Source organism: Pinus tabuliformis, chromosome X, assembly GCF_031772625.1.
Source record: "Pinus tabuliformis cultivar Carrire ecotype Pingquan chromosome X, CPIR1, whole genome shotgun sequence".
In the NCBI taxonomy this organism is placed as follows: domain Eukaryota; kingdom Viridiplantae; phylum Streptophyta; class Pinopsida; order Pinales; family Pinaceae; genus Pinus; species Pinus tabuliformis.
Genome location: NC_142308.1, coordinates 732,555,619 through 732,699,797, shown reverse-complemented (window position 1 = coordinate 732,699,797; position 144,179 = coordinate 732,555,619).

Sequence of the window (144,179 nt, the reverse complement as noted above, 5' to 3'; positions counted from 1 at the left end):
CCTAACAACAATTTGATGTTGCTTATGTTCAGATTTGTAATTAAACTTGGAAAACCTGCAACAAATGGTTTATACGATCCAAAGCAACAAACAACAATATAGATATCCAATGCAATAACCCAAAGGGAAATACTTTAAAATGAATAAATCTTGTATTGATAACACCTGGTGAAGGATATCTACAAAAGGGTTTGCAAATCCCCCTCCATGGGATGGGTCCTTTGGTGCCCTTGATGCTTCATTAATTGATTCTCTCTCTCACTGTGTGAAAAACCCAAAACAATGTAGAGAACTCAAATGGGAGCTCAAATGAAAAGAGACAATAATGGTGACGATGATAATGATCACGATGAAGAATGAATGGAAAACCCTACTATTTATAACAAAGTATTGAGTCAATCTAAAAAATGGAGAACAATAAAATAATATTGACCAGATCAAGATCTAACCATTAGGAATACTTTATTATATTTTTTGGAGAGGGAAAAGATATTAAAAATGGTCAAATGTCTTTATTTAGAAATAATTAACAAATAAAATGATTTATTAATTATTTCACGAGGATTAAGAATGGTGTGAAATTGAAATAAGTATTAAATAATGATTTAACAATTATTTCAATAATAGAATTAAGAAATAATAAATTAGTGATTTATTTAATTATTTTTAGGGGATTTAGTCAAATGGGACAAGGAATAATTATGAAACAATGATTTAACAATTATTCCTAGAAAAAATTAAATAAATAATGATTTATTCAATTATTCTCATGGGGTTTTTAAATTTTAATTAGAAAATAATTTAATAAAAATGGTTTACTAAATTATTTTCCATGGTGAAAGTAATTTTGCTATGTTAAAATTAATCCTACATGGTGTGTTTCGATCCGCCTAGTTAGAAATGGCTAGGTGATCATTTTTTGGAGATAATAGGTTCCCCGCAACATATGAGTGTTAGGAGAAAATCTTATGACCGAAATATGTTATAGGTTATGCTTCCACAAGACACCAAAGTGGAGAGAGAGAGAGAGAGAGAGAGAGAGAGAGAGAACTAAAGTAATGTAAGGAAGGACAAAAATGGAGGGGGCAAGACCTACTAAACTGATAGAAGTCTCCTTTTATGTTGGATTACATGATCTCAATATAGGCGGGGGAGGCATTCCAATAGACCTACTAAACTGATAGAAGTCTCCTTTTATGTTGGATTACATGATCTCAATATAGGCGGGGGAGGCATTCCAATACCCACCAAGATAACTGCAAAAAAATACTAATGGCGAGCCCAACAATGTAGGATTGAGCTACAAAGTACATGATACATGACATGCTAGCATCAATGGGCCAAAAAATAATACAATGAATCATGTATACATAATGTGCCTGGAAAAACATAGGCCAGGAATGAATACAATAACATTTGAGTATATGAGACATAATTCCCCTCAAGCTAACATGGTGAGGGGGATCACAACCAAAGAAACCCTGCTGAACATGAAAGGGTTCTAAATATATGAATGGATCATCAAAAGGAGACATGCATGTTGTGGGTGCTGCAAGCGATGGAAATGAACCCATCACATCTGCGGAACTACATCTGAGGCTAGATCAATGTCTATAGGCATCCAGGCATGTGGGGGGCTACCTGAAGGGCCACCCCTCATGAGGTCTAGAACATCTCACACATACCTAGGAATCACTGGGCCAATCGTCTAGATCACTGAACCATTAAGTGTATGATTCTCAATCATGTGATAAGGAGCTGGCATCGAGCACATGATAAAAATTCAAATGGAAATGATGATTCCCTTTGCTTGACTCGAGGCACCAAAAAAATATGAAATCTAGAACCAAGGTACACTACCCTCTAGACCACACTCATGGAATAAATGTGCTGAAGTCGACAAAAGAGAGCCCGCTAAAGTTAAGGAAATAAGGAATCCTTAACAAAAGCACGAGGTATCATAGTAGAGTGATTGATGAACTGACACCAAGGATGATGATGGAAGGAAACAATATGAGTGGTAGACTTACGACTTCCCTTGTTAGAGCATGATATGTATGCTTGACCTAGAAGCAACTGACTTGATTTTAGAGGGGATGATCAATGACTCAAATGGGGGTTTGGAAAAGATGGAGTGGTAGGACTAGAGGCCAAATATGAATATAATGGGGTGGACACGAAAAAAATATGTATGGAACACTGTAACTAGAATCAAGGGGACTCAGAAGCGACTCCATAGATACAAGGGTGACTCACCGTGGATGCTCTAAACAAGGGTGACTCGATGATACTACCACGTGGGGGAGGACTGGAGGGGACCATAAAAATATGAGTAAATGATGGTTACTCTAACAAAAATTGACATGTGAGTCAACTAGTTCAAAGGTAAAGTGGTACCAGAATAAGGCTAGATCAAATGAAGAAATTCAATTTTAATAGGCAACAAAGTGAGACCTCATGGAAAAAAAGGTTTCCTGGTGAAGTTTAAAATAACCAAAAACAAAGGGAGACCCATTATTGAACTCGGTGAGATATTTCGAACAGTGTTGATGGTTCATCAAACTGAGCTACACTTTGGTCACAACGGGAGATGAAAAAATTAGGGTTTTTCCTATAAAAGGGATTTTGCCCCCAAATATAATTCATTTTCATAGTGAGATGTGGAGAATTTGGAGAGGAGGAGAAGGCCCTAAACCTTGTGGAGATCGTAGCAGACAAACTGGCCATTGAAATCAGGATTTGCAAGTTGGAGGTAGGTGGCCTTACTTGTCTAAAAATGGCCTTAATGCCTCATGGAAGGATAGTTCCTAGTGAAGAACCAAGGTAAGAAAGGAATACAAGAATGAACTACTAGAGAAGGTCTAGGATCATCCATGCCCACCAAGTCAAACATGGGGACCAGATGGTAAGAGTGGCATCACATAGAGTAAAGTGTTTGAAAATATGGCATCAATCATCTACAGTATGCAATATGTACATCTCTCATAGGAGAGGCCGGTAGGGCAAACTATCCAAGGAATGAAAGGATAATTGACCATACCTAGATCATAGGGGTCTTGTCCGAGACTTATGTTAATCAAGTGAGAAGGCAGCCAGGGGCTGTCATGCCCCCAAGCATGAGATACATACCCCCGCCCCCGCATATGTGATGGAGGGGATTGATCAGGTATGCAAAGGTGGGAATGATGCCCCCTAGCAAGAGGATTTTGTGGGGCGCCATTGTGTTCCAAGTTCTCAAATAAGAGATTTAAGAATTTTTTCGAAGGCACAAGATCCTCACGAGGATGATGAGTAGATGTAGGGGAATATGTGCCCCCCAGTTTTGTATGGATAGATGCAACATGCTATGGGCATACTAGATGTATTTAGAGTAGTGGAATCCAAACATATTTTGATGATGTGGTTTGCCATTTGTTATGTTATGGTTGTATTCTCGTGAGAAGAGTGGATAGATACATTTAGAGAAAGGAAATGTTGGATTACCAACCTCATTTGGCATTGCATATATAATTCAAATGGACTAAATTTATGGGTTCACATATATGGTGTCACTATAACAAATAGCAGGTTTAGATATAATGAATTGATGCTCACCTAGAAAGCATGGTGGTTGAACAGCAACAATATCTAAGGGACTAGGTTGTTGAGGTAAGATGGAGGGATGTGTAATTCGATTATCCCAATAGTGATCTAAAGTGATATGAGACTCTAGAGGTTCTTATAAATGGGTAAGAATAATGGTACTAGAGTGCACACTACCAGATGCACCAAGAGGCTTGGGGAGAATTGCTTCTCCTGGACTCTCAAAAGTGGATGCCCCCATACCCAAACATTAAGTGGCAATGTAATGGCCACAAGGTGGATGTGGTTTGAATTATCAGGTTCAAAGTAAGGGGGGATGGAACCAATCAGCTTCACCATGGATGAAGTCTTTGGACACCACAATATATTGATCATGGGTTTGCTGCAAAAAGAAGTACACATGATGGTGCATATCATCCCAAGGATAATTAGGGGTGGTCATGGATTCCATGATGTCTTCATCAGAATGGAAGATGGGGGGAATGTAGGAAGAGATTCCACATGATGAGGAAGAGCTACTTGAGGCATCTTCATGAGAGACAAGGTTCACATACACATCATCAAGGTTGGGAGACATATGACTAGTAGATGGAAGATCTACAAATGTTGATACCGGGGTGTCCATCGAAGAAGGTTCAACAAAATCACAATAGGATACATCAAGGGAGTTCCATTTCATCGATCTCATGGATGATGAGAGGTAGAGAATGGTAATGGTACTATTCGTCATTTCGACATCAGGGGGGGATCACAATGGGTGGTTGAGAGACCTCCTGTTCCGGTGTAGGAGTGGGATGAGAATACGCAGGTAGAGAGGAGGTGAAATCACTATCAGTGACCTCTAATTCGCAAAGAAGTTGAAGTGTAGCATGAAAATATTTGAGATGGGGAAAGCGATGAGTACAATGGCCATAATTATCACTCAAAGCACAGGGGTGATTCGAGTGTAATGATCTGTTCTTTTTAGCTGACTCGGGTAAGGTGACATGGACCTCAAGAATGTTAGAATCACAGAGGGTATTAGAGACCACATTCTTGATATGAGGGAGCTCAGGATAGCTATTGGTGGCATGAACAACAACATCACACAAAGCACATGGAGGAATAGTATTTGGCATCTTAGTATGAGCTGGAGTTGTTGGGGGTGCCTTGTCTTTGGTTCCCTTTTTCTAGGATTTCCCCCCCCCACCAGATGCCTTTGCAACATGAGTAAATTCCTGTTGAAGTTGTTGTGGAACTGGAGCAAAGGAAGGGGTAGGAACAACAGGTTGGACCGGGGTCAAAGCATTGTAAGGTTTGATTTGACTGGGGGGAGTGTTTGCGGGATGATCAATGTACCAGATTAGGATCCCCAAGGTAATGTTAGGTAAACTCAACTTTTCCATAATTTGTGTCGAATAAATTCCAAGGTGTAGGAATAAGAACGATATCTAACCAGAGGGGTAATGAATTGGGGGAATTTCTCTGATATGGTTAAGACCTATGGGAACGGTTCTTGGCAAAAAGGATTAAGAGAGATACCAGCAAAAGAAAATGTTCCTTGAGGAGTAGTACCGAAAGGTAGGGTTGAGTTGGGAACAACAAGTTACAGAGGTGTTGGCTACTATGAAGGCATACCAAACTGTTTTTGGGTGGCTCGTGATGCTTGGAGCATGCAAACACTAGATGAGCTAGGCTTAAAAGGAGTAGATGGTGGACCACAATAAACCCCAAGTAAAGTGGAATCTTTGTAGACTCCAGGAGAGACACTGTTGAGGTATGAGACACTCTTATTGTCAGTCATGGATGAGTATGTTGGTGTTATGAAACCAACTCACAAAAATATAGAAAATATAGATTAACGGCTTCAAAATTAGCCTCTTTGAGGGGGGAACCTCCTTTACATTACACAAATGAAAAATTCTTGGATGATACAAATGACAAGACCCCCTTTGTATATATAGGAGTCTAAGGGGTCCCAATAAAATCAGAGCCTACATAACAATAATATTGTAGGGGAAAAAAATAACAATAGCGGGCTTCTATGGGGGATAATAATAACAACATGGGGACTATATGGGTACAACAATACAATAAGGGGGTTTTCACAATTAACAATAATGGGTTACACTAGTAGTATAGGGACCTAACATGCCCCTCTCCTTCAAAAATTATTTTCCTCAATGCTTGAGTAGTTATGGATGCTTCTGTATAAAATTATCATCCTCCCATGTGGAACCTTCAGCAGATAAGTTCTTCCACTTGATGAGATACTATAAAATTGATCGATTTCGTAGCTGTCGATTTCTTGGTTTTGTGACTACTTCCAGTTCCAATATGATTTTTCCTCCCTCTTCAAGTTCTAGCAATATTGTTTGAACTGGGATCTTCTAACCTAATACCTTCTTTAAGAATGAAACATGGAAAATTAGGTGCACTTGGGAAGATGTAGGAAGCTCCAATTTGTACGCCATAGTACCAATCTTTTGTAACACCTTGTACGAACGATAATACTTTGGTGATAATTTATTATCCTTCTTAGCTTACTTGAGGGGCATTTATTTGTATGGTTGTAGTCGTAGAAATACCTAGTCACCTACATCAAAACTTCTTTCACTATGATCTTGATCTACCTGTTGTTTCATTCTATTCTGCTCCAAAGTGAGGTTATCCTTTAAGAGTTTGAGAACTTGTTGTTGATCCTCGATGTGATTTTCCACTGCTTGAACCTTAGAATTTTCTTTTAAATATGATGTGATGGACGGTGGATGATATCCATAAAGTACGATAAATGGGGTCATTTTTGCGAGTATGGAAGGAAGTTTTATACCACCATTCAGCTAGAGGCAACCACTTGACTCATTATGTTTGTTTATTAGATACAAAGTAATGAAGATATCCTTCCAAACATTTGTTCACTATCTTTGTTTGCCCATCGGATTGAGGATGATAAGATGAGTTATGAGCTAACTAAGTACCAAAATATTCCACCTCTTTTACTCCAAATAAACATTTGGAGCTTTTTTCATATAATTGTTTCTCCTCCAATAGTTTGAGCACCCTACCAACATGTTGAACATGATCCTTCCAAGACTTGTTGTAGAATAATATATCATCAAAAAATATTAACACAAATTTTCTAAGGAAGGGTTTGAAAATGAAATTCATCAAACCTTTAAATGTAGAAGGTGCATTGGTAAGGCCAAAAGGCATGACCAAAAATTCATAATGACCCTCATAAGTTCTAAATGTTGTTTTCAGAATGTCTTTAGTCTTCACCCCGATTTCATGATATACTGAATGAAGATACAACTTGGTGAAGTAAATTGATCCATCCAATCCATCCACTCCATCCAATAATTCATCAATGATAGGAATGGGAAATTTATCTTTAATAGTGAGCTTGTTGAGTTCCCTATAATTTGAAAACATGTGCCATGATCCATCCTTCTTGTGCACCAATACTACTGGAACAGAGAAAGAACTTTGACTAGGTTGAATTATACCAACCTCTAGCATTTCTGCAACCATACGTTCAATTTCACTCTTTTGGGAATATGGATATCTGTAAGGCCTAATGTTTGGAGGAACACTTCCTAGAATCAAATGAATAGCATGATCATGATCACAAATAGGTGGGAGGGCTTTGGGAGTCTCAAATACCTTGGAATGATTTTTCAAGACTTTTTGGAGATATGGAGAAATAGATGATTTCGATGTGGGAACCTCTAGCGAACATAATTGTGAAATTACGCCTCATTGTTCTTTCTTTAGAAGATTTTTCATTTCATTATATTTGATTATCTTTCTCGGTTTCCCTATGATACCCTTTAATTCAACTTCCTTTCCTTACAAAAAAAAAAAAATCATGAAAATTTCTTAAAAATTAAAAGCTATTGTAGCCAAGGATCGTAGCCATTAGACTCCTAATACAACATCAACACACCCATTGGAATGGAAAGCATTGGGCTATTCAATACATATTCTCCCATGGATAACTTGATATCATCGAACTTTCTAGATAAATTTATGATTCCTCCACTTGTAACCATCACTTGACACTCTGGTGTTGGATATAGCAAGCAATTCAATTCCTTGGCTATCTTACAATGAATAAAATTATGGGTATTTCCCGAATCAATCAATATTATCACCTTTTTCTTATTGGTATGTCCTTCTATCTTGATAGTTTGAGGAGTGGTAATTTCGGCCAATGCATTACAATATATGGTCGGATTCATTTCTTCTTTATCTAGGGTTTGTTCTTGATGTATATCCTCTTCATTTGACATTTCTTGTTCCTTTTCTTCCTCCTCTTCACAATCTATGTAAAATAATTTCTTCTTAGTACACTTATGACCTTTAGTGTATTTTCTATCACAACTGTAACAAAAACCTTTTTCTCTTTTTTCTTCCAATTGTTGTGGTGTCAACCTTGTAGGTTGTGGAAGGATAGGGGAAACAACACTTCCATCTTTATAGTTGTGAGTGTGTTTTAATATTCAACAACCACCCTATTTATTGATTTAATAGTTAATATCTATTAATAAATGGGGACCCTTTAAATTTTTTCAAAAAACTTAGCAAATGAGAGCTTCCTTCTTTTTGAACTATTAGAAATAAAATTTTGAATAAAATCAAGCTATCAAGCCAAAATCCCTTTGTGACTAGGTATTCTCGCTTAATCACAAATTGTAGGACCTTGCATAACAAAGGTTAATGGAAAATCAAAATCGGCAGATTGCGATAAAAGGGTTCACCATACTAGACTTATGGTATCATTAAACTTCTCATTAAAACTAAGTCTTAAATAATTTCTTACAAAATAAAGTACCTATCACAATCGCATAACAACATTAATAAAAGCGCAAATAGGCAAAACGTTTAGGATACATGATTTGTGATATTACGACATGACAAGTCAAACACTCATCGCATCGTGGCTTTTACACAAAGGCCAAACTTGATGAACCATAAAAAGCTGCGAAATGCGATGTGACCTGGACCCGATGCAATTATGCGAAAAAATTTATAACTTAGATCAGGTCCGGTGCATAGTAAAAAGCCACTTTATGCAATAATTATTCATTCAAACGAAATGCTCTCAAATGGATAAAAGGTATGTTGCTCACATTGCATATTGTAAAATACTAAATAACTTCAAAATAATGCATAACCAATACTGCGATGTTTCGATTTGTGATATTGCAATAATTACCATTAATCACAATCGCATAATCGATATCACATGCTTTAATGTAGTAACTTGAAGTACCACTTACAAATTTGCAATGCAATGGTTTAAATGAGTCATAAAGGAAATAATGAAAATACCTTAGTGTGTAATTAATTAGTTTTAATGGAATTTAGTTTAAAACGACTCAACGAGATTTGATATCTTTCATCTATATCTTAAAATAAAGGCTTCTTCCTTGTCATCTTTCGAAATTAACTGTATCATTGCATTTTCACTATCATTTTTGCTTTGTGTGTTTATCTGATAATCTACATTTCTCATTTTCAGGGAACCTCCAAAGGAAACAACGTTTAAAAAGATGGTGAAGAAAGGAAAAGCTACTACGTCTGAGAAATCAAATATGACCCCACTCTTCTTTGATACCACCTGCAACAAAGACAGAGGAACCACATCGTGGGAAGCCATGTATAACTTACTGGAGGAAGAAAAACTGAGACCACTGGAAACTAAGGCGACAACTGATGCCGAAGTATCATCTGAGGCTTCCTACTTTGAGGCAGCATGTTCGTTTCTACACAGAATAGCTGCAAGGTCCAAGATATTACCATACACATATATGGTGAAATGGGTGTTTTCTAATGTGAATATATCAGACATAACTTTCAGTAATTCAAGACATGAGGTTATGGGGTCTTTCACGCCAGAAAATTTGTGCCAAATGTACCATCTACCAAAGCCTCAAAATCTCTATGCTAAAGATTTTCTTGAACATTTTTCCAAAGAGAACGAGGACCCAATGGATGTTACATAGAATTGGAGGTCAGGTTCTGGCAAATTCAAATGGGAGAAATCTAGTATGTACACAATTTCATCCCTCTTGGCTCTGCATAATTTCGCAGCTGTGAGGATGTGTAGATTATTTGGGAAGGTTGATAGTACCAAATTTTCTATAGAGTGGATTCCATTGATTGATGTAGTAGTTAACTCAATGATTATGAATTGTAGTCTAAATTTTCAAATTGGATCCATGTATATCAATCAAACATCAAGTATATCTACATTAACCAAACTCCTTTGTGCAAACAAATACTGAATCAACCAATAAATTCTCAGAATGTTGTAACCAGAAAAACAGTATCAGTAACCAGACACCAATTCTGAACCCAGAACACTGTTGCAATAAATAGAAGCAGCTAAAACATATTTCAAGAGACGTATGCTACTTCACCAATATAAACCTACGTATATACGTAACTATGCCAAAACGAACCAACGTATACGCAGTCTTCACTTGCTTAACCTGCGTGTATACGCGCCTCTACTGTGTTGAACCTGTGTACAGATCTATAAAAGATAATTTATCCTTTTACTTAATCAGACATCAGTTATACCCAGATTATCGGATTTATAGATCTAATCATGCGCCAAATATAATAGATCAAAAACACACAATGATACTACTATTCAAGCCTTGAGATCTTGACCCATCAATAGATCTTAACCATCATGTAATGCTCAGGTTCCTTCTTGATTCAGATCCAGCTATAACTCACCAACCAATCACCAGTATTCCAGATCTTACTTCACTCAAGATATTCAACATATAATTCGATACCCTTTCCAAATGATCTCCTTCCCTTTTATAGACTTAGGCCTTACTCAAACCATGGTCGAAAACCATTGAGAACTAATACTAGGGACCCAATACTTGGGTTCAACACTTTAAATGCAATACCAAGGACCAAAACCATAGGTTCAAATATGTCGAACTAAATACCATGGACCAACCATAAGTTTTCCCACATGTACGCGCTTTTCTTTTCATGAAAGTGCGTGCATAAGTATACACACCTTTTGATCGGTACAACCGCGTGTATATGCAATTTTGTTAAGATGAACCTGTGTATACCTCATTTTCTTTCATTCTGAGAGCTTAAACTGAGATCTGCCCTTTGAGTGAGTTTCCATCAAGGACAAAACCCGTGCCATAGTGCCAAACCTGTGCCATAATGCCAACAATCTCCCCCTTTGGACTTGATGGCAACCCCAAGTCACTTGAAAACATTCTCCCCCTTTGACATCAAGGGCAAAGGATTATGCTCCCCCTGAATACATGCTGAATCCTCTGCTCAGCTGTGTTGTCCAAGCTCCCCCTGACTGTAGGCAAGGTCTGCAAGAAGATGATCTATACAAGAAACATGACTTTAAAAGACCTTCCTATCACCAAGGACTCATACATACATCCATCTCCCAACCATGTGGGGATTGACTCATCCACCCAACCAAGTGGGGATACACCAGAAGTTTACACATGACAAATAGGTACATTACATCATTCAACTCAGGCATAGTGGGGAAACCAAAATAGGCCGTTACATGACCTTGATAAAAGAAATATAAGACATAGAGGCAAAATATCTACAGCAAGACTCTGATAGTTATCAACAACTAACATCAGCAGCATTTGTCAATCATTATTCAAACCAGCACCCATGTTCTCCTTCTGCACTTGTTCCACCTTAAATCAAACCAACTGTGAATTTGAACCAAGATCTTCGAAGATAATGCCAACAATGCATTATTAGAAGAATATATGCTCCCCCTGAACCTGTGCCAGATGGTCTCTGTCAGACCCATATCAAACTCTTTTCATCCTGAGCCTGGCCCCACTACTTTTCTTCAACATATACACGACTGTACCTTCATAAATTAGCGTATGTACATGAATCCTCCTCATTCAACTTGCGTACAACCACTTTTCTCTGAAACAGACAAGATTCAACAGCAAGATGATGCATCAAGTACTCCCAGCTTCTGTCTAAGGTATTCAAATGTCTCCCTGGGTAGTGGTTTGGTGAGGATATCAGCAACTTGTTCCTTAGAGGCAACATACTCCAACTTGACCTTTTTTTCAAGCACTTGTTCTCCGAGAAAATGATATTTGATAGGTATGTGCTTGTTCTTTGAATGCATGACTGGGTTTTTTGAAATGCTGACTGCACTTGTATTATCACATAGAATGGGGATAGGTGGAGTACAAGTGATTTTCATGTCTTGTAATGGATGCATCATCCAGAGGAGTTGTGTGCAGCAAGATGCAGCAGCTACATATTCTGCTTTAGCTGTAGATAATGCAATTGAACTCTGTTTCTTGCTAAACCAAGATACTAACCTAGGGCCCATGAACAATGCACCACCACTAGTGTTTTTTCTGTCATCCACACTTCCTGCCCAATCTGCATCTGTATATGCATGAAGTGTGAGATATGTACTACTAGGATACCATAAGCCATAGTTTTGAGTTCCTTGAAGATACTTAAAAATTCTCTTAACTGCCTGAAGATGAGTTTCCTTTGGATTTTCCCGAAACCTTCCAACTATTCCCACTGCATGCATAATATCTGGTCAGGTACCTGTTAGATAGAGCAGACTACCAATCATGGATCTATAGGTTGGTTGATGCACTGCTGCTGATTCATCATTTGCGCTGAGGCTGCATCCTGTTACCATAGGGGTACATACTGGTTTCAAATCCTCCATCCCATATTTCTTCAAGATCTGCTTGAGATACTTGGTTTGTGATACAAAAATGCCGTCTTTGTTTTGTTGGATTTGTAAACCAATAAAATATGTGAGCTCACCAAGCATAGACATTTCAAACTCTTTTTGCATCACCAAGGAAAAATTTTGACTCATGTATTCTTCATTGCTACCAAAGATGATATCATCAACATACAAAACAAGTATTAACAACTTATCATTGTCAACTTTTATATACAGATTGCTATCTGTGGAACCTTTTGTGAAACCTTGTTGATGGAGGTACTTATCCAAGTAATAATACCAAGCCCTGGGAGCCTGTTTAAGGCCATAGAGAGCCTTTTTGAGTCTGAATACAAGCTTTGGATCATTTCCAAGGATAAACCCATCTGGTTGCTCAATATACACTTCTTCATCCAAGTCTCCATTTAGAAAAGCAGACTTCACGTCCATTTGAAATACTTTGAACTTCTGAAAGCTAGAAAGGGCAAGGAACATCCTTATGGCCTCAAGTTTGGCAGTTGGTGCAAAAGTTTCTTCAAAGTCTATGCCTTCCTGTTGAGCATACCCTTTACAAACAAGTCTGGCCTTGTTCCTAATCACATCTCCGTTTTCATTTAGCTTATTTTTGAATTTCCATTTTGTTCCTATGACATTCTTATCTTTTGGTCTAGGAACTAACTCCAAAGTGTTATTCTTTTCAATCTGCTCAAGTTCTTCCTCCATGGCCTTTACCCAGCATTCATCTTTGCATGCCTCTCTTACATTTTGTGGTTCAGTGGAGGAGAGTAATGCTAGATAACTTGAAGCTTCTAAAATGGTTCTTCTTGTTTGTACACCTGCCTCCTTTTGCCCCAAAATTTGAGTTTCTGGATGATTCTTCTGAACATACCTGGATGGAGTCTTTTCTTCTATCCTTATCGGTTCTTCTGGTGCCTCATGGGTTTCTTCTTCATCATGAGTCTGGTTTGTTGTAGAAGGATAGTCCTCATCATCTTCGAACTCTCCAGATTTTACTTGCCTTGGAATGTTTCCTTCTTCATCAACCGCTACATCAATACTTTCAACAATTTTTCCAAGTCTTTTATTGTAACACTTATATGCTTTGCTATGGGGAGAGTAACCAAGGAGAATTCCTTCATCTGCTCTAGGTTCAAACATGCCAAGGTTTTCATCAATCTTTTTGATGTAGCATTTGCTCCCAAAAATTTTGAAGTATTTTACCATGGGAGTCTTACTATACCATAGTTTGTGAGGAGTTTGAGTGTTGTTTACTTGGATGTTTGTCTTGTTGAGAATAGTAATTGCAGCAAATGCGGCTTCACCCCAGAAGGTTGCGGGAGTTCCAGACTCATCAAGCATAGCACGAGCCATTTGTTGAACCATTCTATTCATCCTTTCCACTACTCCATTTTGGTGAGGATTCCTTGCAGTAGAGAATTCCCTTCTTATTCCATATTCTTCACAAAAATAAAAAAACTCATTCGAGGTAAATTCCCCTCCTTGATTAGACCTGAGGCATTTGTTTCTGCGATCTGATTCGTTTTCTACCAAGGCTTTGAATGATTTGAACTTTTCGAAAGCTTCATCTTTATGCTTCATAAGTCCTATCCAACACATCCTGGAAAAGTCATCAATGAACAATATAAAGTATTATTCTCCTGGAGCTGACCTTTTCCTAGATGGACCACATACATCAGTATGGACAAGTTTAAGTGGCCTGCTAGCTGATCCTTCCTTCTTAGGGAAATTAGTTCTGGTTTGCTTACCAAATTGACATGATTTGCATATTGTATTGTCTGGAATTCTGATGTCAGGTAGATCATGAACCGCCTGATATTTGCATGCTTTCCTTATCTGTGAGAAGCTTAGATGCCCCAATCTTCTGTGCCATAGCTAGTGTTCATCATTCATGCTTAGATAACATTGTTGTTGTCCTCCCTTGAGTATATATAGATTATTTGGAGTTCTTATGCCTTTGATCACTGTTTCTCCTGTATCAAGCTCACGAACAATGCATCCATTTGATCGAAATATTACTTCATTTCCTTGATCACACATTTGACTGACACTTAATAAATTATGCTTTAAGCCATCAACATACATAACATTTCCAGCCTTGACCTTTTCTTTCAAAAGAACAAAACCTTTACCTTTTATGAGTGCAGGGGTGTCATTTCCAAATGAGACTTTCTTTTCCTTTTACAAGGCACTATATGTCTGAAGTTTATCTTTATCACCTGTCATATATTTTGAGCATCTACTGTCGATGTACCATTGATTTTCTTGTCCTTCCGCATATAAGGCTATCCCACATCTTTCTGGTAGCGGTTCTTTCTTTTTCCATGTTTTGGGACTTAATGAAGCTTGCTCCTTCTGAGTTATTTGTCGAAACCTACTCCTACATTCAGAATATTCATGACCGAAGTTGTTACAAATAGAACATTCTATTTCATTTTCAAGAGCAGAAAAGTTATTGTAGGTCCTTTTCATGATCCCAGTCATAGTCCTCTGTTTTTTAGCTTCTCTAGTCATGATTGTCTTGTAGGCAACACATTGAGCTGCTTTGTGACCAAAGTTATGATAAGAGAAACATTGGCCATTGAAGAAACTCTTGCGATTATCAAATCTACCAACCAAATGATTGTAGTTTATATTGACATCCATTACTGAGGTAAATTGTCCTTGATTTACCTGGTGATCTCCATTGGGCCTTTGCTGTCAATTATCAACCTGCTCACTTCTCCTTGCAGCTTCAAGATAACTTTTGGAGGAATATGGCTTCTATGCTTGAGATGTTTCTTTGGTATACCCAAGACTTGTCTTGATTAGAGGAGAACGTTGTACTTTGATAATTTCATCTAAAGTTTCAGATCCTTTAGCAAATCTAAGATTAAGAGCTTTCGTTTTCTCAATGTCCTTTCTAAGTCCCACAATTTCACATTCTAACTTTTCATTGTGTTTCTCCATTTCAGCAAGTTGAGATGTCAGAGTATCTATAATCATGTTTTTCTCCTCTAAGAAAATTTTGAGTTTAGAAATTTCTTCATAAAGACTTTCTTCATCTATAGCATCCAAGAAATCATCATCTTCAAAAGCCATCAAAAGTCTATAATCATTACCTTGTTCATCTTCATCGCTATTTGAAAGTCCATCATTGTCTTCATGTGTGTAATAGATCTTCTTACTTACATTCTATTTTCTATTCCATCTAACTGGTTCCTAACCTTTTTCAAGCTTATCTTTATGAGGACACTTGCCAGCATAGTGACCGACTCTTCCACAAGCAAAACATTTGAAAGGGAGCTTACCTCTGAATCTTCCAGAACCCTGTTGAAGGTTTTTGACAAAATTTGACTCTTCCTCTTCTTCCGACATATGTCCTGAGTCATTGTAATCTCCTTTTCCTGAGGCTTTGAATGCAGCTTCTCTCTTGTCTGATGGTCCCCCTTTTCTCATTTCATAAGCGGTTAGGATTTCGTGTAGCTGTGACATGGTAAGGCTCTATAGATTTTGTTTTTCTTCTATGGTGGAAACTTTTGATTCAAACTTAGAAGACAAAGATCTTAGAACCTTTTCAACCAAAACAACTTCTTTTATTTCTTCACCCAAGTTTTTCATACAATTAATAATCTCATCTATACGTAGGAAATAGTTAGCCACACTTTCATCATTGTACATTCTGAGATTTTCATATTGAATTTTAAGAGTTTGTAGTTTTGCTCGTTTTACCTGTTCATCTCCTTCATAGCTCAGAACGATCTTATCCCATATTTCTTTTGTGGTTTTGAGCTGCATAACCTTGACGAATTCTGATTGAGATAGGCTCCCTAATAGAGTATTGACCACCTTTGCATTTGTTTCATACTGCTTCTTACCAGTCGTATCTGTAGGAGTTGTTGATGGAAAAGTGTATCCTATTTCCACAATATCCCAAACTTCTTTACCAAGAGATTGAAGATAGGCAGTGATTCTTACCTTCCAATAGACGAAGTTGCTTCCATCGAAAATTGGTGGCCTGATTGATGCTTCCTTTTCATAGTTGCTCATGATGATAGATATTCCTTCAAGCGATCAAGCTTCTTCTGAAGGACCTGCTCTGATACCAATTGTTGGAAATAATACTGAGAGGGGAGGGGTGAATCAGTATTATTAAATCAAATTCTTTTTCAATTTATACAAAGATTTGTATACACTACTTCAGTGAATGAAAACAACGTGTATACGCAAATCTGACTAATGAAACTCGTGTATAACTTCTAGACTTATAATTTAATTTATTCTTCAGATGTTGATCATTAATCTGTGTGTCAGAACCATATAACAGTAAGCTGGAACAGAAAAGTAGAACAAAAAGTCACACAAAAGAACACAAGATATAAGGTGGAAACCCAATGTGGGTGAAAACCACCTGCTGCAATATGTCTCTATCTTATTTCAATTAGAAACTTCTTTTTATAATGATTATGTACTTGTGCAGTCTTATACCAGCAAGCAGGTTTCAACCTGCAGAAGGCTACAACCTTCTCTCATTCTCCAGCTTCTCCTGGAAGGGAGCTACAACCCCCTTAGCTCTTGTACTAGCTGAGGTACTAGTACGTAGGTGTTGACCTACAGAAGGCTTCAACCTTCTCTTTTCTTCCAACGACCACGTTTCATAAATTTTCAAACTAGATCCATGTATATCAATCAAACATCGAGTATATCTACAGTAACCAAACTCCTTTGTGCAAACAAATACTAAATCAACCAATAAATTCTCAGAATGTTGTAACCAGAAAAACAGTACCAGTAACTAGACACCAATTATGAACCCAGAACACTGCAGCAATAAACAGAAGCAGCTAAAACATATTTCAAGAGACGTACGCTACTTCACCAATATAAACTTGCGTATATACACAACTATGCTAAAACCAACCAGCGTATATGTTGTCTTCACTTGCTTAACCTGCATGTATACGCGCCTATGCTGTGTCAAACCTATGTACATATATATAAAAGATAATTTATCCTTTTACTTAATTAGACATCAGTTATACCCAGAGTATCGGATTTATAGATCTAATCATGTGCCAAATATAATAGATCAAAAACAGACAATGATACTACTATTCAAGCCTTGAGATCTTGACCCATCAATAGATCTTAACCATCATGTAATGCTCAGGTTCCTTCTTGATTTAGATCCAGTTGTAACTCACCAATCAATCACCAGTATTCCAGATCTTACTTCACTCAAGATATTCAACATATAAGTCGATACCCTTGCCAAATGATCTCCTTCCCTTTTTATAGACTTAGGCCTTACTCAAACCATGGTCCAAAACCATTGAGAATTAATACTAGGGACCCAATACTTGGGTTCAACACTTTAAATGCAATACCAAGGACCAAAACCATAGGTTCAAATATGTCAGACTAAATACCATGGACCAACCATAAGTTTTCCCACATGTATGCGCTTTTCTTTGCATGAAAGTGCATGCATACGTATACACGCCTTTTGATCGGTACAATCGCGTGTATATGCCATTTTGTTAAGATGAACCTACGTATACCTCATTTTCTTTCATTTTGAGAGCCTGAACTGAGATCTGCCCTTTGAGTGAGTTGCCATCAAGGACAACACTTGTGCCATAGTGCCAAACCTGTGCCATAATGCCAACAATATTTTGTCAGATAATTTAGATATGGCTATTAGGGAATACAGCCAAAAGAGAAATATCTCATCAAGAATTCCCCCTTTTTATATGAGTGCTTAAGTAATGGACACCATTTGTTTTTTCTCATAATTTCCAAACATGGGTTGGAAGTGGACTACACAGAACCCTCTCCCCATCCATGTGTATCATAAAACCTTGTGGGAATCCCAGTTCAGTTCCCATTTTTACAGAATTTGCCAAGGTATTATGTTACCCATTTATAAAACCATTTTTGATAAAACAACCCCCATGCTTTCAAAATAAGAAAATATAGACATCTTGCCAGTCACAAGATGGGTTGGTGAAGAAACATTCACTTCATTAGAGTTTTTAGGAGCATTGCAGCTCCACATGTCCTCCCATATTATGTTCCAGATAAACTACTGGCAAGAGATAGCTTACCAGACAATAGGGGATGGTTTAACCAAAGCCCTAAAGGAAATGAAAAAAATTCTTTCGCCAACCATTCCGTTGCAGTGTGGTGGTTTCGCACTGCATGATTACAAACACACAGTAAAAGAAATAGAGAATATTACATCCTAAAACTAGCCACGATTCCAGGTTGACAGTTTGACCCAAATCAAGTTGCTAAAGACTTCACTATCATGGTTAAAGTTATACATTTTACTCATGAAGAGGATCCATTTGATGACCTCTTTCAAGTTGTCGAATCATTTTCACAGGTACTACATTTAGCATCACTATAGTTAAGCCCAGATGGTATCAATTCTTTTCATGTATACATAAATAAAAGATTGTTGAAGGTCCCATTAGACCTATTACAAATTGAAAAAATAAGAGAACCTACTCCTAGCGTGAGCCTGGAGGGAATTTCTAAGGAAAATTATGATGAAGAAACGCAAGAAAAATCAACTCAGGATTCTGAACATTCAGAGAAACAATCTTAGAATGGGGAAGAAAGTCCCAATAAAGGTTCTGAGAAAAATAAAGAAGGAAATACTGAGGAAACGGATAAAAAGGTCTTGGCCAAGAAATATATAGAGGTTGGTTCCACATAAGCTAAAATATGGAAGTTTCCAGTTATTGACCTAGACAAAGAATGGGAGCAATTCAATCAAAAGCTCCAAACAGGCACAAATTTTGAGGAGACATTTGGATTTCAGACCCCAAAATTGACTCAATAGGGAACAAAGCCAGAGACAACAGAGCAAGAGGTCACAAATACTCACGATATTGAGGTCATCCCATCTCTCCCCAATTCTGAAATTTTCTTAAAAATTGAAGAAATACCTCCGCTCGACATATTTTACAACCCTAAACATAAGGCTCTGGTAAAAAGACAAAGAAAGAAGATAAAGTTAGACACAACGGCTGTTACAACTCTTGAGAACGAATCAATGGAAGTTGTATGGAAAGACACTCATGTTGATCCATATAAGAACAAAGTTCTCATAGTTTGTAGGTGCCTATGCCACTGCAACCATTGATAAAGCAATAGAAGTTTGAATGTTGATTAAAGAAAAAGAATAGAGAATAAACTGCTAGAACAACAATTGGAACAAGATAAACAGGGTACCAATCGGCAATAAGAACAACAGGTAGCTCAACTTCAAGGGGATTTCGAGCAAATGAGGTTACAACACCAGGCAAGCATGTTAGAGAAATACTTACAAATTTTCCAAATGCAGGCCATAGTAGACAAATTCAAAGATAACCCTCAGATAGACGAATTCATTAAAGAGGCAATCAAGCTAAATTCCTTATTGACACAACAATAAGAGATATTCTTCCGAAAGATCTCACAGATCAATCCCTACTGTGAAACAAGTAATAAATTGACAAACCAAGTGATTGATCTAAGATTTGAATATGAAGAAATCCATAAAAAGATTTCGAAATTTATTGCCTGGCAGGAATCTAATGAGGGAAGAAAGGATGATCTACCAAATATAGAAGAATCGTATAAAGACATTCTATTTGTGGATTGGGATACACAATTAAAGCAGGCAGAAAGGGAAACAATGACAACAACAAGTACAACAAACAACATAATTGAGGTCGTGAATGAAAATATTCACAGTGCCAACCTTGTTAAATAATGAATACCAAAGGCTCTCCCAGACATCAAACAACTAGAAAAATAGTGGAAAGAAACAACTCAAACCAAAGAGGAAGAAATCAAACAACTGACCAAACTTGATTGGGAGACATACTAGTAGTATTTGGTAAAACTACATAGCCAATGGATGACTCTACGATGCTTAACTAGTTCTGCACAAAAAATGGTGCCATATCTCTCAGAGGCCATATTTGCAGGACAGTTAAAATATACAATCAGCTAGCCACCCCAGGTGAAACCAATGATGGATATCTGCAAGCTCAAGGATCAAGTGGACTAATAAGATAATGCAATTTGAAAGAAGCTTGTCATCAATTTATTTTCTATTTTTAGTTTTTATTTTTTCTTACTTTGATGAAGGTTGTTTGAAACCACCTCAACTTTTTTTGTAATAATATATTTTTGAAACATGTATTATAGTATTTAAACCCCTCTCATGCATTTAGAGAGGGGTCCAGAATTTTATCAAAAGTAATTTGCAAGATATTGCACTTCTGTACTTTTGTGAATGTTTTGATGAAATAATTGGAACATGATCTAATTTTCTTGAATATTGAAGCATACTCTACTAAAATTTCACTTTTGTATTCTTAGAGTGTATTTGATTGGATGAAAGTGGATCAATATTGTTGAGCCCATGAGCAAGACCTTTCATATACGGTACTTTTATCTTATGATCGTGTTTTATTTATGAATTTGTTATGAAACCAGCTCACAAAAAGATAGAAAAGATAGATCAACGCCTTAGAATTCAGCCTCTTCGAGGGGGAAACCTCCTTTACATTACATAAATGAACAATTCTTCGATGATACAAATGAAAAAACCTCCTTTCTATATATAGGAGTCTAAGGAGTCATAATATAACCCAACCGATCTAACAATAATAATATAAAGCCACAAAAATAACAATAGAGGGATTATCTGGGGCACAATAATAACAATATGGGGACAATAGGGGCACAACAATATTAATAAGGGATACAACTACAATAGTAATGGGGTAATCACTAGTATTATAGGGACCTAGCATGCCCCTCTCCTTCAAAAAAGTGTTGTCCTCAACGCTTGAGTAGTTCTGGATGCTTCTGTATAAAATTATCATCCTCCCATGTGGAATCTTCAGCGGATAAGTTCTTCCACTTGATGAGATACTCTGAAATTGATCAATTTTGTAGCTGTTGAGTTCTTGTCTCTGTGACTGCTTCTGGTTCCAATATAATTTTTCCTTCCTCGTCAAGTTCTGGCAATATTGTTTGAATTGGGAGCTTGTCGCCTATAACCTTCTTTAAACATGAAGCATGGAAAACTGGGTGCACTCAAGAAGCTGCAGGAAGCTCCAATTTGTATGCCATAGTACCAATCTTTTGCAACACCTTGTACGGACCATAATACTTTGGTGATAATTTATTATCCTTCTTAGCTTGCTTCAGGGACATTTGTTTATATGGTTGTAGCCATAGGAATACCCAATCACCTACATCAAAACTTCTTTCGCTGCAATGTTGATCTGCCTGTTGTTTCATTCTATTATGTGCCAACACGAGGTTATCCTTTAAGAGTTGGAGGACTTGTTGTTGATGTTCGATGTGATGTTCCACTGCTTGAACCTTAGAATTTTCTCTTAAATATGATGTGATGGATGGTGGCTGATATCCATAAAGTGCCATAAATGGGGTCATTTTTGTTGCTGTATGGAAGGATGTGTTATACCACCATTCAGCCAGATGCAACCATTTGACCCATTGTGTCTATTTATCAGAGACAAAGCAACGAAGATATCCTTCCAAACATTTGTTTACTATCTCAGCTTTCCCATCAAATTGATTATGATAAGAAGAGCTATGAGCTAACTGAGTACCAAGACAAGAAAATAATTATGTCCAAAAATTTCCAGTGAAGATGGGATCTCTATCACTTACAATAATCTTTGGATTTCCATGTAGCTTTTGAATTGTTTCCATAAATTCAGTAGAAACTGTATTGGCTTTAAATGGATGTGATAATGCACAAAAGTGTGCATACTTGGTAAGTCTATCAACTACCACCATGATGACACTCTTTCCCTCAGACTTGGGTAAACCTGTGATAAAATCCATTGAAACCTCCTCCCAACGTTGGCTTGGAATGGATAAAGGTTGTAATAGACCTGGGGTCTTAATTGTTTCAACTTTATTTTGTTGGCAAACCAAACATTCCTCCACAAACTTTTGAATATCCGATTTAAGGCCATCCCAAAAAAATTCCTTCTTAACCCTGTGGTAAGTTTTTAAAAACCTGAGTGCCCTCCTAAGGGGGAAGTGTGCAATTCCATAAGAATCTTTTGTTTTAGTTGGGAATTCTTACAGAGGTATAAGCGATCTTTGTACCATAACGAACCATTTTTCCAGCTAAATGTATCAGATGTATTGGAATCTTCTTGTAACTTTCGAATAAGTGCCCACACTTCTTCATCATTCTTCCATTCCTCCTTTGCTTCGTTTATCCAATCTGGTTGGATAATAGAAATGGCGCACAACAATGCTTCCACATCCTCATCCTTTCTTGAAAGTGCATCTGCCACCACATTTTTCTTGCCTTTTTTGTAGATGATTTCAAAGTCATAACCCAACATATTTGTAACCCACTTTTGTTGCTCTTCAGAGGATAATCTTTGATCTAAAAAGTATTTAAGGCTATCATGATCCTTTTTTACCTTGAAGTGTCTTCCCATTAGGTAGGGTCGCCATTTCTTAAGTGCATGTAGTATTGCCAACATTTCCTTCTCATAAATAGCTTTGTGTAAAAACTTTCCCTTGATTGGATGACTTTCAAAAGCAATGGGTATTTCATCTTGCATTAAAACAACACCAATTTCATTTCCTGAAGCATCACATTCCACAATAAAAGTTTTTGTGAAGTCCGGTGTAGCTAAGACCTGTGCTTGGCACATTGCCTCTTTAAGATGTTCGAAGGCCCTTGTTGCTTCTAGAGTCCATGAAAATGCATCTTTCTTCAATAATGTTGTTAGAGGTGCTACTATTCTCCCATAATTCTTAACAAACTTGTGATAATACCCTATCAACCCTAGAAATCCTCGCAGATGCTTTATGGATGTGGGGATTTTCCATTCTTTAATGGCTTTAATTTTGCTAGGCTCTACCTTAACTCCTTCATGAGATACAATATGACCCAAATATTCCACCTCTTGTACTCCAAAGAAACATTTGGATCTTTTTGCATATAATTGTGTCTCCTCCAATAGTTGTAGCACCCTGTCAACATGTTCAACATGATCCTTCCAAGACTTGTTGTAGATTAGTATATCATCAAAAAATACTAACACAAATTTTCTAAGGAAGGGTTTGAAAATGGAATTCATCAAACCTTGAAATGTAGAAGGTGCATTGGTAAGGCCAAAATGCATGACCAAAAATTCATAATGACCCTCATGAGTTCTAAATGTTGTTTTCGGAATGTCTTCAGTCTTCATTCTGATTTGATGATATCCTGAACGAAGATCCAACTTGGTGAAGTAAATTGTTCCATCCAATTCATCCAGTAATTCATCAATGACAGGAATGGGAAACTTATATTTAATAGTGAGCTTTTTGAGCTCCCTATAATCTGGACACACGCGCCATGATCCATGCTCCTTGTGCACCAATACTACTGGAGTAGAGAAAGAACTTTGACTAGGTTGAATTATACCAGCCTCTAGCATTTCTGCAACCATACGTTCAATTTCACTCTTTTGGGCATACGGATATCTGTACGGCCTAATGTTTGGAGGAACACTTCCTGGAATCAGATGAATAGCATGATCATGATCACGAATAGGTGGGAGACCTTTGGGAGTCTCAAATACCTTGGAATGCTTGTCCAATACTTTTTGGAGATCTGGAGAAATATATGATTCCGATGTGGAAACATCTAGCGAACATAATTGTGCAATTACACCTCTTTGTTCCTTTTTTAGAAGCTTTGTCATACCGTTAGAGCCGATTGTCTTTCCAGGTTTCCTTGCAATACCTCTTAATTCAACTTCCTTTCCTTCTGCATAAAATTTCATGAAAAGTTCTTGAAAATTAAAATATATTGTACCCAAGGATTGTATCCATTGGACTCCTAGTACAACATCAGCAGCTCCCATTGGAATGGAAAGCATTGGGCTAGTCAATACATATTCTCCCATGGATAGCTTGATATTATGGCACTTTGCAGAGAAATTTATCATTCCTCCATTTGCAACCATCACTTGACACTCTAGTGCTGGATATAGGAAGAAATTCAATTCTTTTGCTACCTTACAATGAATAAAATTGTGGGTACTTCCTGAATCAATCAACACTATTACCTTTTTCTTCTTGATTTGTCCTTCTATCTTGATGGTTTGAGGAGTGGTAATTCCAGCCAATGCATTACAATATATGGTCGGATTCATTTCTTCTTTATCTAGGCTTTGTTCCTGGAGTATATCCTCTTCTTTTGACCTTTCTTGCTCCTTTTCTTCTTCCTCTTCACAATCTATGTAGAATAATTTCTTGTCAGTGCACTTATGACCTTTAGTGTATTTGCTATCACAACTGTAACAAAGCCCTTTTACTCTTTTTTCTTCCAATTGTTGTGGTTTCAACCTTATAGGTTGTGGAAGACTAGGGGCAACAACACTTCCATCTTTATAGTTGTGAGTGTTATGCTTCTTGGTTGCCATAATTTTGCTTTCCATTTTTCTTGCTAACCTGAATGCCTTCTCTAATGAATCAGGTTCCCAAAGGTGAACATCATGTTGGATATTATCCTTGAAAGTCCCTATGAACACATCAATCCTATGCTCCTTGGGAATATTTTTTACCCTTATGTTCAATTTTTGGAACTCCTCAATGTGCTCCATTATTGAACCCTTTTGTTTGAGACTTATCAATTGGCTAAAAAAAGTGTTGCTTTTTGTATCCTCATAATGTGCTGTCAATTCTTCCATAAAAATTGCCCAAGTGATAATTTTTTTACGATAGCTAAGCCATTGATACCATACAAACTGATTCGGTTCCAAATATAAAGTTGCAATACGTACCTTTTGTGTGTTTTGCACATTTTTGAGATCGAAAAATTGCTCCATCTGTAATATCCATGTTGCGGGATCCTTGCCATCAAACTTATATCGATTTTTGGAATATGGTGGTTCTTTGATCCAACATTAGAGTCTATGAAATCATGATTAACATTTCTTTTGTTCTCATCATGAGTTTCCTTTACTACCATTTCACCATTAGTAAGCATTTCTTGTAGAAACTTTGTCAAATTTGTCTTCAAATCTTCCATGCCAATCTTCAAATCTTCCATGCTTGTCTTTAAACAATCCATCTTAGCTTCTACACCTTTCTTTAAACCATCCATCTTAGCTTTTACATCTTTCTTTAAACCGTCCATCTTAGATTCTGTTGCTTTTTGTGCAAGTGACACTTGTTGCACTTGGTCTCGTAATTTTGATATATCATGTTGCATTTCTTCCTCTTCTTCATGAGTCATGCTAGGGCTTTTTGGTTTCCTACTAGGTGTTTGCATTTTCTTTCCTCGAGGCATCAATTACCGATAATAATGCTTTACTATGCCCTTTGAATTCCTTCAAACTAATTTTTCAAACCAAGCTTATGCAAAAATTTAAAAAAAACTACACACCTTTTTTCACTTTGTAGGAGCTTAATATTGAATCTAATGTATCTTTGTAATTTCAGATCATCTAGTTCTAAAATTGCGAGCTGTGGTAGCCCTCTACTTCCTCTTTCCAATGCCACCAGTCTGATCCAAATTGGATTCTCCATGGAGAGCTAGGCCAAATCTCCCACAGTGACCTGATTATAGACTAGTTTAGTAGAACGAACTTGTATGACGTGCCATGCGTCAGTGTTTCAACATTTGGCTCTGCAAAATATATACAAGAAAATATAGACCGTCCTATTTCTGTACCCTTTTACGAAATTTCAATGCGATGCTCAGAGAGAAAGTTATGACGATTTTCCCCAGGTCACCTGTTTGGACTGTAATTCAGGAGTCTGCACAAAGACCAACTTCCTCAGATCATATCTCTGCAAATATAGCACAAAAAACTTTGAAATTTGGACCCGAGATTCAACAAGATGTCTTCTCAAATGGATTTTTTATTTAGCTTCTGAAACATTGCAGAAAAAATTTATAGCGAAAATGCCACGATGACCTGTTTGGAGCAGCGAAACCCTAGAATCCAAAGCTTTGATTCCAAATGTTATGAAACCAGCTCACAAAAAATAGAAAAGATAGATCAACGCCTTAGAATTCAGCCTCTTCGAGGGGGCAACCTCCTTTACATTACATAAATGAACAATTCTTCAATGATACAAATGAAAAAACCTCCTTTCTATAAATAGGAGTCTAAGGAGTCACAATATAACCCAGCCGACCTAACAATAATCATATAAAGCAACGAAAATAACAATAGAGGAATTCTCTGGGGCACAATAATAATAATATGGGGACAATAGGGGCACAAAAATATTAATAAGGGATACAAATACAATAGTAATGGGGTAATCACTAGTATTATAGGGACCTAATAGAATTAGCAATACCTTTTCCTATATTGTGTTATGTAGGAAATATGAGTTATAGTTCTACATTATTGCACTTTTGTATGATGTTCCAGCTCTAATTCCTTATTGAATACACACACAATTACTATATGCGATAAAATTTTCTCAATTATTTTATCTAATTATTTAGCCAAAACAATTATCATTCACGATTTAATTTATTTTAGTATTTGAACAATCTTTATTACCATTTTCTTTGAGACGTCTCTGTAGATTGCATATTATTCCCAGGTATATATATAGTAAGATGATGTTAGAACAAGAAAGATGCATGTGTTTATTGTTTAGATTAGATCATTTTTAGTTATATCATTCTTCGTTATATCTTATATCACCCCAACATCATTATCAAATCAATCCTCTCTTGGAAACTGGTCCCATTATCCCCAGTCGGAGCCACTACACCAAATGGAAAAGGGGTTGCTTTCAAGGTTCGAACCGAATGGTTATCTCCCATGTTGTCACAGCAAATTTCGAGGCTTCAAGATTTTAGCGTTAGAAGGAGGGCAAGGGTTGTGAATGGAAATCAACTCCAAATCATAAATCCATTCTAAGAGTAAGACTCCCTCACCATCACCTCCAACTTCTCGGTCACATTCTAAGTCTCCAAATCCTAAGCATGAAGTTGTGAAAAAATAGTTACAATCCACTAGTTTTTCCCTAAATAAATCAGATCATCCTTCATCTGAAAAAACTCTTGAAGTTCAGTATTTAATTCATAAATTACAAGGGATTTCTCTGTCTCAAGAAGAATCTAAATTATGTCAAACCAATTTTTCTTCACATTTTCGTTCCTATCGAAGATTAACTAGATCGCAGAGTGAAACATTTGGAATTCCTCCCTTTGAATTCCTCTACCTCCTCCTCGAAGGAAAACTAAGAAATCTGAGTCTGAAACTCATAATGAGATTCTTTCACCATCACCACAAATTCCCACATCAATTACATCATCTTCATCATATACCCAATCATCCACCTCACCATCTGAGATCGTGATTTACACTAGTACAAGAGCACAATCTTCCTCTACCCAATCACCTTCAACCACTGGTGCATTTTCTTCCACACAGATACCCATAATGGATCAAAGACCATGGAAAAATATAGGAGTCATTCAAATGGCAGGACCATTGCATCCATTACCTACTCATCTAGAAAAATGGTTGCCAAATTCAATCCTGATGATGGTCTTCCTGTCGAAGAACACATAAACAACTTCATGTTGTCCATAAATCTAAATGGAGTCACAGAAGAAGACGTAGTTGTATGATTATTCCATTATACTTTACAAGGAGTAGCAAGGTCCTAGTACTTTTCATTACCATCTAGTTCTATTGATAATTGGAATGTGTTCCAGGAACAATTCCTAACCAGGTTTGGAGATGACCACTCAGCGGCTACTCGACTTAATGATCTCTCCAACTTGAAAGCTGAATCTAGAGAGCCATTAAGGACTTCAATTCATGTTTTAAAAAATTATTAAACAAAATTCCAGTGGCATCCAGGCCAAGTACTAAAGTTCAAATTGAATGGTAAATTTCTTCTCTTCCCTCACACACAACTTATTTTTTGATAGAGCTGCCAAGCCAACCTTGGCTGAAAAATGAAATAGCTGTGGAGAAACGAATTTTAGCTTTAGAAAAGAAAAATGCATTAGAAGAAAGAAAATCCAAAAAGGTCACCTTAAAGGATGAATCCAAGAAGAAAACGCCTAAAGATCCTTTCGATCTTGAAGGCCTGCAAAAGGTACTTAAAACCATGTCCAATGAAATGGTCGACATTAAAAAGCAGGTAGATGAAACTTCTTCTAGGAAACCTTTTAGACCTTTTAAAAGAAATCCCCTTTCTAATCCTAAACCTCCAAATACAATATCAAATGTTGAATCAGATGTGGGTGAAGAAGAAGTATCAACAGTTGAAGAACAAACTGATCAACAAGAGATAGTTAAAGTACATGGAATGTGGGATTTCATTCTTCCTTTGTTAGATAATGAAGAATTAGAAGAAGCTTTAACTATTGCTACCAGAAGCAAGAGTACTATTGATTTTCCACAAACAAGTCAAAAACAGAAATCATCAACTCTTGTTGTTAAAGATAAAGAAATAGGTAAGAAATCTTCTCCCAAATCTTCTCAAACATCTCCTCCTCAATCCAATTCTTCACCTCCAGCCAAAACCTTGCTAGTTTTTGATGATATGGAAACAACATCGTTGAAGACCTGAAGAAGACCAAAGATAATATCACGTTTTATGAGCTTAGAAAGCTAAAACATCGAAAAAAGCTATTTCTCAAAGAACTAAAAGCAGCCCCGACTTCTCATTTTCTTGCTGCTATAATTTCCTAATCTGCTCAAGAAATGGGTAGGCCTCCCAGTACTTCATCAGTTAAAATGAGTTCAACTGATGTTACTTTAATTGGTGTTAGATCTAAATCCCATAATCCTCCTTTTATTTTGACTTTTGAAGTCTTTAATAAGAATTTTCACAATTGTTTAGTTGATTCTAGAGCCTCATCCAAAATTTTGCCAAAAACGGTTTGTGAAAAATTCAATTTCGTACCCCAAAAATCTATTGTTTTCATTGTACAGTTAGATCGAGTGCAAGTCGAAGTCATAGGAGAAATTAATGTGGCTACCATTAGAGTCTCATCAAACACAAAATTATTTCAAGTGATTGACATTCTTGTCACCGATATTCCTAAATTATACGGCTTAATCCTCAGTAGAGATTGGTCAAAAAATATTCATGGCTATTTCGCAATAGACTAGTCTCATATGTGGCTTCCTTACAATGGTAAGCCAAATCAAATAAGGGTCAACCATGAGAAACATTTAAAGTATATCGTGACTGAACTAGAAGGGGAAATGAGCTTGTCACATACAATAATAATATCATTGGAAATTATTCGGTTGAATCAATTTTTGGCAATTTTAATGCACACACTTCACCCTTTTTGCAAAATTTTGTTACATAACAAATTGAAAATTATTCACAAACAGATTCTTCTAAATGTATCAATTTTGTAGATAAACCCATACTCAATTCTTTATTTTGGAAATTATTTTTTGATGGATCTAAATTTAATGATGGATCTAGGGCAGGTTTCATATTAGTTTGCCCTAAAGGAGAGAAAACTATGTTGGCATGCAGACTTGAATTTGAATGCACGTATAACACTGCTGAGTATGAGGCATTAGTTCAAGGATTGTATAAAGCCATAGGCCTTGATATCAAATACCTTCGAGTCTTTGGAGATTCGAAAATTGTAATCAAACAGGTAAGGAATACTACTCATTGTCTTTCTAGACATTTAGAACATTATCAATCATTAGTCCAAGTCCTCGCCTCACATTTCATAGCCTTTAAAATTTATCCAATTCTGGGACTTAAAAATGCAAGTGCCCATATTTTGGCTCACACTGCATCTAAACTTATACCACTAGGAGAATATAGTCTTGATCGATTTTCTATAGAATTAATTTTTAGACCTTCTTTTCCCGATAATATCACCAATTGGCAAGTTTTTAGTGATGATCTAGATATTTTAAACTTTTAAACATCTGAAGGTTCATATGATGACCATATAATAGATGAAGACCAACATGATAGCTATCTCAAACAAAAGACAAGTGTAAATCCCATACCTAAATCAGTAGTTAAGCTGGAAGATCTGTATGATCTTAAGGACGGATCCAAGAAACAAACTAACTCAAAGCTTCAAATTTCAACATTAAGGTTTGAATTAGTTAATCTTGGAACTGATCTTAAACCTCAAAATATTAATCTAGGTCTTTGTCTTACACCTGATGAAATATTAGCCTTCATTCATTTGTTGAGAAGATTTAAAAATGTTTTTTCTTGGAATTATGATGATCTTAAGACATATGATACTTCCATCATTCAACATACCATTCTTATGATATCTGACGAAAATATTGTACGGCAGAAGTTGAGAAAGATTCATCTGAATTTGGAAAATAAAATAAAATCTAAATTAAATAAAATTCTTAAAGACAAAATAATTTTTCCTATCATACATTCAAAGTTGATTTCTAACCTAGTTCCAGTCATGAAAAAGAATGGTGATATTCGAATTTGTATAGATTTTCACAATTTCAACAAAGCTTTTCAAAAGGACAACTTTCCACTGCGTCCTATGGAATAGATACTACAGTTAGTTGTAGGCTCAAAGTTAATGTCTTTTTTGGATGTATTTTCAGGTTACAATCAAATTTTCGTACATCTAGATGATCGACTAAAGACCACATTTAGAACCAAATGGGGAACATACTCTTATCAAAAGATGCCATTTGGATTAATCAATGTTGGTGCAACATTTCAAAGATCCATGGATATAGCTTTCAAAGGTTTGGTGAATAAAACAATGGTCATATATTTAGATGATATAACTGTATATTCAAAAAATCACAATAATCATTTAAAGGACTTAAGACAAATTTTTGAACATTGTAAAAGATACGGAATTTCTCTAAATCCAAAGAAATATTTCTTTGCTTTAAGTGAAGGTAAACTTCTTGGATTTATTGTATCTAAAGAAGGAATTCACATAGATTTTGATAGGATAAGAGAAATTTCTGAAATCTCCTTGCCTCATAACAAAAAATCCATGAAATCTTTCCTAGGTTAGATAATTTTTTTTAAAAGATTTTTCCCTGAATTTTCACTAATTGTTTTACCCCTGCAATCTATGATCAATAAAAATTATGTTTTTAAATGGGGACATACTGAGCATGAAGCTTTCAATCTTATCAAACAAGCAATTACAAATGCTCCCTCTTTAGTAACTCCAAATTTTTCTAATCATTTTATTTTATATACTTTTGCTTCTGAAACATCATATGCAGCTATTTTGACACAAGTCAATGATGAGAAAGTTGAAGCATTGATTTCTTTCTTTAGCTCCAATTTGCAAGGTGTTGAATTGAATTACTCAGATGTTGAAAAGTAGGCTTTTTCTATTTTCAAATCAACAAAACATTTCAGACCTTTTCTTCTTAAAACTCACACTAAGGTAAAAGTTTCATTCTCATTTGTGAGAAATTTACTAATGCAAAGAGAATTAGGTGAGAAAAGAGCAAATTGGTTAACAATACTGCAAAAATATGACATTGAAATTAGACCAGCTAAAATTGTTAGAGGTCAAGGTTTTTGTAGAATGTTAGCTAGAGTGTCCAACTTACCAGCACCAAAAGATTCAGGTGATGATATACAAATATGTGAGGTAAGCCTTAATGATATTGAATCTAAATATGTTGATGTCATCTTTTATTTGAAAAATGGATATGCCCCTGTGCAGCTCAGTTACAAAAGAAAAAGGGCTTTGAGATTAAAATCTAAGCAATATGAAATTATCAATGATGTTTTTTCAGGAATAATTATGATTCTATTTTACTTAGGCGCCTTGAAAAATTTGAGGCAGAAAAGGTTCTCCAGGACCTCCATGATGGACTAGCTGGTGGAAATTTTGGAGGAGACACAACAATGCATAAAATCCTGCATGCTAGCTATTATTGGCCAACCTTGTTCAAATATGCACACAAATATGTAAGGAAGTGAAAAAAATTTCAAACAACTACTGGAAGACAAAGGAAACCCACATTTCCATTGCAGCCGATCAACATTGAACAACCATTTGAGCAATGGGGACTGGACATAATAGGTGAGATCATTCCTCACTCTTCAAAGAAACATAGATACATCCTTACAGCAAATGATTACTTCACTAAGTGGGTAGAAGCAATTCCACTAAAAGTAGCTAATTCTAAAAACGTTATTGAATTGATTGATCAATTTATTATTACCATATTTGGCCTACCAACTGCCCTCATGTTTGACAATGCATCCTATTTCACAGGCAATGCTATGATAGAATTTTCTCTCAAAAGATGTTTTAAACTTAAATATTTTTCTAACTATTATCCTCAGGGAAATGGTTTAGCTGAATCAACAAATAAAAATCTCATAAGGATCATCAAACTAACTATTGATCAAAGTCAAAGAAACTGGCATAAATCTTTAACATTTTCTCTATGGGCAGATCAGATAACACAAAAGGCCTTAATAGGTACTTCTCCTTTTAATCTGGTCGATGGGAAAGAAGTTGTCCTTCCTACAAATGTAGCTATTCCCTCTCTATCCCTAGTTCAATTATTGAAAAAACTCCTTCATCTTCTATGCAATTAAGGCAATCACAAATCCTCAAACTCGAAGAAGAAAGGGAGAAAGCCAAAATTATACATGCACATCATCAACAGTTATTTAAATCTTCCTTTGATGCAAAATCTATAAGTCCTAAATCTTTTCAACTTGGAGACCTTGTATTGAAGCGGGATAAAGCACACGAGGAAAAAGGTAAGCATACCAAATTCCAAAGAATGTGGCTTGGCCCATTTCAGATTACAGAACACATCGGTCCATCAACATTTCCATTGCAAGATTTATCAAGAAAGAGAGATTCTCTGCCTATGAATGGGCAGATTTTGAAGAAATATTTTTCATAGAAGATAACCTCTTCTATCCCTTGTACACTATCACCTTTACTTTTCCTAGGAAAATAAAAGTTAAATAGTATTTATTTTTGGCCTTACAATAAAAAAATATCTTCAAAGATTTTGATTTTTCACTTGTATAAGTAGATATTGTTAAGGAAATAATTATGACATTTGAAAATAAGCTAAATTCTATCTCTTTGAAATTTCCTTGTTTCCACCAAAATTATTTATTCTTTGTGAAACCCCAACTTTATAAAGAAACTTTTTTCTAATTATCAGTCAAGAAAATTAGCTCTAACAAAGTAAAGACTCTTTGTAGATAAGCACCTTTAACACTATAATTTTCATCCATAAACTCTTAAGGAGTTAATGATTCTCCCCATCCAGTGAACTTTTCTCTTTTTAGAGTGTAATTCTAAAATATAATAAAACTTAAAAGATAAGAGTCTCATCAAGAGCTGACTTACCATGTTCATAGGGAAATAATAGACTGAAATTACCAATATTGCACATCAAAACAGGGTAATGGATTGAGATTATTTTAATCAAAAGACAAGGGGTCCCATCATGAGCCAGATTGTTCAGTTGAATTACAACCAGTGAATGGCATTGTCATTATTTGGCCACCAAACCAAGACAATGACTTTTAAGTAGTAAAAAGATTTTTCTTTTAGAAGAAAGATAAACTGTTTAAAAAGTAAAAGAAGAAAATAAGTATATGAGTCTGAATTTATCTCTAAAAAATGCACTCTTATCTTGATGGGATATTGAATCATTGATGGTTAAAAGGTAACCCTATCGAGGCTATGAAAGCCTGCTGGTAGCAAAGGCTCTACCTGTGACAAATGAGTACGTCTAAAAGATAATCTACAAGATCGCCCTACTTTATCTTTAAACTAAGTAAAGACTGATATAGACAAAGGAATTTCATTTTGAAGAGGATATCAAGTGAATGATAATTAGGTGAGTTTGTTTTCTTATTCATAGAAATGTTACTTATCTTATATTTCATGTAATTTCTATTTCCTTAACTATCTTTATTTTTGAAGTTTTAAAAGTTTCAAAAATATCAGAGATAACTGGCTCTTCCAGTGAATCGCCATTTGTTGTACTATTCAACAACCCCCCTATTTATTGATTTAATAGTTAATATTCTATTAATAAATGGAGACCCTTTAAAATTTTTCCAAAAACTTGGCAAATGATAGCTTCATTCTTTTTGAACTATTAGAAATAAAATTTTGAATAAACTCAAGATATCAAGCCAAAATCCCCTTTTGACTAGGCATTCTCGCTTAATCGCAAATTGCTAGACCTTACATAACAAAGGTTAATGGAAAATCAGAATCCACGGATTGCGATAAAAGGGTTCACCATACTATACTTATGGTATCATTAAAATTCTCATTAAAGCTAAAGCTTAAATCATTTCTTACAAAATAAAGTACATATCGAAATCGCATAATGACATTAATAAAAGCTCAAACAAGAAAAACCTTTAGGATACGCGATTTGTGATATTGCGACATGACAAGCCAAACACTCATCGCATCGTGAATTTTACACAAAGGCCAAACTTGAAGAACCCTAAAAAGTTGTGAAATGCGATGTGACCCAAACCCGATGGAATTATGCAAAAATTATTATAACTTAGATTAGGCCCTGCACATAGTAAAAAGCCACTTTATGCAATAATTATTCATTCAAACGAAATGCTCTCAAAAGGATAAAATTTATGTCACTCACATCGCATATCACAAAATGCTAAATAACTTCAAAATAATACATAACCAATATTGCGACGTTACGATTTGCAATATTGCGATAATTACCATTAGTCGCAATTGTATAATCGGTATTACACGCTTTAACGTAGTAACTTGAAGTACCACTTACAAATTTGTGATGCAATGGTTTAAATGAGTCATAAAGGAAATAATTAAAAGACCTTAGTGTGTAATTAATGAGTTTTAATGGCATTTATGTTTAAAACGGCTCAATAAGATTTGATATCTTTCATCTGTATTTTGAAATAAAGGCTTCTTCATTGTCATCTTTCGGAATTAACTGTATCATTACATTTTCACTATCATTTTCTCTTTGTGTTTATCTGATAATCTCCATTGCTCAATTTCAAGGAGCCTCTGAAGGAAGCAACATTTGAAAAGATGGCGAAGAAAGGAAAAGCTACTACGTCTAAGAAATCAAACATGACCCCACTCTTCTTTGATAACATCTGCAACAACGACGAAGGAACCACATCATGGGAAGCCATGTATAACTTACTAGAGGAAGAAAAACTGAGACCACTGGAAACTAAGACGACAACTGATGCCAAGTATCATCTGAGGCTTCCTACTTTGAGACAGCATGTTCATTTCTACATAGAATAGCTGCAAGGCCCAAGATATTACCATACACAAATATGGTGAAATGGGTGATTGATAATGTGAATATTTTAGACAGAACTTTCAGAAATTCAAGACATGAGGTTATGGGGTCTTTCACGCTAGAAAATTTTCTTCAGATGTACCATCTACCAGAGCCTCAAAAGCTCTATGATAAAGATTCCCTTGGACATTTTTCTAAAGAGAAAGAGGACCCAATGGACGTTACACAAAATTGGAGGTCAGGCTCTGGCGAATTCAAACGAGAGAAATCTAGTATTTACCCAATTTCATCCCTCTCAGCTCCACATAATTTCGCAACTGCGATGACGTGTAGATTATTTGGGAAGGCTAATAGTACCAAATTTTCTATAGAATGGATTCTATTGATTGATGCAGTCATTAATGCAATGATTATGAATTGGAGTCATATCTTTTTAGATAATTTAGCTATGGCTGCTAGGGAATACGGGCAAAAGAGAAATATCTCATTAAGAACTATTCCCCCTTTTTATATGAGCTCTTATGTAATGGATGCCATTTGTTTTTGCTCACGATTTCCAAACATGGGTTGGAAGTGGGCTACATAGAACCCTCTCCCCATCCATGTGTATCATAAAATCTTGTGGGAATCCCAGTTCAGTGCCCATTTTTATAGAATTTACCAAGGTATTATGTTACCCATTTATAAAATCATTTTTGATAAAATGGCCCTCAGGCTTTCCGAAGAAGCAAAGATAGACATCTTTTCAGTCGCAAGATGGTTTGATGAAGAAACATTCATTTATATTAGAGTATTTGGGAGCATTGCAGCTCCACATGTCCTCCCATATTATGTTCCAGACAAACTACTAGCAAGAGATAGCTTACCAAATAGCAGGGGATGGTTTAACCAAAGCCCTAAAGGAAATGAAAAATATTATTTGGCCAACCTTTCCACCGCAGTGTGGCACTTTTGCACTGCATGATTATGGACATTGTTATAGACATTTTTGTGCCTTACAGCATTGAGCATGAAATGTCCATAATCTAAGGGATCCAAAGTCCCTAAACATGTTGTTCCTACCCCTAGAGGAACAAGGCTAACAAACCACAACAATTCACAGAAGTTCTCCACCTGAAACTGCTCAAAAACAAGTCAATTCAGGATCATTTCAGTGGCTACACTAGCTGTTTGCGCTGAATGTCAAAGCCAACACTGGCTACCTGCGTTGAATGTCAAAGGGAACACTGGCTACCTGCGCTGAACGAGAGTGGACATGTGGCAAGCTCATTTCTCAAGGTGTCAAAACCCAGGAAGCTTCCAAAATGACACTTGCATCAGGGAATTCGACTGGTGATGAGTAAGAGGTTCCAAATCTCCAAGTGGAAGCAAGAACCTCCAAGTGGAATCAAGAACTGACAGAGGGAGAGGACACTAGTCAGATCTCAAGCTGACTCATCCTCTCTCCAAACATCTATATGGATCTCTCCTCCATGAGATCTAAGGGCTGGAATTTTATTATTGCAAAGAATTGTTGTTGGTTTGAGATTGGAATCATTGGGTGCTTAATGCTTTGAAGGGGGTGAAGATAGGAATTCCATTTGCTGGGAAGGAGATGCTGGATTGGAGCCCTCTGGGTTGTATCTCTTCCTGAACCTTGTTATTCATCAATAAAGCTATCTTGGTTTCTCCTATATGCTGATGTATTCTTGATGTATGATTGCATTAGTATGTTTAGTTTATTTCTAATCCTGAACTAGTTATGAATATGAATCCATGTCTTGTGTAGTGTTCTTCTCTTGTCGCAAGTAGCTGTTCTCTTGTGATCTTGCAGGAATCTGTTGAAGATGGGCTAGCGAGAAGGCAAGCAGTTGTTCTCTTGTGATCTCGTATGAACCCGTTGAAGCTGGGCGAGCAAGAAGGCAAGTAGCTGTGAACACCCAAAGAGAAGAGAGACCGGATCGAGGGACAAACGGAAGACACCGGTTAGTCCATCTATCTCTCTTCATTCTAAATTCATAAAGGAAGAATACTAGAATAACTGTCTCTGTTTGTTGCTAAGGCATTGTCACACCTTAGGTGGATAGGATCGTCCTGCATAGGCATTTTTCCCCACAACAAATTGGCGACTCCACTGGGGAGATCTGTTTAGTCATTTTATTTGTGTTTCTATCATTGTTTGTTTCATAGACTTGATAGCAACAATCGAACTGCATCTGCTATTCCCGGATGCAAAGTAGACAGTTGTTGCTTTGATCCAATCACTGGACTTGTCTATGATCTGAACAATGGACTCACAAATGATTTGATGATCCTTTGTGATAGATCTTAGTACTCCCTCAAAGCATCCCTTTGATTGTACCTTGCTTGTTTCTTTTATTTGGCCTGAAACAGTAGATTAAATAGCAATCTGTGACCCAGAACCAGTGAGAAACGAGAGTTTCTCCTTCAGCGCAGACCCAGTGAAGGGATTCTGCATTTCAACGCAGGTCCCGTGTACCTGCGCTGAATGTCAAAACCCCTGTGTTGAGGTTGCGCTGAACCAGTTTGCCCTTGTGCAGCTGGGGTTCTCTGCTCTGTTTTGCCTTGTTTTGATCTCTGATTTTTGCAGCCTGTAACCAGCATAGGTACCAGTCTGATAACTCCTTTTCTCTGCTTAGATTCCGCCTCCTTTTGTACAAAAAGACTGTGAGTGTTTTTAAGTGTTTGTGGCGTCATTTGCAGTCTTCCTTTGCATGAGTGAAATAGTCATCCTGTAGCCCTTGATTCAGATCTGTTGATTGTGATCTTAGGAGAGAGTTCATTGGCTGTTTACAGTTGATTATACATTTACTTTTGCTTATTGGTTTGAGTTTGCCTCTTTTAAGTGTCGAAACAAGTATTCATTTCGAAAATCGTTAAGTGTTGTAATCTCTTCTACCCTCTCTGATTTCGGAAAAGTAAACTTGTTTGCATTTGTCATTTAAAAGAAAATTCAAAGTTGTACAAAAAGCTTTCTTTGTAGGCATCAATACTAAGAAAGCGGAAAACAAACACCTGCATTGTTCATTTGCATCTTGATAGTTTGCATGTCTGATTTAGGAAAAGTGCATTAGAGTGTGCTGATTGCTCTTTGAGAAAAGATGGTGTCTTTCTTTTCCCTTAGTAGCTAGGATTTTCAAAGTTGAAAAGATATAAAGCTTGCTTATCATCTTTAGACTGCAGTTAGGAATTTGTATCATACATCTCGTGGTGAACCTTGAAAGGCAAACTTTAAAAAGATCAACCTAAAATAAATTGAATGAACTTAACAACGCTTTGCAACATAACGCACAACATAGAGGTCTAGGCTAGAGACGTGTTCCGGCGTCGTAAAGCCTGGTGACTGTCGATCTCGTGGATGGTGGGTGATTCCTCCTGAGGGACGATAGCGCCAGTACGGATTGTGCTCCCACGTACCGTCACGTATATATTGGGAGACCCCTATAGGCATAAAACCTTTATCCTTAGGAAGCCGTGTCGGCCGCCCTACTGATCGCAATGCACTGAACACAGCATTCAGGAAGATCGACCGCCCGTACCCTAAAAAGTATTCTGCGGTTTTGCGAAAAGTTTGGCACACCCTCTGCCTAGAACTCCAGAGCAGTTTCTTTTGGCCTTTTTCAGACTCTATAACCGAAAAAGTCCATCCGAGCATTTGTCACTTCGGGCTCGTTAAAACATCGAAGGAGACTAGAGTCATCTTTAGCTTTTTCTCGACTCTTTAAAAGTGAAAAAGCAAGTTGTGTCTAAAAGCGTCTAAAAATTCATTTAATTCGGAAACACACTTTCCCCTTTTGTATTTTGGTTGATCGAGTAATCCGCAATCGTGGAAGAAAGTCAATTGAAACCCCATCGTTCGCGGAGGCTTACGAGTCAATCGTCTTTGTCTCCGGAATCGAAAACAGTACGGACAAAGCGAACTCGTTTAACCGGTTCGAAATCTCCTATCAAAGTTAGAACAAGTGTTCCAACAACATCTGAGATTCCGGTTACTCCAAACATTTCTGGAAACCCTGCCTCTATAGAAGAAGTTCAACAGCCGCAGAGGGACAGTAACACTGATCCTAGTCTGGGGGCAAATACTTGCGTTACTGAACCAATTCCATCTGTGACCGGTTCAGAGAGTCTTGCTCCTCAAACAAGTGCCGCTGTCGATTCAACCCCTTCCTCGGCACCAGAAATATTTTACGGACCTGACGGTCTTCCTCTTCCACCTGGTTTGATTGCGATAGAGGAAATTGTAGAGGATCCGCAAGCAAGTACTCCTACACAGTTTGGAGTCGGGGTCACTCTATTTCCTTCATCAGAAGTTAGTCTACCACAAGTGGAAGTTCCTGTAGAATCGCTAGGTAATCTCTTGGATAGACTCAAAATGTCTGAGCAACCAACAACATCTAGGACTGTGTCGAATGACACAGCGACAGCAGAACTCCCTGCCGTCACTCCGACAATGTTTGCCGGCACACCATCTGTCCCGACTAGCTCACAACAGCTAGAAGGAGTCCACCCAGGGACTATTTCGACAGTGTGGTCCGTTCCAGTTTGTTCCTCCGGAATAATATCCGGCAACTCTTATGTTGAGACTCGCCAAATTGATCCATTTGGAGGTCAATTTGGGCAATCCAGTCCCCAAGGACAAACAATCCCCTTGAGTTCCGGATTGCTACCGTATGGGGGGCAGTATGCCCTTTCATTACCCCCTCCGGGAGGATATCCATACGGGAGTTCACAACAGTATTCAGGTTATACTGGAGTTACATCAAGTGGTTGGGTACCTATGCTACCTCAACAACCAAGGGTTGTGTATTCTATGCAACAATGTGTACCTATGTCGAACATCCCGACCACACCGGCTATTGTGACAGTGTCGCAAGTTCAAACGTTGCCTGTTGTATTTCAACCTCAGATTTCTCAGGTTGTAATGCAACAGCCCCTTGACCCTGTGACTCAACCACAATCGCCTACGGGTGGGGCGAAACAGGTCCAAACGGGTACAATTACCCCACACCTTGGTCCAACGGTTAGTATAGCACAACAGAACATGGCTTCACAACCGTGGCTAGTGCAATACCAACAACCACAATTCCAGCAAGTGTACCAAGGTTCTGAGCAGCAGATCTTTGCGAATAGTGGACAACCGTATATTCAAAACGGTCAAAACCAACCGCTTTACAGTGGTCAAGTCCACCAACCGTATCAGTCATACCAACATCAATTACATTATGCTGATATGCAAAGGCCCACTGCTCAAGCGATTCCATCGTACCCCGGGTATGCTTCACCTAACCTGAATCAACAGTTACCATTCGTGGCAACTTTAGAGTTACCCGATTTACACCGGTTAACAAACGATCCAATTGCTTACGCCCCTTGGTGGCCAGCGATTCCTCACAAACTTCCTTCGGACATTCCTAAATTTAATGGAAATCCAGGTGAAGACCCATCGAATCACGTGATGACTTTTCATCTGTGGTGTTCATCAAACACCCTAAACGATGATTCGATAAGGCTTCGCCTTTTTCAGAGGACGTTAACGGGTCCAGCGGCTAAATGGTATATTGAATTGCCTAGAGCCTCGTTCGACAATTTCAGCTCCCTAGCCACGACTTTCTTAACCCATTTTCAATTACCGATAAGGTATGAAACGGGAACGGATATCTTAACCAACTTCAAACAGACAACGGCCACTCATATATCCGATCATATACATGAGTGGCGTCGTCGTCGTAGGATGGTGAAAATTTACGTTCCCGATCAGCTGTTAGCTGAATGGTTTATAAAGTCGTTACTTCCTGCTATAACAGAAGATGTGGCCAAGGGGGGAGTCGTAACAGAGGAGCAAGTTATTGCTCGTGCACAATATCTAGACTTAGTCTACACTCAGTCTGGCACGCTCTACGACAAAATACCTAACGCCCCTAGACCGGAATTCTCAATTCCTCCTCCTCCTAAATCAAATAGTGACTCTCATGCCGGCGATGGTGTGATTGGCACCGCAAACACGAAATCGACAAAGGCTTCGTCAAAGAAAGCCCGTAAGAATTCGGATCAAAATGCAAAAGAAGAGATTCTTGCTTCGGAAGTAAATGCCGTATCAGCAGATAAAGGCAAAGAAACCAAACAACCAGGGAGCAAGAAGAAGCAAAACAAAGGGAAAAAGAAGAAACAGGGTGAGTCATCCCCTGAAAAAACTTCTTCAAACCCTCCTGGAAATAGGAAATATCCATGTCAGATATGCGATGAGGATCACTGGACAAGGGATTGTCCATACAAAGCTGAGCTAAAAAGGTTCTTCAAAAGTTCGCAAACCTCAGCTGTGTTAACTGATCCGTTTCCCAATCCAGGTCAAAATCTGGTTGATAGTGGAAATGCTTCCCCGTCGCAAGTGCTCATGTTGTCGGTTTCAAAACAGCAGAATGATGCTTTGATTTCGAAAAGGAACAAAGATTACGGGAATCCGCAACTGTCGAACGACAAAGGTAAAGATCAACCAAGCAGTTCGACGACAACTTCGACAGAAGTTGTACCGCCCATCATTCCTGAATTAACAATAAAACCGCCAAAGGGAGTAGTACACAAGTCGACATTTAATCCTCGCGCCAGAGTGGCGCAGCATTATAACATAGTGGAAGATTTGGCCCAATCGCCATCCGCTATGTCGACTCTTGAAGTACTACAAAATTGCCCATCCCAAAGGCAGGCTTTGTTATCGGCTATTGGTGGGGTTGATCCTAAGGATTCCAATCTTGTATCCTTCGACCACAAAGGATATGATCCTCAGTTACCAGCTCAACTAGCTTTCCTTATCCAAGTGAAAGCCCTCAACAAAACTGTTCACCGAACAATTATTGATGAGGGGGCATCTACATGTATTATGTCGATGAGTTGCTGGAAAACTTTAGGGTCTCCAACCTTGTCGCAATCTTCGACGACATTGAAAGCATTCGACGGAAGGACTTATACCCCGTGCGGTATCCTTAATAACTTGAAAGTTGAACTAGGAGGAAAAACAGTAGAAATAGATGTTGAAGTCATCGATGGGAATCTTGACTACAACATCCTACTAGGAAGACCGTGGATCTATGCCATGGCAGCTGTTGTGTCGACTTATTTTAGGAAGATCGCATTCCCTTTTCAAGGAGGGATTACGATCGTCGACCAACAAGACTTCCTCCCTAATGGTTCACAAGTTACAGGAAGCATTCCCATGATCCATGGAAGCAACCATTCGCTTCAAGACATCGGAGTAGGCCTACTGAAAGACCCCACATTAATGGGAACTTTCACACTTCCACCTCCAATCTATATAGGGGAAGTAGCATTGGTAAGAGCCTGCAACATGATATCTTCCATGAAGATCTCAGAAGACGATATCAACATGGATCATGCAATGGTTTTGCCCCCAAGCCCTATAGAAATATTGTAGCAATCAATGTTTCGAGCATGGGAGGCGAACCCAAATCAACGCTCATCAAGCGTTTGGGTAGATAGGTCTAGAGAATATGGTACCCCATTAGATCCTTGGTCGAAAGTGCATGGGACTGACGAAGGAATCCTACAATCAATGTTGATTGAGGGGGCACCATGGAATGATTGCCACCATCGTTCCCTTCTTCCAAAATATGAAGAAGATACTCAACATGACCTTTATCACCCTTCAGTTTTTGAATTCCTATCAAATACTGTAAATACGGTGGATTCCGAACGAAACTTATCCAATATTGAAGAGACTATAGCCATAAATATCTCGACTAAAACAAATGTTGTAGAGAATATTTATGTCGGCAAAGGATGTTCTCCTTCAGAACTGGAAATATATAACGCTCTTTTTCGCGAATTCAGAGATGTCTTTGCTTGGTCATATGATGAAATGCCAGGCATTGACTCGAGTATCGTTGAACATGAAATTAAGATGTATCCTGATGTCAAACCAGTAAGACAACGGCTTCGGCAGGTGCACCCCAAGAAAGCCGCTGCCATTAAGGCAGAAGTTGAAAAACTTCTCCATGCTGGTTTCATCTACTCGGTTCCTCTAACCGATTGGGTATCGAATATTGTCCCTGTTATGAAGAAACAAGGGACAATTAGAGTGTGTGTCGATTATAGAGATGTAAACCAAGCTTGTCCGAAGGACAACTACCCTACACCCTTCATCGACCAGATAATTGATGAATGCGCCGGATGTGAAATCTTTTCATTCATGGACGGATTTTCCGGGTATAATCAAATAAATATCCGCCCACAGGACCAGTCAAAGACTGCATTCATCTGTCCGTGGGGCACATTCGCTTATCGAAAATTACCCTTTGGTTTAAAGAACGCAGGGGCGACGTTTCAGAGGGCAATGAATTATGCCTTCCATGACATCAAGAACATCGTTCAACCATATCTCGACGACCTTCCAGCTCATTCGCGAAAGCGGACTGATCATCCACAGCATTTAAGAGCGATATTTCTACGTTGCCGACACTACAAGATAAGACTCAATCCACAAAAATGTGTGTTTTGCGTTGGTTCTGGTCGTTTACTTGGCTTTGTAGTCTCTAAGGATGGGATTCGTCTCGACCCTTGCAAGGTTCAGGCAATCATTAATTTGCCTCCACCTTCAAATTTGCTTCAAATTCAGAAACTCCAAGGGAAAGCAAACTTTCTGAGGAGGTTCATTCCAAATTACGCAGAACTTGCTAAAGGTTATACTCGTCTTTTGAAAAAGGATGTACCTTTTGTCTGGGATCAAGTGGCGCAAGCTTCCTTTGATGCTCTGAAAGATTCTCTAGTAAAAGCATCATTAATGTATGCCCCGGACTATCAAAGAGGTTTTAACCTGTATCTGGCTGCAGCAGATACGACCATTGCGATGGTTTTAGTTCAAGAAGTCGATGGAATTGAACATCCTATATATTATTTAAGTAAAAACTTAAATGATACAGAAAGCAAATATTCTTACGTTGAAAAGCTAGCACTCGCTCCTGTTCAAGCGATACAAAGATTTCGACATTATGTCCTCTTTCGGAAAACTACCATTCTATCAGATTGCAACCCCATGACTTATATATTGTCGCGACAGTTGCTGGGGGGCAAATATTCAAAATGGATAGCGATCCTTCAAGAGTTTGATCTGGAATTTGTAAAATCCAAATCAAAGAAAGCTTTAGTCTTCGCAGAATTATTGTGCGATCTCCCATCGTCGTCCAACGATGAAACATCCGAAGAGTTGATCGTGGACGAAAGTTTGTTTCTGATATCTACAAGCAATGAGTGGTATGGAGATATAATCATTTATCTCCAAACCCAAAAGTTCAGGCCTGACACCTCTCACTCAGAACAGAAACGTATACGATACCAAGCGAAAGACTACATGATCGTCGGTGGTACGCTTTACCGTCGTGGTATCGATACAGTTCTGAGGAGGTGCCTCACCCATGAAGAGGCCGAAAAAGCCCTGAATGAGTGTCATTCAGGCGCGTGTGGGGGGCATCAATCTGGATATGCTACAACACAAAAAATCTTACGAGCAGGATACTTCTGGCCAACCATGTTCAAAGATTGCATAACCGCAGTCAGAAGTTGCCATGCTTGTCAAATTTTTGATAGCAAAACCAGAAGACCACCCGCACCTTTACAGCCAATAGTTGTTGTTGGGCCTTTCACCAAATGGGGCATCGATTTCATGACATGTAACCCCACCTCGACCGGGGGGCATGGGTATATTATAGTCGCCGTTGACTATTTTACCAAATGGGCCGAGGTGATGCCTACATTAGATAACACTGGTGAAACAGCTGCCCTTTTCTTTTTCAATCATGTAGTCGCCAGGTTCGACGTACCACAGGCTATAGTTACAGATCATGGGTCGCATTTTCGCAATCACATGATGGTTGAACTAGCTGCCAAGCTAGGGCTATCTCACGACAGCTCTACCCCGTATTATCCGCAAGCCAACAGACAAGTTGAAGCAATCAACAAGGTCCTGAAGCGTATGTTGCAAAGGATGATCGGGGTTCACAAAAGAAGGTGGCACCTAATCCTGTACTCAGCCTTGTGGGCTTACCGAACATCGGTAAGGAATGCGACCAGGTTCACACCTTTCCAACTGGTGTATGGCCTGGAAGCAGTCTTGCCAATCCAGTGTGAAATTTCGTCTCTTAAACTCGCGATTGACCTCCTCCCTGGAACTTCGGAAGAAGAGGCTCGTTTCTTGGAATTAATCCAATTGGATGAAACCCGTCATGATGCCGCTTTGGCTAACGAAGCCCATAAGAAACGAGTCAAGGCGCAGTTCGACAAAAATGTCAAACCCCGTGTCTTCTCAGAAGGTGACTTGGTCTTGCTTTATGACCAAGAATCTGATAAATTGGGAGCAGGTAAATTTAATTCTTTATGGATGGGCCCCTATATTGTTAAACGAGTATTAGCAAAAGGAGCCTACGAGTTAATGGATTATGACGGAATTCCACTGGCGCAACCCCGTAATGGGTTGTACCTCAAGCGTTACTATGCTTAAATAGTAACCTGTATGCTTTTGTTGTATTTTATTTTCGCTAAAGTGTTTGTTTTGGTCGAGTAATCCACCTTTTTACATTCATTGCAGATGTCAAACCTTCTGGAGACATGTGTTGGATATGCCGACGGAGCGAGTCGTAGTTCACGGAACCTGTCCTCCGCAGCTTGGGCCATTTTCGATCCAAACGGCGAGTTAGTAAGTTTCAGAGGTGTATGTATTGGACAATCAACGAATAACATCGCTGAGTATAGCGCGTTGATAGAACTACTCTCTGATGCCATCACCCATGGTATACGCCGACTAATCGTCAGGCTAGACTCACAACTCGTAATACTACAACTCAATGGTATATATTCCGTCCGCAATCCAGCTATTTATCGCATGTTCCTAAGGGTTGAGATTTTGGAAAGACAATTTGATTTAATTCAATACCAGCATATTTCCAGAAACTTAAACACATTAACCGACTTATTAGCAAACTATGTGTTAGATAGACATTTGCGACATTTATAAAAAGAGACACATCATCAATGTTGTACATATGGATCATATAACTCAACCAAAATAAACCTCGAAAATCAAAATATATATATAAGTTGTTTATCGTTCATACATAATGTTCTGTAACCAAGACAAAATCGGTCGCATGACCCAGAAACTCAAAAATGCTAGGGGGCACCCTAGCCTAGTGATGCTCATGATAGCACGTCACGGCCTGTGCAATCATGCGTAAGAGACGAGTCCATCGTCTAGGCACACCAGTAGTATGCCGCTGCAACTGTAAAGGTAACTCATCAATCCTCACATCGGGAATGCCGAGAGTAAGGCTCTCAACCTGCTCCTGCACAGCTGTAAGGATCTCGGCCACGTCAAGGTCGCGGAGAATAACCCTCCCGGCAGTCTCCCCTGCTGGGGCAGCAACTGGCGCTCTCGGGCGAACTGCTGGACGAACAGGACCAACATCTGCATGCACACATGAGTTTGGTTAAAGTCTTGATAGAATAAAGCACAAGGACATTATAAATAAGAACAGTAAATAGTAATATGGTCAAAGATTTTACCAATAGCGCCCCACTGTTCGCCATCTGGTAGTACCAAGTCCGGATCACCTCGGAAATCCATACCAACATATGGATACTCGGAATAGACCATCTCCTGACGCTTGAACCACCTGAAGAAGGTATCAGTGAAAGAAATCTGAGATTGACCAGCATGCCTAGACATGTGATCAACCCATCTCTGCATGCGTGGCTCGGTAGGAGAGGGCAAGTCGAGTGCGATATACTGAGGCTGCATCAGTGGTATTTTCTCCAAGGCAAAGGCAGTCATAATAGAACCAAATCCAAAGTTCTTCAACTTCCCGTCCTTTACCTTTTTCAACTGACTTTTCATCTGAAGAAGTACTGCATCACACCAGTTGAATATTTTCGGTTGGAGACACTCCAAGGCGTGCTGCACATAGGATCTGTTGGCAACATGAAGAGATGTGCTGCCGGTCATCCTACCAATAGTATACAGAATGGACCTGAGAGATCTGTCAGTAATCTCACGGATAACAACCTTGCCGTCTCTACTCGGCTGGGATCCCTCCCTGCAATACTGGCGGACATAATCTCTCACGGAGTCATTCCCTCGGGCCGAACCTGACAAAGAAATGGGGGCACCCCGCCTTGACAAGCCAGTCAAGAAGTAAATGTCTACTATGGTCAAGGGGATAGATTTGCCCCTAATCTGAAATACTTGGTTGATAGGATCCCAAGCATCAAGCATATACTGCAGTAAGGAGATCTGTGCTCTCATACTAGAGATACGGAAGAACTTCAGCAGGCCACAGTTCCGCAGCGCGTTCACCGTGACAGGGTCATGGAGGGCAATCATGTCCTCTTCTTCATGTTCTCGTTCTCGCCATGTAAGGGTCATTTTGCTCAAAAGTCCCTGCAAAACAAACAAGAGAAAGAGTAAGATCCTGAATTTGATGAGAAACTGGCAAAATTTTCATCAAAAACTGTGCAACTGAACTGTTTTCTATGCCCAACGCAACTGGCTAGTGTTCCACCTGTGTTGAAGGTCAAACTGCCTTCATGCAGCTTGACATTCAATGCAGGTTTCGAATGGACTACCTGCGCTGATGGCAGAGCGCCCTAACAAAACCCCAGGGGCTCAGGGGAACAGGAAAACAGGCACAGAATAGGAAAAGGAAACCATGAAAAGAAAGAGCTAGGGTTTAGCACCTACCTGGTCTAGACGGCGCCGAAAATCGTCCACAGAATCTCCCGGAATCAGCTGATGAAAATCAAGGGGGAAGAGGCACCTCCAAAGCTCCAACAAACCAAGTTCAAATGAAATGGTAAAATGAGAGGTAAAATCACCTTTTAATTGCTTTTTACGTAGTTCAAAGTGAAATATTAGGGTTCTAATCTCATTTTCAAGCAAATGTTATTCATTTCTAACTAGTTTGATGCAGCAATTGAGGATACAGTACTATCTTTGAAAAGGGCAAAGCTAGTCATGGTAAAAAATCAAAAATTTGACCATATAATTTCGAGCAGTTTTAGCACAAAGTTCATGCTCGTTAAAAAATAAACGCAAGATCCGAGCAGTTTTAGCACATAGTTCATGCTCGTTAAAAAATAAACATAAGATCGAGCAAATGTTTCCACCCTCGTTTAAGCTCGTTAAAAAATGAACTATCCCGGTAAATAACCACTGTGAATGTAATATCATCAGCCATTAAAGCCTTGGTCGTGTTTGCACCGTCACCTCCACTTTTCCATTGGCCGATCGTTCACCTCCATATGATTGTTTACCCATTTTGAGGAACAGCTACGAAGAGTGATTTCACCTAGCCATCCTTGTGACACTGCCGTGATTGGAAAATTCCAACCTGTACCTGGAATCAGCTGCTAACCCTGTTTATCACTCGTTCCTCAAAAGACGAGTCTTCTTTAAGCTCTTTTCAACTGACTCGTAAAATATGAAAAGATTGCCGAGTCCTTGGCCTTCCAGCTCGTTAAAGGGATAGGAAGTGCTATCCCTCCTCTAGATTTTAATCTTTTTGGACCTGAGGGATTATTACACAAAAAGATCGAGCGCTTGTTTTATTCGGCTCGTTAAAACTATCGAAAACTCATCCCTTCTGTATTGTTTTATACTTTTTCGGACTTAAGGGATTAGATGACGAAAAAGGACTTTTGGAGTTAACTTTATGTACCTTTTCAGACTCTCTAAAAATGAAAAGGACCGAGTTATCCTTGTCGTTAGTCTCGTTAAAATCATTAAATAGCGACAAACTTGTCTTTAGACGAGAACGAGTTTCACTATCGCTAGGCTCGTTAAAACATAGCGATGGGCTTGCCCGAAGGGCAGGTTAGAACAAGCATATGTTATCCTCCTCAAGCTTGACAAAAATAAAGAGGTACTGGTCAGCAATGACTGGGGAAAAATTGGGAGAAACTAAAGAAAACTTTGATGGTAGCAAGTCGCTCTTGAACATGACACTTTTCCTTCGTACCACAATCGGGTTGGGTTGTTTCATTCACCGGTCACATCCATGGTCTCGCCATACCATCCATATTTGGGGTAATGCTACCAATCCATCGCATCAGTGTCGCCACATGTTCAAGAGAAGTCGTTCAGAAAAGTCAACCGTGTCCCATCCACTGCCATACATTATCCTTCATCCTTTCATGACCGCCACCCTGAATCATATGTCACAGATCGTTTTCACCTCCATTAAAATCATTAGCTCCGTTCCGTGTCACTGATGTGGGATTCATTAAGGCCCTCCTTTGACGGATTGCTTCTTGTCGACATCAGCTCATTATCCAAGAAGTTGATCTAGGAACAACCCCTTCAGTACTTTGAAGCTTGCATGCCTCAATGGCAAGTTTCTCACTTCCGGCGACAGGTATACATCAATGACCTTCGACCGAAAGATTTTGTGTGGTGTTCGACGCCAAGTCCTTTATTCACACCACGTGAATTGTACTGCAGTACCTTGAGGGTCATTATCATTATCGGTGATTCCTCTCGCGCTTGTTAACGGTTTACATCATTGACCGGTAATCAAGCGATGTCTTTCCATGTTCGACTCCAGAACATTTCTCACATGGATCGACTTGTACTTAGAGTGAAGATCGAACGAGTTTGAAGACCCCGAATCTAGTTTCATCCATCCGGGTTGCGATATATATTCAGGAAAGATAAAGACATTGACATGTACATCATTGCAGCAGATAATCATCCTACTCAAAGGATGATAATTTCATCAAAATTATCAGTCTACCATCAGACGATTGTCTGTTCTATGTACAGAAAAATGAATTTATAAAGCTGAGCATGGGAATGCCCGCCTTAGCTAGATCATGAAAGCAGTATGAAAAATAATGTATTGTATTGTATCTTATTACAGGTCTCCTCCCAGCATTGGATGAACTTCGGATCCCCCTGATAAAGCATTTCACTCGATAAACAGCCTCATACTTTAGGGGGCAACTGTTATAGAAATTTTTGTGCCTTACAGCATTGAGCATGAAATGTCCATAATCTAAGGGATCCAAAGTCCCTAAACATGTTGTTCCTACCCCTAGAGGAACAAGGCTAACAAACCACAGCAATTCACAGAAGTTCTCCACCTGAAACTGCTCAAAAACAAGTCAATTCAGGATCATTTCAGTGGCTACACTAGTTGTTTGCGCTGAATGTCAAAGCCAACACTGGCTACCTGCGTTGAATGTCAAAAGGAACACTGGCTACCTGCGCTGAACGAGAGTGGACATGTGGCAAGCTCATTTCTCAAGGTGTCAAAACCCAGGAAGCTTCCAAAATGACACTTGCCTCAGGGAATTCAACTGGTGATGAGTAAGAGGTTCCAAATCTCCAAGTGGAAGCAAGAACCTCCAAGTGGAATCAAGAACTGACAGAGGGAGAGGACACTAGTCAGATCTCAAGCTGACTCATCCTCTCTCCAAACATCTATATATGGATCTCTCCTCCATGAGATCTAGGGGCTGGAATTTTATTATTGCAAAGAATTGTTGTTGGTTTGAGATTGGAATCATTGGGTGCTTAATGCTTTGAAGGGGGTGAAGATAGGAATTCCATTTGCTGGGAAGGAGATGCTGGATTGGAGCCCTCTGGGTTGTATCTCTTCCTGAACCTTGTTATTCATCAATAAAGCTATCTTGGTTTCTCCTATATGCTGATGTATTCTTGATGTATGATTGCATTAGTATGTTTAGTTTATTTCTAATCCTGAACTAGTTATGAATATGAATCCATGTCTTGTGTAGTGTTCTTCTCTTGTCGCAAGTAGCTGTTCTCTTGTGATCTTGCAGGAATCTGTTGAAGCTGGGCTAGCGAGAAGGCAAGTAGTTGTTCTCTTGTGATCTCGTATGAACCCGTTGAAGCTGGGCGAGCAAGAAGGCAAGTAGCTGTGAACACCCAAAGAGAAGAGAGACCGGATCGAGGGACAAACGGAAGACACCGGTTAGTCCATCTATCTCTCTTCATTCTAAATTCATAAAGGAAGAATACTAGAATAGCTGTCTCTGTTTGTTGCTAAGGCACTTTCACACCTTAGGTAGATAGGATCGTCCTACATAGGCATTTTTCCCCACAACAGACACGTAGTAAAAGAAATAGAGAATATTACATCTCTAAAACTAGCCACAATTCCAGGTTAACAGTTTGACCCAAATCAAGTTGCTAAAGACTTCACTACCATGGTTAAAGTCAGACAATTTACTCATGAAGAGGATCCATTTGATGACCTCTTTCAAGGAGCCGAATCATTTGCACAAGTCCTACATTTAGCATCACTATAGTTAAGCCCAGATGATATCAATTCTTTTCATGTATACAAAAATAAAAGATTGTTGAAGGTCCCATTGGACCTATTACAAATTGAACAAATAAGAGAACCTACTCCTAGCATGAGCCTGGAGGGAAGTTCTAAGGAAAATTCTGATGAATAAATGCAAGAAAAATCAACTCAGGAGTCAGAACATTCAGAGAAACAATCTCAGAATGGAGAAGAAAGTCTTAATAAAGATTCTAAGAAAAATAAAGAAGGAAATATTGAGGAAATGGATGAACAGGTCTTGGCCAAGAAATATACAGAGTTTGGTTCCACATCAACTCAAACAGGGAAGGTTCCAGTTATTAACCTAGACAAGGAATGGGAGGAATTCAATCAAAAGCTCCAAACAGGCACAAATCTTGAGGAGACATATAGATTTCAGACCCCAAAATAGACTCAAGAGGGAACAAATCCAGAGACAATAGAGCAAGAGGTCAAAAACACTCAATATATTGAGGTCATCCCATCTTTCCCCACTTCTAAAATTATCCTAAAAATTGAATAAATACCTCTGCTCAACATATTTTATAGCCCTACACATAAGGTTGTGGTAAAAAGACAAAGAAAGAAGAGGAAGTTAGACACAACGACTATTGAAACTCTTGAGAATGAATAAATGGAAGTTGTATGGAAAGATACTCTTATTGATCCATCTAAGAACCTTACAAAGTTGTAACAGTTTGCAGACACCTATGCCACTGCAATCATTGATAAAGCAATAGAAGTCTGATTGTTGCTTAAAGAAAAAGAACAAAGAATACAACTGCTAGAACAACAATTAAAACAAGAGAAATAGAGTACCAATCGGCAAGAAAAACAACAAGTAGCTCAACTTCAAGGGGAGTTAGAGAAAATGAGGTTACAACACCGGGCAAGCATGTTAGAGAAAGACTTACAGATTTTCCAAATGCAGGCCATGGTAGATAGATTCAATGATAACCCTCAGATAGACAATTTCATTAAAGAGGCAATCAAGCTAAATTCCCTATTGACACAGCAAAATGTGATGTTCTGCTGAAATACCTCATTGATCAATCCTTACTGTGAAACAAGTAATAAATTGACAAACCAAGTGATTGATGTAATATTTGAATATGAATAAATCCATAAAACGATTTTCGAATTTATTGCTTGGCAGGAATCTGATGAGGGAAGAAAGGCTGATGTCACGCGGAAAGAGTCGTTAGTGCGGACACAACCGACCTTCCTAGAAAGCCTAAGACTTTCTAATGACAAACAAGACAAATAAGAGCAATCCTTCCCTAAATATGCTTTTACAATATGAGAAATCAAGTGTTTAGATCCTACCTGTAATCCAGCACTGTTGTAGTAGTCCAGCTTCGTTGATCCAGATGAGCTCCTCCTTCCCTTCGAAACCTGCATTCACTAACAATCAAACGATTAAATGGCACCTGAATATCACATAAAATAAAACATATTTAACATATAGACCAAGGAGTATATGAAACAACTCATAAATAACAAATTGTTGAGAAGAATGGACTAATTTGTATTAAAAGGTAACAAAAGGAACCATTACAACCTGAGCCTTGGTGTTGTGCAAGCTCCTCCCAGGGTCCACAAGAGTTCTCCCTTACTCTGATCAGCTCACACACCTCCCAATGGAAACAAGTAAAGATGGTAATCTCTCCTCACAAGCTTCTATAAGGAAGTCCTAATTCCAGCAGCATCTACCCTTAGGAATGTTCAGCTTTCAACCTCCTCCCCCTTTGGCCCAATGCCTGTATTTATAGTGCTCTAGAGGAAGTTATTCAGGTCCACCATCAATGGGATAAGCCCCTCTTTGGATGGGATAGCTCCCCTATTGATGGGATAAGTTCCTCTTTGGTAGGGATACATGAACCATCTGGAGGCGCTTCATACACGTCAAACAAGCTTCTAGAAGACTCTAGAAATGACCACAAGTAACTTTTTTGGAGTGAAACTTGCGCCTTTTGACCTTTACAGGAGTACGCACCCACCCCTTTACATACAGAGCGTACAAGTACGCAGGTATTATGAACTTGGATTGCGTACCCGCAGGTAAGGCTAAGAGAAACTGCGTACCAGAGATAATTGACTTTAAATGACTTTTCTCTCTTTCTTGAAGTTTGACATGGAGAGCAGAGGCATGAGACTTGCCAAGGAGGATAGTATGACAGTGGATGAAGCCATACTAACTGCAAATAGTCATGGTGACATTTTTTAGTGTAACAGATTGCCCCCTAAAGTGCGAAGCCTGTAGTAGATTAGGGTTTTTATGATCTAGGAAGGGTGAAGTACTTTATCATTTCAAGGAGTATCTTGCGGAGGACCTGGTCAGAACCTGCAAATATTCAACACAAAATACATATATAAGATGATATCATCGCTGAGGTAGGCATTCCCATACTCAGATTGAAAACTTTAACTAACAATCTAACTACTGCTCTGATACAAGAGTGATTTTGCAGTACATCACAATCATAGACTTTTGTAGACACAGTATGGACGCAGCCATCTGTTTATGATTAGTCTACTGTATAATGAATACAAAACTCCTCGCAGCCTGGATGGTGGAAACTAGATCCAGGGTCTTCATTTCTACTTCTCGAATTGGTACGATTCTATCCATGCGAATAAATGAGTTGACGTCGAGCATGGTAGAAACCACTTGATTACCAGTCAATGATGTAAACCATTAACAAGTGTGAGAGAGACCACCAGTAATGTCAATGGTTCTCAAAGTACCCAGTACAATCCATGAAATGTGAATGAATGGGTTGATGTCGAACACGTCACGGAATCCTTCGATCGAAAGTCAATGATGTAAACTGTCGTCAAAGGCGAGAAACCTGCCATTGATGCATGCAGACTTCAAGGTACTGACGATTTCTAAGTCATCTTTCTAGATAATGTGCTGATGTCGATAGAAAGCGACCCGTTGCAGGCAAGCCCACAACATGAAATCATTGTTCAAGTTGAAGAAATGTTGCTGTAAGGACTGACTCAGGGATGGTCAAATGGATGACAAGTATTTTGCATATGAATGGTTTATTTGCAGAGACCTCTTGAACACATAACGACACGACAGATGGCTTGGTGACGATTGACCCAAAGTTAATACCCGGAAACGGTTGAAGACTTTCAAAGTGGTTTGATCAACTTTAAGGCAAAGGATTTCCCAACCCAGGTGAATGGAAAGTGTCGTGTTCAAGAGTGGTGTTAAGGTTCTTCTGTAACAAAGGATAAAAAATCGGTTCATTCTTCTCTCTTTTCCCCCACCATTTCTGGCAAGTACCTCTTTATTTTTTACAAGCTTGAGGAGGATAACATATGCTTGATTATAAGCTCATCCTTCGGATGAGTCCAACTTAGTTTAGATTCGGACCCTAAGAAGGAGTGGTCCGTTCCTGTTTGTAATTGAACAGGTCCTCTACTGTGAAATTTTAACGAGTCCAGTATAGGAGAAACTCGGCGTTTTTCATTTTTAGAGAGTCTGAAAAAACTAAAGAAGACTCCAAGGTGAACTTTTTCGTAAATTTGTGTCTCCCAAGCCCGAAAAAGTATAAAATAATACCTGAGAGAACCGCTTGATCTTGCGACCAAGGAGTACTTTCATGATTAATGCCTTTGACCTGAAAAGTAAAAAGCGATCAGAGGCATGTCGTTTTATTTCCAGTATCGAATTTGAAACGACAAAAATCCGGCAATCTTTTCGTGTTTTTACGGTCAGAAAAGGGCTGTAAGAGGATCGTCTTTTAATTCTGTTTTAACGAGTGTAAAAGAAACGCTCGGCAATCTTTTCATGTTTTAGGAGTCAGAAAAGGGCTTAAAAGATGACTCTGATGTCTTGGTTTGTGAAAAATGATGATTTTACTCTAAAGTCCTTTTGTCCTGCACAAAAACGACATATTACTCATAGCTGTTTAAGATTGGCAAAAATACATTGAAAAATATCCTTTCATGGTGAAAAATAAACAAACTTAGCATTCATTCATCCAAAAAACCTATAAAAAGACTTTTTACCATGTCATTTTTACCATTTTACTGTTGAGGTTGAGAAAAGGGCTTTTGACAAGAAACTTCCCGTGGACTTTGCGGAGAATCCGACCGTCAGAATCGAGCGCCGTCTCTTTCAGGTATTTCACAACATCCTCCTCTTCAATTTCATCCGTTTAGAATTTCATTTCAAGTTTTAGTTTGATTTTTTGGAGGGTTTAGGGTTTTAAAATCCGCCTTTCGGGGGACGCAGGTGCCCCATGGGTGACCTACGTACCCCGACTTTTTCGTATATGGGAAAAAGGTTGGGGTACGCAGCCCACCTTCAGGACAGCTGCGTACCGCCGCTCTGTTTTCTGAACGCGGGGTGCGTACCCCGTGAAACGCGGATTTTCAGACCCCAAACCCCAAATTTAACCAACCAAATTTTGTTTAATGAATTCTAATCATTGTTTTTTGGTGTGTAGGTCACTCACCTTGCTAGATTGGCGTGAAAGAGAACACGAAGACGTTGATTTGGCCGCAATAGGTCATCAACCTTCTATTGATGCGTTAATGGCATGTGGTCTCTACAAGTACTGGGCCATACCTGGCATGAGGGCCCAGGTGCCATTCTTAGAGTGGCTGGTTGAAAGGTGGAATATTCAGGATCAATGTTTTTACATCGGAGAAAACCAGCTCGAGATAGAGTCCTCCGACATATACTTTCTCACTGGCTTGCCTAACAGGGGCGAGCAACTCTCTCTATTCGGGACTAGGCCGGGTGGCCAATCCCTTGCTAGTCTCCGGCTAGAGTGGTGCAACAATCAAAACCAGGAGAAGGGGATAGAAATCAAGTACATATCCCAACCTGAACTTATGGTAATTGCCTTTACAGTTACCAGACTTTGCGGCGCTGCCGCTTTGCACATAGCCACTGGTTCCCAAATGCGGATGGCTATAGATTGCTTCCGAGGCACCATTTTCAACTGGTGCGATGTTGTGTTGGCCAATATGAAGGGCCAACTAACCAGGGCAAAGAATGGACAACTGAAGACCTTTGGATATGGGCCTTTAGTTGTGAGCTTTGCCCTAGAGAGAGTTCCAATGCTGATCCCTCATCATCTTACAGTTCCAGTTGGGGCTCCTCAGGAGCCTAAGTTGACGAGATGGGTTGCGGTAATGGCCCGGCATCCTAATGAGGGAGCAACAGTTGTTCAATTTCCTGATGGTTACTTTCACTGGCTGGAGGGCCAGGTCTTTGCGATTCAGGATTTTCCGTATGCCGGAATGGATTTTCGCAATGATCCGGACATGGTTCTTCCACAGGGAGAACAATGGGACGACAGAGGTATTTCATTTTTCATAAGTTTTTAAGTTATCTATTTTTTTTGTTTTTTATATATCGTCTCAAAACTGACAACACAAATTTTCAAAATGCAGATGTTGGTCCACGGCGTCCGGCCAATCTCCGGGCTTTTGAGAGAAGAGTACCAGCTGTACCAGCACTAGCCCCACAGGATGCGGCCGCAGAGACCTTAGCTGAGCTGGAACAGGATCTAGAGCGTCTGACGGCGAGTATACCAGAGACCACTATAGATGACATTCCTATCCGACTTCAGCACTATGTGGTCGCAGTCCCAGGACCTTTTAGGAGGTTCATGTGTAGGGTAGCGCGGGCAGTGGTCTCGTATAGAGAGCACCACCAGTGATTGGCTAGTCACTTTTGTAGACACATATGACATTTTTGGTTTTTTGTACTTATCATTTTTGCCGATCATAAGGTGTTTTTCAACCTATGATCGAAGACGATGTATATTTTTGACACACTCCTATCTATATATATCATTATTACCGGCTTATTTTGTTAAACATGTGTGATGAAATGTTTATAAATTTGCATTTATGATTGTTACAAATGTCTATTTAACATTCGAGACGCCATTGCATCTGCTAATGTATTTAAAGACCTTGGAATATGCTGATATTCAATGTAATCAAATTCACGTTCCAAGAGACACACCCTCAAAAACAATCTTAATAAAACTGGATTTCTAATGGCATAGACTCTATTAAGCTGTAATACAACGAGTTCAGAATCTAACCTCACTATCAAACTCCGAATCCCAAATGAAATAGATTCAGATAATAATTCAATCACTACACTGTATTCTGCAATGTTGTTTGTTGTTTGACCGAGGCTCACCCCATGCATAGAAACTAACTCGTCAGAGGGCGAATAGATAACCCAAGCTGCGGAAGAGATATTCCGTGTACTACGACAAGCACCATCAGCAAATCCAATGTACGTTTGGAGAGGCGTCGACATCTGCAATATCAAGAGTAAAACCAAGATAAGCCAGAATAACGACGAAGAACACACTCTTTAAACTAAGCATAAAGTCTTAAACTAAGAAAACATACCAGCTAGAAAGAAAATTAACCTAACTAGAACTAACTAAATCTCCATACCCACCATTTAAGCATAATACCTCTTTAGGTAAAGTCCATTTCTGGGCTTACCCAAAGAGTCCCCATCAAAATCTACCAGCTCATAGGCCCCTTTTGCTAGCTTTCGCTTGACAATGTAGGGCCCATGCCACATGGGAATGAATTTTCCAGCGCCTAATTTATCGTTAGCTTGATCATATAATAGCACTAGGTCTCCTTCCGAAAAATTACGAGGGGTCACGTTACGATCATACTGAGCTTTCATCCTTTTTGCGTGAGTCTCGATTGCCAAAGCAGCATCACGTCGAGTCTCATCTAATTTAGCTAAGTATAACAGACGCTTTTCCTCTTCGGAAGTAGCTGGGAGTAATTCGATAGCCATTTGAAGTGATGGGATTTCGCATTCAATGGGCAACACTGCTTCTAAACCATAAACTAGTTGGAAAGGAGTGAACCCTGTTGATGTTTTCACTGAGGTTCGGTACGCCCAAAGCGCTGAAAATAACATGTTATGCCATTCGACCGATGAATACCAATGATTCGTCGGATCATGATAACTAGAACTTTGTTGATGGATTCAACCAAACCGTTTGCTTGAGGGTAATAAGGAGTAGAACTATCATGGCGTAAACCAAGCTGGCTTGTAAGTTCTGTCATCATAATGTTTCGAAAATGGCGCCCATGGTCAGTGATTATCGCTTGTGGGACACCAAACCTAGCAATAATATGATTGAATACGAAAATCGCTGCTGTCTTGCCGCTTGCCTCGAATGTAGGCATCGCCTCGGCCCACTTAGTAAAATAATCAACCGCAAGGATGATATACGCATGCCCCCCGGCCGAGTGAGGGTTACAGGTAATAAAATCGATACCCCATTTAGCAAAAGGACCAACGGCAATTATAGGGTGGAGAGGAGCGGGTGGTGCGCGCATCTTGCGATCAAACACTTGACAGTTGTGGCATTTTCGGACCGCAATGATACAATCTTTAAACATGGACGGCCAGAAATAGCCAGCACGCAACACCTTCTGAGCTGTGGCATACCCAGACATATGACCGCCACATGCTCCAGAATGGCAGTCATTCAGAACCCTTTCTGCCTCTTCATGAGTTAAGCAACGACGAAAAACCAAATCCGCCCCACGACGATAAAGAGTATCTCCAATAATTTTGTATTGTTGGGACTGGAATCGAATTTTCCGACGTTCCGACTTTGAAGCTTCGGGCCGAAAGGATTGGGTTTGGATATAGACGATTATATCCCCATACCACGGATCTAAAGTGCTGATAAGAAACAGAGATTCGTCCGCAATGGGTTCCTCTGCCACAGTTTCCGTGTCAGCACGCGGGAAGTCACACATCAATTCCGCAAAAACTAAGGATTTCTTAGACTTGGACTTCTCGAACTCCAAATCGAACTCCTGCAGGATAACAATCCATTTGGAGTACTTGCCCCCTAGCAATTGTTTTGTCAAAATATAGATCATAGGGTTACAATCCGAAATCACTGTAGTTTTACGGAGAAGAATGTAATGACGAAAACGCTGGACAGCCTGAACAGCTGCCAGGGCCAATTTCTCCACATGCGAATATTTTAGCTCAGTGGGATTTAACGTCCTACTAAGATAATATATCACATGTTCCGTTCCGAATTCGTCTTCCTGAACTAAGACCATTCCAATGGTGGAGTGGGAGGCGGCGAGATACAAAAAGTAGTCCTGGTTGTAGTTGGGAGGATGCAGCAACGGTGCATGGGTCAACGCGTGCTTAAGTGCATCAAAAGATTTCTGAGCTATCTCATCCCAAGAAAATTGAGCGTTTTGTTTCAACAACCGGGTGAAACCCTTTGTAACCTCGGCGTAGTTAGGAATGAATCAACGCAAAAAGTTTGCTTTCCCTTGCAAACTTTGGAGTTGGCGCAAACTCGAAGGAGGAGGCAATTTGATGATGGCTTCGACCTTCGAGGGATCGACGCGGATACCGGCTTTTGAAACGACAAATCCTAGCAATCGTCCCACTTCTATGCAGAAGACACATTTGTGTGGATTCAACCGAATTCGATAATGCCGACACCTCATAAAAATAGCGCGTAAGTGGACAAGGTGATCAGCTCGATGTAAAGAATGAGCAGGCAAATCATCGAGATACGGTTGCACAATGTGCTTGATGTCGTGAAACGCGTAAGACATTGCCCGCTGGAAAGTGGCTCCGGCATTCTTAAGTCTCAAAGGTAATTTGCAGTAAGCAAATGTCCCCCAAGGACAAATGAAAGCCGTTTTTGGTTGATCGGCAGGTAGAATATTGATTTGGTTGTAACCGGAAAAACCGTCCATAAAGGAAAATATTTCACTGCCGGCACAATCATCAATTATTTGATCGATATAGGGCGTGGGATAGTTGTCTTTTGGACAAGCACGATTTATATCCCTATAGTCGATACATATTCTTATTGTTCCTTGTTTCTTGTTAACCGGAACAATATTCGATACCCAATCCGTTAACGAGATTGGATAAATGAAACCTGCTTTCAAAAGCTTCTCGACTTCTGCTTTAATCGCAGCCGCTTTCCTAGGGTGTATCTGACGCAGACGTTGCCGAACGGGTTTAGCGTCCGGGTAGGTCTTGATTTCATGAACAACAATGGAGGGATCAATTCCTGGAATTTCCTCATACGACCAGGCAAACACGTCGCGGAATTCTTGAAATAGGACCTTGTATGTTTGAATTTCGTCATCTGTACACGAGGCACCTATATGAATGTTTTCAATAACTCCGGTTTTGACTGAAATGTCAATGGCAATAGTTTGGGAAATGTTTCCCAAATTCAACTCTGAATCAGGATGTTTTGTGGGATTCTGAGCGTCCTTGACATATTCAGCTGTAAAAATTGATGAAAAATCATTTTCAAAGTCATCATCTTCAGGTAAAAACGAAGATCTATGATGAAGATCTTCCCATGGTAGATCGTCTACACTTAGGATTTCGCGAAGTTGTTCGTCAGATGACATGACTTCAGGAAACGTTATCCGTTCTGAGGTTGATGTGAAAAGTGATTCCTCACGGACCACATTCATTTGGTCGATGTGGGTTGAACGCGAGTCGGTAAAAGACTGCACGGCCTCATAAGCAATTTCATATGGACTCAAAGGCATTGCATCACCGAATGAGTCTATCTCAGATTCAGATGGGACAATCCAAGGATCATCGTAAATAATGGTGTCTGAAGTAATCATATGAATGGATGCGAATGAAGGGTCTGCATTGATCGAAGGAAAAGGAAAAGTTCCCAGTAAACCGGAATCTTTAACTAATCCTACACCAACATCCTTGTAAGGGATAGTCGTTTTACCGACATGCTGGATACTCTCTGAAGAGGCTAGGTCGGATGAAAAGTAAGCCAGCTGGTCTATCGTCACGATCTTACCATTATGTGGAAACTTTATAACTCTGAAGACCGATGACACGACCGCTGTCATAGCGTAAGACCAACTGCGACCCAAAAGAAGGTTGTAGTCTAGAGGGGCATCAACCACCTCCACATCCAGACTAACGGTTTTTCCTTCAACCCCTATAGGAAAATCCTGTAGAATGCCAAACGGATGGAACCCACGGCCATCAAAGGCCTTAAGAATCGTCGGGGATTGGTTCAGTGAAGGAGAACCAAGCGATCTCCAACACTGAATCGACATAATACACGTAGAAGCTCCTTCATCAATTACAGTCCGATGAATAGGTCTGTTTTTGACTATCACTGGAATCTGGAAAGCCATTTGATGAGGGAGACGCGGTGTACTATTTTCTAGATCAAAGATTATCAGGTTCGGGTCCTGAATATCAACAGCTCCTATAGCCGACAAGAGTAATTTTCGTTGTGCTGGGCATGATTGCAACACTTCCAAAGCCGACATTGCTGAGGGTGAAACAGCTAAATCCTCAACAATGTTATAATTCTGAGCTGCTCTCGCATGTGGATTGAAAGTAGACTTTCGAAGTATACCCTTGGCGGGCGGTTTAATTACCAAGTCCGGGTTAGGTTTCTCGATCTGTAGTGGATCGGAACCGGGAGCTGAGGTTGATGGATTAGAATGAGAAGATTCTGCTTCTTTACCATCAACAGGATTCTTACTACCATAATCTTGCGATCGAGTCGCAATCCGTACATGAGACATCATCAATATGGGTTCTTCACTGGCACTCGAGGAAGAACCTATCATTTTACTCTCCTGCTTCGGAAATGGATCTTTCAAAACAACAGGAGTTGGGGAACCTTTAACGATTTTCACAACCTCTGCCCGATGAGGGCAATCTCTTGTGAAATGATCTTCTTCACAAATTAAACAAGGATAGCGAGGTTTGCGCTTTTCGTCGTTAGATTCCGACTTCTCTTTTTTCTCCTTTGGAGCCTTGTCTGCTTTATCCTTCTTCTTGCCTTTCTTCTTACCACCGTTTTTTGATTTAGCCGTAGATGACTCTACAGCGTGAATATCGGCAGTAATTTTAGGAGAAGACTCTCCTGTCGGGGAGTCTGGTAAGGTTATTATTGGAGAAGAATTCTTTGAGGATTTCTTCTTACCTTTAGTATTCACCGTACCAATCATGCCATCAGCAGCATGAGACCCTGAAGGAGCAGCAGCAATTTGATTCGACTTAGGAAGATCTGGGATCTTCTCGTGCAACGTACCCGACTGAGTGTAAACTAAGTCAAGGTACTGGGCTTGAGCAATGACTTGCTCCTCAGTAACTACTCCGGCCTTAGCTACATCTTCAGTAATCTTTAGTAATAATGATTTTACAAACCATTCAGCTAAGATTTGGTCCGGGATAAAAACTTTCACTAAACGTCTTCGACGTCTCCATTCATGAATATGATCGGAAATATAGGTGGAGGTCGACTATTTTAATGAAGTTAATAGCTCCGTGCCGTTATCGTATCTGACCGGCAACTGAAAATGAGTTAGGAACGAGGTAGCTAACTGGCTAAAATTGTAAAAAGAGGCCTGTGGTAACTCAATGTACCACTTGGCCGCGAGACCAATGAGCGTACGCTGGAAAAGACGTAAGCGGATCGAATCATCCGAGATAGAATTGGAAGCACACCAGAGGTGGTAAGTCATCACGTGATTGGACGGATCCTCTCTAGACTTACCTTCGAACTTGGGTATATCACTGGGCAACTTATTTGGCATTGGCGGCCAGAACGGAAGATATTGAATTGGATCGTTCGTTAGGCGCGTCAAGTCGGTAAATCCAAAGTTGCGATAAACGGTAACTGCCGGTTAGGATCTCTAAAACTCTGGGTCACAAGACCAGTCCCAGGAGGAGGATATCCAGGATAACTAGGAACAGGAATCACATTAGGGATATTATATCCTCCTGGAAAACCAGGATTAACCAGACCGTACTGGGGTTGTTGAGGTTGTTGATAAGTATACCCAGGATACGGTTGATACTGGTAAACCGGTTGTTGGACAGTAGGACCGAGTTGGTACTGTCCCTGGTACTGTTGGTAGGTAAATTGAGGTTGACTTGTTACAACAGTACTTAAACCAGGCTGCCCTACAGGCATCTGAACCGTGGTTTGAATCGTAGATCCGGACAACGGTAAAGATGTCTAAGGAGTGGTTGCAGAGACAGTAGAAACCGGAGTTGTCGATACTCCAGAAGTAATTGCGGTAGGTGTTGCGGTAGTTGCAGCAGTCGTTTGAGATGGAGTAGAAGGTGCAATTGGCGGCTGAGTAACTACCGAAGTTACAGAAGTTTGAACATTTGACTGGACAGGTTGCGGTTGCTGGGGTGAACCAGAAACTACGGGTTGTCCAGTTTGAGGTAACAACTGTATACTTGGCTGCAACACCTGTTGACCTTGTGATGGATCCCACACTATCATTCCGGGGTATTGACCCGTAACAGGTTGAGGATACTGAGATCCATAACCGGATTGAGGATAGGATTGATAACTGAAAGGTACAGTTCCCATACCTTGAACATATGACTGACCTTGAGGTGGTTGATAACCTTGACCCGAGTATTGACCTTGAGGTTGATAACCTTCGGGTAAATACTGATACTGGGGTTGACCTTGACCTTGAGGTTGATACTCTTGAGGTTGATACCCTTGGGGTTGATACCCTTGAGGTAAATATTGATACTGAGGTTGACCCTGGGGTACATATTGAGGCTGGGGTTGACCTTGAGGCATGTATTGTACCATAGGTACATACTGACCTTGAGGCTGCCCCCCAGACACAATTTGTGTACCTTGAGGTTGTCCCCCAGGCGTTAATTGAGGCTGACCCCCAGGCGGTAATTGGCCACCTTGAGGTTGAGAAACGGGAACTGAACCTGAAATCATGTAAATGTCCCCTACACCCAATGGTTTATTACCATTGTTTCCAGCTAATAACCCATGATCAATGGGTTGAGGAGATGCCCCCGCAAAGGTACCAGAAAGTGACTGATACTCGGTGGGAACAGAAGGACCGCCGTGTAAGAAAGATTCAGGAGATTGAGTGAACACGGACGACTGACCAGACATATTTACAGGAGTATAAATACCTCCAGGTGGAAAAGGAGTACGAGGTGGAGAAAAACCTACCCCTGAGTTGTCTAAATAATTGGTTAACGAAAGGTACCAAGTAGTACTTCTAGGAGGACTGTAAAAGATAGATTCACGCTCCCGTAGATCAATAGTAGGTTGATCTTCAAGGATAGATACGCCTAATTCTTCCTCTGGAGCAAGTTCTTCAATAGCTTTCAAACCAGTAGGAAGATTTTCTGTGATGACTCTTTCTACCCTAGGTGAATCTGGTACACTAGAAGTTGGAGTAACAGGTTCAGATATTTCAGGTTCTTCGCCTATATCACTAGTAGATGAAAAACTACCAGCAAGCTCAGAAACTTCAACTGCTTCAGGATTATAACCTGTTTCTAGACTTTGGTAATCTTGATGGACTACCAACGAAGACTCTCCTTCTTCTGGTGAACCGACTCTACTGCCACTAGGAGGAGTTACAAGGACCTTTAAACCTTCGTAATGACTTGGGACGTCTTGAGGAGGTTCACCCCGAAGTCTACGGGATTTCCTCAATAATTTGGCCACAGAAACAACTTCAGGAGACTTGCCCCGAAGTCTACGGGACTGTCTCGGTAATTCCGCCACAGTTAAAAACTTTTAACTACTGCACACGCAAACAAAGTAAAATCTCAAAGCAAACCACCTAAAGTCTCTAAAGAACCAAACAAATTTGAATCACACGCCTAAAGAATCTAGGGCGTCAAACCAAGCACAAACAGTAGCCTTTCAGACCGAAAACGCTAGTTGGAGATGAAACCCAACATCGCCGGATTCAGTACAGAAGTGGCGGGTGGAACAGTTACCCCGACAACCTGCTTAATGAATAGACCGGCACAAGTTCCTCCACTTTAACCGTCTCGAGTGAAGTGAACCCCCCGGAAAATCCAAGTGAGTCTAGCCGACGTCTGCTCCAGGTACAGTGGGATCTTCCCTCCACCGTCACCTCGGTAGAATCCTAAAGATAATGGTCACTAAGGTTACCAACCGCAACAAATGCACCTGGGGGAACAGTCTACACTCCGACAGCACGCAAGGGCAGAGTATCAAGCTCAATCCCCTTGCCGGCTCCTTGACAATAATCCAAGGTTTACCGAAAAGTGACCCCTGGCTCCTCGACAATGGTTAATCCGAGGTTTACCGTTTGTAATACGTGCGTGTCTGGCGTCGTTCCCAACGAGGGAGGATTGATCCCCTCACTGGTTCGGACACGAGCTCGTGCTTCTCCTTTAAGAGGAGCTTTCCCAGAGTACAAATGAGACAATTGGATTTATTCTATCACAAGATAAGCTACTTGTTTGGTTTTGTTGTCTTGGAGAGTTAATTACTCTCCTACTCCAAGACACTAGCCTGATCTAAATTGGTGTTTCAGAGCCCTAGTAAATAAAAGTTACTAAGTTGATTTTACTTTAAGCGTTAATTTTATGGTTTTTTCTTAAAGACAAAAGGTAGTGGAGATGAAACTGGTGGTGTGTAGACTCGACTCGCAACCACTACAAAGATGCACCTAAGATGATTTACACTACTTTTCTTTTTCAATGAATCTCCTAACTAAGAGAGTTGGAAAAAGCAAATTTTATAGAAAACAACTTTCTTAGTAAAGACAATCAAAGAAACAATTCTCTTTATCTTTTCAAAACACACAACTCATGACCACTAATTACTCTACGAAATTTCCTTTTTCTCCCAAAAGTCTACAAATGCTACCAAAGCGAACTTTTTCCAAAAGAATTTTTTTTTTGTTTTTTTTTCTAGATTAATAAAGCATGTAAAACTATTTTATCAAATCAAATTTAACAAATCTAATACAATCAAATCAAATTCACTCAAAAGCAAATTAAAAGGAAATTTACCTAAAAGCAAAAAATAATGAGGAAAAAAGCCTACAAGGATGATTCCCGGATGTTTTACTTAGTTAAAATGCTACTAAGGATCAGTTCATGCAGAATCATAAACTAACCAAAAAACAAAATCGAAATCTTTTTGTTCTTTTTTCTCAAGAATGGAATTCAAGGCTTTAACAAACAAACTTTTCGAGATTCGCAAAGAGAAGACACAAAGGTAGGTCTCTCACTAGGGTGACTTCTATGACAGGCCCGACTCTTAAGAGGACTGATCAAAACCAGGGAGATACAAAGTTTGACAACCTCTAACGCCAGAGTCACTACAGGACCAGTTAAAAATCAAACCCTAAGGCAAAATCCCTATGAATTCCACCAAAACCCTCGACACTAACGGGACAAGTTCAGGTGAAGATCTTTGACAGTAAATTGATGGATCTGGAAAATCTAAAGAGCAAAAAAGCAAAAATTGAAATTTTCTCAAAATTGACAGGGGTACGCAGGTCATCTGTTCACACAGGCGCGGGTACGCACTATGCACAAAGACGCAGTGCGTACAAGTACACACTGTGTCAAACTCAGAGACTGCGTACCGCTGGCAAAGCTAAGAAAAATAAAAAACTAAATTGACTCTAAGCTAACCCACCCAAATACACAGCTAGACAACCAAAAATCAGAAAACAAACAATTTTTCTCGAACCAAAATATCAAATCAAAAAGAACTCAAACACATTCATGGAGTCCCCAGTGGAGTCGCCATTTTGTCACGCGGAAAGAGTCGTTAGTGCGGACACAACCGACCTTCCTACAAAGCCTAAGACTTTCTAATGACAAACAAGACAAATAAGAGCAATCCTTCCCTAAATATGCTTTTACAATATGAGAAATAAAGTGTTTAGATCCTACCTGTAATCCAGCGCTGTTGTGGTAGTCCAGCTTCGTTGATCCGGATGAGCTCCTCCTTCCCTTCGAAACCTACATTCACTAACAATCAAACGATTAAATAGCACCTGAATATCACATAAAATAAAACATATTTAACATATAGACCAAGGAGTATATGAAACAACTCATAAATAACAAATTGTTGAGAAGAATGGACTAATTTGTATTAAAAGGTAACAAAAGGAACCATTACAACCTGAGCCTTGGTGTTGTGCAAGCTCCTCCCAGGGTCCACAAGAGTTCTCCCTTACTCTGATCAGCTCACCCACCTCCCAATGGAAACAAGTAAAGATGGTAATCTCTCCTCACAAGCTTCTATAAGGAAGTCCTAATTCCAGCAGCATCTACCCTTAGGAATGTTCAGCTTTCAACCTCCTCCCCCTTTGGCCCAATGCCTGTATTTATAGTGCTCTAGAGGAAGTTATTCAGGTCCACCATCAATGGGATAAGCCCCTCTTTGGATGGGATAGCTCCCCTATTTATGGGATAAGTTCCTCTTTGGTAGGGATACATGAACCATCTGGAGGCGCTTCATACACGTCAAAAAAGCTTCTAGAAGACTCTAGAAATGACCACAAGTAACTTTTTTGGAGTGAAACTTGCGCCTTTTGACCTTTACAGGAGTACGCACCCACCCCTTTACATACAGAGCGTACAAGTACGCAGGTATTATGAACTTGGATTGCGTACCCGCAGGTAAGGCTAAGAGAAACTGCGTACCAAAGATAATTGACTTTAAATGACTTTTCTCTCTTTCTTGAAGTTTGACATGGAGAGCAGAGGCATGAGACTTGCCAAGGAGGATAGTATGACAGTGGATGAAGCCATACTAACTGCAAATAGTCATGGTGACATTTTTTAGTGTAACAGCTGATCTACCAAAGATAGAAGAATCCCATAAAGACATTCTATTTGCATATTGGGATACACAGTTAAAGCAGGTAGAAAGGGCAACAACGATAGTAGCAGGTACAAAAAACATCATAATTGAGGCCCTGAATGAAAATATTCATAGTGCCAACCTTGTTAAAGAATACATACCAGGGACTCTCCGAGACATCAAACAACTAGAATAACAGTGGAAAGAAACAACTCAAACCAAAGAGGAAGCAATCAAACAGCTGACCAAACTTGATTGGCAGACATACTGGCAGTATTTGGTAAAATGACATAGCCAATGGATGACTCTATGATGCTTAATTAGTTTTGCACAAAAAATTGTGCCAGCTCTCTCAGATGCCATATTTGTAGGATAGTTAAAATCTACAATATTCTAGCCACCCCATGTGAAATCAGTGTTGGATATCTGCAAGCTCAAGGATCAAGTGGCCGACAAAGATAATTCAATTTGAAAGAAGCTTGTCATCAATTTATTTTCTATTTTTAGTTTTTATTTTTTCTTACTCTGATGAAGGTTGTTTGAAACCTCCTCAACTTTTTTTGTAATAATCTATTTTTGAAACATGTATTATAGTATTTAAACCCCTCTAATGCATTTAGAGAGGGGTCCAAAATTTTATCAAAAAAATTTGCAATAGATTTCACTTATGTAATTTTGTGAATGTTTTGATGAAATAATTGGAACATGATCTAATTTTCTTGAATATTGAAGCATAATCTACTGAAATTGCATTTCTGTATTCTTAGAGTGTATTTGATTGGATGAAAGTGGATCAATATTGCTGAGCCCATGAGCATGACCTTTGATATATGGTACTTTTATCTTATGATCATGTTTTATTTATGAATTAGCAATACTTTTTCTTATATTATGTTATGTAGGAAATCTGAGTTATAGTTCTACATTATTGCACTTTTGTATGATGTTTCAGCTCTAATTCCTTATTGAATACACGCACAATTACTATATGCGATAAAGTTTTCTCAATTGTTTTGTCTAAGTATTTAGCCAAAACAATTATCATTCATGATCTAGTTTCTTTTAGCAGTTGAATAATCTTCATTCCCAGTTTCTTTGAGACATCTCTGTAGATCGCATATTATTCCCGAGTATATTTAGGGTAAGATGATGTTAGAATAAGATAGATTCATGTGTTTATTGTTTAGATTAGATCAATTTTTATTTAAATCATTCTTCGTTATATCTTATATCACCCCAACATCATTATCAAATCAATCCTCTTTGGGAAGTTGTCCCATTATCCCCAGTCGAAGCCACCACACCAAACGGAAAAGGAGTTTCTCTCAAGATCCAGATTGGGTGGTTATCTGCCATGTTGTTGCAATGAATTTCGAGGCTTCAATGGAGTGGTAGGCTTCCTTGTTTCCATAATTTTGCTTTCCATTTTTCTTTCCAACCTGAATGCCTTCTCCAATGAATCAGGTTCCAAAAGGCGAACCTCATGTTGGATGTTATCCTTTAAATTCCCTATGAACACATCAATCCTATGCTCCTCTGGAATATCCTTTACCCTTATATTCAATTTTTGGAAGTCCCCAATGTGCTCCATCATTGAACCGTTTTGTTTGAGATTTATCAATTGGATAAAAAAGGTGTTGCTTTTTGTATCCTCATAATGTGCTATCATTTGTTCCATAAAAATTGCCCAAGTGACAATTTGTTTACTAGAGCAAGCCATTGATACCATACAAACATATTTGTTTCCAAATATAAAGTTGCAATGCGTACTTTTTGTGTGTTTTGCACATTATCAAAATCAAAATATTGCTCCATCTGTAGTATCCATGTTACGGGATCCTTGCCATCAAACTTCCTCATATCAATCTTTGGAACATGGTGGGTCTTCAATCCAACGTTAGAGTCTATGAAATCATGATTAACATTTATTTTGTTTTCATCATGAGTTTCCTTTACTACCCTTTCGCCATTAGTAACAATTTCTTATAGCATCTTTGTCAAATATGTCTTCAAATCTTCCATGTTGCCTTTAAGTTTTTCTTCTATACCATCCATCTTAGCTTCCATGTCATTCATCTTAGCTTCCACACATTTCTTTAAACCATCCATCTTAGCTTCCACACCATCCATCTTAACTTCCACACCTTTCTTTAAACCATCCATCTTAGCTTCTATTACTTTTTGTGAGAGTGAATTTTGTTGAACTTGGTCTCATAATTTTGATATATCATTTTGCATTTCTTCCTTTTCTTCACGAGTCATGCTAGAGCTTCTAGGTTGCTTACTAGGTTTTTCCATTTTCTTTCTTTGCGGCATCAATTAATGATAATTATGCTTCACTATGCCTTTGAATTCCTTCAAAATAGTTTTTTTAACCAAGCTTATGCAAAATAAAAAATAAAAAAAAAAAAAAAAAAAAAAAAAATACACACCTTTCTTCACTTTGTAGGAGCTCGATATTGGATCTATTCTACATTTATAATTTTGGATTTCCAAAGTATTAAATTGTGCACGTAGTAGCCCTATGCATCCTCTCTCCAACCCCACAAATATGATTAAGATTGGATTCTCCAAAGAAGAGTTATTTCAAATCTCCCACAATGACGTGATTATAGACTGTTTCCGTAGAGAGAACTTGTATGAAGTGCCAAGTCTCATTGTTTCTACCTTAGGACCCGAAACAGATACAAAGAAAATTGCCCACCATCCTCTATTTGTAACGTTATATGAAATTTCAATTTGATGCTCAGAGAGAAAGTTATGACGATTTTCCCAAGGTCACCTATTTGGGATGTAATGCTGGAGCCTGCAAAAACCCTAAATGTCTAGAACCATATCTCCAAAAATATAGCGAAACAAGATCTGAAATTTGGGCTCGACTTTCATTAATAGTTTTGATCAATTGGGTTTTATTTTTAGTGTCAGAACCTTCATAGAAACAAACTTATAGTGAAAATTCGACGATGACCTATTTTAGATGGAATTCTGGAGCTTGCAAAAACCCTAACTTCCTCAGATCATATCTCTGAAAATATAGCGAGACAAGCTCTAAAATTTAGACCCAAGGTTTAGAATGGTTTTGACTGAACCGTGTTTTTCTTTTAGCTTCTGAAAGTTTGTAGAAAAAACGTTATAGCGAAAATTCCACAATGACCTATTTGGAGCAGCAAAACCCTAGAATCGAAAGCCTCTGACACCAAATGTTATGAAACCAACTCACAAAAAGATAGAAAAGATATATTAACGACTTCAAAATTAGCCTCTTAGAGGGGGAAACCTCCTTTACATTACACAAATGAAAAATTCTTGGATGGTACAAATGAAAAGGCCTTCTTTCTATATATATGAGTCTAAGGGGTCCCAATACAATCAGAGCCTACATAACAATAATACTGTAGGGGCACAACAATAACAATAGTGAGCTTTTATGGGGCATAATAATAACAACATGGAGACTATATGGGAACAATAATACAATAAGGGGGGTGCATTAATAACAATAACAGGTTTCACTAGTAGTTTAGGGACCTAACAGTTGGACAAAGGTGACATCTGAGATTTGGGATCATAGTATGTCAACTGGCTGACGATGATCATATTTCCATTGTGGGGAAAACACATCACAGATGTGACAACTGATATAACATATGTATAACTATGATCTGAAATGGGGCACTAAAGGCTTCTTGTCAGCTTACAAGAACCTCTCCCACTCCAAAGCTTTAACAATTTCCAAGATCTATCTTATGTTGACAAATGCAGAATTAAGAACTTGAAATAGGTGTATGCTTATGCTTTCCTTTAACTGTTAAGTGCTTTAAGTTGATTTGCTTAAATTGATATAAAAACAGATAACAACAAATAATTCAAATAATAACCAACACACATAGCAACAATATAATTAGGAGTTCACTCAAACCTCTTGGGCTACGTCTCCGTGAGCTCTAGTCAACTCAACTAGGCTCTTTGGGATTATGGCTTAAATTCTTTTACAAGTTCCACACTCAACTCCATAGGTTTAAACTAAACCAATGGGCTTAGGATGCCATATTTATCCCTAGCTATTTGGATCTCTAGCTCTTGACTCTTGGCTCTTGGCTCTCAGCTCTCGGCTCTCAGCTCTGGCTCTCGGCTCTAGCTCTCGGCTCTCGGCTCTTGGCTTTGGGCTCTCGGCTCTCTACTCTGGCTCTCAACTCTTGGCTCTCGGCTCTTGTCTCTCGGCTCTGCCTCTCAACTCTAGCTCTCGGCTCTGGCTCTCAGCTCTGGCTCTCAACTTTGGCTCTCGGCTCTTGGCTCTTGTCTCTTTTCTCTTGGCTCTTGGCTCTCGGCTCTGGCTCTCGTCTCGGGCTCTCAGCTCTTTGGTCTCGTCTCTTTTCTCTCATCTCTTAACTCTCAGCTCTGGCTCTTGACTCTGGCTATCAGCTCTAGCTCTCGGCTCTTTACTCTTGGCTCTTGGCTCTTAGCTTTGGCTCTCGACTCTGGCTCTTGGCTCTGGATCTCGGCTCTTTGCCCAACTGTGAGCTCCCTGAAGGGAAACTTGCTCTCTCAAGGGAAAACTAGCTTCTTCACTTGGCTCTCTTGCTTTTGAAGAATCCTCTGACTCTACAGCTTCCATCTGTTCCTCTGTGTGTAATCATGAGGAATCATTCCTCTGTGGCTCTGCATCTTCTTCTGCTCCCTGTGGCTCTACATCTAGCCCTCTGGCTCTGTGGCTCTGTGGCTTTGTGGCTCTGTGTCTATCCATCTGGCTCTGTGGCTCCGTGTCTCTGTGCCTAGCCCTCTGGCTCTGCGTGTTCTATAATGAATTCCTATTACAAACGCCCACTTACAGAGTAGCAAGGAGAATGGGAGCTGTTACAAAGAAAATACATAGGCAGCCTTTCTTTTGGAAAATTCTTGAAAACGAAACAAAATTCCAATACACAGAGATATATGTGAAAACATGGAAAAACCCGACCGAAATCCTTAAGATGGACTTCAAAGTAATATCAACCTGCATCTATAACCATTTTAGGTTTGTTATTTATCACAAGTCGCATGTCGCATCGGCATGTTGCTCCTTTGTATTTGGGATTCGCCGATCCTCGATCGCCAATATCGCCGATCAGCTCATCGCATATCGCATGTCGCATGGGTCTAAGGCTTGGCGCTTTATCCCTCTGATCGCTGATCACCGATCTTGTCCATCACTCATCACATATCGCATATCACATATCGCATAGGCACGGGTTTGGGTTCTCTGCTCCTCAGATCGCCCAATCGTCGATCACCGATATCGCTGATCACATATCGCAAATGCATTGGTGTAGGGGTTTGGGTGCTTTTCTCCTCCGATAACCGATATCACCGATCGCATATCGCAAATGCATTGGTGTAGGGTTCTAGGTGCTCTATTCCTCCGATCTCCTGATCGGTGCTTATCGCATATCGCAAATTAGTCCTTCGTAATGCCATGGGCCATGGTCCATCACCTTTGGTTATGTGTGATGCGATAAAGTGTTCATCGCTTATCGTTAAACCTTCATGCCTTTCGCTTAAGTCCTCCCTTTGGATGCTTGCAATGCGATAAAAGGTTGCAATGTGATTTCTTAAAGGAACACACATATTTTCCCTTAATTCCCATTTAATAAGAAATTGCCTCCTTTTCAAAGGACAATGGGCAAATTTCTTTTTACAATATCTCCTACATCCGAAGTCTGTTTTCGCCCATTCAAATTGTGTTAGATTCATAATGAAGAGATCTATACAATGAGACTATTTTTAGGAGCATCCTTTGACTTTCAGTTTTGAGAATTTATAAAGTCCTTGAGGATCATTTTCTGATCACGCCTCTCCACTGGGAATATTTTGGACCCCAAAAGACTAATATACTGATCTGAGTAGTAGATGAGAGTAACAACAACCTATTCTTTTAGCCTCCATACACTTGCCTTGCAAAGCTAGTGCCTCTGAGCCAAAACTCAAATATCGTCAACACTTTCCTTCCTAGATGTGCTTGTCCTCCGATTGAAAACTGTCTTCCTCCTTGACTTCATGGAGAACTCCTGCTAGGAAGGTTACAATAGGCAGTTTGAACTTCTCTTCCTGGATCATTGATCCAATTTGACTCAAACAAATGTGAAGTTACATCTTCCTCACAAAAATTTGCATTTGTATTTGTTTGACATATTGTCAACAACAACAGAATTACAGACAACAACTGGATGGCTTAAACTCTTGCTTCATCAAAAGAAATAGATTTCACATCTTGTGAACACCTCCATTTCTTTACATCTGCATACAAATGATTGACTAGATAACAAGCCAACAAAACATGCCTTTAAAACAATTGACCCTTCAAGTCAAGCATGTAGAAAAAGAACTGTAGGATTCTTTTTCAAAGATGAAACACTTCATCATCATCTCTATCTTGGAGACCAAATCAACTTTTCCCAAGTCAATATTGCATTACATGCATGTTTACAACAAAGTAATCAACCCTTCAATTTAATCACACATACATTTTCAAATACAATAAAATCATCAACATCCCTGTGTTCATGCATATCATGCTTATGCATGCATTTCACCTTTCAACTTTTGCTTAAGTACATTTTACTTTCGAAGCTGAAATGAATATAATGTTGCAGCAATAAAGTAATTCTACATACTCAACTTTTCCATTCAGCTTCTCTGTAAAACCCTGCAACCTGCATTCTATTAGAAAATAGATGCATTATATCAATAGACATGCAACCTTTAATTGGATAAGAACTCTAACCATTTCTTACCAATCCATTTCAAAGGTCCTTCCTTTGTGTGCACATCAACATCAACATGTGAATCATCTTGAAACACATCATTTCTGGAATCTTTCTTTCCATTCCTGCCATTCTCTCTTTCCACCTTCTTCAAGTTTCGTGGAAGCATTGTTGGATTCAAAGTCCAACACCTTTCAGCAATATGTCCTTGATTATGGTAGTAAGTGAAACACATGTGCATCTCCTCAACAACATGATTTTCCTTGTCCAATGGACCTTTGGCTTCTTGCTTCTTTTCCTTCCAAAGTTTCCTGCATGTGGCCATCCTCTTCCAACAGCTAGAAACATTATGGTTATCCAAACCACAAAAGGAACATGCAATTCTTTTCCAATGCTTATATGGAAATTTATCATGCTTAACATAATCAAAAGGAATATGATTAGAAATAGATTTATAACTTTCTTTTTCACCTTTATTACCTTCATGAGGAGGTCAATCAAATGACTAAGTGGCTCCCTTTGGAACACCATAAATCTCTTCAACGCTTGCAGATTTTCCACAACTCTCTGGTTCAAGTGTATGCTTATGAAAACCTTCTTCCCGCAAATGATGTTTCAAGCTATTGCATTCCTCATGAATACAATCTTTACAGTATTGAGGTAGAAGACCTGACATGAAACTCCTTCTAGGAACTGTTTCATTTGCCTTCATGGTAGCTTTGGAACTTTCTCCATGAGATTTTTCATAGCCAAGACCCAAATACTTAGGCCTTTCCTCAACCATTATTGGTTCACAATACCCTGTGCATATTTTCCCAATCCTTTTCCTTCATAGCCCATTTTGGACATTAACTTGGACCCTATGCCTCTGGTATGTTTTTCAAAAGAACCAACATAAATATTCTTAGAGGAATTTGAAGACAAACTGGAATTGTTTACCTCTTCTTCAAGTTGATACTTGACTAAGTCTTCTTTGGCAACAAGGAGTTATGTCTCCAACTCATGCACCCTCTCCAGGTTCATATTTGCAATATGAAGTTGGCCTTCCATTTCCCGCAATTCATTAGAAAGCAACTACTACTCTTCCTTCATGGAATTCAACTACTCTCGAAGTCCAACACTCATTTCTTTCACCATGTCCATCATGATGAACAAGTATTGCTTCATGTCTTTATCACAGAATCTTGTGATGAAGGAGGGTTTTGAGGACTCACTTGTAGAAGTTGTCATTATCAAAATGAACAAAAGAGCTTCAAACAAGATTAACAAAGAGCTTATTCAAGCAACCTTTTGCAACAAACCTCTTGTGCTTCTAGGATTGCTTTGAGGTCCTTTGGGATAAGAAGAATGCCTTCAGCTCTTCTTCCTTCTTGTCCTCTCTTGGACTTAGCTATCAATAGCTTTCCCTGAACCTTTGCAAATTCAAATAGCAGCCAGTTTACAAACAATCAAACACCTTTCAGGTCTACCAAGCATATTTTATGCTATGTCAATCAAGCATTCTGATTTGGTACCACTTGCATCATGATACCACCTACTTTGGTATAACTTAGCTCTGATACCACCTGATCTGAAATGAGGCACTAAAGGCTTCTTTTTAGCTTACAAGAACCTCTCCCACTCCAAAGCTTAAACAATTTCCAAGTTCTATATTATGTTGACAAATGTGGAACTAAAAACTTGAAATAGGTGTATGCTTCTGTTTTCCTTTAACTGTTAAGTGCTTTAAGTTGATTTGCTTAAACTGATATAAAAACATATAACAACAAATAATGCAAATAATAACCAACACACATAACAGCAATATAATTAGGAGTTCACCCAAACCTCTTGGCCTATGTCTCCGTGACCTCTAGTCAACTCAACTAGGCTCTTTGGGATTATGGCTTAAAATCTTCTACAAGTTCCACACTCAACTCCATAGGTTTATAACTGAACCAATGGGCTTAGAATGCCATCTTTATCCCTGCTTGTTTGGCTCTCTGGCTCTCGGCTCTTGGCTCTTGGCTCTTGACTCTGGCTCTTGACTCTGGCTCTTGGCTCTTGGCTCTCAACTCTGGCTCTCGACTCTCGACTCTTGGCTTTGACTCTCGGCTCTGGCTCTTGGCTCTAGCTCTCGGCTCTGGCTCTCAGCTCTCACTCTCAGCTCTTGGCTCTTGGCTCTTTGCTCTCGGCTCTTGGCTCTCGACTCTAGCTCTCAGCTCTGGCTCTCATTTCTTTGCTCTAGGCTCTTTGCTCTCGATTCTTAGCTCTCGACTCTGGCTCTCGGCTCTGGCTCTCGGCTCTTTGCTCTCGGCTCTTGGCTCTTGGCTCTGGCTCTCGACTCTGGCTCTCGGCTCTGGCTCTCAACTCTTTGCCAAGCTGTGAGCTCCCTGAAGGGAAACTTTCTCTCTCAAGGGAAAACTAGTTTCTTCACTTAGCTCTCTGGCCTTTGAAGAATCCTCCGACTCTGCGGCTTCCATCCATTCCTCTATGTGAAATCATGAGGAATCATTCCTTTGTGTCTCTATGTCTTCTTTTGCTCCCTGTGGCTCTGCATTTGGCCCTCTGGCTCTGTGGCTCTGCATTTAGCCATATGGCTCTATGGCTCTACATCTCTACGCCTAGTCCTCTGGCTCTGTGTGTTCTATAACACATTCTTATTACAAATGCCTACTTACAATGTGCCAAGGAGAATGGGAGCCATTACAAAGAAAATACATAGGCGGCCTTTCTTCGGGCAAATTCCCGAAAAAGGAACAAAATTCCAATACACAGAGATATACATGAAAACACGGAAAAACCTGACCGAAATCCTTAAGACGGACTTCAAAGGAATATCATCCTGCATCTATAAAATTTTTGAGTCCGTGCTTTATTGCAAGTCTCATGTCGCATTGGCGTGCTGCTCCTTTGTATTTTGGATTCGTCGATCCCTGATTGTCGATCGCCAATATCGCCGATTGACCCATCGCATATCGCATGTCGCATGGGTCTAAGGCCTGGCGCTTTATCCCTTCGATCGTTGATCACTCATCGCATATCGCATATCACATATCGCATCAGAACAGGTCTGGGTTCTCTACTCCTCTGATCACCGATATCACTGATCGCATATCGCAAATGCATTGCAACAGGGGTCTGGGTGCTCTACTCCTCTGATCGCCCGATCATCGATCGCAAATATCGCTGATCACATATCGTAAATACATTAGTGCGGGGGTCTAGGTGCTCTGTTCCTCTGATTGCCCGATCACCGATCAGTGCTTATCGCATATTTCTCATCAGTCCTTTGCAATGCCACGGGCCATAGTCCATCACCTTTGCTTATGTGTGATGTGATAAAGCATTCATCGCTTAGCGCTAAACCTTCATGCCTTTCGCTTAAGTCCTCCCTTTTGATGCTTGTGATGTGATTTATTAAAGGAACACACATATTTTCCCTTAAGTCCCATTTAATAAGAAATTTCCTCCTTTTTAAAGGACAATGGGAAACTTTCTTTTTACAATATCTCCTACATCCGAAGTCCGTTTTTGCCCATTCAAATTGTGTTAGATTCTAAATCAAGAGATATATGCAATGAGAATATTTTTAGGAGCATCCTTTGACTTTCATTTTTGAGCATTTCGAAAGTCCTTGAGGATCATTTTCTGATCAAACTATGACCAAAAGGATGTTATAATCTAAGGGTCATCGATGACTTCAATATCAATAGAGACAGTCTTACCAACAATAACGATAGGATAGTTGTGATATAAGACAAGGGGTTGTGAGGGATGAGTGTCCCAATAATGGAGAGTGATGGTGGATGGGGACAGGTTCGGGGAACCAAGTCACCTCCAAACACTGGCAGCCATCACACAGGTGGAGGTTCCTTCATCTATGATACACTGCTGAACAATGGTGTTTCTTATGGAAACTAGTATTTGAAATGCAACGGATGAAGATAGGGGAGGATGTTACAACTGGTAAAAGTCAAAGACAATCATACGATCGTCATAAGGATCCAAAACACCCAAAGTAGAGAGTAGAGATTTCCATTGGGATGGGAACATCTAGAGGACTTCCAGCATTGACATGGCAGTAGGAGATTGCACCAAGTCATCTGTTATGCTATAAGTATGGGTGAATTTAGCAAAAGAAATTTTTTGACGTAATGGACCTTTGGGGATCTTGGGGATAAAATCTACCTTAGGCGAAGGGATCTATAAGGTACCATTGGATGATGACAAAGGCTTAATGGAAACTTGAGGTTGAGACTCAGTCGTTGACTTAGTAGGAGGCTTTTCATATTGGCATGAGCAAGTTTGGAGATTGACTTGTTCAATGTTGACCTCATCAGAATTCATCATAGGAATATGATAATCATGGTGACCAAATGGTGGAGATGGAGGAGCTACCTAACCTGTTGTAGGTTGAGCAGCAAGATATATTTGGTGAGGAAAAGGATTGGTAAGCACTATTGGTTGCGATGAAGCAAGAGGGGGAGGTGGAGTTATGGGTTATGGCCCTCGAGAAGAAGCTACTTGAGCTTCCCATACTTGGTGCATTTGAGGTAAAAGGGGACACTCATGAGTAGAATGGCCATACATGCTGCAAAAATCACAAGGTTTGTTCATACAAAGACTCTTATTTTTCTTGGGTTGTCCTCCCTATTGTTGGGTTGCGGGATTAGGCTTGGGTCCCTGAGGTGCATTGAGTGGTGGACCCTGACTACCTTGATTACCTTAAGATTGTTGGTTTCGGTTACCTTCCCCTGGTTCCTTTTCTTGGGGTTAGGGGGATTCGCCTCGCTCTACTAATCATACACTTGACCTTGTGGAGGAGGTTGTAGTTGTGGCAAAGTGGAGCAGGCATTGGGGCATGGGGAGCTAGTTCTGGAGGGGATGGAGTGATAGGAGGACGAGGCAACATTGGGATAAATAGGTGGAGCAACAACGGGCCCTGGCATCCATTGATTTAGATGGGGATATGCATATGTTGTGTTGGGACCTCGATAAGAGTTTCCATGTGGAAGATTGGGGGAGGGATAAATGTAAGAGGAACTGGTCCCTCCCTGAGGTTGAACATAAATCATCAAAGGTGGAGAATATCGTTAAGGGTGTGAAATGGTTCCAACCATTCCATTCATAGCATGAGATGCCCCTAGTGCATTAGTAGCACTAGGCGAAGGTAGATCGTGGATTACTGTATAAACATAACCTAACTCAGCATAAATCAGATCAAATTTCAAGGCTACTTGGAGTGCATCTTCCTCAAAATCGGGGAAGTGTGACATAAAATATTTAGCAATGGGGGCCAAAATTGATTTAAGGAACTAATCCATATAGATGCGGTCTTTGAATTTAGGAGCTCTACATATGCTCCTGCTTCTACGCCATTCCTGTACATGGTTGGATAGTCGAGTGGAAAAATTTTGACGGAAAGAAGTCAATAATTTGGTACTAGTGTCATAACGGAGAGGTAACTTGAAATAGACAAGAAAATATTTGCAAGAGTCACAAAAGTGGAATAAGTGGTTCTAGGTTGATCGACATACCACTTAGCAACAACTCTAGTAAGAGTGTGTTGGAATAAATGAATATGGATGTAGTCTTCAGTGATAAAATTGGATGAACACCACATATGGAATGAGTGTACATGATTAGTGGGATCTTCTCCAGGATTACCTTCAAACTTTGGGATGTATGAAGGGACTTTAGTAGGCATAACTGGATAATTGGGATCATGGAGAAGAGGATTGTTGATGAGTTGGATGAAATTAGAGAGACTCAAACCATCCATAAAAGGAAGCAATGGAGGATGAGTGACCACACTGGTGGGGGTTCCACTTATGGGGTTACCCTGGTTGGTACCTAGGTTACCACCTTGGTTTCTCGCACCCATGTTAGTACTTGACATGGTAGCAGTGCAGGGTTGAGAAAAGACATAATCAAAGGAATAATTATATGAATTAGTAGAATCATAATCATAATGATGACTCGAAGGAGGACTAGGAGGATGTACTCTAACTCGACGGGGAGAAGTAATATGTCCTAGTGAGAACTGAGGGCAAAGGCCTGAAAGCCTCTATGAAAAACACCTATGGGCCGTAATTATTTCAAGGAAATGATGACTCTAAGGACTAAAGGGTGATGATAGGAATAAAAGAGAAACAAACAAAAATAAAACACCTAGTGCAGTGGTGCCAAGTGTAAACTAACTATATTAATGATGTTACTCTAATACAAGAAAGCATGTCCTATCAAAGAAAAAAACCTCTATCCTATAGGTGGTATAAATCCTCAAACAATCCTAAATCTATTGTTTCAAATGGCCTTCCAAAGAACTTCTTACTTGATAGAATATCATCCCCGCAAATAGAGTTGTCCAGAGAAAGGTAGGGTAGAGAACCAACTACTTCCCATAGCCAGTCCTATAAGGTGTTTTCCTAATTATGGTCACTACGGTTACCTTTGTCCCACAGGGGTGGTGGAGTCTTGAGCTTCTTGGTAGTAAACCAACGCACAAGATTCCCTGCTACATGTTGGGTAGCCCAAAGGAGAACCACTCACACGATGACCTAACCTAACTCCCTCTGAAACGAGTTTTTGACACACTTTGGATTTAGATGGTGGGATGGTGAAGGAGTTTAAGCTCCCTAATATGTCAACTTCTATGTATCAATGAAAGTGATCAATGGGTGTTATTGGAATCCTATCCCATCGATCCTACAACTAAAATACAAAGATTGTTTATTCCTAGTGCCCAAGTGGGTTTAATTTATGTAGGTTGAATTATTAAGGTCTAGTGTTTCAAGTCTTGGCTTGGCGGTGTTAACCAAGCTCACATTCACTTAGTGTGTGAGTGTGTGAAAAGAATGTGTCAAGTGGATGAGTTCATTGAGCACGTTTTATGATGCCATGTGCTGCTGAAAATAAAGTGTTGAAATACTGTAAATAATGTTCAAAAATGACAGAAAAATAAACAGCTAATCAAGCACATAAAACCCACCCAATAAGGATATCAAGAAAGTAAGCAATAGAGGGAAAAAAAGCTACTAAAATAAATATAAAATGCCTAAAATACCTAATGTCAAAGGGACTGAGATCTAGAGGCACTAATCTGCTGTAAATGGTGTAGACAAACAACAAAATAAGATGTGAAGAATGCTGAAAAGGATAGGTATGAAGCTCCAAAACCTAGGATGCTCAAGGGGATCCTAAGGGGGAAAAGACAAAAACCAAACTCTAAAGGGAGAAAATATAAAATAAACCCATCCAAAATTGTTGAAAAGTAATGGATTAGACTCTGAAAACCAGTGGTTGAAAATGTTGAAACCCTAGACTCCTTACTCAACCAATCTCTTCCTTACAATGTGGAGGTGTACTCTGAACCCTAGGGGGATTTTTTCCTTCCTAAAAGAGAAAAATTAAGAGAATCTAGGGGGAAATAGAAAATAGAGATAAAGTACCCTTCCCAGTCTACACACAACACTCTCGCCAAAATTCTGAAAATTTTATGGAAAAATTCCAAAATGTAGGTACTGACCTGGATTAGTGGAAAACACAGTTTTTGGGCCAAAAAGTGCACTCTAGAATGCATATCAAGGAATCAAAGGTGCATTTTTCTCCCAATACTCTCAATTAGTAGATCTCGCACACATTTTTTTGTCTCCTTCTCCACTGGTACCTGTGACTAATGGAAAGAACCAAAAAACCACCAGAATTTAGAAATTTGACAAAAATGAAATAATACTATAAATAGAAATTGAAAATCTAAAAAAACTATATAAAACCCTAAAATTTACTGATACTTCAACCACCCAAGAACGATGTTATTACACCAGTGGATTCATCGTTCGTTAGTGTGAAATTTCTTGGAAGGTGTACCAAAATACTTCACTTAAGTCACTAGGTGACATGTGACCCTAACAACAATTTGTGGATGCTTATGTTTCAGATCTGTAATAAAACTCAGAAAGCCTGCAACAAAACAATTTATATGATCCAAAATAAAAAACAACAATATAGATATCCAATGCAATAATGCAAATGGAAAGACTTTAAAATGAATAAATCTTTTATTGATAACACCCGGTGAAGGAGATATATAAAAGGGTCTGCAAATTCCCCTCCCTGGGATGGGTCCTTTGATGTCCTTGATGCTTTAGTAATCGATTCTCTCTTTCAATGTGTGAAAAACCCAAAAAAAATGTTGAGAACTCAAATGGGCGCTCAAATGAAAATAGATGATAATGGTGACGATGACAATGATCATGGTGGAGAATGAATGGAAAGCCCTCCTATCTATAGCAAAGTATTGAGTTAATCTTGAAAATGGATAATAATAAAATAATATTGGCCAAATCAAGTTCTAACCATTAGGAATACTTTATTATATTTTTTGAGAGGGAAAATACATTCAAAATGGTCAAATATCTTTATTTAGAAATAATTAACAAATAAAATAATTTATTAATTATTTCGCGAAGATTAAGTGAAATTGAAATAACTATTGAATAGTGATTTAACACTTATTCCATTAAAATAATTAAGGAATTGTAACAACCTTGGTTAAAAATCCATGTAAAAGTATATAAGGCCATGGTCGATGAGACACATATTCCAAGCTGAATGGAGGGAGAAACATCCTAGTGGGTGTTGGTTCGGGTTATTATGGCTAAGGAAATTGGAAAAGGAAATGGCTAAGGTTTTGGAAAGACAAGAGGCATTAATTGGCATTTATTTATGAAAATAATGGAAATTAGGAGAAAAAGGAGGTGAAAGGTCACAAGTTGTAGGTGAGGAGGAAAATAAAGGAAAATAATGGAAAATGAAGAAAATAGAGGCCTAATTCATAAAAAGGCTTATGAGGATTAGTTGGTAACCTTTTGACAGGTTTTGATGGAGCTCTCTTCTATTCTCTCTCTCTCATACTCTTGTATACTTAGATTTTCTTGGAGCACTCTTGGAGGGTGTGGCATACTTGGATTTTTTGAGCAAGAAGGCAAAGGAAGAGAAGGAAAGCACAAGAGGGCATTAGGATCAACAACTACAATAATTTTTCTTGCATGTACCAAGTTACATGTAAGTTTTCCTCACTAGTTTTGGCATGCATCGCACATGTATGTGGTTTCTTGGTTATGATCTGTCACTGGCATGGAGGATTTCCTGGATTGATAGTGGATTTTCCTAGCCTTTCCATTTCCTAAATAGCCATGGAGATTGTGGGTTTATTTTCTTGTTTTGTTTTGGTTGGTTCTCATGTTTCCTTAGCTGGGGTTGAGTTAGTAGTCCTGGGAGCCAGGTTTGAACAAACGCTCTGGAGCCCTGGATGGCTGGGATAAATACCGATCTGATGATGGTATTGTGATATCTGACTATGAGGTGGAATCATTGTTTGATGGGTTGAGATGGATGGCCTCTGGAAGCCCTGGATGAGTTGTGATTGATGTGTTCTATGAGATCCCACATTCATGCTTGGAATATGGCATGAGGGTGAGTGACTTAAGAGAGATTTGGCTCAGCCATTCTACAGTCAGGTGGAATGTGGAAGTCCCATCCCAGGTTTGGATTTTACATCATTAAAGAAAGGTTATTTCTCTTGGTATTTCTATGAGTATCATGGTGGATTATATGTGGTGCATATGGTTGTGGTTTCATTTATATTTATGTCCCTATTATGTTGCTTATGTATATGTTTTATGACAGTAGCCATGTGTGGCTCTCATCATGTTTTTACTTGTAATTGAATGATCAATGTATTTATGACCTAATGGATGGAATGGCAGTTAAAATCATAAGGAAACAATGCTTCATGGAAAATCTCAGACAAGTATGAGACCCCTATGCTCAGATCTATTATTTACACATGTAGGTTGCATATTACTAAGTGCTTGATAAAATGTTTGTTATGGCTAGTAGGGGTCCAGTCAAGGTCTTAAACAAGTTTTTTCTCCAGTACTATCATTTCCATGTTATTACTGATTTGAAGAGATGGTTCAATTCTGGGTAGTGACATGGGCTCTAGGCCTGAAAAAGTGGCTCAAATCCCAGAGTTGCTAGCATAGCACTGACAATTTGGGTCTCTGTTTGTTGGCAGGAAATCTTGTGAGAGCGACTATAGGGTTACAATTGCATGAATGCCTTCTCATGGGAGCGAATTTGGGTTTAATTCATCTAAATGCTAGGTTAACTCAGGGGTTGGGCACTTGGAGTGGTGGATTAGCTCCTAGGGGTTCTGAAGCACCTGATGGAGGTTTGTGCATTTTGTTTCCATCGATTCCATTTCCTTAAGGTTACCTAGGAGGTTGAATCATATCATAGTGGCCCTTGTCACATGTTCACCCTAGTTAGCTAGTTTCTTGGGTATATGTCGGAGGAGGGTGTTTAAAGAGTGGTATCAAAGCGTGGTTGCGCTCTCCTCGGGCTATGTGTTGATCATGATTTCATGTTGGTTGCGTATGTGTTCCTTATGCATGTAGTCCATGTGTTTGTTGCATTTGCATGGTGTTGATCATGGTTGTAGTGATGTCACCATGTGAAGGTTGAAGGTGTTGTCGTGGAGTATGTCTTCCTATATGTATGGTTGATTATGAATTGCTAGGCATGTTAGTGATCACATATTATCAAGTGCACGTGATTTGGTTGGTGTTGTCATGCATGAGATCATGGTTTGTGTAGTTGATATGGTCATGCATTGATGACTAGACTCTAGCTAGAATGGTGTGTATATGGTTTTGCACTCATGGGTTATATGTCTATATGTAGTTGTTATGCATGTATGGTTTTGGTTATAGTTAAGAATGAATAGTAGGTCAAACATGCCTTGTGAAGTCATTGGATGCAATTTAGGTCATCATGATGCTATTGATTATTATGATGCTAATGTGTTGGTTGAGATAGAGTAGGAGATGGAAATCATCATAATGAGGTTGCACCATTAGACATTGGGATAAGAGCAGATCATCATACAGTTTTTCATGTTGGGCATGTAGGTAAGTAAGTTAAGGATTGTTATATGCAATAGGTTTTTGTACATGTCTTTTGATGTCATGGTTGCATATATGGTAGATGATAGTTGAATGGTATAGTCATATATACATGTGTCTGATAGTCATGAATGATGGTAACCTGTGGTTGTATGCATTGCTATTTTTGTTTATGTTAGATAACTTGAAGGTCATGTTATATGTTGTTGATGAGTATTGTATAGGTTAACTTGTTGTTGTTATATGTTAGTTAACTTTACTATTAGGGTTATATCATTAATATATTGATGTTATATGTATCATGCTAAATTAGATTGGACTGTGCAGATGGTTATGGTTATGATATTCAGGTACAAGCTGACATATTTGTGATGACTTTGCACACATGGTTGTTATGCATGAACGATAAATGCTTATGAGTTTACGATGTGAAAATGTTATTTAGTTAGTACTATGGATATCATGATCTTATTTGTGTTTAATTTGACATGTTGTAAAGTTATATCTTGCTAACTAGATTGATTGTGTAGACACGATAACCTCCCTTGAGGTACACTAAGGTATAAGTTTGCTTATGTAGTATACTTGGTGCTTCATTCTTGATTATGTAGTCTATTTGGTGTTTAGTATTTTGTGTCTATTATGTCATCTATTTGATTTATTTAACATGGTATTTTTGCCATCTAGTTGAATGTTTGATGAGTTGCATAATATGAGTATGTGTTCCAATGATCATGTTTTGAGATTATTCTACTAACATATATGTGTTGAGACAGTTGATATTTACATAAGTATAGTTGGTGAAAGTTGTAGCATTATGTCTAATGACTATGAGTTAACTAAGGATTATGTCATGATTGTTTGTAAAGGTTGATTTCAAGTTGATAGATATGATTGTATTGATATTTGGAATGTGTGATTGACATGGGTAAATAGTTGTAGGAAACATGTTTGGTATTAGTGTGACAAGGTAATAGTTGATGTGTTTACATAACTAACAGTTGGGTGATGTGACAACGCATAGTAAGCCATGATTGCAACAAGGTAAAAGGATAAAAGAAAGGAATTGGGCAAGAATTCCTTTGGCTATGTTTGGAAACCCTAATTCCAAATGAATGATTGCTTCACATACATGAAGTCTTCTCAACCTTAATATTGTCTGACATTATGTGGACATGTGCTAGATTCATGAACATGTACTCGATGGGTATATTAGCTAGTCTTTAGTTACAGGTGGATTTTTCAAGTGAATTTGAATCCCTTGAGAGATGGCATAGACATGTTCAGTTGCAAGAAAAGTGTTTGGAACAACAAGATAAGGTAACTGGTGTATTGTTATGTTTATTTATGCACTAACAATTATGCATTCATGACAATATGATGCAAGGGATTGCATGGCAAAGAAATTTCCATCAAATCTTGAAGAAGGCTCAGGTTGAGCTTTCCTTGTGAACCATGGGGATTGAGTCATGGTGTCTGTTGTTAGTCTTATGTTTTTGGTATTTTGCGATTATTGTTCTTGATTTGCAGTTTTGAGTGTGTCTGGTGCATAACTATGCCACCTTGTTTGTGGTGTCGTTTTGTTATTTGTTTTCATGGTCTCCTTCTCATTTTTTTATGGTTCTTTCCTTTTTAGTTTTGAGTATTTGGAATTATTTGGGAAAGAGGAAAGTTAATGGAGCTTGAGGAGAGATGTGGGATACCCAATAGGTAATGTAAGACACAGATGAGGCTCGATGCATGAGTAAGCACAACAGAAGGTAGGCCTATGACAATGAGTTTGATTTCTTGGGTCCATTGGTGTAAATGGATGATGACAGAGAAATCATGCAAAAGGTAATCAAGAAAGGTAAGGTGAATGGATTAGAGGCATCATATGTCTTGGCTATATTGGGAACTTTTGTTCTCGATGTTGTGCATGGTGAGAACAGATAAAGGGAGTTCTCTTAACCTAGACCTTATGTTATCTGGTAATTATGTTATGATCATGACTATGCTGATGTTTTTATATGTACACATGTATGTATGTATGTCATTGTTTCATAGGATCATGATTGTTTTATTCTAAATGTTTATGTATATGTATCTATGTATCTATGTAACTGTCTGACAGGGTCATCAGGAATCGTTCTTGTGAAAGAATGATTTCTTATGCAAGCAAATGACATGAAGAGGTTCCTGATTCATGAGGAATCAAATGGCAAGAGTATCCTGACACATCTACGAGGTTAGTATCATGTTATTATGAGTTGATATTATGTGATTATATTATGTCTATGTTATGGCCAAGTTATACTGAGGGGTACATCAACGAAATAAAAACAGTGTGGTCTACGGCATGCTAGGACAAGCATGGGTAAGACATTGGAAGCAAGGTTGCTTGGTAGAGACAATGTGGTTTTGGATGTGTGGTACTATTGTTATGCATATATTGTATATGTTGCACATGTTGCGTTTGTGATGTTGTGTGCATGTGGTGTTGTGTATATATATAGTATGTGTACATGTTGTTTATGCAATATTATGTACAGGGTGTAAGTACAAATAGTGTTATATGAATGTTGCATATTCAGTGTTGGGTATAAATGGTGCTCTGCACATATTAGATATACAGTGTTGTGTACATATTGTACTTTGTGCATGAGAGATATGCGGTAATGGTGCTCTACGCATGTTGGGTATGTGGTATTGTGTACAAATGATGTTATGTACATGTTGGATATGCAGTGCTATGTACATGTGGTGTTGCGTGCATGTTGTACATGTGGTGTGTTGCGTGCATGTTGTACATGTAGTGCTATGTACATATGGTGTGGTGTGCATATGGTGTTGCGTACATGTTGTACAAGTAGCATTGTGTGCAGGTGGTTCTGTGTACATGTCATGCAAGTGGCGCTATGTACATGTGGTTCCATGCACATGACGTGCATGTGGTACTATGAACATGTGGTATTGTGTACATGTTGTACAAGTGATGTAGTGTACATGTGGCAATGTGTACACATTGTGAAGGTGATGCCATGTAGATGTGATGTTGTGCACACGTTTTGCAGGTGGTGTGGTGTATAGATGGTACTATGTACATGTTGTACATATGGTACTAGTGCATACATGGTATTGTGTGCATGTCATACATGCTATGTTGAGGTCATATGGTACTATGTATGTGCATTGTGTAGTCATGGTATCATTAAATTTGCATTCATTGTGTTGCACTTTGGATACATATTTGTGTTATGTTGTACATCGGGTGTAGGTTTATGTATTGCATTGTACACCAAATGTAGGTGTATGTATTGTGTTGTGTTGTACACTAGTTGTAGGTGTATGTGTTGCATGTCAGATGTAGGCATGTGTATTGCATGATGTATACGTCGTGTGTGGTTGTATGTGTGTGATGTACACTATGCATATGTGCACCTTGTTGAGGAGAAGGCACTGGGTGTTTGCTGGCTGTGGCAACCGATCTAGCATGTGTACATAAAGAACAAAGGAAGAAGTAAGGATCGATGAAGGACAAGTATCAATATTGTATTTCGGTTTTACTATGCATATGATTTATGATTCAGGTATATGATTATTACATGTGATTTATGATTTTGATGGTTATATTTTGCGCTAAACTGATGTGATATTTTTATACATGTTGATTGGTAAAATATGCTAGTTTGACTTGTCGTGATAGGAGACAAAAAAGATTACAAATGTACCTTATTGAAGAGCTACCAATGAGGTATGATGTGAATTTATTTCAATTTATTTTAAATCTTATGGAAGTTATGTGCTTGGTATAGGAATGCATGAAATGCTCAGTTGGGTGATTGAAATTGACTGCAAGAATTTGCAAAAAAAAAGGAATTGGAAAATTCATAAATATGCTAGTAAAGCATTCAGGAATAGGGCCATTATGGGACAATGGTACCCAATAGTGTCCATTGATTGTTGTGAACATGCTACGACTTGTACAATGGTTTTGAGGTAGGTATATGCCTTGGTTTTTGTATCTTCTGATGCGATGAAGCTTTGCCAAGGGATGGATTTCCCGAGATGGGGGTGCCAGCGAAACTTGGAAGGTGAGTGACTACATGGAAGGGGTGACTGGATTGCCTAAGGGAATGTGAAGTAGAGAAAAGAAGGCCAAGGATGGATTTGTTTTGGTCATTAGCATTGCCAGATGGAATCATATGCACATTGGGAGTGCACCCTGGAACAATGAGCCGGTAACTATTCATTGAGAGGATAAGTGGCATTGGATTATAGCCCTAGCCATTAGATGCAGCTTCGAATTTGACAGTGGATCATGGACTTCCTGGGGAAGAGGTGAACCCTGCTATTACTTTGAGGGTGGAGGTGTGAGTCTCTAGATTCCCTTGTGAGGGATACAGGCATCGTATACTTTTATTTGTTGGATGAGAAAATGTGCATATGTATATATGTGTATATTATTATAAATACGGTATCAAGCTAGTTTATAAAGCTCCATAGATAGTATGGTTATTTTCTGGTTGAATAAAATGTGTATGTGTATATGTGGTTATTGTAAATACCATAATGAGCTATGTTATAAAGCTCTAATAAATGGTATGATTGTCATGTTTCAGTAGTGGTCATTCTAAATACTGCAATGAGTTGTGTTATAAAGCTCCATGGGCAGTATGTTTCATTTTAAACAATATTTTTGGTTATAGGTGTCATTGAATACTAAGGACGGTGTTCCCCCAAGGGGGAGGTTTCAAAAAATCCATTTAAAAAATATCAAGCCACAGTCGATGGGACACATATTCCAAGTTGAATGGTGGGAAAAACATCCTAGTGGGTGTTGATTCTATTTATTATGGCTAAGGATATTGTAAAAGGACATGGCTAAGGTTTTGGAAAGGCATGAGGCATTAATTGGAATTTATTTATGAAAATAACGAAAATTAGGAGAGAAAGGAGGTGAAAGGTCACATGTTGCATGTGAGGAGGAAAATGAAGAAACATAATGGAAAATGAAGAAAATAAAGGCCCCATTCATAAAAAGGCTTCTGAGAATTAGCTGGTAAGCTTTTAATAGGTTTTGGTGAAGCTCTCTTCTATTCTCTCTCTCTCATACTCTTGGATACTTAGATTTTCTTGGAGCACTCTTGGAGGGTGTGGCATACTTGGATTTTTGGAGCAAGAAGGAAAATGAAGAGTAGGAAAGCACAAGAGGGAATCAAGATCAACAAGTACACCAATTTTTCTTGTAGGTACCGAGTTGCATGTAAGTTTTCCTCACTAGTTTTGGCATGCATGACACATGCATGTGGTTTCTTGGTTATGATATGTCACTAGAATGGAGGATTTCCTAGATTGATAGTGGATTTTCCTAGCCTTTCCATTTCTCAGATAACCATGGATAATGTGGGTTTATTTCCTTGTTTTGTTTTGGTTGGTTCTCATGTTCCCTTAGCTTGGGTTGAGTTACTAGTCTTGGGATTCGGGTTGGAACAAATGATTTGGAGCCCTAGATGGTTGGGTTAGAAAGTGATCTGATGATCGTTTTGTGATGTCTAACTATGAGGTGGAATCACTATTTGATGGGTTGAGGTGGATGGACTGTGGAAGCCCTAGATGAGTTGTGATTGATGTGTTCTATGAGATCCCACATTCATGCTTGGAATATGGCACAGGGGTGAATGGATGAAGAGAGATTTGGCTCAACCATTCTACAGTCGGGTGGAACGTGGAAGTCACATCCCAGTTTTGGATTTTGCATCATTAATGAAAGGTTATTTCTCCTGATATTTATATGAGTATTATGGTAAATTATATGTGGTGTATATGGTTGTGGTTTCATTGATATTTCTATCCCTATTATGTTGGTTATGTATATGTTTTATGACAGCAACCATGTGTGGCTTTCATCATGTTTTTACATATAATTGAATGATCAATGTATCTATGATCTAATGGATGGAATGACAGTTAACGTGATAATGAAACAATGCTTCATGTCAAATCTCAGATAAGTATGAGACCCTTATGCTCAGATATGTTATTTACACATGCAGGTTGCATATTTACTAAGTGTTTGAAAAAAATTCTGTTATGGCTAGTAGGGGTCCAGTTAAGGTCTTGAACAAGTTTTTTCTCCAGTACTATCATTTCCATGTTATTTTACTGATTTGAAGAGATGGTTCAATTCTAGGCAGTGACTTAGGCTCTGGGCCTGAAAAAGTGGCTCAAATCCTGAAGTCGTTGGCATAACATAGACAATTTGGGTCTTTGGTCGTTGCCAGGCAAGCTTGTGAGAGTGAATATAGGGTTATATTCACATGCATGCCTTGTCATGGGAGCGAATTTGGGTTTAATTCATTTAAATGCTAGGTTAACTCAAGGGTTGGTTACCTGCAGTGGTGGATTAGCTTTTGGGGGTCCTAAAGCACCTGAGGGAGATCTGTGTGTTGTGTTTCCGTCGATTCCATTTCCTTAAGGTTACCTAGGAGGTTGAATCATATCATAGTGGCCTCTCGTTGCATGTTTACCTGGGCTGGCCGGTTTCTTGGGTAGATGTGGGAGGAGGGTGTTACAGGAATAATAACTAAATACTGATTTATTTAATTATTGCTAGGAGAATTAGTCAAATATGCTAAGGAATACTTGTCAAACAATGATTTAATAATTATTCCTAGAGAAAAATAAATAAATAATGATTTATTCAAATATTCTCATGGGGTTTTTTAATTTTAATCAAAAAATAATTTAATAAAAATGGTTTACTAAATTATTCCCATGGTGAAAGTGATTTTACTATGGTAAAATTAATCCTACATATTGTATTTCGATCCGCCTAGTTAGAAATGGCTAGGTGATCATTTTTTGGTGATAACAATTAAGGTGAGATAGACTTTCCATGTAACAAAAATGGGAAAGTTCCCATATCGGCCCCATCAATTGACTTATTTCCTTGTTGGTAAACAATGGCATCCTTCCAAAATTCTCGAGATAAAGCCCCCTTTTTACGTCACTTGTCAGGAACCTTTCTCCATCTTGGCATAAAACCTCATTGATGTCACTCTAACGTCATCCCATCCACGTGGCTTCCTCCGAGTGTTCCATGTCTCACTCGTTTTTAAGCCTTTTGACCCCCCAATGTGGCCAAATCTAGATACCATGTGGCATGCCATCAGGGCCCCATGTTAGCCTAGGTATAAATCACTTTTTAATATGGCCTAGGTCCCACTAGTCCCAACCCACTGGTGAAAAACAAGGATTTAATTTATATTATTTCGGAATTGACTGCTAGAATTTCTTCAGTCTTGGCCTCTTATCTCAATACTCCACAATGGCACGCACTCTACGAATCACCAAGATGGGACCCCGAGATGTAGAATTTGCCACGACCTACTGAAACTACCTTCCTTGACACTTAGTCAATTTGTGTCACCCCTCTCCACATATATTTGTATATATTTATATGTGAGCCTTTGCTAAGGCTCATGGCTTACAATGAATATTCATATATGTTTACATAGTTGTCAACACAGTCAACCATTGTCATCCTTCCTGAGCTTATGCCCACACACACATGCACACACACATAGTTAAATGGGGCTTCATCGAGGCTTTCGTCACACATCCTAGGCCTATCCCTCTTAAGCTTCCCATACATACATACCATTAGAGAAATTTTTAGGTCTAAAATGGGCCTCCTAAGGAATATTATAAAATAATACTGGAAATAATAAAAGAATATTATATTACATCATCAAATTTTAGAGGGAAAAAATGAAAAACTAACAATAATTCTTCTCCTTCCTCTATCAAATAAACCACCGTTACATCCTCCCAAACTAAAACTAACATCACTCATCCTTCGTCAGATAATAAATTTGTCAACATTTATTCACATGAACTAAGCAATGACAAAGTTGATGTTCTTAGTAAGGGATTAGAGTTTTCTATTGCCCCAAAGTGGGTTCCCTTTGAAAGCATCATTTGTGGTGTGGAAAGTATCATTCAAGGATTAAATGATATAGACAAAGAGCAGATTCACCAGGATTGCACTCTCATCATGAGAAAAGCTAAACCCCCAAGGTCAAGTCTAAGTCATAATTTATTATTGGCTCTTAAAAACTTAATAAATAATGAAAATATTGTTATTTTGAAGGTAGATAAAGTGGGTCAATAGTAATTATGGACAAAGAGGATTATAACTTAAAAATGAGAGATCACCTCTATAACAATGGTAGTTACAAGAAGCTGTAGCAGAATCCGATTTCAAGAATTATTAAAGAGGTCAAGAAAATAATCAATGAATCAAATCTTGATGACTATCTAAAAAAGAGATTAACTCTGTGCAGTGAAATCACCCCAAGAATTTATGGTCTCCCTAAAATTCACAAGGAGGGAATTCCATTGAGACCTATTGTGAACACCATTAGTTCTCCCACATATATGTTAGCTAAATATGTAGCCAATATCCTTAGCCCTCTTGTTGGTAACACTGATTCCTTCATTAAGGACTCAAAACATTTTGTTGAAGAATGATAGGTATGAACCTAATGATTTAACCATGAGCTTTGACGTTGTTTCACTATTTACCAAAATTCCTCTTAATGAAGCAATTGAGGTTGTCAAAGGTGTTACCGACCCCCAAACAACTAAACTCACTGAGATTTGTCTTAGATCAACCTTTTTTAGTTTCCAAGGGGAATTTTTTAGCAAACCACTGGTGTTGCATTGGACTATCCCTTATCGCTTATTGTTGCTAATCTATTATGGAAATGTTTGAGTAGAAGGCCAACACTTACCACTTAAAACCAAAAAGATGGAAGATATATTTGATGACACTAATGTAATGTGGCCCCATGGTAAATTGGAACTTGAAAAGTTTTTGGAACATCTTAATGGAATTTCCAATGATATCAAATTTACCATGAAACTTGAAAACAATAATACCATTCCTTTTGTGGATATTCTTCTCACTAGGAAAGAAGATGTAATCATAGGACATCAAGTATATATAAATAAGATTCATACATATAGTTGTCTCCATGTTGATTCTCACCATCATCCTACACAGAAAATGGGGATCTTAAACACATTATTCACTAGAGTCCCAAGATTCCCTAAAGGAAAACCATTCCTACCATACATCCATGGTACCACTGACAAGATTGCAACAGTCCTTAAAATAAATTGTATTATTTCACCATTCAAGCCCCTTGAAACAATCTGACACAAGATGAGTTCTATCAAGGAAAAATTTGACCAATTTCAGTTCAAAGGAGTTTATAAGATTAACTGCTCTTATTTTTCCTCACATGAATAATAAGTCTGGTCAACTTTGAAAGTGGAAACCCCGACCCCCAGCCGCTGTCTGCAATGCAACCTGTGTCGTTCCATGAACAATAACCCTACCCCCTGCTTCTTCTCAGCCTTCAGCGTTTTAGCCTCTGAACTCCCGTTGATGTTTTAACCATGGATGCACTCGCGGGAGGGGCAGGATCATCCCCCCCTCCTCACTCCGGTCTATCCTCTGACAATACCAATCATGCAGATTCCTTGTTCATACCAGATGACCTCCCAGGAAAAGATCAGGGTACAGATCCTACCAACATTGAAGCTGAGAACTCAACGGCACGTGATGCGATTGGCAAAGACAAAGGCGTGAACCAAAAGGCCCCATCGTCACAGCCAAAGGCGACCTCGACAACATGCATTCCTAAAACTGCAGAAAGAATCAAAGTCGATCTCCCCAGTCAACGAATCAACAACGAGATCCAATTTATGAGGGACCATGCACTCATAGACAAGTTCCTCAGATTCTGCCCAACTGAAAAGGCCTTGCATGGCTGGATTGCTTCAAAATGGAAGCCTAAAGGACAAGTCACTCTGTAGCTTGGCCCCAAAGGCTTCTTCACTGCAATTTTTAACTGTTTGGAGGACAAATCACGCATATTTGAAGGTGGTCTGTATTTCTTTAATTCTTCAGGTCTGTACCAACGAGATTGGAAAGAAAGGTTCAACCCAGACAAAGAAGAGTTCAGTTGGGCTTCAGTATGGATACGTATGTACTCCCTTCCTGCGGAATATTAGAAAGAGGAGACTCCAATGGACATAGGCAACAGCTTGGGGGTCTTCATCAAAGCAGTTGAGGAAACCAAAACTCGAAGATACACCTCATATGCCCAAATTCATCTGACCAAAGCTCTAGAAGACTCGATAAGTCTTTTTCATGACGATTTTGAATGGATCCAAACATTAGACTACGAGCACATTCCTTTTCGTTGTCGAAAATTCCATGAACATGGCCAACTTTTAGGGACTGTCCTCTGAATCTTTAGCCCAAAACCCCAGTTAATGATACCAGCAAAGACTTTGAAGGATTTACTAAAGTCCCCAATCGCCGACGACATGCAAAGAAAACTCCTACAGCCCCAGAGAGCTCCAAAAAACCTAATACCTAGAATAGATTTATTATTCTCACCTCTCAAGACAATCCAGAGAATCATCTTGCAGCTCCTCCGGCAAACTCTTCACCTCCCTCACCCTCCTAGATTTCAAAAGATTCTCTGCCATCCTCATCTTCCGCTCTCTCTAGCCTTCTCAACCCGATCTCTTCTGAGAAAACTACTCCAGAGATCGCCATACAGTCTTCTTCAATGGAGCTAGATGCGGCTCTAGCCCTTAGTATTCATGACAATACCATCGTGGAAGATCAGAACACTCCCACAAAAATGGATGAGGATCCAGAGAGTGTAAGCCTGGATGGTTTGGACATACTCAAATTGGAAACAACATGCAAACAGAAAGAATACAATTCAATACCCCCATGGGAAATCAAAAGGCTAGAAGGAGTTCTTACCAAAGATCAGCACAATAAATGTCTAGGTATACAAGCCGGAAGTCCATGGGATGGAAAGAAAATCTTAAAAGAAACAAAGAAAAGACGGCGCAAAATGGACTTGCAAAGGACCATTATCTTAGGAGAAATACTAATGGAATCTAGGAGATTCCCTAAGTTGACAAATTTCTACAAAACTCAACCCCACTGTTCCTCATGAAGCTCATTTCCTGGAATGTGAGAGGGTTGAACAGCCCCTCAAAACACAAAATGTTAAAAAACTTGATACAGCAAGAAAAACCCACTTTAGTTTTTCTTCAAGAAACAAAAAGTAACAACACTGTTATAGAAAGGATTCTGAATAAGATCTAGTTAGGATGTCGCTCAGTCTCAGTGGATGCTTTAGGTGCTTCTGGAGGACTGGCTATCATGTGGAACCTGCAGGTACTCACCCTCCAAGACTTCCACACCTCTCATTTCCTCATCTAAGCCACCTTCCATGTCATTGGAACAAACATTCACGGTCATCTCTCCAATGTTTACTTTCTGCAAAATTTACAACAAAAACTGGATCTATTGGATACACTAACAACTCTCAATTCCAATAGGCAGTTTCCCCTATGGATTGGTGGTGGCGATTTCAATATCATAAAGGCTTTGGAGGATAAAAGCGGTGGCAGATCAAAGTTAGAAGGGGATAGTATTGGTTTCAGAGAATACATTCAAAACAACCAATTAATGGACATTCAGACTTCAAATGGTATATATACCTGGACAAACAAATGAAGAGGACCTCAGCATATTGCTTCAAGGCTGGATCGTTTCCTCATCTTGGACAATGCCATACACCTAGGTGGGGACTTTCATGCCTCCATCATGCCTTAAGGGGGATCAGATCACTGGCCCATTATGTACAATGGACGCGCCCAGGCACAAAATGCAACAGACCTTTTCGATTTGAAGCCTTTTCGTTCTCAAATCCCAACTTTAAAACAGTGGTTAATGAGGCTTGGAAAACCTTCATCCCCCCTGAAGGAGCCAAGATTTTCCAGTTCCAACAAAAATTAAAAAACCACAAACAAGTTCTCAAAAGCTGGAATCGAACTCAGTTTGGCAATATCTTTGACATCGAAAAAAGCTGGAGCAGAAAATGTGCTCTCTCCAACAGAACATCATCCTGGAAAGGAGAACAGAAGAGCATGCGCAACAGGAGCAGACCCTCTGGACCGAAATTGAAGCACGCAGGCAGCAAGAAGAAATCCTGTGGCGGCAGAAGTCCAGAATCTAGTGGCTTAAGGAAGGGGAGAAAAATACAAAATTTTTCCATAGATCTACCATCCAAAGAAGAATGCACAATAATATCGCCTTCATCAACAATCGTCAAGGGGAGAGACTAGAAGAGCATGAAGAAATGGAAAAGGAATTCAAAGAGTACTTTCAGGAAACGCTTAGGGAACAACCAGGAAGCAGAGAACAAGCCATTCGAAAAATCACGCAGCACATCCCTAAAATTATAACGGAGGACCACAACAATAAGCTGCTTCAATCCATCTCAATGAAGGAAGTGGAAGATGCCATGGCCCAACTCAAGGATGGCAAAGCAACCAGTCCTAACGGTTTCACCACCAACTTCTTTCACGAGTTTTGGGAGCTAGTCAGCACAGAAGTTTGGGAATTAGTGGAGGAATCAAGATCCATGCACTGGATTCTCCCCTCTCTAAAATCTACTTTTTTAGTGCTAATTCCTAAAGGGGATGAACCAAATACACCCGAAAAATACAGGCCAATAGCATTATGTAACGTCATCTACAAACTCATATCCAAAGTACTGGCGAACAGGCTCAAACCTCTCCTCCCTCTTCTCATCTCACCAGAGCAGACTGGATACGTAGAAGGGCGATAGATAATGGACGGCATTATTCTTTCAAATGAAGTGATCCACTCTCTGAAGCTTCTAAAAAAGCCAGGTATGATTCTTAAGCTTGATCTCTCAAAAGCTTTTGATAAACTTAGCTGGAACTATATACATCAGATGTTATTGGCTTTTGGCTTCAATGCTACTTGGACAAGGTGGATCATGAATCTCATCTCTTCTCCCAGTTTTTTGATCTTGCTCAATGGTTCACCCTCTGTGCCCTTCCGTCCCTCCCGTGGTATCCGTCAAGGGGACCCCCTTTCCCCTTTCCTTTTTGTTCTAATGGCAGAAGGCCTCAATCATTTGCTTCACTCTGATATCTCATCTCACACACTAAAGGGCATTTCTCTTCATGGTCTTCATCCTTTATCCCACCAATAGCTTGTAGACGATACCATGCTCTTCGGCCACCCATCTTCTCAAGAGGCCAACGCCTTCAAAGCCCTACTCTCTCTCTTCTCTGAAGCCTCTGGAACCTCCATCAATGCCTCCAAATCCCATCTTTTCCTTTTTCATACCCCTGCCACAACTCAAAGGAACATCGCTAGGATTCTAGGATTCTCTATAGTAGTGCTTCCCTCGAAATACTTGGGAGCTCCTCTGTTGGACTCAGCCATAAAACACGCCTCATGGAGAACCCTCCTAGACAAGTTGGAATCCAGACTCTCTTCCTGGACATTCTGCTCACTCAATATGGTTGGTAGACTCATCCTAATCAAATCCGTTCTCCAGGCCATGCCTCTTTATCTCTTTTCTATTCTAGTAGCGCCCAAATGGGTTCTCAAGAGCATCCGCAATCTACAGAGAAACTTTCTGTGGGGTTCCTCCGGTCTCAATAGGAAATGGGCTCTTGTCAATTGGAATGAGGTCTGCCAGCCAAAATCAGTCGGTGGGTTAGGACTAAGGGATCCCCTCCAAAGCAACAACACAATGGGAGCCCGTATATGGTGGAATTGGATTTCCAAACCACATACACCTTGGGCACGGCTTTGGCAAGCAAAATATGCGCCAGGCAGTCAATGGGACGACCTTATCAGAATCAGCACCACAACTCCAGGCTCTTTGATTTGGAATGCGGCCAAGATTCACAACGCCTTCATACAAGAGCATAGTTTCTGGGAAATTCATTCGGGCACCACAGCCAGATTCTGGGAGGACTCATGGCAACAACTCCCAAAACTAGCCTCACTCTTTCACAAGCCAATTTGGCAAGCTTATATGCAACAAGCTGATCTTATCCATGTTCATCAGTTCTGGCAACAGTAAATTCCCCACGACTTTCAACGCTGGAAATTAGCAAGCACTTGGTAGGCTAACTGGCAAGGGGAAACCTACATAGAGATCGATCAGGAGTTAAATCAAAGAAGAATCAAATACTCGGATCAACAGGACAAGCTGCGATGGGGACATATGCCCAAAGGAATGTTTACTACCAAGGAAGCACACCAACTTCGCTATTCAACCACGTAGGCAGACAAGGATCAGCTCTGGGACCAGGTTTGGCAACCAGGAATTTGGCCTAAGGTTTCCACATTCCTATGGCTTTTAAGCAAATGGCGAATCCTAACCTGGGACAATTTGCAAAAAAGAGGATTCATAGGACCTTCTAGATGCCCCAACTGTAATCTCAACGCTGAATCCATCTTGCATCTCATGGATACTTGTCCTCTAGCTACTCAATTATGGGAGAAAATTGAACAATGCAACAGAAGATCCGGAAAACGACGGGGAGATATTGTAGAAAACATCAGAAAATGGCCAAAGCAACCTTTCCAAAGCCTTCTTCTAAACTCGTTGTGGAACCTCATCCCAGGCTTTTTCTACTGGATATTATGGAAGGAGAGAAACAACAGAGTCTTCCACAATATCAGCAGGCCAATTAACTCTCTGTGGCTTCTTCTTAAGCAAAATCTCCAAGAAACTCTGGCTATCAGACACTGGCATGATTCGGACCTGCCAGAATCTCCTCAGGAACGACTCATCATAAAAGCTTGGAACCTGGACCTCACCTTTCTGGCTCAAGTCAACTCCAGATCCCCATCTAGCTCCGCCTCTCCCCTCAATTGGTCCCCCCCTGCCTCCAACTCATTCAAATTGAATTTTGATGGGGTAGCCAAGGGCAATCCTGGGCCGGCTGGCTATGGAGGTGTTTTCAGGAACGAAATGGGCAAAATTATGCACATCTATCATGCAACAATTGGTAAAGACACCAACAATGTCGCTAAATTGGAAGGATTATGGAAAGGGATTTGTATAGCAGATCAAAAAAACTTTTACCCTCTTGAGGTAGAAGGGGACTCTCTTATCCTAATAATAGTGGCCATCAAGATTCAAGCAGGCACCTCGACAGCTAAGATAGCTTCAAGTTGGAGGTTACTCAGTAGAATGGAACAAATGGAGGAACGGCTACGGACCCCCCGGAGCATCACCTTCAAGCATATAAGACGCACTGCTAACAAAGTAACAGACAGATTGGCCAATCAGGGGATCAACCAGCAGCTCCCTTACTTCTCAGACCCTCTTTGTGACTCAGATGATGTACAACTCAAAAATGAATGCACTTCTCTGGGGCAATAGGATTACTCTCTCCCAGATGCGGGTGAATGATTGGAGCATAGGTACGAAGGAGGCGCGGAAGGTGGGCAAGTGGTAGCCCACAGGCGCCAACTGTAAATGCAGCAGGACGGCATACTAGCTTCGCACAAACTTATTAATGGTAGCCTTAACTCTGTCTTCCTAGGAAATCGTTTTATGCACAATGGCTCCAGGCTTCATCCTTATTCCTACTACTTCTCCGCGCGCTTTCAGACCCATTACGACGGCAGATGCTGGCGGTTCCTTGAAAGCCATCTCCATCCCCTGCCTCCCTTTGCCTCTGGTTAATAGCCATAAGTATGTTTAGTCCTCATCTCACTCAGCGTGTTATCTCCTCAGTCGCCTGCTAGCCTTTCCCTCTTCGTTTGTCAGTCTTTGTTGTTCTTCAACCGCTAATACCATCCCCTGCTTCCCTCCAGCTCTGGTTCTTGGTGCATACAGCTATAAGAGTGCTCAATTGGCTTTTCTCTCAGTGTGTTTATTCCTCAGTCACTTCCTAGCCATTCCATCTCCATCGGTTAGTCCTGCTCTTCACAATATGCCAAGAGAAAGACCAAGAATGGGGTGCAGACGGGGCAGCTCTCGTGGTCAAGCCTCCCGCCAGCCTTCCTCAACTACGTCGGACCCCTCGTCGGATGCATCGGAGTTTGGCGGCTTCAGCTATCCTGCTACTCGTAGTGGCAGGGGCAGGGGAAGGGGGCATGACAGAGCCGATGTCTGCGCGCATCATTCTCACTCGCACACCACCCGTTTCCGGATTCCTTGTTCTCTGGGCAACTCTTCCTTCATAGTTTCTGTGATAATTGAATTGAGTGAGAACACGGTGGTTTCAAGGGAGGCTCATCAGGGAGCACCTCTGGAACAAAGGAGGGCAAACCAAAACATCATCCAGTCAATGAACAGAGGAGGACTGCCAACAATGAACACAGAAGTCAATGTTGGCCCAAGCGAGCTTGTGGGAGGCGATCCTTCAACCTCAATAGCCCGTCCCTCTGATTCCAAAGACTCATATCAATTTGGGTGCCAAATCGTAGAAGAACAACCATCGACATCGAATGAAGACTGAACATGTTGGCGCTTCCGGTTCCTTTGGTCAGCTACTGAAGAAAAAGCTCAATTCCCTATGGATTCACAGTTTTCCTGCTTGTAAGCTCATTGATTTTGGTCTTTGTCATTTCTACAGGTCGGTCTCCACCTTGAGGACGACCTTCTCCCATATGTTAGTGTCTGTTCATGTTTATGTTTCTATCGAAATATGTCCAAAGACTGCAATACACAAGTCAGTCCTGTAATTCTGTATGGGTCAGTTTTTGGTTTGGTAACTATCCTGACATGGAATCCAATGTTTTCAAGTATTAAAAAGTCTAATGTAAGTCAACAAGCAGGTTCTCTAGTCAGTTCGTCAAGAGTGTTTTTGCAAGAATGCCAACTCCATGGCTAGAACTCTCGAGGCATTTGCGTCGCTGTATTATCCTTTTGTATTAATATAGGAGTAGACCAATTAAGAAAAAAAAAGATTAACTGCTCTTGTGGAATGTGCTACATTGAGAAGACTGGACAGTATTTCAGAATAAAACTCAAAGTACATGGAGCCAACATAAGGAAAGAAATAATTTTCTCCTCTTCTCTTGCTGAACACTCATCCAAGATTAAACACCACTTGTGCCTAGAAGAAACTGAAATTATCACTAAGGGAGTTCATTATTTCAAGCGCAAGTTTAGGGAAGCCTTAGCTATCATTAAAAATCCCAACACTATTAACAGGGATGGGGGGGCTGAGATCAAAAATAGATGGATGCCTTTAATCTCACTCATTTAGCTTCTCCTTCTCTCCTCTTGAAACTCTCCCTCTTGCTTTATGTTCCCCTCCTTCCTGCTTCTTTCCCTCTTCTCTTTTTTTCTCTTCCTTCTCTTCCTTCCCCTCATTATCTCTTACCCTTACCTTATTATTCCTCCTTCTCTCCCCTTGCTTGTATCCTCATTTTGCCTCTTATATTCTTCTTTGAGTTTTATTTATTTCTTTTGTCTTGCTTTAATTTATATTTATTATCCTTATTTATTTCATTTTATCTTATTTATTTTACTCTCATATTTCCATTCTTTCTCTCATTTCATTTCATTTTATTCCATTTTATATTATTTTATTTTACTCTCATCTTTCTATTCTTTATCTCTTTCATTGATTTTATTATATCTTTATTAATTAATTAATTTAATGTAATTTGTATTTATCTTTATTCCTCGTTTTTTTCTAATTTATTGTCCCTCCTTTCATCTTATTAATTTTATTTTGTTTTATTTTATTTTTGTTTACAATTATTCTTTCTTCATTCATTATCCCTTCAAATTATTTATTATACCTGCAAGCATGGTATAACACATTATTAGTTTGCCTTTGACTAAAAAATTATTACGCTTATCCATAGTTTAACATTCGGAATTCAATTTTTATTATATTTTATTATTATTGAAATTTATTTATTTGTAAGGTGATTGGTTGAGGTCTTACTATGGGTTGTTTAATAACTTCCATTTCTATTAGTTACTAATTTTTGTTTTTAGTTTTTCCTTTTTATTTAACTTTTTGATTTTTGATTTTTCTTTTTTTATTATTTCTATTTTCATGAATTATATTTTTTTCACAATATTTTCAATTTAAGGTGACTTATTCCCGGATGCGGGTGCCACCTCGCATGACCAGGTAAGGCCACTTGCCACGGCCGATAGGACACGCGACGGACGGAGGGCTTTAAGGCTCCTCGCCGCCACCTCCCATCGACCAGCAATGCAGCACACTAGCCTTTATGAAGGTGCAGGAACCACAGCAGAGGAGGATGGCCGCATTCAATGCGGGGACAAATCGAAGGAATGAAGGGGTCGTTAAGAATGTCGATTTGGGAGCAGATGAAACCCACAGCGATGGTGTTCTTGCTCTGCGTTCTGAGAATTCTGGAGTCATTGTGGAATTGGGGGAGGCTGGCCGACTGCTGGTCCTCCCTGGTTCATGCTTACAGTCTTTTGTCTGCCATCGAAAGCCGAATTGGAAGGAAGCTTCGTCTGAGGAAGAGGAATCTGGAAGAATGGTGCGGGAGCGAATGCCATGTCGTCGAGGCAGAGGCTCAGGGCGAGCCAGATCCTCTCACGGGCCTGCAGCTGATCTACACCACCATTGCTGCTGTGTTTACTGTTATCGACGTGCGGGAGCTCCTCAGGTGCAGGCTAGCCAATTTGTGGAAGCTGGAGGGTCCAGCAATGGCGAGCCAAGCCTACCTGCATTCGGCTCTGTCATCTTCACATTGCGCAATACCAGAGAAAATTTGGGCATCAATGCCCATATTTCAGTGTTGTTTACCAAGATCCCGGACGAGAATGAAGATGGCTTGCCTCGGCCACCTCCAATGGAGAATCCCTTGGATAACGAAGAAGGAATTCCCCTGGTGCAAGAGGGAAGTCTGCCTCAGGCTCTGGCGGAAGAATTTCGGGTTGTGGACAAAGGTAAGAGGCCTTTGGGGAGGCCTCAAGCTCGAGGGAAGCGGCACTGCGGGAGATCGAACCTGAATTGCCGGCCTTCTTGGACGGCCTACCAGAAGGACATGGCTGGGCTTGGATTCGTGAAGCTAAGCCCGAGGACGAGCCAGGGGACGACGCGAAAGAAGGCTAAGCCCAGGTGGCTCTCATGCATGATGCCTGGACGCGTGTGGGATCGTGGTCGGTTCTGTTATCTCTCTTGTTGTCTTTAGTCTTTCTAGTTTTTTTCTGTTCAATGGTGGTTCTGGGTCGTATGTATCAACTGCTGTCTCTTGGTTTCTTTTCCGTTATGGAATGGAGTTTTTTTGGCTTGGGCCATCATCACAGGGCCTATATCCATTTGACAAACTCTGCCCCTGCGTGGGTTTCACAGAGATGTTTTGTGTCTTTTTGTTGGCGGTTTGTAGGGAGATGTCTAGCTACCTTCAGATGGTGGGTTTCACAGAAATGTAATGGGTTTTGGGAATATGTCACAGCTGCCATGGAGCCACATGAGCAGCAAGAAAATCGTATGTAAATTTCCGCTGTAAATATTAATACAAAGTAGGTAATGTTGCTTAGAAAAAAAAATAAAAAATTAAGGTGACTTATTATTATATTAAAAACATATTTTAATCAAACTGATTATAGACAATTATTTATATTAATAAAAATAAAACACACACACACATATAGATATATGTATTTTAATATAAACATTATTAGTTAATGACATTTCTTAAATTTTAATATTGACATTCAACAATATAATATTTTATTAGTTGTTTTATTTTTGTAATGAAATTTTTTCTTTGTTATTTTTTTGTTTCATTAAGCTATATTTATGCTAAGCAACAAGTACTAGATACTATGTAACCCGTGTTTTATATTATTTTATTTTATTTTTGTTTTCAATTATTATTTCTTCTCTTTTTAGTTTCTTAATCTCTTTCCTTGGTTTTTTCCCTTTTTTATTTTATTATTGATTTTTTTTTATTTTTTGCATTTTAACTTTGCTATTTTAATTTTTATTCTTATCATTTATTATTGTTAACTATTTTGCTTTTTGACTTTTTGACCTTTGTTCTTGTTTTCATTTTATTTTCCTTTCTTTTCTTTTTATTATCATATTAAAGTTGACTCTTATTTTTGTTTTCAATCATTATGGTCTATTTCTTATTTTTCCTTCTCTTATTTATACTCTCATTTGCCTTCTCTTCTTCTCTCGACATGCCTATACTTATGATGAGTCCAATTGGTGACTCAAAACATAGAATTTTAAAATGGCACTCGCGAATTCAATTTTGAATTATCATTTGTAAAAAAAAAAACTACGTTTTCAATTTTTATTTTCAAGTTATCTCCCTACGGTTTTACTCAAATTTTGAGTGGGTGAACTTGTTGGATGCAAAATTTAATTCCTCATCCAAAGGAGTACCCATGTTTGATACTTTTGATGGACCCCACTACACGAAAAATGAGAAATACAAGAAAAAATGTGATTGCAATCACATTTTTCATGTATTTTTCATTTTTCGTGTAGCAAGGTCCATCGAAAGTATGCAACACGAGTACTCTTTAGATGAGGAATTAAATTTTGGATCCAACGAGTGCTCCCGCTTGAAACTTGAGTAAAATCGTAGGTAGATAAGTTGAAAATACAAGTTCAAAACATAGTTTTTTTTTTTTTTTTTTTTTTTTTTAATAATTTTACTTTTTTACTCCAAAAATGGTGAATTATCCTCCATGGTTGACATCATCATCTTGAATTATATTGGTTCTTATAAAGTTGATTTTGATTGTACATTTTTGTTTTGAGGCCCATTTTTTACCCCTCTCTCTCTCTCTCTCTCTCTCTCTCTCTCTCTCTCTCTCTCTATATATATATATATATATATATATATATATATATAGAAAGATAGATAGATAGATAGATAGATATATGACTGTATGGATAGGGAAGCCCTCGACTCCCTGCCCTACAAGCCTATACCTCCTAAGCTTTACATTGTATACATATATATAAATATATGATTCAAGGCTTCCTTGGCTCGGTCGTTGCATCCTATCTCTCTTGAACTTGAATAGTTAAGCCACAAGACCCTGCCCTTGGATTATAACAATGTTTCTACCTCTCTTGAGCTTGTATGGGATTTAATCCATCCTAGCCACTATGTCCATTATAGGAACACATGACACACACATACAAACACACACACGCACACACATATATATGACTATATGGATAGGGACACCTTCGACTCCCTACAATACCAACCTATCTCTCCTAAGCTTATATATACATATATTTAGTCCATCCCATACACAATGGTGTATGTCTATAGCTATCTTTCCTACGCTTAAATTATAATCTTATATATATAATTACATGTATATAGATTTATACAGGGACAAGGATTCCCTCGAATCCCTGCCCTACAAGCCTACCTCCTAAGCTTTACATTGTATACATATATATAAATATATGAGTCAAGGCTTCCTTGGCTCAGTCATTGCATCCTATCTCTCTTGAACTTGAATAGTTAAACCACAAGGCTCTACCCTTGGATTATAACGGTGTTTCTACCTCTCCTGAGCTTGTATGGGATTTAATCCATCCTAGCCACTATGTCCATTATAGGCACGCACGTGCACACACACACATATGAATTATTGTATGGATAGGAACAACCTCGACTCCCTACAATACCAGCCTATCTCTCCTAATATTATACAGACATATATTCAATCCATCCCATACACAATGGTGTATGTATATCACTACCCTTCCTAAGCTTAAAGTATAATCTTATATATATATATATAATTATATGTATATACATTTATACAGGGACAAGGATTCCTTCAACTCTTTTCCCTACAGGCCTATGCCTCCTAAGCTTTACATTATATACATATATATAAATATATGAGTCAAGGCTTCCCTGGCTTGGTAATTGTATCCTATCTCTCTTGAACTTGAATAGTTAAACCATAAGGCACTGTCCTTGGATTATAACAGTGTTTCTACCTCTCCTGAGCTTGTATGGGATTTAATCCGTCCTAGCCACTATGTGTTGAAAATGACAACAAGAAATTGCTAAAAATAGCAGTTTGGGTACTAGTGTTGGATTGGGCAACAGGGAATGAAAAATGGAAGTGCTAAAAATAGAAATTCTATTTTTAGCAGTTCAGTGTGGATTTCTATTTTAGTCAGTCCCTGGACTAGAAATAGGAAGTAAAATTCGAATTTGATATTAACAACAGTTTGTAAATTACTTAATTAATTCAATTTGAGTTAATTAGTTAAGGAATTATGAACTTGAAGTCTATGTGAGGACATGCAATAGTTTCTCCTTTGATTGAGGAATTTAACCACCAGTTAAAGGATGAGGATGAGTTGTAATTATGAGTTGTAATTAGTTGGCTCAGTTAACTAAGTCAAGTCCAGTTAGATTAATTTAACAACAAGTTAAATTAATGAGATTCAGTTTATTAATGCTTGCATGCATGTAACAACTGGTATTTTAAGATAACTGAAGATTCACTCATGGATAACTCATGCATGTCAGTTTAGACAGAGACCCAATTGAGATCAGATGGAGGGACAGTGTACTATCAGTTGATAGAATATTCCTTGTGAATATTCCTTGCATGCAGAAGGAATATTATTCCTTATGGATTGTGCAGTTGGACCTGAGGTTACAACAGGTATGATGTGGCCAATTCACACATGTTATGACATTGGACCCTAATCAAAACTGCGCAAGGAAATAGGAGGCAAAGGAGAGAACAGTATACTGAGAGGAGATTTCAAAGTTTTGAGTTTTGGGCCGAGAGTTTTGGAGCAAGGTTTTGTAGAAAAATTCTACATGGTATTAGAGCACAGGTGATCAAGGAAGAAAAGTATACAAGAAGGGAGAAGTTGAAGTTTGTGGTTTCTGAATATTGAATTGAGTTCTTATCACATCTATTTCATTGATGGCATTCTATGGTTTGAGACTCAAATATGCCCTTGATAGCAGTTCGAATTATATAGCCTGGAAGGATCGCATGGAGGCAATATTAGAAGATAATGGCCTTAAGGACTTCATTGATCAAGAAGTCCTGAAGCTGACTGATGCTACTCAACTGGCGGAATGGAAGAAGTGTGTGGCTAGAGCAAGGAAAATCCTTCTGGATGGAGTTCGAGATCACATTGTCTCGAGCCTCCATGGGAAGGATACTCTATTTTCGATGTGGAAAACATTGAAAGATCTCTATCAGAATAGCCGTGATCAGAGGAAGCTATCACTGAAGGACAAACTTCAAAAGATCAAGTGTGAAAAGGATGACACGATCTCTATGTATCTGAATAAGCTCACCTCATGCAGGGATGAGCTTGGAAGTGTAGGGATCATGACAGCTGATGATGACTTGGTGAGTCTTGCACTCCTCGGTCTTCCTAAGAGCTGGCATAGCTACCAGGACTCGATTAATGGAAGAGAGAAACTGCCAGATTGGGAACAACTTTGGTCGGATTTGATGCAGGAGGAGATAAGAAGAAGCACCAGAGATGGTTCTTCATCCATGGACAATGAAGAAAACTGTGCCTTAGCAAGTAAGGTGAAGAAGGGGAAGGAGAAGGTTTCTCTTTATGAGTCCAGTTCTTCCCATGGTGGGAAGAAGTTTGACAAATAGAAAGTGCAATGCTTTCATTGTCATGAGGTGGGCCATTTTGTTACAAATTGTCCACTGAGGAAATCCAAGAAGGGAGCCGAGGAAGGATTTGAAGGTGAGGCACTTGCTTCACAGTTCGAGTTGGATTTCACACTCTTCGCATGCATGGTTTCATCCATGGTGGGAAGTGGTTGGTTTCTTGACAGTGGAGCTCCTTTCCACATGACCCGACAAGAGTTTGTTACTTTGGAGGAGAAAGATCTCCAGACACTCATAGCGATGGGTAATGATGAAAAGTATATTGTCTCAAGTGAAGGCACGGTTATTTTTCAGAGGGAGCATTGAGCTCACCTTACCTTGACCGATGTCAAGTATGTACTAGGACTGAAGAGAAGCTTGGCGTCGATCGCGATGCTAGAAGATAAAGGCTATGATGTAGTCTTCAGTAAGGGAAAGGTTTTCCTTAGACACATCATCACTAGACAGGTGAAGCAAATCAGTTCACGGGTCAAGAACCTATATGCTCTTGAGGTTCAAGATGCATGCAAAGCCTTAAGCTACAAGACAACTGATGGAGACTTGGTGGTTGAGAGGGAGAGTAAATTGCCTCTCAACATGCAGCGCCAGAAGAAGTCTCAAACGATTGTGGAGGAGCCACGATTGGTGAAGCAGCTTCAGGAGGTTGTGGAGCAGCCACAACTAGAGAAGCTGAGAGGAGATCGAGTAGAGACATTTACTCATGCAGAGACCTCTAGTAGGGGAAAACTTCGAGCCAGGTGGGTAGAGGGATCACATGCAGGCATACCTCCAAGTAGGAGGTGGGGCGATGTGGAGTGATCGTACCAAGTAGGAGGGGCAGGATCCTTGAGGTATACAACCTCTTTGATTCGACTTTGCTACGGGAGCCCTGATGAGGAGTAGAAGAACTGATTGATTGGGTAGAGACAGATGCATATGGAGTGGTAGAGAGAGCTACAGTGCAGGGAATCCCAGGATAGTGCAAAGCTAGTAGGCTACAGCAATGCGAGAGGCACAAGTGTGTTGCACCAGTGCAGGGTAGCATAGAGAGGTGGGCAACGGTGCGAGATGCATGGAGATGTTGCAGTAGCGCAGAGGTCAGAGAGGGAGCACTTTTCAGTAGCAGGTAGAGCTCAGCATCAGAGTGTGTTTCTAGCCCAATAGAGAGGTCAGTTGGGAGTTTTTTTTATTCCGAGAGTTGCTGGAGCAACCACACATGGTAGAGGTGTTGCATGCAGAACGTTCTGAAGGTACTTGATCGGGTTTGAGAAGAAGCATTTCTTGTTGACAGGGAGTGTTGAAAATGGCAACAAGAAATTGCTAAAAATAGGAGTGCTAAAAATAGCACTGCTAAAAATAGCAGTTTGGGTACCAGTGTTGGATTGGGCAATAGGGAATGAAAAATGGAAGTGCTAAAAATAGAAGTTCTATTTTTAGCAGTTCAGTGTGGATTCCTATTTTAGTCAGTCCCTGGACTAGAAATAGGAAGTAAAATTCGAATTTGATATTAACAACAGTTTGTAAATTACTTAATTAATTCAGTTTGAGTTAATTAGTTAAGGAATTATGAACTTGAAGTCTATGTGAGGACATGCAACAGTTTCCCCTTTGATTGAGGGATTTAACTATCAGTTAAAGGATGAGGATGAGTTGTAATTAGTTGGCTTAGTTAACTGAGTCAAGTCCATGTAAATTGATTTAACAAGTTGTTAAATTAATGAGATTTAGTTTTTTAATGCTTGCATGCATGTAACAACTGGTATTTTTAGATAACTGAAGATTCACTCATGGATAACTCATGCATGTCAATTCAGACAAAGACCCGGTTGAGATTAGATGGAGGGACAGTGTACTATCAGTTGCTAGGATATTCCTTGTGAATATTCCTTGCATGTAGAAGGAATATTATTCCTTATGGATTGCATAGTTGGACTTGAGGTTACAACATGTATGATGTGGCCAATTCACACATGTTATGACATTGGACCCCAATCAAAACTGCGCAAGGAAATATGAGCTTAGAGGACTTGTGCAGCCTATATATTCAGGCCTACGTAGTCCATGAGCTTGATCATCAGAGTACAGAGAGAGCAGGATAGCTTTTGAGCTGATTCTTTTTGTATGCTGTTGAGGATTTCCACTTGATTGATAATACAAAGATGGGGTTTTAGGCTAGTGCTTTCCCCAGGTTATATCTTCTGTGTTATGCTTGATTACTTCTTATTCTCAGTTATACCTGTGCATGCTTGATGTTGCTCATGTTCAATTAAGCTTCCACAAAGTTTATGGTAGATGTAGATCTAGTATTATGCTTTAGTACATTGCATATATCAGTTTGATCTGCGGGTGAAATTTCTGCATGATATCAGTGAGCTAGTTGATTTGTAGAGAAAATTCTACACTATGTCCATTATAGGCACATAGCCATACACAATTATATAAATATAGATAAGGGAAATACATGCTCCCACAATAATTCACACAACATAAGGCCTACTATTTCCATTCATTTTAATGTATTAGACTAACCAAACCATAGAGATTCACCCATCTCAAGTACTTAAGAGTTTTAGATAGAAATTGATCTCATAAATAAACACAAAATTTGGCAATGTACCATTAAAAAAACATGACCTAAACCACTCCTCAAACCATGAAGTAAATAGCATATCTCATCATTAATTCATGCATTAAACACACATTGAGCATTTATACCACAGTTACAAGCATATAGAGCTAGATAAGAACTTATCTTATAATGAAGGACCTGGAAGCTAAGGTTAGGACTTGAACTCTCCACCCAACATTAGATTGGCTTGCATTACAATTCTTTCTTTTAGTCAATCACCCTCGAGCCAAATTCAAAGATTGAGAAGGAGTGCCTTTATGGAATCAACCAATGTTGTTAGCTAAAACAGGGAATCCAAAAAGTATGCCATCTCCACCCACCAACTATCTAAGGAATCCAAAGGCTGCTCCACTTCCAATATTCACTCAATACATGGAATCCAGAGGCTATGCCATCTCCACCCTTTAGTGAATATGGGGATTCCAGATGTTATACTACCTTCACCCTTTAGTCAATACACAGATTCCATATGCTATACCATGTCAACCCTTTAATCAATACAAGGAATCCAAAGGTTATGCGACCTCCACAATCAATAATACATGAAATCTATAGGATATACCACCTCCAACCTTAAACTAATGTCCTTAGTGGCTCCACCCTGAACTGGGATTCTAAATCCCACAAAGAAGAACCAAGCATAATACCTTTAATGGATCCACCCTAAACCAAGTATCCATAGCTCATTGAATTAATTTCTCAGCCTGCAAGTAGACAAAGAAGATTCCAAGGCACTCCTTAACCAAAACATGGCCTCCACCCAAACTGGGGAATTCATAGGGCCTATTTCCTTAAAACCAAAAAGGAATTCTCCACTCTACCAGTCAGCGTCATGTTTTGTGCTTCTACTTCTCATCCCACTTCAACACACTAAATGATATGTACATCCCGCTATGTAAGCTCCTCTTTGAATTCTGAATTCTCCCTCACTACTCAAAAGTAAATCTCATTTTTTTCTAGTCTTGTGTATTTCTTGTTCTCCCCGTGAGATCCTTCTCCAGTTCATCGTTTCAATTCCCTTGATGATTCCAGCATCGTGCGCTCTTTCCACCAATCACTAGTGTTCGTCTAGTGATTCCATTGACATCACATGTGGTCGTGGGGATGTTGTTATTGCTGAAATATGGAAACAAGAATATTCCAATTTAATTTGTCCTTGAATTAAATTGTGAATTAAAATCGAATTTAGTCTTAGCAGCTACTTGGAAATAATTAATTAATTTATTTTAAATTAATTAGTTGGAGAAATTCAAGTTAGAAGTCTTTCTGAATTCATGCAAGAGTTATCCCTTAAATTAAGGAGATAAGATTGAGTTATATTTGAGTTGTAAGTAGTTAACTTAGTTTACTGAGTTAAGTCCAATTAAATTAGTTCCAAACTGTTTGAGGAACTAATAGTGAGTTAACAGTCAATTGATGCATTAATGCACTCAACTAGTGCTATTCCATTTAACTGAAGATTCCCTCATCAGAAACTCATGCATGTCTATTTTGAGAAATACCCAGTTGAGATAAATGTTCAAGGACAGTGTACTATCAGTTGCATGTGTTTTCTCATGGAGAAAACTCATGCATGCAGTGAAGGATTTATCCTTTAGTATTGCGCAGTTTTGGAGGATTGGTTTTCCACTTGGTAAAGGCAAATCATCCACAAGGAACAACACAAGGAAATAGGAGCTTGGAGGGTAGAGAGGAAGGTTGGAGAGAAGCCAAGATTGCCTGTGAGCATCTATGAGGATTGTAATGAGAGCTGGCTAGCTGTGAGAGATAAGGCTTTGTATAATTCCTATGTATTTCCACCATGTATGATAATACAATAGTGTGGGGTTTTTAGCTGAGGCTTTCCACAAAAGTATTTTCATGTGCATTGTGCCATTGATTCTTCTTCTTCTGGTTATATTTTTCAGCTCGATCTTTAAGCTTCTGCAAATTGATAGTAGAAGTAGGTTATAGTATTCTGCTTTCATTTATATTGCATTATCGGGTTAACCTACCATCATATTTTCTATAGTTACAACATCTCCCTATGCCACTCATGCATTAGGGGAATTTTGAGGTCTAAAATGGGCCTCCTAAGGAAATTATAAAATAAGATCAGATTACATCATCAAATTTTAGAGAGAAAAATGAAAATAACTATTTTTTCAACTTATATCCCCAAATTAATTTTTGCATCCAACGAGTACTCCCGCTCAAAATTTGAGTAAAACGTGAATGAGATAAGTTGAAAATACGAGTTAAAAAGTAGTTTTATTATTTTATTATTTTTTTAATATTTTTACTTTTTTACTCCAAAAATGGTGAATCATCCCCCATGGTTGACATCATCATCTTGAATATTATTTGTTCGTATAAAGTTTATTTTGGTTGTACAATTTTCTTAGGAGGCCCATTTTAGACCTTGAAATTCCCCTAATGGCCAGTGCCACTCACCCTTAACTTTTGTCCTCTTTCGCTTGTAGGCTTTCCCAAGGAAGGTGTTGTTCTCATCCTCTCTTCCTCAAGATGAATTAATGCACAATCGTCCCATTTAAGGCACGCCAATCATTTTCCCATAACTCACATATCTTCCTCTAATTTTCCCAAGCAATCTCCCACCTTCAAGCTATGAATTTGTCTCCCATATCTTAGTCCATTTTTAGTTACAAAAAAATGATTATAATATTTACAATAAGGGGGAATTAACTACGGGTTGTCACAAACCCCATCCACTTTGAGGAACACTGTCCTCAGTGTTCTATAACCAAACACATTTACATACATGATTTAAACTAAACATATATCCATTGCGATCTTTATATATATATAGCTCTGTATAGTCATTTACAAAATTATTTACAAGTGCTTAATCAACAAAAAAATAGTTATGTTTCCTGCATATGATCAACCATGTCCCATGTGGCTTCCTCGGGCCCAAAGTGCCTCCATTATACCTTGAATTGATCGATTACTCAATTCCAGATCGTGAGCTGCCTCTAATATAGGATGCATAGAGCTTCTAACTAGAACTCTCCCTGTGGTTCTACCTGCAACACCAACCAATCAATCACATGATTAGTAGCCTATACATAATTTATGAGTAAAGAAACATGAAAAAATTATTAACTTTTACTATTGGTGGAAAGGCTAGCCTATAGGCTATTGGACCTATCCTTTCAAGCACTTGAAACGACCCACAAAAGCATGATGCCATATTGGCACAAGACCCTATTTTCATAGATCTCTTCTTGGGTCTAACTTGTGATAGGCATTCTCCCCTACTTCAAATTCCTTATGCACCCTATGCTAGTCCACATAACTCTTTTCCCTATCTTGAGCCACCTTTAAATTATTCCTAATGGTTACCATTTCTTGCTCCATTTCTCTAAGTATATCAGGCCCATTGAGGACCCTGTTCACTGAATCACTCTAGCTGATAGGAGTATTGCACCTCCTCCCATAAAGAACCTTGAATGGATTCATCCTTAAGGATTCTTGATAAATATTATTGTAAGCAAACTCCACAAGTGGAAGAAAATCTTCCCACTTCCTTAGCTGGTGCATAACATACATTCTAAGCATGTCCTCAATAATTTGTTTTTCCTCTCGGTCTTCCCATGTTTTTGTGGATGGTATGTTGTGCTAAATGCCAATTCTTCCCTAGACCAACAAACAATTCCTTCAAAAAATTTTAAATAAAATTTTCATTTCTATCTAAGATAGTTTTATTGGGAACTCCATGTAATCTCATAACTTCTTTTATGAAAACTTGAGCCACATCACTCATTGTATGAGTGGATTTTACAGCTACAACGTGAGTTTCCTTACTCAAATTTTCTACGAAAAACCCTGATGGCATCATTTTGTTTTAGTATCCGTGCCAATATTGTACTAAATTACATTGAAATTACTTCTCAATTCCATTATGGAATGAGAATAGGTTGTAGTAAACCCATTGGATGCTTGTATTCAACCTTCACTTGTTAACATTTGAGGCATTTAGAAATAAAATTAGCCACTTCCCTTTTTAAATCAAGCCAATAATATAACTTTTGAACAGTTTTTAATGTGTTTTGATAGCCTGGGTGGCCAAAATATGTCTTTGTATGAAATTCCTTCAATATGAGATTCTTCAAGCAACTCTTATTTGGCACATAGATTCTATTTTTGAATATGATCAGTCCATCCTTTGTGAGGATAAATATCTTATCTCCCTCACCTTTAGACCCTTGTTGTAGTTTTTATTTTAATTGCTGATATTTTTCATCTTGCTGCCCCAAATGTTTAATTATTTCTTGGAGATCAATATAATAAGAACTTATGACTAATATAGGGCTTAATTGCAACCTCCTTTGAGTGCATTAGCAACTTGTTTTTCCATTTCCTTTAATGTACTTTATCTCAAAGTCAAAATCACTAATTTTGGCCATCCATCTTGCTTGCCTGGAATTTAATTTAGTTTGAGCAAAAAATACTTCAGCGCTCCATGATCAATCATCAAAGTGAATTTACTTCCAAGGACATAATGTCTCGGCATCTTTAATGCATGAATAATGGCTGCAGGCAACTCTAAATCACAAGTCACATAATTTTTATCTTTCTCATTTAGTTTTCTTGATTCATAGCACACCACTTGACGATCCGACATTAAGAGTCCGCCAATTCCTTTGCAATCATCTGTACACACTACAAAGTATTTATATGGGTTTGTTATTTTAAGCACTGGTGCATGAGTTAACATATACTTCAATTGCTCAAAGATTGCAACACATTCTGTTGTCCACTCAAACTTGCACCCTTTCTGTTGTAATGTCAAGATTGGATACCCAATCTTGGACATAATTTTAATAAGTATCCTATAATACATTGTGAGTCCCATGAATGGTCGTATCTTAGCTACATTTCTTGGTGTTGGCAATTCCATGATTGACTTAATATTTTCTGGATCAACTGCCACACCTTCCTTTGAGACTACATGTCCCAAGTATTGTATCTGAGATTGAAAGAATCCCCATTTGTTGTTCTTCATGTAAATATTGTTCTCTCTCAACAATTGTAACACCACAACTAAGTGTTCCTCATGCTCCTCCTCAATTTTTTAGTAAACCATGATATCATTAATGAACACCAACATAAGCTTTTACATATAAGGACTCAACACATTGTTCATTAGGAACATGAAATTAGTCGATGCATTAGTAAGCCCAAAGAGCACAACCACGAATTCATAATTCCCATACCTTGTTCTGAAGATTGTATTATATATATTTTCATCCTTATTGCACACTTGGGAATAGCCAGATCATAAATTGATATTTGGAAAGACCACTTTTCCCCACAATTGATCAAACCAGTCATTAATTCATGGAAAAGGGTGTCTTTTCTTGATGGTGACCTTGTTAATATGCCTATAATCTACGAACAACCTGAGTGTGTCATCCTTATTTTTCAAAAATAAGATGGGTTCTCCCCATGGCGATACACTCAACCTAATGTAGCCTTTATCCAACATCTCTTTGAGTTATAGCTTCAGCTCTATCAATTTCAGAGTGCTCATCCTATATGGAGCTTTGGATGGTAGTGCTATCCTTGGTAAAAAATCAATGAGAAAATATACTTCTTTTGTGGAGGTAAACCAAGAATCCTTTCTAGAAACATATCTTGAAATTGTTTCAAGATTGTGCATTCCAAAAAGCTATTGTTGTAGAAAATCTGTGTAGGTTAACCTAATAATGCAATATAAATCAAAGCAGAATACTATAACCTACTTCGACTATCAATTTGTTAAAGCTTAAAGATCAAGTTGAATAATATAACCAGAAGAAGAAGAATCAATGACACAATACACATGAAAATACTTTGGGGAAAGCCTCATCTAAAAACCCCACACTATTGTATTAACATACATGGTGGACATACATAGGAATTATACAAGGCCTTAGCTCTCACAGCTAGCCAGCTCTCAGTACAATCCACACAGATGCTCACAGGAAATCTTGGCTTCTCTCCAGATTTCCTCTCTGCACTCCAAGCTCCTATTTCTTTGCATTGTTCCTTGTGGATGATTTGCCTTTACCAAGTGGAAAACCCATCCTTCAAAACTGCGCAATCCTCAAGTATTAATCCACACTGTCCTTGAACATTTATCTCAATTGGGTTTTTCTTAGAATAGACATGCATGAGTTTCTGATGAGGGAATCTTCAGTTAACTAGAGTAGCACTAGTTGAGTGCATTAATGCATCAACTGACTGTTAACTCACTATTAGTTCCTCAAATAGTTTGGAACTAATTTAACTGGACTTAACTCAGTAAACTAAGTTAACTAATTACAACTCAAATATAACTCAATCTTATCTCCTTAATTTAAAGGATAAGTCTTGCATGACTTCAGAAAGACTTCTAACTTGAATTTCTCCAACTAATTAATTTAAAATAAATTAATTAATTATATCCAAGTAGCTATTAAGACTAAATTCGATTTTAATTCACAATTTAATTCAAGGACAAATTAAATTGGAACATTCTTGTTGCCATATTTCAACACTCCCCTTAAACAAGAAAGGGACTATCTGCCACCTCGATCATGTCTCTATGGAACTCGAATTTACACTTTGACAATGCCTTTGTCAAAATTTCAGCATCTTGCTCCTCTGTCGAAATATATACTGCATCAATATGATCCTCCTCGACCTGTGAAAAGCCACAGGCAACAAATCTTGCCTTATGCTTCTCCACACTACCATCAACAGCTTGCTTTACCTTGTAAATCCAATAGGAACTCACAACTAACTTGTTCTCCAGTCTCAGAACCACATCCCAAACATTGTTACAAACTATGGAGTCATACTCCTCCACCATAGAATCAACCCAAATCGGCTGTTGCACTGCTTCCTCAAAGGAAGATGGCTCGGTCTCAACACATTCCCCAGCAAGGGCCATGTATCCATTATACCTCTCGAGTGACCTCCTCTGTCTGCACTAAGAAGATGGTGCTCCCAGATTCTCTCTCGCATCCTCCAACAATCTGTCAGCTTCACTTATGCGCTTCCATCCATCTCTGGAAGACTCTGCTTGAGCGAATGTCTCCACTCCTGGAACCTCTGCATGCGGCTTGTTATAGACATTTTTGTGCCTTACAGCATGAAGCATGAAATGTCCATAATCTAAGGGATCCAAAGTCCCTAAACATGTTGTTCCTACCCCTAGGGGAACAAGGTCAGCAAACCACAGCAATCCAAACAAGTTCTCCACTGAAAATTACTCAAAAACAAGGCAATTCTGGATCATGTCAACTACTCCACTGAGCATCTGCGCTGAATGTCAACTGCTCCATGGACCACCTGCGTTGAATGTCAACTCCAACAAAGGCTACCTGCGCTGAGCGAGTCTTGACATGTGGAAGTCTCATTCCTGAATGAGTCAATGCCCAGGAAGCTTCCAAAATGACACTTGGATCAAGGAATTCGACTGGTGATGAGTAAGAGGTTCTAGATCTCCAAGTGGAAGCAAGAACCTCCAAGTGGACTCAATAACTGAAGAAGAACTGGAGTGGGAGAGGACACTAGTCACATCTCAGGCTGACTCATCCTCTCTCCAAACTCCTATATATGGATCTCTCTCCCATGAGATCCGAAGGCTGGAATCTTGTGAATGTAAAGAATTGCTGTTGGAACAATGTAAACTTTGAAACGGGAACTATAAACTCAAAACGGGAACTCTGGCCCAAAAACCCCAAAAAAACCACAAAAACAGTGCTCAAAACGAAAAGTGTGTATACTGGAACGATGTTTTTTTTTTTTAGGTGTCAATTTTGCGGCTGTTTTAAAAATGGCAGTGACTACGAAATTTTCTACGTAATTTTCCTGCAAAATATAGCTTCAGAACGAAAGTGTTGATACTGGAATAATGATTTTTTTTTTAGGTGTCAATTTTGCGGCTGTTTTAAAAATGGCAGTGACTACGAAATTTTCTACGAAATTTTCTACGAAATTTTCCTGCAAAATATAGCTTCAGAATGAAACTGTTGATACTCGAATAATGATTTTTTTTTTAGGGTCAATTTTCATACTTTTTAAAAGATGCTAATAAAACCAATTTTTTATGTCTCAAACAAAGTTAAATTTTAAGGAAAAAACACATTAATGTTTCTGGTAGAATATCATTTTTCTTTCCTCAGTATAAATTTAACACGTTTTCAACCAAAATCAATAGTTTCTCATCTTAATAAAAGAATCAACGCTAGAGCTTAAGTCCCGTGATGGAGCACTAACTCAATCTACAACATATCAGGTGACTTGAAGTAGTTAACCCCCTTGCTACCTTATGATTCGATATGCTCATGCATCGATGATCTGCATCCCCAAAGTTGGAGCCCCCTCCTTTTGTCAGAATGATATGGGTCATATTAGTTATCATGTTTCTCGAGGTAGTTAACTCCCTCACTACTTCTCAACCCAACATATTTGTTGACCATTGATCTCGGTGGAACATGACTTGTCGAGCCAATGGAAAATCGTTTGAACATAACTCCCAAATGCCTGATGAACATCACCACATTACTCTTCCAGGTTGTCCATGAATGACAACTTGGTATCTATTTCAAACAATAATTTCATTATTCCATTAGTCTCCCTCCCAATGGCATATCGTTCACCCAGTTCACTTCGATTTGATACAATATGGTTGGATATGACTAGTGATTATAGTCTACAAATACAAGAACTTGATAGATGGCTGCTTCTTTAACATCATTAAATGGGTTTTTGATGTGAGGTTTCACAAGAAGAACTCTGGCATATTTGTAGTTGCCTCTTGATCTTTTTACATGTATGGTGTAACCAAGCACTCTCACCATTGATAAGCAAGGGTAAGATATTCCTCAGGGCTCATGAAGAGCCTCAAACAACAATTGGTTCATGAAGGGCAAAGATGTGACAAGCAAGATTTTGAACCCAGGTGGAGAGGATAACAATCTAAATTTTTTTCCTTTCAATCATCTAAGCTAGACCCCGTTGACAAAGTAGGTACCTCTTGTTTATTTGTACTCTTCTAATTTACAAGTCCCCTCCAGGTCTTTAACAAGCTCATTGTAAGCATTGAATAATTTTTGGTCAGATAGTGAAACGCTTTTGAATATATGACCTTATCGTATATTGTTTTGTAAGAGGCTTTAGGCCTAGTTTGATTGTTTTTCATTTACTGTTGAAATCATTTTTAATTTCAATTTACTGTTGCTTCTCTCATTTCCTTTTAATCATAAAAATAGACTTGAAAATTTTCATTTAAAAATATTTCTTTCTTTTCTCTCTGATCATGAAAATAAATCTGAAAAATTCCCCAATTCAAGCATTTGGGCTTCAATATAAAATAGGCATAAGGAATAGTGCTTGAATCCTAGAGTTTGTTGGAACCCGGCATAAGAAAGATGCATCCATCAGCCATTTCTATTATTATGTAATAAGATAAATTTGGTGCACTCATAATTCGAGAGCAATGAAGGGAGACAAAAACTCAAATTCCTCGAATTCAGGTTCGCGCTTTATCTATACCCAAAATTGTAATTTAAATTCCTAACTTGAATTATTTTATTCAGATTCAGTGATTAAAAAAAACTACCATGTATTGACTTCAGCCCTAACCTCTATTATCCAACCTGTATATATGGCACAACCGAATTTATCAACTGCTATATACATAAGATATATAATACCATAAAATAGATACGGTAAATAAGTACATGCATTCATATTTTTTTAAATCCAACACATTAAATTGAGAGATCAACTAAATTTATATCATTGTTACAATACTCGAAACCATTGTTTGCTTATGTTTATTTAGATCCAATACATTAAATTGAGGGATCAGATAAATTTACATTGATGTTGCTGTAGCACTCCCCCCGGGTCGGGCGGGGCGGAGTGGCCCGGGGGTTGATGTTGCTGTAGCTTACATTCTTTTCTCCAAAAGGCCTTTACCTCGTATTTGATTTGAATGACATGTTATATGAACTTTGTGTCATGAGTTTTTAGTAATATGAGGCAAACTCGCTCAGTATAGGTAAAAAGAAATATTAATAAGGATAGGAGTAGTGCCATTTTCTAAGTTAGACATTGTTGTTGTAGGTTGAACTATTAAATCTTTTGTTCCTAGAGATAAATACATTGAAGTATTTTTTCAATTGTTATAAAAATTTGACAAATTGACATATCGAGACTCATGAAACACTAATGAATCTACATAAAACTTAAATTCACAAATATTAAAAAACAAATAATCTTCGTTAAATTTCCAATTTACACTCGTGAATCTGCCAATAACCTTTATCGAATTTCCAATTTACACGCTCCTGAATCTACATAAAACCTAAAGTAACAAACATAAAAAAAACAACGATTAACCTTCATCAAATTTCCAATTTCCAATTAACCGGAAAAATCAATTTGAAATTCGAAGCCTCGTGAAGAACAGCATGCACAATTTTAACGGGAATTGATCCGCCCAACAAAGCTTATATCGAACGAATTTCCATCCTTGTTATAAAACGAATTTCCTTTTTCCAAAATTAGTAGTAAGAATTTACATTCGTGAATTTGGAGACAACCTTAGCTAGGGATGCATGTTCAGATGGTCGTATGGTAGGGAAAATGAAGCCAGGTTTGTAATGTTGGGTTAGCGGTCGTTTCCAAAAACAGAGAATAACTGAAGGAAAAATCCTAAGCTGCTGACCGTGTTTCTGCACATCAACTGATCTGGTAATGTCATGCAAAAGTTTCTTCCATCCACCAAAATATTCAATCCATATTTTATTTTAATATTATGTTTGATATTTGTTGTATCAGAGATTCCCCTTCGTTGTTTCCGATATTACAACAGCATTAAGAGTTTCCCTCTAACTTGAAAGAATAAATTTCGATTTAGAGAAAAGCCTACACTGTGTAAAGGCAAGTAAAAGTTCTCAGGTGCTTTCTAACTCCTGGAAGAAACTGAATAAAGGCGAGTGCAAAGTGGTCCAGTTCTGATTCTCGTAAGAAAGTATAGTAAATATTTTATAGAGAGCTCGATCAATCATGAACAGAAGATAGTTGCAGTGCTATTTTTATGTAGATTCAAGGATTCATAAACATTACTTTTGCGTGCAGTTGTTGACATCAAAGAGTTAAGATTTTCAACGTGATTATTTTGTGAATGGAAAGCGGGGGTCGATTCCCGGAATCGACCCGCCGCCGGGTCGGGCGGGGCGGAGTGGCCCGGGGGTGGCGCTGCGCGGCGGCGCCGCCGCGCAGCGCCACCCCCGGGCCACTCCGCCCCGCCCGACCCGGCGGCGGGTCGATTCCGGGAATCGACCCCCGCTTTCCATTCACAAAATATGTGTAACTCATACAACCATTGTAGCTGTAACATTCTGTTTACGTGTACCGTTGATCTATAATGTAACACCTATATCATGTTTTTAATGCGTTTGATAATTTTATCGTGTTTACTAGTAATACATAGATCACAATATTTCCCCCCAAATTTCTGAACCTCTAAAATCTATGTAATATAATCACAACATTGCCTCTCAAATTCTTCTGTGCAGACAGCTTTGTCTCTGTGACTATAAATGGAGAAGGCCACATTAACCTCTGGACGTGCCGCGCCGGTAATGCTTGAATTTTACAGATGTCGAATTATTCCCGATGTGAGGTGATAAGCGTGTTTTGTAAATTGACAAGTGTATTTATAGTGTCGTGCATAGAATCTTACGTGTTCGATTTAAGTAATCTAAGGATAATTCCAATTTTTTAATATTTATTTCTCCACATTTTGAATAAATTAGGGATTTTATGAAAACCGCAATATAGTTTGAACACACAAATAATATATATAATAAAAAATTTAGGAAAACTAAAACAATAAACCTTAACACAGACATAATTAAAACGATGTAATAATTATTAACGATGTAATAGGTGTAAGAGTAAAAGTGCAATAATGTTATTTTCACTCCCGTCTTTTAATCTTGTAACTTCAATTAATGTAAACGGTTTAATGCAAAAAAAAAAAAATACTGGGTATTTTCGTGCATCGATGGTGATTGAATAGCAGGTAAGCACTATCACTACTGCTATTATTACTTACTAAATAATGCTATAGAATAAAACGCTTGTTCGTCTTGAAGAGAGATTTGGCGGCAGCTGTCTGAGGTTGTGCCTGACAATTCCATGGCTGGTTCATTTATAATGTGCAAGCGTCTATATGAGTAGCAGACACCCAGTATTATTTTTTTTTTGCATTAAACCGTCTGGATTAAGTTCTCGTTATAGAATATGCTTTGGATTTACAAATTAACAAATATTTTTGCATTAAACCGTCTGGATCAAGATCGTGGTTTAGAATATGATTTGAATTTAGAAATTAAGAAATATTTGCTATAGCTTTGCTTATGATTAAAAATTTATATTTACTAAGTAGTTGGCATAGTAAAATAATAAGCAATGTATATGATTTTGGCGTTTTAAGAATTTTATATTCAATAACGTATACAATTTCTAGGACCATCAATATTCTTTACTACCTATACATTTTGATCGCAATCAACCATTAAGTCCAGAATGTATCACTTATGGTGTGTTTCACTTATTGGTTTTGTATCAAACATAAATTCGAACTATTTTTTCGGCTATTATATAGACCCTGTCTAATATATTATATGGACCCTGTCTAATATACACGCGGTGAATAGTCCAACCGACAATTTCGGAGACCGAACGAGCCACGTTCACGTTAGATTTGGCAGATCAGGACTTCGAAAAGAAAGCTACCGTAAATGACGTAGTGGGCCATTTAGATGCCCTGAATAAAGCTCCCACAGCATACCTGAATAAAGCTCCCACAGCATACTCTGCAACGCAGGATATTCATATTCATAATTGTTGTTGTTATGAAGTTCAAGACTGTTCTACTGGTGCTGCTTGTGGATATGGTATTCTAGGTTGGTGTGTTTATGGTCACTTTCTTGGCACTGAACCAACATATGAGAGTAACTGTAATTGGAGTTCTATGCGTGTGCTTAACGTTAAGCATGTATGGTTCCCCGCTAGTAGTCATGGGGTACGGGTCGATTCCCGGAATCGACCCGCCGCAGGTCGGGCGGGGCGGAGCGGCCCGGGGTGGCGCTGCGCCACCCCCGCGCCGCTCCGCCCCGCCCAACCGGCGGCGGGTCGATTCCGGGAATCGACCCGTACCGGCTATAAGGGATTTGTGACCTGCGACAACCACTTATTTGCTGTCTCAAGGACGATATGAGTTCTAGAATAACTTGACTCAAGAAATCAGCTCTATATTCGATGGCTATCAGTAGCAATAACACATTTGGGAACTCTGACCGCCTTGTCCTCCAAGATTGCTCCTCTGAATCAACCTACTTTTCAGTTAGATACCAAAATGTTTGTTTCTTGTCTAAACGGTTCCCTCAGCAGAGAAAAGTTGAATGCGTGGATTTGGAATTTAGAAGCCTACTTAACAACCCAGAAGAATATTTCATGATTAGAGGCTCATAGTTGCTGAAGTTCATATAGAGGATCAAACCCTTAATCGGCGGCACTCTTAAAATTAGATGTTCGCTGCCTCTAATTAACCAGATATCACATTATGGGTGGAACAATTCGGAAGCGGGTTTATCCTCTTGGCTACAGTCAGGAAATACTAGCACGGCGATAAGCACGCTACTTGCACCTTTGACAGATCACCAGGTAGACTGTTCAGCAATTCATTGACAATTTCAACAAACTACCTATCAAGCTTGAGGTCAAAGACGATAATGAATTATGAAACCCTCCATCTTAAGTTTATTGGTGGACTTATTAGTTTTTGTTTTTTTACGATAATGAATTATGAAAACCTACATCTTAAGTTTATTGGTGGACTTATTAGTTTTTGTTTTTTTTCGGAGAAAACTTGCAGGGATCCTTCCCATCAATTTGGTACTTTGCTAGTTCCAATCATCCCACGAGAGGCAAACATGTCACAAGCAAGATATTGGTGGACTTGTTAGTTTTTGTTTTTGTGTGGAGAAAACTTGCTGGGATCTTTCCCATCAATTTGGTGGACTTATTAGTTTTGTTTTTTTCCGGAGAAAACTTCCAGGGATCCTTCCCATCAATTTGGTACTTTGCTAGTTCCAATCATCCCACGAGAGGCAAACATGTCACAAGCAAGATTTGAACTTGAACTTGGGTGGTGGGGATAAGAACTTGTCCTCTCAGCCATCCAAGCTAGACCCATTTGATAGGTGGATGTTTTAGTTTTATGGATGTATGGAAAGAGTAAAGTTGCTCAGAATCACTTCAATTAGCCACCTTTCCAATTTGCACTGAAGTTAGAGTCCATGTTAGCAGAAAGCACCTTCTAAGCAGACTCTGTCCTCTCAACAACAATCGCAGAAGAAGGTTTCTAATCCAAAGCCGACTTCTTTTTATTTCTTCTTCTTAGCCTTCTAACCATGGGGAGGGAAACAATTGGGAAACGAAAGGTTCAACACCTTATCTAGGTAATGGGAGAAGAAGTACCACATATAACATCGGAGGCATGGGCACGCTATTGATGAGTGTTACACATTGAAGGTTGACAAGGATAAAGGTCCATCTTCTGAACCACAAGAAGAAAATGGTGAGGTTGATGCCAATAACCGTAAGTCTATGAATCCCAATCTGGTTCTTATGACCAAGGATTGTTCCATTAGCAATTGTTACATAAAGAACAAAATAGCTAAGATGGCCGTTGACAAGTGGAAGTTAGAAAAATCTGATTTCTTAGCAGCTAGTGGATGAGCTTCAACATCCTAAATTGACACATCCCAATCCATATAATCTTGGAGCTTGTGGGTGGAGGGGGCGGTGTGGGTGAAGGGGTGGGCAGAGGGACCGGGGAGGGGGCGGTGGCGGGGGAGGGGTGGGCGGTGGCGGTGGAGGGGTGGGCGGGGGGTGGGCGGGGAGGGGGCGGTGGCGGGGGAGAGCACAACTGTGATTTTCGCATTGATTTTTTAGTTAATTATTATTTTTTGAAAAAAAAAAGTTGTTATTATTATTGTTTTGACATGAAATTCATAAAAAAACTATTATTTGACCATTTTTAGTTAATATTTTTGTATAAAAATTGTGATTTTGACATGTTAATTCTAGCAAAAAATTATCAAAACGTTTAGTTTTTTTGTTATATTTATGTTAAAAATGGTTATTTTTATGTCCATTGTTAAAAAATGTTGTTTTTTAGAAACAATTATTTCATGTGGATTGAAAAATTAATTAAGGGGGTTGAAAAGATGTCTAAATATGTAGATTATCTAAAATTCAAACTATCGACTTTATAATTTAAAAATGCAAAACAATAAAAAGCCCACTAAAAAAAAAAAAAAATTAAGATAGAGAACAAGAAAATATGAATACAATGACGACTTCAAAAACTATCGAATTTAGAAAATAATTTTTTACATTTCACACACTAGAAAATTTAAAGTCAAAAAATAGGTCTTTTAAAAAAAGGGTGTGATGCAGAATACACACTTTTTAAAATCAGGATGAAAATCACTACCATTCACCGAGCCTCACCCACTTAATGCACATGAAAAAAATTAAAGTTCCAAAAAGCATGTTCTTAAAAAAACATGTGTATTCTGCATCAACACTTTTGAAAATCGGGTCATTTTTTTGCCACCTCTACAAAACGGGTAACAGTATCAGTTCCCGTTTCAAAGTTTACATTGTTTTGGTTTGAGTTTAGAACTATTGGGTGATTTTCTTTGAAGGAGGTGAAGAGGAGATTTCTTTCTGCTGGGAAGGTGATGCTGGATTGGGCCTCTTATGGTTGTATCACTTCCTGAACTTTACTTCTTCCATTAATAAAGCATTTGAGGTTCTTCTATATACATGTGTCTCAATGATGTATTGTTATACTTGTGTATTTGATTTATTCTAATCCTTAAATCAATTATGAATGTATGCTTCTTGTAGTTTCCCTTTCTTGCCATTTTGCAGGATCTTGGTGTAGCTGGGCCAGTGAAAGAGCAAGGAGATAGGAGCAAGCAGCAAGGAGAGAAGATTGGATCAACCATTAGCGAAAGACATCGGTTAGTGGATCTCTTTCTCCCTTATTTTACTTTCATAAAGAAGAAATCTTAGATAGCTTTTCTTTGATTGTTGCTGAGGTACTATCACCCTTAGAGTGGGATAGGGTCATTCCGTATTGGATACTTTTCCCAACAACAAATTGGCGACTCCACTGGGGATCGTATCTTGTTGGTTGTTTGTGTTTTTGCTATTCATTTCCTAAACAAAGGGAGTACCGAATCGAACTGCATTTGGATCTTTCAAATGCAAAGTAGAAGGCAGCTACTCTAGCTCAGTTTCTGGGCATGTTTATGATTTGAAGAGCTGATCCACAAGGACTCTGAACAGCTCTTAGTGATAGCTTTTCATCCTCCTTTTCATCCTTTAGTGTGTACCTGATTGATAGCTTTGATTTGGCCAAAAACTGTGGATTTTTGAGCAATCTGTAACCCGGAAACCAAGAGAAACGAGAGTTTCTCTCTTCATTGCAGGCATTGTGAAGGCAGTCTGCATTTCATCGCAGGTCCCGAAGGGGCTACCTGCGCTGAATGTCAAACTGACAGTGTACTACCTGCGCTGAACCAGTGTGGCCTTGTGCAACTGGGGTTCTCTGCTTTCTGTTGCCCTGTTTTCATCCTTGTTTTTGCAGCCTGTTATCAGTCAATGTACCTATCTGAAACCACCTTTCTTTTCCACTATTCCGCCTCGGTTGTATAAAGAAACTGTATTTGTTCTTTGTGTATTTCTTCCATCATTTGCAGTTTCTCATAACGAAAGTGAACTAGTCTTGCTGTGGCCTCTTAGATCTAGACCTGTGATAAGTGTCGTTCTGATCTTAAGAGTTAGTTTGTTTGCTGTTCATAGCTGATTGAGCTTCTGCTTTCGTCATATGGTTTGAATTTATGTATTTCTAGTGTTGAAACAAGTAAATCTTAAGGTGTCTTTTGATTTTGGACAAAAAGCTTGTTTGCTTTCACTTGAAATTGAATTCAAAGTTATACAACAGCTTTCTTTTTGTAGTACATCAACATTAAGAAAGAGAAAAGAAATACCTGCATTGTGCATGTGCATTTTGACAGCTTGCATGTTGATTTAGGAAAAAGTGCATTAGTGTGTGCTCTATGATCTGTGTGAAAAGATGATGTCTTTCTTTTCCCTCAGTAGTTAAGATTTTCATAAGTTGAAAAGATTGAAAAAGCTTGCTTATCATCTTTAGACTGCATTTAGGAGTTGTACCATACATCTCGTGGTGATCCATAAAGGCAAACTGCTAAACAAGATCAACCTAAAATAAATTGAATTTACATAACAACGCATTGAAACATAACGCAAACACATAGAGGTCTAAGCTAGAGACGTGTTCCGGCGTCGTTAAACGTGATATCTTAGCGTTGAGTGGTTGGGTGATTCCTCCACGGTGAAGCGATAAGTATCAATACGGACTTGTGCTCCCACGTACCGTCGCGTATATATTGGGAGACCCCTATAGGAACAAAGCCTTTATCCATAGGAAGCCGTGTTAGCTGCCCTACTGATCACAATGCAGTGAACACAGCATTCACGAAGATCGACCACCCGTACCGTAAAACGTATTCTGTGGTTTTGCGAAAAGTTTGGCACACCCTCTGCCTAGAACTCCAGAGTAGTTTCTTTTGGCCTTTTTCAAACTCTATAACTGAAAAAGTCCATCCGAGCATTTGTCACTTCGGGCTCGTTAAAACATCGAAGGAGACTAGAGTCATCTTTAGCTTTTTCTCGACTCTTAAAAAGTGAAAAAGCAAGTTGTGTCTAAAGCGTCGTTATAAAATTTATTTTAAACGGAACATAATCACCTCCTATTCCCGCGTTGATCTTTAGGTTGAGAACATGGAACGCACCAACCAAGGAATTCCCCATGATGGAAATCCTAGTCATTTCTCCTCTTGGGGAGAAGTTGGTGCGCCCCACACGGCCACATTGTCGCTTCCAGGACTGACAATTGGCCTGCCAATTTGGCTATTCTCAACCAATGTAGTTTAGAACACCATGGTTCCTGAACAGTCAAGTCAACAGTTAGATCAGTCTAGAGCTGCCCACCAGCCTTCTACTTCCTATAACCCTTCCTCCAATCCTTCATCTTCGCAAGGTAGAGCCGGCAAAAGCCAAGCTCCCATGGAGAAGAAGGAGAAGAAGAAGAGAGAGAAGAAGAAGAAGGAGCCTAAGGCGACTGGGGGCAAGCAAAAGACATCTGACAAAAATCCACACACAGCACAGACCAAGCCTAAATCGCCATGTGTCATATGTAGAGGAGACCACTTCCATAGAGATTGTCCCTGTATTCCCCAGATACTAAGGGACTGGTCCCCTCGTTTGCACAATTCGGGAGCATCAACCTCTGATAGCCATGTTGAATGCTTACCGTCAACCAGCGAAAGTGAAGGTTCAAGACAAAGAGGGGGAGCAAGATCCCCCTGCAGACTGTGTGAAGGCGATCACGCCATCCACCGTTGTCCCTTCTTGGACGAAGCGAAGAGAGTTTTGGAAGATCGTCCGGTTTCACCGTTGAGACTTCCTCCTGGATACAAAAAACTCGTGCCAAGTCCTTCGTTAGTGGAGAATACAGCTGGCCCGCTCAAGTGGTCAGATGAAGCATCAGTCATTGAAAATGAACCTACTGAATCTAGACCGGACGAAAGTCCAAAGGTCGAAACGGCAGTTGACCTGGTTCTCCCTTCAGAAGTTCCATCTTCAAATGACACCCTCACTGAAGAGAATAAGGATGACACCATCCAGATTCTTTTCATCAACACAGACTCTGACGAGCATCAGGGCAATGCGCCCATTCCTTTATCGTAGGAAGGAACATCGTCAGGGTCATATCCGGCCGTGTATTCGGTCCCACCACCAAGCAACCTGGTTGTGTCCTTTGATTGGAACCAACTAGGCAGACCCCGGTTACCAGCCAGTATACCATTCAGAATTATAGTCCAAATATACAGAATGGTAATGGCTGGAACTATCATTGATGAAGGGGCATCTGTGAGTATCCTTTCCTCTGTTGCTTGGAAAGCATTGGGTTCCCCGGCGCTTTTACCTGAGATAAGAAATCTCTCGGGTTTCGATAAAGGAACCAGTCGACCATTAGGGATCCTCCCCAATGTGCCTATAACATTGAAAGGGAAGACTGTTCAAATGAACGTGATGGTCGTTCAAGGACCCTTGGATTATAACCTACTCCTTGGACGAGAATATATATATTGCATGGGAGCAATAGTCTCCTCACTCTTTAGAGTAATGTGTTTTCCACACGAAGGAAGGATGGTCAAGCTCGTAGACCAACTTTCATTTCCGGGATCACGCATCGCAAATAGTCACATACCAACCCTGAATGGTCTATTCAATCAAGAAATGTCTCCACCCCCAGTCCTCCTTCCCGATGAGTGCGAGTGATTCAGAAAGATGGGACTGGAACCCAGGGGGCATGCATCCTGGTCTGCTTCGGGCAGAAAAAACCCTGGGTATAAGGTAGAATTTCCGCGAGAGAATATGACTAGTCCGTACCCCATCCGTGGATGGAAGAGGGGTTGTTCTGGAATAGGATTCTTTTGTCAAAGTTACGTGTTTGACAAAGGTCATTCACCCTTGTCTATTTCGGTAGACATTGCCGAGGAAGTGTTTTGTTTGAAAGATTAACGAGACAATCTTTGGGTAACCAGAAAGAGGTAAGCCTCCCTCAATAACACCAATGTTTTGTCTTTGAGTAGTGTTCTTCTCTTGTCGCAAGTAGCTGCTCTCTTGTCGCAAGTAGCTGTTCTCTTGCGATCTTGCGAAAGATCTGTTAAAAATTGGGCTGACGAGAAGACAAGTATCGCATAAGACCCGTTAAAAATAACGAGAAGACAAGTATCGTTAACATTAGACTAGCAAGACGACAAGTAGCTGTGAACACCCAAAGAAAAACAGAGGTGAGAAGGAGGAGGGGCAACCTTGAAATTGTATTTTATACCTGGGGGCATGCAAACCTTTTGGAGTGCAAGCTAAGAGTGGTTATTTATCTATTTTTTGGGTTAGCCGTTTCCGAACTTGCATAGAGAAAGGATATGGAGTAAAGCTTAGTGAAGATGAAACTCCTTAAAAAATAGAGATCTCATAGGGGACATTTCTTATCTTATGACTGGTAATTCGAGCAGTTTTAGCATAAAGTTCATGCTCGTTAAAAAATAAACGCAAGATCCGAGCAGTTTTAACGCGGTCTTCATGCTCGTTAAAAAATAAATATAAGCAGTGAGCAATGTTTCCTCCAGAGTTTAAGCTCATTTTTAAATAAAAAATGAACCTATCCTGGTAAATAACCACTGTGATCGTAAACTTATCAGCCATAAAAAGCCTTGGTCGTGTTTGCACCTGCCACCTCCATTTTCATTTGGCCGATCGTTCACCTCCATATGATTGTTTACCCATTTTGAGGAACAACTGCGAAGAGTGATTTCACCCAGCCATCCTTGTGACACTGCCGTGATTGGAAAATTCCAACCTGTACCTGGAATCAGTTGCTATCCCTGTTTATCACTCATTCCTCAAAAGACGAGTCTTCTTTAAGCTCTTTTCAACTGACTCGTAAAATATGAAAAGTTTGCCGATTTTTGGCCTTCCAGCTCGTTAAAATGACCGGAAGAGCTATCCCTCCTCTAGATTTTAATCTTTTTGGACCTGCGGGATTATTGCACAAAAAGGTCGAGCGCTTGTTTTATTCGGCTCGTTAAAGTTATCGAAAACTCATCCCTTCTGTATTGTTTTATACTTTTTCAGACTTAAGGGATTAGATGACGAAAAAGGAATTTTGGAGTTAACTTTATGTATCTTTTCAGACTCTCTAAAAATGAAAAGGACCGAGTTTTCCTTGTCGTTAGACTCGTTAAAATGATTAAATAGCGACAAACTTGTCTTTAGACGAGAACAAGTTTCCCTATCGCTAGGCTCGTTAAAACATAGCGATGGGCTTTCCCGAAGGGCAGGTTATAGAACAAGCATATGTTATCCTCCTCAAGCTTGACAAAAATAAAGAGGTACTGCTCAGAAATGACTGGAGAAAAATTGGGAGAACCTCAAAGCTTTAATGGTAGCAAGTCGCTCTTGAACATGACACTTTTCCTCCGTACCACATCGGGTTGGGTTGTTTCATTCACCGGTCTCATCACCATGGTCTCGCCAAACCATCCACATTTGGGGTAATGCTACCGATCCATCGCATCAGTGTCATTATATGTTCAAGAGATGTTGTTCAGAAAGAGTCAACCGTGTCCCATCCACTACCATACATTATCTTTCATCCTTTCATGACCGCCACCCTGAATCATATTTCACAAATCGTTTTCACTTCCATCACAATCATTAGCTCCGTTCCGTGTCACTGATGTGGGATTCATTAAGGCCCTCCTTTGACGGATCGCTTCTTGTCGACTTCAGCTCATTATCCAAGAAGTTGATCTAGGAACACCCCCCTCAGTACTTTGAAGCTTGCATGCCTCAATGGCAAGTTTCTCACTTCCGGCGACAGGTATACATCAATGACCTTCGACCGAAAGATTTCGCGTGGTGTTCGACGCCAAGTCCTTTATTCACACCACGTGGATTATACTGCCGTACCTTGAGGGTCATCATCATTATCGGTGATTCCTCTCGCGCTTGTTAACAGTTTACATCATTGACTGGTAATCAAGCGATGTCTTTCCATGTTCGACTCCAAGAAATTCTCACATGGATCGACTTGTACTTAGAGTGAAGATCGGACGAGTTTGAAGACCCCAGATCTAGTTTCATCCATCCGGGCTGCGATATATATTCAGGAAATAAAGACATTGACATGTGCAGCAGATGATCATCCTACTCAAAGGATGATAATTTCAGCAGAGAATTATCAATCTACCATCAGACGATTGTCTGTTCTATGTACAAAAAAATGTATTTATAAAGCTGAGCATGGGAATGCCCGCCTCAGCTAGATCATGAAAGCAGTATGAAAAATAATGTATTGTATTGTATCTTATTACAGGTCACCTCTCAGCGATTGAATGAACTTCGGATCCTCCTGATAAAGCATTTCACCCGATAAACGACCTCATACTTTAGGGGGCAACTGTTATAGACATTTTTGTGCCTTACAGCATGAAGCATGAAATGCCCATAATCTAAGGGATCCAAAGTCCCTAAACATGTTGTTCCTACCCCTAGGGGAACAAGGTCAGCAAACCACAGCAATCCAAACAAGTTCTCCACTGAAAATTACTCAAAAACAAGGCAATTCTGGATCATGTCAACTGCTCCACTGAGCATCTGCACTGAATGTCAACTGCTCCATGGACCACCTGTGTTGAATGTCAACTCCAACAAAGGCTACCTGCGCTGAGCGAGTCTTGACATGTGGAAGTCTCATTCCTCAATGAGTCAATGCCCAGGAAGCTTCCAAAATGACACTTGGATCAAGGAATTCGACTGGTGATGAGTAAGAGGTTCTAGATCTCCAAGTGGAAGCAAGAACCTCCAAGTGGACTCAAGAACTGAAGAAGAACTGGAGTGTGAGAGGACACTAGTCACATCTCAGGCTGACTCATCCTCTCTCCAAACTCCTATATATGGATCTCTCTCCCATGAGATCCGAAGGCTGGAATCTTGTGAATGTAAAGAATTGCTGTTGGTTTGAGTTTAGAACTATTGGGTGATTTTCTTTGAAGGAGGTGAAGAGGAGATTTCTTTCTGCTGGGAAGGTGATGCTGGATTGGGCCTCTTATGGTTGTATCACTTCCTGAACTTTACTTCTTCCATTAATAAAGCATTTGAGGTTCTTCTATATACATGTGTCTCAATGATGTATTGTTATACTTGTGTATTTGATTTATTCTAATCCTTAAATCAATTATGAATGCATGCTTCTTGTAGTTTCCCTTTCTTGCCATTTTGCAGGATCTTGGTGTAGCTGGGCCAGTGAAAGAGCAAGGAGCTGGGAGCAAGAAGCAAGGAGAGAAGATTGGATCAACCATTAGCGAAAGACATCGGTTAGTGGATCTCTTTCTCCCCTATTTTACTTTCATAAAGAAGAAATCTTAGATAGCTTTGCTTTGATTGTTGCTGAGGTACTATCACCCTTAGAGTGGGATAGGGTCATTCCGTATTGGATACTTTTCCCAACAACATGGCTGCTCCACATCAGTTTGAGGCTCCTCCTCCTTAGGAGCCAACAATTCCTCCACAGCCTATAGTTGGAGCTCCCTCTCAAGGGAAACTCACATGGCCTTCTGCTCATCAAACTTGAGATCTCTACAAACCACTGTCCTCCGACCGGTAGGCAAGTACACCCAATAGTTGTGAGGTGTATCAGTGTACCCCACAAATATCCCCAACTCTTTTGTCGGCTCAAGCTTCTTCCGTGCATCCTTTGTCACATGGAAATATACCGATGAGCCAAATATCCTGAAGTGACCCACATCTGGTCTCTTACTAGAGAAAGCTTCCTCTGGTGTCTTCATCCCAAGTGTGCGATGTGGGCTTCTATTATGAAAATAGACCATTGTGTTGCATGCCTCAACCCACAAGTGAAGTGGTAGGTCTTGTTCATGCAGCATTGCCCATGCTGCCCCTACAATAGTTCTATTCTTCTTGTCGACCACCCCATTCTGTTGTGGGTTATGAGGTGTCGTTAACTCTCGATTAATTCCTTCCGCTACACAGAAGTCCTTAAACTCTTGAGAGACATATTCTCCACCATTTTCACTTCTCAAGTCCTTGATCTTCTTCCCTGACTCTTTCTCGACCAAATATTTGAACTCACAAAACTTTGTGAAAGTTTGGTCCTTCTTCTGCATGAAATAAATCCAACGTTTACGAGAATAGTCATCAAGGAAAATCACATAATACCTTTTCTTGACTTTGGATGTCGTCGAGAATGGTCCACACAAATCAGTATGAATTCGCTCTAAGATAGACTCTGCTTGACTATCTCGATCATGAAAGGAAGACTTGGTGTACTTTCCCAAGGTACAACCTTTGCATGTGTCAACTTTCTCAAGTTTACCTTTGGGAAGTCCTATAGATATCTGCTACATTATCTTCAAAGCCCCTTGATGCAAATGACCCAACCGCCTGTGCCACAACTCGGCAATGTCTTGGATTTGCACCAATTTTGCTTTTGTACTCAATGCTGCACAATCATCTACCTCTAGTTTATAGAGATTCTTTGCCTGAATCCCTATCCTCTTGGTCTGACCCGTGGCTATGTGTCTTAGGAACGCCTTTCCTTTACTAAAGACAACATCGTAGCCTTTGTCCTCCAACATTGCGACCGATACTAAGTTCTTCTTCAGTACAGGCACATACATCACATCTGTCAAGGTGAGAGGAGCTCCATTCTCCCTCTGAAAAGCAACCGTGCCCACTCCTGAAACACTATACCTTCCGTCGTCGCCCATCTCTATGCGCATCTTGAGGTCTTTCTCCTCCAAGGCACTGAATAAATTTTTATCACCAGTCATGTGGAATGACGCTCCACTATCATGATACTAGACGCAACCCATCATCGATGACACCATGCATGCGATGAGGTTAAAGTCCATTTTGAAACTGAGAGGCTAATGCCTCACCTTCTGATCCTTCCAAGGATCCCTTTTTGGACTTCTTCGATGGGCAATTAGTTGCATAATGTCCCATATTGTGACAATTAAAGCATCTTACTCTAGACATGTCACCCTTCTTCCCACCATGAGAAGAATTCAATTTGAAATGGGAAGCCTTCCCCTTCACTTTCCTTGTCTTACTTGCTAAGGCCAAACTTTCTTCATCATCATTCTTGGATGAAGAACCATCTCGTGTGCTCCTCCTAATCTCCTCCTACATAAGATCTGATCACAGTCATTCCCAATCCAACAGTTTCTCCCTTCCATTCACAGAGTCTTGGTAGCTATTCCAAATCTTTGGAAGGCCAAGGAGAGCGAGGCTCACCATATCATCATCAGCAGTAGTTATACCCACACTGCCAAGCTCATATCTGCAGGTGGTGAGCTTGTTTAGATATGTGGAAATAGTATTACCCTTCTCCATCTTGATTCTTCGAAGCTTATCCTTGAGCGCCAATTTCCTCTAGTAGCTACTCTTCTGGTAGAGGTCCTTCAATGTCTTCCACATTGAAAATGGAGTATCCTTCCATGGAGACTCGAGACAATATGGTCTCGAACTCCCTCAAGGATGATCTGTCTCGCCTTTGCCACACACTTCTTCCACTCAGCCAACTCCTGTGCATTAGTTGAAGTTGGCTTTGGGATTTTTTGATCAATGAATTCCTTCAAGCCATTGTCTTCTAATACAGCCTCCATTCTATCTTTCCATGCTATGTAATTTGAGCCACCTTCCAAGGCATACTCGAGTCTCAAGCCATAGAACGCCATTGGCCAACCTTGAAGTACGATATGAATTCGATTTGCACCTACAACCCTGAACTAAACTTCGAATTCTCTTCTCAGTATACTGTTCACAGCTCTAATACCATGTAGAAAATATGTGTAGGTTAACTCGATAATGCAATATAAATCAAAGCAGAATACTATAACCTACTTCTACTATCAATTTGTAGAAGCTTAAATATCGAGATGAACAATATAACCAGAAGAAGAAGAATCAATGGCACAATACACATGAAAATACTTTAGGGAAAGCCTCAGCTAAAAACCCCACACTATTGTATTATCATACATGGTGGAAATACATAGGAATTATACAAAGCCTTAGCTCACATAGCTAGCCAGCTCTTAGTACAATCCTCACAGATGCTCACAGGCAATCTTGGCTTCTCTCCAACCTTCTTTTCTACCCTCCAAGCTCCTATTTCCTTGTGCTATTCCTTGTGGATGATTTGCCTTTACCAAGTGGAAAACCCATCCTTCAAAACTGTGCCCAATCCTCAAGGATTAATCCTTGACTGCATGCATGAGTTTTCTCCATGAGAAAACACATGCAACTGATAGTATACTGTCCTTGAACATTTATCTCAACTGGGTCTTTCTCAGAATAGACATGCATGAGTTTCTGATGAGGGAATCTTCAGTTGACCAGAGTAGCACTAGTTGAGTGCATTAATACATCAACTGACTGTTAACTTACTATAAGTTCCTCAAATAGTTTGGAACTAATTTAACCGGACTTAACTCAATAAACTGAGTTAACTAATTACAACTCAAATATAACTCAATCTTATCTCCTTAATTTAAGGGATAACTCTTACATGACTTCAGAAAGACTTTTAACTTGAATTTCTCCAGCTAATTAATTTAAAATAAATTAATTAATTAATGATATCCAAGTAGCTGTTAAGACTAAATTCGATTTTAATTCACAATTTAATTCAAGGACAAATTAAATTGGAATATTCTTGTTGCCATATTTCAACAATTGTTGTTGTTAATCTCAATACCGTTGTTAACTTGTACAACAAACATCTTGCATCCTTTATGGAAACTTCTTTTGGCTTGCATAGCTATGATAAATCTCACTGATATGGGTTTTATCTTCCCTTGAAACACTCTTCTTTCCCTGATCTCATCAAGGAATTCAATATCTTTTTCATAACAATCCACTATAGTGTGATGAAGGCCTAACCAGTCCATTCCCAATAGAGCATCATATGCACCCAAATATAGTACATTAAAATTTACATATGTGTCCATGCCTCTCAAAAAAAATGGATCAGATTTGACCAAATGCTCCACTCTTCTTTTTGTTCCTATGGCTAATTGGACCAGCCATGAATCCTTGTGTGCTTCTTTTGCTAAATCACATTGTTTAACTACTATTGGATTAACATAACTGGAATTTTATCTTGGATCAATTAAAACATATATTCTTTTGTTACATATCATACTTTCCATCTCGATAATGGATTCCTGATGGTTAGATTTCCATTTGTCGATAGGAGGATAAATTCTAGGCATGTTTTGGGACACATCCTGGATTATCTCAACTTCCTAAGCACTTTTTACTCTCAACCCATCTCTTCTTTCCTACGAGAAATCCTTCTTCAAGTGGTTCTCAATGTATATCTAACACTTCAAAGGCTCATCACTGACTGCCCTGCTTTTCTCTCCCGTGGACTGGTTAATGTAGCCTTTATTGGCTATGTTGAACCTCATTTGGGGTTTGCCTTGGTTGACTAAGATTGTGCTTTTCCTTTTTCCTATAGCTTATGGCCTCCAATTATTTATGTGCCACTTTCCTATATATTTCCAACTTATTTTTGTCCTCCACTTAGCCCCATGCTTTAGCCTACACTTAATTTTTCATAGCAGAACTTCAATTTCTTAATCACATCTTCCATTGTTATAGGCTCATTGAACTCAATTCGATCCCTGAAGTCTCGATGGAAGTCCACTAATGCATCTATGGACTTTTTCCATTTCCTCCTTGAGGTAAGGCACACATCTCATCAACTCCAGGAATTTGGTGGTGTATTCTTCATCCGAAATTTGCCCCATCTTGATTTCATATAACTCCTTCGATTTACTGTCAAAATACCTCTCAAACAAGTATTTACTCCTAAAATATTTCTCAAACTCCTTCTAGGTAAGCTCTTCCTCCTTAATGTCCTTCAAATTCTTCAAATCCTCCCACCATATGTTTGCCTTTCCCTTCAAGTTGAAGGTAGCCACATTTTCCTTCATGTTTTAAGAGTTTCTATGGACCCTAAAGAACTTCTTCATCCCAAGCAGCCATGCTTCAACATCTTTCGCTTTCTTTACCTCACTATCAAATATAGGAGGCTTGGCCTTCTTGAACTCTTCTGGCATATGCTCCTTTTCCCTCCTTCTATGATGACGATGTCTCTTGGTAGTAGCATTAGAGTGTTGCCCATGGGTACTTGTTCTTCTCTCTGGAGTACTCAATGGAGTACCTCCCCTTATTGTGTCTTCACTTACTAGTTGATTCCTTTTCTTGAATCTACTTACATCTGCTCCATCAGTCCTTTCTTCCTTCTTTCCTCGTCCTAATGAGCTTTGCCTGATCATGTGGCTAGCTCCCGACTCATGCTATTTTTTTCTCTATAACTTTGATTGACTTTGAAATATGATTGCATTCACCTTAACATTCGTCTCTTATGCCCTGACCAACCTCTCATTATCAACTTTGTAGCTCCATATCTTAGGCATTAATATTCTTAGTGTATCCATCCAATCAGGAGACCCTGGCTCCCCTCTCTTCTCAATTGATTCTTCCTCGTGCCCATGTTGAGACTTGTCAGTGCTATATTGCACCATCCTATTATTCATTCTTTTACTCTATTACTATTTCTTATTGTCTCCTTAGTGTGTTGTCATATACACATCTAATTGTTAGATTAAATCAAATATAGATGCATGATACAAATCATCACCTTGGCTTATTATTGTGAGTATGTCGGTGCAAGGCTAGCTGAAACATTACACCTAAAGTTAGCACATCATGTCAAATAAGTACTAACATATTGTATACATAGATCACAAGTAATTACATCAATCAACACATATCATCAATCCACAACCACCATCCTTCACAACAGGTTCTAACACCTATCACATTGTTCTAGAGCCCTATCTTATTTCCAAAGGTCCAGTTTTTAACCTGTAGCTCTGATACCACTCTGTAACACCACCTTAGGATGGTGTCCAAGGTGGATGGGTGTGTTACACATACTGTGTGCAAATGGTTTTATGATTGTTACAAAGCTTGTATGTTGGGTTAACATACACAACTTCGTAGTTGAAAATGTTATTGCATTCAATATATAAAAGGGTTTATAACTTCTAAATTTGGCATGAGTTGTAATGCCATTTCCCAAAGTGTGCTTGTATGATTCGTGTTGTAGTGATACTAAAATACAAATGGTTGTTATGATGCTTATTAATCTCTTGTTATAAATTATTACAAGCTACTATGAAAAGTTGAAATGAAATATATTTTAAAAAAATTGTTTTAAACACACTCTAATCCTGATCTATATTCAGCCGCACACTCGGTTTTACTCTACATCAAGAACTAATCATGTATATGTTAATCAAGCCTCTGGAAATGAGTATTCCCTTAAACAAGAATTACATCTTAATAGAAGATACTGATTATCACTCATTCTCTTATCAATTAGTTTTGTCCCATAGAGCTCAAGCTTCTCTTAAGCGATATATCTACTATTGAATTTATTGTAAACATCAACAATTTATTTAATTTCATATGTGATTAGTATTTTGTTTCATGCCCAGGGCATGAAATTGTGTCATAACAACATATCTCAACAAAGAAGAGGAGATGAAATGGTGGCTAATCTTGTGTGATGAGTGTGCCATGGTAAGTAAATTGTAAGCTACCCAAGTAGAAATCTCTATGCAAATTAGAGTGAAATCTTTTTTACCTAAGGCAATGATGATGTTTAACCAATGGAAGACATTTGATATCCAAGAATGCATTTTAAGGTGAACTTCAAAGAGGAATTGTTAATGTTTATCGACAAATACAATTCATTGGTCTTGATCTTGTATTCTTACCAATCCGAGTTAGATTCAAAGATAAAACAAATTAATTCAATCGTATCAAATGTCACTCATAGACTCATGTCATGCAACTATACGTAGTGATTTAAATCAATGATAAATAATGACATTCAAAGAAGGTCCGGTGGGTTTAACATTTATAAGCATATTTTTCATATAACCGTCAAAACGTGAATTCTTCAATGCTTTTCTAGCACCCGTGAAACCATAGTGAAAATTTGGTAAAATTAACATTAAAGTTCTATAGTGAACTTGACAATAAAATAAACAATTGATGTGAGTACATTACGGGATAAGTGTTACGTGAATAAGGAACAATACCATTCTCAGAATGTAAACAATGCAGGGTTGGTAAAAACATTATTTCACGAGTAATGCACTGCATCCAAATGTTGAAATTAAAAGAATCGATATAAAATATGTGATGTCGAATGGTATTAAATTTAACTTTCCACTTCAAGTGCTCTAAACACCTATTAGATAGTGAATTACAGCTTTTATCGTGGCCCAATAAAGAGGGGGAGATGCGGAATTTAAAAATTATTATCATGTACAGGAATGTTCCGAAACTAGATTACTAAACATGAATTTCAAATATCTCAGACATATATTAAGTATTGGGTTGTTGTCATATCACCTTATGATTATGAAATTACCAAGAAAATACACCATACCCTCATTGTGCATACACCATCACGAGAGCATGTTTTAGTATAAAAGGTTATATCAATTCCTGGAATATGATATAGATGATTGAGATCATCACATATCATTACCTGATCACATATGTGGGTATGTATGGAAGCATACATGTGGGTGAAGGAAACTTGACTTCTCTCACTAACTATCAGGGTATGTATGTTAATGGTTTTCCATGAATGATGTTTAATTCACCTCCCTCGTCCATTTGATATAACTGCACTGAAGTCATATATCTTTCTGTTTTATTTATTTTGAATGAAAATATGAAAGAATGATTTCGTGCTAGGTGTCATTCCCACAATTAATCAAAAAACTTTCATCCTTTTGCTGGATCTAATAACTTAGTTGATGCTTTTCCTTTAGTGCTCATAGAAAAACAACATTGATATGGTTGTACAATATGCAAGGCAACCTAAACAATCTCCAACTATTTTATTTCGTGCTAGCTGTCATTCCCATAATTAATAATCATTCTTATAATTGATAAAAGAACTTTCTATCTTTTTGCTGGATCTAATAACTTTGTTGATGATTTTCCTCGCTGGATCTAATAACTTTGTTGATGATTTTCCTCTACTGCTAATAGAAAAACAACATTGATATGGTTGTACAATACACAAGACAACCTCAACAATCTCTAAGTATCTTAGTAATATCCATATAGTGTGGATGTCAAGTCAACGTTGTTTTTTATACCATTCTTGGTCTGTGTTAAATTATTACTCTAAAGGCTCACATGAACTTGTAAAATTTATGTTAGATAAGGCAAATCCAACCCATCACTTATACATAGATGAATCCCTAAATCACTTGTACTAAAACATGCTACACAAATAATAAATATCTTTAACTTTCTTTCAAAATCATATAAAACGCTGGTTGCAACATTGGAATTGCAAGGGCTAAAGATAGAGTGTAGGGGTGAAAATTGTATGTATGTTTGCAAACTATTTAATAAAATATCCAAAGCCATGTTTCAACGCTAGGCCTTCTTGAGCCAGAGGTAGAGGTAAAGTGTCAAGGAATAGTTTAATAATGCACTAAGCTATTGACATAATATCTAAAACAGTTGTGGTTTTTGGCATATAATTATTACTTAGAAAAGAAGAGAAGTATAAAGACTATTTGCAAACCATTTAATGAAATCACTAAGTGAAGCTCTAGTGAACATTCACCCTATTTTGGATATAATTAGTTATTACCCTAGATGCTTACCATTTCCCATTCATTATAATGATCTTAACATTTTATATTGACTTTATATCTGTGAGTACATTTGTGGATTGTGTTTTTGCAATGGTGGATTGAGGTTCAATAGTTAATTTAATAGTTATAGTACCTCCCAGTTAGATAGTTTCAATAATTATTTTAATAGTTGTAATACTTTTGAGTTGGCTTAGTATGAACATATATCCAGGGATTTTTGATGACTTGTTGAGTG